Source organism: Diabrotica undecimpunctata, chromosome 7 (assembly GCF_040954645.1).
Source record: "Diabrotica undecimpunctata isolate CICGRU chromosome 7, icDiaUnde3, whole genome shotgun sequence".
NCBI lineage: Eukaryota > Metazoa > Arthropoda > Insecta > Coleoptera > Chrysomelidae > Diabrotica > Diabrotica undecimpunctata.
In genome coordinates this window covers 96,770,954-96,915,132 of record NC_092809.1, presented here as the reverse complement: position 1 = coordinate 96,915,132, position 144,179 = coordinate 96,770,954, and the positions used below count along the sequence as shown (strand labels likewise).

Below are 144,179 nucleotides of genomic sequence, written 5' to 3'. Positions count from 1 at the left end.
TTGGCTTCATATTTTCCCATCTAAAAAGTAGGAAATTTAATATTTTTTCTGTTACTAATTCTATTATTTGTTTATAAATCAATGTTGTAAAAAAAACTACAATATCTCAAGATATAAGAAGAAATCGTATCAGAAAACTTGAAATGAAGATTACACAACTAAAAGATGATTCCATATTAAAATGTAAAGCTGTTCGTTAGAATTAAAAGTGCTGAGATCCATTTTCACAGTAAATGGAGATATGCAGCCAATAATACACTTAAAAGTATTATCTTTCGAATGATGCTTAATAGGTGGTTGTCCAGGAAATATTACTAAAATTACAAGTCGGATGTCCACTATAATATTTGTTGCAAAAAGCCCTATGCGGTACATCGGTCTTTTTTGCATGGCACACTAATTCTTAAAAAGACATTAGTCCAATCTCCATGGACAACCGCCTGTCAGCTGTGTAAAAATTGAGGTTATAAGCTGATGTTTTTGCATGGTATATAGATAAAAGTAATTTTTTCTTTATCGAGATTAATGTGATAATAAAGAACAACCAGAAATGGCTGAATCAAGAGTAATGAAGGTGGTAATGTGTTTACAAGAAAACAATGAAGGTAACTGAACTTTTTTCAGTGTACTGTGAAAATCTGAAAATCTGAACATTTTGTGCCTATTCTTTCTAGACATTACTAACTTACAGTAGGTGCACAATTGTTGTGAAGTGTAATATCTTGCAGAGTTTAATCTACTTTTCCATGCTTAATAACAAGAGCTTAGTTATTAATAAAACTATTTAAGGAGTATCGCGATAATTAAAGCATTGTTATTTTTCAGACATTCCTGATGTTCGCTCTACTTATGTGCCTGAATTTGATTCATCTAATGAACAAAACTATGTTTCTGTGCATGAGAACCATAAAACCTATTGTCAGTTAAAGCCTGTTATGTTTAATGATGTTGCCAATGAAAATTTCTCAGTGGATGAGAAATTGAGAGTGAAAACATATTTGATGAACTTTCTTGTAGTAGATATTCTGAAAACTGGATGACATAACATATGAACCAGATAATTGCAGTATCAGTGATGATTGTGAGGAACATACAACCATTACCTGTGTTCAAGAACATGATTACAGAAAGTTGCTTTCCAAAAAACTGAACATAAATAACAGTGTTAAAGTGAACGAGGAAAATAGCGAAGATAAAACAGAGACAGAAAATAGCGAAGATAAAGAAAACTAGAAAGAGAAAGCAGAAGCCTTCAAATTGGAAGCGTAACGTAACAAAGGAGAAGAGACGATAAGGAGAGGAATATGTAGGTTTTAAAAATAAATTGAAAAAAGCTAAAGTAGATCTTTCATACAATAGATTATGTAGGTTTAAATGTACTACTAATATACAGGATAATGTTAGAACGCATATATTTAATCGTTTCCGGAAAAGCCAGACAGACTGGGACCATAGAAGACTATTTATTGCACAAGCAGTTTATGTGGATACTGTTAACAGAAGACGTCCAAGAAATGACAATCAAAAGGACCGAAGACAGCATTCTTAACACTTACACGCTCAACTCTCAAACGGATCTAAAACAAGGGTGTGCAAGTCATTTTTTTAACTACACGTGCCATCTCTGAGAAAATAGTCAGAAATTCAATGAAGAAGAAAATTAATGATGCCAAACCATTACTGGAACCACCAAATTCCAGAAAAGGTAAAATAATTGGTTATGGAACACATAAATTGTTTTCCAAAAATTGAAAGTCATTATTGTCGCAATAGGTCTGGAAGAGAATATTTAAATCCAAAACTAAATGTAACAATAATGTACAAATTATATTTAGATTAATGAGGAGTACCTATTCAAAAGAACTTGCCATAAAAAAAAATATGTACCAGCAATTTTTTTCTACCAAGTTCAACTTTCATTTCAAACCCCCTAACATTGATACATGTGATACCTGTGGCAGTTTTGAAAATAAGCGAAAAGAGGCTGATCTTAATGGAGTTAAAGATATTTTAAAGAAAAAGACAGATCATTTGAATGATGCTGAAAACAGATACAAGTTAAAAAGGCAGGATAAGATGCAAGCGGAAGTTAAAAGAAGTCGTAGCAATGATGGATTTGCAAAAATCTCCCCACACCTATGTTAACTAATGGAAAATCGTTTTATTTAAAGCAGTTATGGTTAAGTTAGCATTTAATGTTACTGTCTATAATAATAGTACTGCTGAAGGTTCATGCTTCATGTGGGACGAGTCTATTGCAAAAGGGGTGGCAACGAGATAGCTTCTGCTGTAATAATGTGGTTAAAAAAATTACCTTCTACAACAGGAGAGGTAACATTTTGGTCAGACAACTACTCTGGCGAAAACCGATTTTTTTTATTTTGTATGTATATGTGGGCTGTCCACAATACCTCAGTAGTTAGAATTCATCATAAATATTTACTCAAGGGGCATACACACAACGAAGTGGACACAATACATGCACTAATTGAGAGGAAGAAGAAAAGACTGCCTACAATGAGTATTTATGTACCCCATGAACGGGCCCAGTTTATAAGGATCTGCAGTTCTTTAAAACCGCTTATTGTTTATGAGCTGAAAACAAGTGACTTTTTCAACTTTGAAAAAATGGGCAAAGAATTGACAAGTTTTGTTATTAATAGGAAACGGAATACAGACAATGAACCCTTTCTATCCTCTAAAATTGTGCATTTGAAGAAAGAGACTACCCTGGCATTATGTTTTATAAAACAACATTTTCCAAAGGAAATTTTAAAAGGAAAATTAGAAATTCTCTCGATGGTCTCCTACCAAAGATATTGGACCAAATAAATAATGAAAAATCAATTCCAATTAATAGTTCAAAATATAACCACCTAATAGAATGGGTACCTTCTATTTACCATTCCTTCTATAATTCTTAAAAAAAAAATCAAAAGTGCGGTTGTCCTGTTTTTTATTAATATCATACAACAGAACAAAAAAGGTTGTAGTCCTAAATTATTTATTATTGCAATACAAAACAACTTAATGCTGATTATGTTACTGTAACAAAAATACAAAGCATGCTTTACCACTTTCTTTAAAAACATAAAGCTGCAACATCATTTGATGATTTTAAAGGCATTTTAAATTATGGTGTACCAATTAAAAGCACCAACTTTGATCTACTGCAAAACAAAGTGAATGTGACTTCTGCCTTTCAATTCTAAGGAACAGAAATACTACTTGAGCTTGGAATAATTAAAAAAAAGATGTCATACACTTGGAAATGTATTAACTCTAGTAAAATATCGCATTAGGAACAATGATTAAGTATATGCTAAGGTATAGAAAGAAGAGTAAGGTATTATGATTACAAAAACAAGAAAACCACCTCATGAATTATAACAAATTCCTTGTTACTAACTATACTATAAATCCTCAATTTAGAAGAGTGATTTCATCGTTTAAACGCCGAATATCCTCAAATTTAAATGTACACAGCGGCCCTTGAAAACTACCCGTTTTCTCAATTGCAATTTGCGTTTTCTCATAAGAAAAATTACAGAATATATAAAGTAGTATATTTATTTGTGCTTCTCTATAGAAGACTTGACCAGGAGTTGTCGTACAGTGTAGCCAATTCTTGTTCACAAGTAGTAATTATGGTCATACAAAACCTGTATTCCTCCACGCAGCCATTATTACCGTCATAAAAATACCAAAAAAACATGATTTTTTCAATAGTAAAAAATTAAGCACAAAATTGTAATGAAATAAATTTTATTTATATGTTCCGTTTCGTTACATATTTAAATTTATAAAATAAAAATCGATATTTTAAAACATTATTTTTCAATCGTTTGGCAATTTTGGAATTAGCGACGGAACTCCGATCTACAATTCCGACCCACAGATAGCTGTAAAACTCGTTTTTGTTATTTTATGGCCGAGCAAGTGCCGATCAAGAAATCAACAATCGTTCATTTACATTGTCGTTTCTGAGGGTAGTGCATGTGAGTATATTTTATGTGATAAGTTTGTGTTATTGATAAAACGTGTTATTGATAATACGAGTGTTATAGTTTGTCATTTTATAGTAAATGTTTAGTTATATTCTGTGATTATTTGGTTTGAGTTTTATTAGAGTTTTGGTTTATAGTGAAGTTTTAGTTATATTCTATGATTATTTGATTTGAGTTTTATTGGAGTTTTGGTTTATAGTGAATTTTTAGTTATATTCTGTGATTATTGATTCCAAATTGTTGTTGATTGTTGATTCCAAAAATGAAAAGCCGCAAAAGAGACGGAAATGTTAACCTCCAAAAGTAGCCAAGCGGTCGACATTTGTAGTAGTTTAACAAAAGTATCCGTTAGCTGTATTTATCGTGTACTTAAAAATACATCGGAAAATAAAAAGCAAGAAAAAGGTAAAACTAGAGGAAGGAAAATTACTGCTTTGGATGACGAGACAAGGAATATTATACGTCGAAAAATGCATTCATTTTATTTTCGGAGTGAAATTCTAACACTGAAAAAAATTTCTTAAGAGCTCACAAACGATGATTACTTACCCAAGATATCTCGTAGGGTCTTAATCAGAACCATGCGCGAAATGAACTTTCGATATGTAAAACGCAACAGAAAAAGTATGCTATTAGAAAAAAATTAAATTATTCTGTGGAGAAGAAAATATTTAGAAGAAATACGCAAAATTCGCAGCGCTGGACGCAAAATATATTATTTGGATGAAACCTGGACTAACGAATGTCATACAGTTGGAAAAGTTTGGCGCAAGATTTAAATGTCAAAAGTAAACGCGAAGCATTTATAGAAGGATTATCTACAGGATTAAAAGCTCCATCAGGAAAGGGACGGCGTTTAATCATCATCCATATAGGAAGTGATACAGGGTTCCTTGATGATGGTTTGCTTCAATTTAAGTCGAAAAAAACAGGTGATTATCATGAAGAAATGACTTCCGAAGTATTTGAGAGCTGGTTTAAGAGAATCTTACCAAAATTGGAACCTGGGTCTGTAGTTGCTTTGGACAATGCGCCATATCATAGCCGCAGACTAGAACAATTACCAACGACGGCATGGCGGAAAGGGGGAATTCAAGAATGGCTTACAGAAAAGAAGATTGCATACGAAGAATCAATGCTCAAAATTCAGCTACTTGACATTGCACGGTTAAGGAAAAGTGAATATCTTAAATATGCTGTGGATGAAACTGCAAAAGATTATGGTGTCAAAGTTCTGCATCTACCACCTTATCATTTCGAACTTAATCCCATTGAACTTATCTGGGACGCGAAAGGAGAAGTAGCACGAAATAACAAAACGTTCAAATTAAACGAAATTAAGGAACTTTTGATTCAGGCAATCCTCCATGTAACTCCAGAGAAATGAGTTAAATGTATAGGCCACATAAAGAAGAACATCGTATGTGGGAACTTGACACTCATATCGAAGTTTTACTAGAGCCAATTATAATTACACCAGGTGTAGATAATGACAGCGATAGCAGAACTGCATCTTCAGATTTGGACAGCGCATATTTTCTAATAGTTTAGTAAGAACATCAGCATAAAAAAACCAAAAACAAAAAAAAAGAAAGAGGAAAGAGAAAGAAGAAAAAAAGAAGAACTTAGTAAGTGTGTATAGTGTTTGTGTTTAAATAGTGTGTACAATGTTTTGTTACATCAAAAATTACTTTTAATTTGTTTTTATAGAATTTTATTTTGTTTCATAGGATTTTATTTTGTTTTATACTGTTTGTGTTTTGTTCATTTTATTTAATGGGACAATATGGCTCTTGGCAAACACTCATTTAAAAAAAGTAACGCGCCACAAGACATACCTCTAGGGCGGTGTGGAAACTATCTTAAAATTTGTTTTAAAAAAAATTAATTGTGTAACTCTTTAAGGACGGGTCACGTCAAAAGACGTTTTAACATAACTTCCGCGACAAACTTTTTGTTTGTGGCATTCTGTATTTTTAGGAGACTGAAGGGAATAAGTCACAAAATATTTATTCATATGTTTAATTTACTGACGTTTCGATCTCTATATAAAGAGACCGTTTTCAAATATAAAAATGGTACCTATATTTATTTTTTATAGCTTTTTGCTTGTGGCATTTCAAGGGAAAATGGAAATAATCCACAATATATCTATTTACATGTTTAATTCAGTGTTTCTCCTGTATTCCAGAGACCGTTTTCAAAGTTAGAAAAAAAATAGAAAACAAATAATAAAAGGATTATATGAATATATTATAATAAAACAAATAAAATAAATATAACTATCATTTATATCTTTGAACAAGGTCTGAAAAAGAGATCGAAACGTCAGTAAAAACCTGTAAATAAATATATTGTGACTTATTTCGAACAAACAATATTTAAAAATATAATATAATTAACATTGAAATAAAAGTGAGTGTACGCCACTGAATCTTCATACGTCTTTCCCCACTTCACCGCCTTCAAACGATGACATCACTCTTCCAAATTGAGAATTTATACTATAATTATTGAACAAAAAATTGACCAAAAAAAATTACTTAAAATAGTTAAACCATGTAATTATTCAAACAAAAAATGGGTGTTGAATACAATAATTTGGATTCTTTAATGCTCTAAGAATGGCATTTAAAATTGTTAGACCAACAAGACCAACAAGACTAAATAAAGTCTAGCATATAGCATCTAGCAATACATAAACAAAAATGATCATATTTTAACCAATATTCCAAAATTTTACGAAGGGTAGGTTTTATACAATAAATAAGTAGTGGTTTGGGTTCAAGCAAAGAACTATTCTACATGTGACATATAGGTATGTATTATTTTATGATATACCTAACAAAATTGTTGCTTTTGCATAGTACGGAACATTACTGAAGAGGTACAAAGTACTCTGAACAGCAAATCAAATCTAATAATCAAAGGGAAAACCCTCGCTACAATATTAAAAACATATTTTATATTGTAAGTGATGGTTTTGACTGTTACTTGATGGAAATTCATTTTATATAACAATAAAAAACTGATATTTTATATTATCTGATAATATAAAATAAACTTCAGCCTACCTGTGGAAGAAATTTCTACTTTATAAATAAACAATAGGACCTATATATAACTCTGGGAATGTGTTAGTATAAACAATATAAATATAGTTCATATGAGAGATTATTTATATGGGAAATTATGGTTTGAATCATCAAAAATGTTACAGAAAGAATATCAACAAAGAATGGTCTACACTCTTTTGTTGGTAATATTTTTTATAGATAAGGTATAACTTGGTATTGGTAGATTAAAATATGAAAGATCATAGGGTAAGTTGTTAATGTTTAGAAATATTATACATATTAAACTTATCTAACAACCGTTTATGAGTGGCAATGTAAAACATACAGTAATGCATGTAATATAAGGAAAGAATGAGTGATTCTGAACAATATACTTTGAAATTTTGGGAAATTAAATATTATACCATAAAATTTACTCAAATTAGAACCCATTTTTTTCATTATTGCCTTACTATTTCAAAGCTAAGTAGAGACGATTCATCTAAATTACTTTTACCTACGACATAAATGATCTGTGCAATTTCTACCAAAAAAACTAGAAACAACTGAAAAAGTGAAGTGTACATAATCATAGCTATGTCAAATTTAACCTACAACTTTGAATAATGAGAAAAATATTTACTATATTTTTATAATATTTATCTTCGCCTCTTATTATTATGTATACAAGTAGCTAAATCATAAAAACTGTTCTTTCCATATAAAGTAAAATAAAATTAATAAGTTTAACACAATATTCAAACCTCCAAATATTCAGTCTTGACGGTAGTGTCACATTCATAGATATTTCCCAGAAAAGACTCCATAAGTTCATATGCAAACCATACAGGTTTATATACATCGGTACTACCTAATTTTATTGAGTCTCTCTTTTTTCGGAACTGCTGTCTAAAAGTTGCTCTCAAGGAATCCTTTTTCTTTTTTAAAATGGCTACAGGAATATCTAGGTTCTGGCCCAAGCGAATCCAACCATCGTTAACTTTTTTCTTATCTTTATGAGATGCATGTAATGGATTCCACAAAATAGGTTCATTTTGATAAGCCTCTAAAAACTTGTATGTAAAATCATTCGTCCAGTCAGACATTATTTATCCAAATAAATAAAATACACATAGCAAACCGTAACTTACTAACTTAAAACCTAACTATGGAATGCTTAAAGCCTTTTTTAGTCATAAATTATACAAAATAATCATAATAAATTGTAACCTTCAAGAGCGGGGCGAGGTACCACAAGACAAAGCGAGCATACCGTTCACACGCTCGCCCCACCTCGCCAGCATTCGTCCACATTCGTCTAATATCTAATACCAACATAACATGTGTAATTTGAAGTTCGCTTTGACTTGCTTTGAAATCTATCAGTTAAACTTTTAAAATTTATATTCCTAGAGTATAATTATTGTTGTATAATTTTATTGAAATAATATAATAATACCTATTTATTTTCCAATTATTTTACATTATTTATGTTTATTGACCATTCGTTTAATTTATCAGTGATTAGCTTGCGATTAGTAACAAGGTTAGCCAAGGTCAACGCACGTTTTTATTTGGCACCCTTCCGTTGGTGGTACTGCTAAATAGTCTCATTTCTGTTCTGGAGCTTTGTTCGTTGCAGAGATATGTAAGAATTCGATTCATCACCGTTGATTGAATAAAATTTGGGTTATTCAATCAACGATATCACTCACTGGTTCGTTGTCACTTTATGGCATTAAAGTCAAACATAAGTCACAACCGTCCTTTCAAGTGAGAAGAATTTTGTTTTATTTTTTCATAAATAGTGCAAAAGGTACAATTTTAGACCATTTTTAATTTTAATTATGGATCGAACATATTACATGGAATAACAATGGAAACATGAAGAACTGACCAAAAAAGATGTTGTGTTCTTTATTGGATAGATACTACTAGCAAACAACACCCTTTTCCAAGTCCACAAAATTGTATATGGATATGTTTGATAGATGGGTAAATGATGTTAAGAGCCCTAAATTAGAGAATGCTGCAGCAGAAACTATAACAATTTCATGTATGCTCTAGTCATTTTAAACAGGAGGATATAATCAAACTGGGGCATTAAGAGAACAGCCGTTCCAAGTTTGTTTTTACTACGACCTAAAACCAGGCTTGTATCAAAGAATATGCTTCTATATTCTTTGCTTGTATTTTGTATTCACATAAAATTTGACATTATTGAATAACAAAACAATTATTTAAATACTGACAAGTTAATGCCACATTAAGAAAAATGTCACCCACCTCCGTTCGATCGCATTTAAGGTGTGATCCGAACTAGTGTGCTTCATAAAAACGCTTTTTAATCCAATTGTACCATTTAATTGAAACTAGTTATGATGTATTTCTAAGTTAACATTAATAGAAATCTTCAAATATTATTTTTACGCGTATATAATTAAATATTTCTGGTGGCTGTAATTCCAGTGTACTTGGCTTAAAGATTCTAGGAAAGAACAAACCTAAGACAAATATTTTGTGTTGCGATCATCGAGCAAAAAGACAAAAGAGGGAATGTAAAGGTAGTGGGGGCAAAAATATTGTTAGACAGGAAGTGCCATCTTGAGAGGCCAAATTAAACAAGGAAAGAGAGTCTTTCCTTGTTTAAGAAATCAAATTTAGTTGGGTTATGTTATTATTTGTCTCAACTGTCACATGAAATCTTATTTATATTGAAGTTTTTTAACAATTGTTTCACATTTTAGACTGTTATCGTTAATATTTATTTAAAATTTTCTCGTCTAAGACACATTCTGAAAACTATTTTATAGCTACTGTTAATAAGTGTCGGAAAATTTAAATTTGGCGCATTCGCATTTCCGGATATGTCCGCCATCAGAGGCCACTTTTTTGGTCGCCTTTTCATAACGATTAGATTCCCTCTTTTGTCTTTTTGCTCGATGGTTGCGATGCACCAATCGTCGTTTTACTAATTAATACGGGACTGCCAGTGCTAGGTGGGAGTGTGCTGTGTTACCAACCTAGGTTTAATTTATCTGTGTTTGACAGTATAATAAAAGTGGTTATTTTACAGCCCGAGCGGACGGCAAGTACGATACAATAATTTAAACCAGTTTATCTCGTTGTACACTAAATACTTCAGAGAGAGAATCAGTAAACAAATTCAGATAAAACCAAAAACGTATACCTAGCTAGGAAACTTTTAAATTAATTGTTTACTATTTTCAAGTAGAGTACTACGAGATTCTGAACCACGTCTGAACGGGCTGTTAAAACTGTCAATTTTATTTGTTGAGCGATCGTGCTCTGGATTGTTCTGTGGGTTCTGTGCTGACACTGTATGCACTGGTATGCACCTTGTCGTCCTTGTCTAAGGTATGCACTCTCTTTCCTTGTCTAAGGTATGCACAGTATGCACATCGATATCATACATATTGGTAACAGGGATAGCCAAGGTCAAATCATGTTCGGATTAGGCGCCCATTCGCTTGGTGGCGCTGCTAGTCTCGTTCCTGCACGGAGTGAGTGTGCTGTGATCAAGTCAAAGTTGAGTTTAGACAAATACGGCGCCATATTTGTATTTGTTTTATTTTTTATAATTTATTTTATAATTTAAAATTTTTTGTATAAATAGTGCAAAATCGTACAATTTTCGACGATTTTTTATTATGGAATCGAACACATTACATGGAATAACAATGTAGAGACGAAGAACTGAACAAAAAAGATGTGTTCCAGATTGCATGGATACTACCAAAGAATATAGACGCTTAAGCGTCTATATTCTTTGATACTACTTTTTTAAGTCCAGGACATTATATGGATATGTTTGATAAATGGGTGAATGCTGTTAAGAGCCCTAATTAGAGAATGCTGCAAAAGAAACTATTTATAACAATTTTCGTGTATGCGCTAGTCATTTTAAAGAGGAAGATATAGTCAATGTTGGAAATAGCGGTATTACGAGAACAGCCGTTCCGAGTTTGTTTTTACCAGGACCAGGTAAGAACTATTATACCACTGACCTATATTCTTATTCACATTATATCTGACCTTTTACTATAAAATTAGTTTATAAATTTAACCTAAAATTATATATTATAAAACCAGTCTTACTTAGCTTAGTATTTGAATTATTTGTAGGTGGTGGTTCAACAACTATCTTAAAAAGCATCACCTTAGAGAGGGTTCGGCATAAATTTCTACAGGTGTGCGCCTTTCAAAGTTGGATTAGATTAGCAGACCATGACTACACTATCATGGAGAGGTCTATGAGCTTGCCTGCTTTAAGTATGAGGAGGGATCTGTCCCTCTCTTGTGAGTGAGATTGGTCTTAGAGTACCATATTATAATACCATGGTTTGCCTCATCTATGTACTTTTAATGTTCCATTTTGTAAAACAACCTATGGTGCTAATAGCCCACTGAATAGATACTTATCTTTGTTAAACAACCTAAATGTAAATGTATTTAATATGTCCCTCAATAAATATATAAATATTAGTAGAAGAGTTACTGGTACCATAGAGTTTGGAAACTTAACTGTGTAAAATACTTCATGTTTTTATTGTAACTAGGTAATACTTTACATATTTTTTTATTTTTGTTATGTTATTTTTCCATCTTTATTGTTTGTGCTGGATTTTAGAATCATAGAACTAACTGTTGGGTTTATAGGTTTTAAAATGTCATTACATCTTTAATTATATATATATATATATATATATATATATATATATATATATATATATATATATATATATATATATATGTATGTGTACATGCATGTGTTTGTGTACATAATATATTTTTATTTCACATTATTTAATTTTATTATCTTAAAATACTGTGTACTTAACCACTAAGTTGTAACACTTAATCGGCTTGTCCCGTATATTAGCCTGCATCCACATAGACAGCGGTAAGGCATTCAGAGTTATGAATAAATAAATTTGAATGTGTTGACAGCGATCTTTCCTATTCTGTTGATGACAGGGATGGGATGTCTCATCTTAAGATGACATACTGGTGAAAAAATCTGTTGATTGTAATTGTGTTTGTCATTTCAGGCATAAAAACATTATTATCCTCTGTTGTTTGGAGTTTATACTGAGCAAATAAAGTTACTATATCAGGTTTTAGCAAAGCTTACATTCTGGGTGAAAACTTTAAGCATACCTTAGAAATAAATTATTTACCTTATCCATTGTTCTTTTTTTTTGTTCGTTTTTTCTATTTGCTATCATTCGGTTATTCCTCATTCTTGGGTTTTCTTTTTGCAAGAAGCAATATTTTGCTAATCTAATCAAAATCATAATTTTTTTGATAACCAGAATATTTTTCTGGAACTCATATTATGATTCTGATTATAAGAATAAAAGTATTATCATATAAATATATAACATATAGTATGAGTATAAATGTATAAAAACTTCTTTCTAGAACTAAATCATTTAATTGTTCTGTTTCCAACCTAGCAGGGTCCTTGAGTTCTCTCTTTCTGTGAGTAGAACGCCAGACTGTAAGAGTTTTCACTGACCACTGATAGTGTGTGTTATTGCATTAGGATGAAAGTACTACAAAAAACTCAGAATGTCTGATGGCTGTCTGTTGCTTATTAGGCTTTAATTTGACATTAGAATTACAAAAAAAATATTTAAATACTGACAAGTTCCTGTCACAACATTTAGAACACTAAATTATACTACATTCACCCGTCCCTATTTTTGAACAAAATATTGCAACTATTTTGGTTTATTTTTAGCTCCAGCTGATTTACAGCTAGAATGAAAATCTGAATTTTCCAATCTTGGTTCATCATTATCATCAGGTTTTTGAACAGGTAAATTTTCTGTCTCATCTGGTATTTATTTAGTAGTGGAATTCTCTAGTGTGTTATTTGGACCTTCATCATTATCTTGATTCAATAATATAACAATTCAACAGTAAACTTCTTATATAGTGCAGAGTACATGGTAAAGCAGTTTTCCATTAAGTGAATTCTAAATTTTTGGTTTTCTATGCTAGATTCACCAATTTCCATATAACTCATTGTATTTTTCGACTTAACCATTTTCTTCATGATTATATGGTGTTGTTCTACTTGAATATATTCCTTTAGAGTGTAGATAATTAATAAATTCTTGTGAAGTAAAGCTAGTTCTCCTTGTTAGATTTGATATATACTGTCATTCTATATAAACCAAATAGTGATTTAATCTGTAATTGGTTAGAATTGCTTTTCTACCAGATAATGTCTGCATTTTTTTAAATACTTTAACTCATTTGCTTTTTTTTCAATTGCATAATGTTTTTATTCAGAATCTGTGAGGGTATGTGTGAAAAAAGCAATTGGTTTTCCAGATTGATTGCTTCGCTTATGTAATCGTAGATTAATTTTTTAAAAGCATGTACTTATCTTTACCTTCTAGGGATTTATCTTTAGATTCATTGCTTTCTAAAAAATTCTTGAATGTTATATACTTACTAATGTTTGAATTCTTTGGTGGAAGTTTGACAGTTTGGACCAGCCTCTAGTTTATCTGGTCTAAAGTACTTCCCCATTGTAAATTTATGCGAATAAAATTGTAGTAAAATGTCTTTTGCAGAATTAGGCTTTTATTCACATAAAACTTGATAAGAATGACAAAACAATTATTTAAATACTGACCCGTTCTTGTCACAACATTAAGAAAACTAAATTATACTACACATGGCTTGTATTATTAATATTTCTTGTAACACATATAACATTTCTTGTAACATTTTTATAAATAAAAATTTTATTCTATATTTTATTCTGTAATTTTTTTAACCACTTTGGCATTTTAATGTAATGGAAAATAAATATAGTCCCAACATAACAAGAAAACCCAAAAAGTATACGAAAAATATTTATTATCGTATAGGATAAGGATTTTTCTTGTTATTTTAGGATTATATCGATTTTCCTTTACTTTAAAATGAGTTCACAATCCTAGGTAATATTACTAAACTTTTGAATTTAGCGCCATGTATATATAGTTATGCGCCCGATCACTAGGTGATGCGCCAATCTATGTTTTATTCCTTAACACGGAAGTTTCAATGCTAGGTGGTAGTGTGCTATGATATCATATTCATAACCTAATATTTTACATGTGTACTGTCCTACTGTCCAAGTCCGTATAACAACAGTGTTTAGAACTATTTTCCTAATTTAATATGACTCGATTTGCAAGAGCGAAAGGCTCAAAAGCATCAAATGAACGCGTTCCAGAAGAAGCTACACCCTGGAACCAAATGAAACAGCAATTATTAGATAAAGATAAAGAAATTTCTGAAAAGAAAAACAGGCAACAGGCTATTGATAAGCGCAATGCAAATTATAGAGCATTTTTAGAAGAAAAGGAAGAGGAGGAAAGTAAACATGTAGAGTGGGCAGAATTTCCAGATCAAATCCCATCGACATTTGCTAGAACAAAGAAAAATTCATTTTCAAAGACTGATAATTGTGTAATTCAAAACGTCGATCAGAGTCCTAGTAACAAGAAAAAAAATAATAAATCAGTCTCTAAACAATATGATACATCATTTGTTGAAAATACTAACCAAAATTCATTAAACAAATCTTTTCCAGTTAATATGGATGATGAGTTATCAGATAATGATGAAACATTTGTAGCTTTGAAAGAAAAACTTGATAAAATATTAAGTCAGCCAAAAACAAAAGCTAAGTAAGTATTTAGTGAAATAGAATCTTTATACACATTAACATAAAAAAGTGGATGTATCAAATATAAATCAATGTTTAAGACACTTGAAGATTTAAGAGCAGATGAAAATCTGAAAATTATGTCATTTCTGATTCAGAACCAAGTAGTAATCCAAAGATCAAATCTAAAAACATGTTAAATCGGTACTAGTGTAGTAAGACAACAATGTCTACGGGGATGAAATGTATATCAATGAATTCTGCTTCACTTACTAATGATTGTGCAATGATTTTAATTCTATGGAAAACATTATTTTTTTATGTAATTTCCTTTTAAAGTTCCAATACATCATTAAGAAATCTTAGTGGTATAAAGTATTGGGTTTCTTTGATGCTTTTTCTCCACTGATTTGGCGATTCCTATGTCTATGATGTATAGAAATATCTACATATCGCATTCGTGAAAAATATATTATTGATTGTGTTTTAAACCGTATTCATTTTACAAATTCCCAATTGTCAATAGAACCACATGTAAGCCAAAGAGGGTTGTACTGATGTACGACCTATGTATCATATGATTTTTAAAAATATTTACTTTTGAAACTGTTAGTGTAAGAATTTCTTGAAATTTAATCATTATATCACAATTAAACTAAACTCTAAAAATAACACGACCAGTAAATAACTTAACAATAACTATAACATAAATATAACACAATATATTAACTTAAAAATCAACACGATACAATTTGAATTTAAAATGCTGGCAAGTTGGGATCTGTAACATGAGAATCTGTCTGGCTTAAGGTAATAAATTATATTTAATAGCCTTTTGACGAATGAGACAGCGAATATCAACACATGCTCATGTTTACTGATGGGAATTTGGTAAATGAATGTACTTTATATAAGAATTTGACACAATTGTTTGTGAGAGGATTTTGTTCTCAGATATCTTCATCTTAAGCTATGTTAACTTCAAATCACACTTGTATTTAAATTTAATTTTATTAAGGGGGTAATATTAATAGGATGTTCAACTTTTTCCCAAAATAATTTATTTCTGCTTATTTTGAAATATAAAATATTGTTAACTATCTTTTTTTCAGTAATCCCCAAGAGAATGATGATAGTGATGCCCCTCCAGATGAACAAAGTTCCAAAGTGGAGGTTTCAATTCCACCAGCTAAAATAAAGAAAGGAAAAAAGAAAAAAGTACCAATAAAAATAGAAAGTGTTAATCCTAAAGGTGAGAATATTGAGAAATCAGAAGAGCACCCTAAAAAACGAAAATCTGAAGAAGAAAATGCCACAAATAAGAAAAAGCTTAAAACTCAAGGTGAAAACAAAAGTAAAGATATCGTAAACAAAAAGGGAAAGAATGATCAATCCAAGAAACAGAAAGGTGCTAATCAACCTAAAAAGATTATTAAGGAAAATTTGACGGAACTAGATTTAAAAAAGATTGAAAAGAAAAAACAAAGAAGAATTAAACAAGTAGAAAAGAAAAAGAGACTAAAAGCTGAATTAAAAAAGCAAAAAGAAGAAGAAGGAAAAATAAAAGTAGAAAATGGCGAAGCATCAGTTAATTTAGAAATTTTAAATGAAAAAAATATAGAGAATAAAAATAATAATAAATTTAATTCGCCACAGAAACAAAAAGATTTTAAAAAGTTTGAAAAACCTAATCAAATCAATAAAAAATTTGAAAAAAAATTCCCAAAAAGAAAAGATGGCAATGAACCTCAGCGAAAGAAACCCCTTTTGCCCACAAAAATGTTTATAAATGGAAAGGAGGTTGAAGTAGACTATGTAGATGGATTTCCAGTCAAAAAGGAGGATGCTGTTAGGTTAAAAAAGCTTCGAAGGGAAATGATAAGTAAAGGACTACCAAGAAGTGAAATCGACATAGCTTTGAAACTAGAAAGGAGAAGAGCTGAAAAGGCTTTTACTAGAGAGAAGAAAAAGGTAAAATTACTTAATTAGTATATTCTGATATTATTTTTGATATAATATATTTTGTCAGGTTTCTCTCAAAAGAAATTGTTATTCTCAATATTTTTATTCTAATACACAATTTTTCTTCAAACTGTTATTTTTTATAGATTAATAATATGTATGACAGTTTATAGTGGCATAAGAGTCAGATAACTTTAATTTAGATATTATTCACATGGCAATAGTTCCACTTTTTGCATGATATTATAGAGATGTTCACCAAACCAAGGCTCAGCTCTTTGATATTATATAGAAGGTCCTTCGGAATGATGCCAGTGGTAGAGGGAATAATAGGTATCTGGATACTTTCCATTATCCATTGTTTTCTTATTAGTATCTCAGGTATCTGTACATGGCGATCTTCTCTTTGTGTATAACACATTGAATAAAGTTGTTCTGTCTCGCCACATCAATAAGTATTGTTTGTCTAGTTAGTCTGTTAATTAGTACAAGGTCTGGCCTAATATGTGCCACTAGTTGGTCCTTGAGCATGGTACGACTCCAAAATGGCTTGTAGTTGTAATTTTCAAGCATAGTATCTGGAACATATCTACAATCAGCAAGATGGTTGGATTGGGAAAGTTCCAGTTTGTTGGATAGTATATATTTTAAACTTAGTCATGCCCTTCATTATAATCAGTTCCTATAAATGTCAAGTAACTCCCTGTAAGATATTGGATGGTTTCTTGGGCTTGTATGACCCCAATATGGCTTGTAGTTGTCATTTTCTTTTAATTTGATTTAATATTATTTCATTTTGTTTTATTTTATTTTACTCTTTTTTATTCTACTTTATTCCATTTCATTCTAGTTTATTTTATTGTATTTTATTAGGCCATCTATTAGGTATATTGAAATTTAAAATGGCAGAAAAATTATGGCAAAAAAATGACTTTTTAAAATTATTTTTTACACAAACTTTCTCCTGATAATAACCACTACAACAAAAATATTATTTTTATTTATATAGATTTATGCGGAATATTGATTTTACACGGATTTATGTTTTTTTTTTATAAAAGTTACATTATTATTAATATGAATTTCATTAATCATATATTACATTTTATTCTAGGTATGCTTCAACTGTCGAAAATCAGGTCACAATTTGTCAGAATGCCCAGAATTGAATAAAGATCAAGTTTCAACATCTGCATCAGGAATATGCTTCAAATGTGGCTCAACGGAACACACTCACTTTGAATGCAAAGTTGTAAGGGGGCAGGACTTTAAGTATGCCCAATGTTTTATATGCAATGAACAAGGACATATATCTAGACAATGTCCTGATAACGCAAGAGGACTGTACCCTAAAGGTAAATCAAATATTAATACACAAGTTTATAATTAACAAGTCATTTTTGTGCTGTGTTTTTGGTTCTTATCAATATATAATATAGTATTAAAATGTTTAAAGGAAACAGTAATATTAAGTTTATTAAATAGTTTATGGATTCTACAGGTATTTGATGAAAATTTTTAAAATAATAAAACACTAAAAAATAGAGTAGTCCACAAATTTTAGCAGAGAAATTCAAACAATTTTTAAAGGCTCTTATTATAGTATTTGTACATAGATTTGTGCTTGATTTTGATAACTGTAAATCATATTGTAATTTGAATTGTAGAATGATTTTACAACTTTTAGGTTTGAGGTTTGTAGGTTTTATTAAAGTATATGCTGTTATATAATTGCCTTATGTCAAGATATAGTGTTTATTGATTATTGTTATTATGGCTTTTGTGATTATATGCTAATTTTTTCTTCTATAATTTGGCTTAATGTACACATGACAACAGCTCGACAGCTGATCTTCCTCTAGCCCTAAAACCAGTTTGGCCTTCATCCCCCATTTGACTATATTTCTTTATGATTCTGATTTTCAATGTTACAGAATAATATATTTTACTAATATATTTCTACTGAATATCTTCTTCTTAGAGTGCCATATCCCTACGGAACGTCGCGACTACCATGCTTATAATATTTTTATACAGATCTCGGTCTTGCGCTACGTGTAGCAATTGGTCCGCTGTCAAACCTGTCCACTGCCGCAAATTCCTCAACCAAGAGAGTTTCTTCCATCCTATCCATTTCTTTCCTTCGATTTTACCGTTGAGAATTAGCCGAAGGAACTCATATTTTGGTCCTCTGATTATATGTCCAAGATATTCTAGTTTACGCCTCTTAATAATATTTAATAGAGTTCGTTGATGTCCCATTCTTCGAAGAACTTCTTCGTTTCTGGTTCTGCTAGTCCATGGAATTTTTAGTATCCTTCGATACAACCACATCTCAAACGCCTCGATTTTATTCATGATATCGGCGTTTAAAGTCCAAGTTTCACATCCATACAAAAGTACAGACCACACGTAACATCTTGTAAACTTTTCACGGATTTCCAAATTTAATGAGTTATTGGATAATAGAGGCTTGAACTTTTGAAATGAGTTTCTTGCCTGTTCAATTCTACATCGAATTTCGAAGGATGGATCTAGATTTTGGGTAATCCAACATCCAAGGTATTTGAATCTCTGAACTCTCTGCAGCGGTTGTTGGTTTAATATCAGTTGGGTTGCGCCGATATCCACTTTACTGGTCACCATGTATTTAGTTTTATCGATATTTATCGACAGTCCCCAATTTGTGCATTCCATGTCAACTCTATTGATTAGCTCCTGCAGATCGTCGATGTTTTCAGCTAGAATCACAGTATCGTCGGCGTACCGTATATTGTTAATTATTTCTCCTCCTATGATAATTCCTTTTTGATCTTTTAAAGCTTAACTAAATAGATTCTCAGAATACACGTTAAAGAGGGTGGGAGATAGTATACAGCCTTGTCTTACGCCTCGTTCAATACTGATTGGCTATATTTAATATAATATATTTTTACATATAATCAGGTCTCTTAATTAAGCAGAACAAAAATATATCCGGATGATAATTATCTTTTTTTTGGGGGTTCTGATTTATTGATGCAAATTTTGAAATACATACGAGTAACGATCCAGAAATAAGATTCCCAAAGAGCTCCCAGTCCGGTGATGTTCTCTGGGAGGAATTTACCTTTTTTCAGGTGATTTCTGTAAGCACATGGGATAAAGGAATTTTTGTATCAAAGTGAGTGATATTACCATATTAAGGAAAATAAAACATTTTTGTTTTCAGTAATTATTTATTTTATACAACATTGCCATCTATTGACATAGGTTCTAAGATTTAAATGGAGATTTGCATAATTAGTAGAAATTCTTCACCTTAAAAGAAGGATAACTATATTATATTAAGAAAACTTACAATTAATCATACCTATCATAAATCAGAAAAAAATAGTTTAAGAACTGCCATTACGAAAAGAAAACAAGAGGAAAAAATATTTCTGCTAGTCCATAAACTAATTTTGGTACTTTGGTTGTTGGCTCTCGAGAAAAAAAAAATTACAGATCCTGGTTCAATTTCCTCCTGTATCCTCTTGCTCCTTCTTCTTTATCACCCCAGGGATCTCAATTCGCTTTTTCCTCTCATAATTACCATGTTTCTTTCATCCAGCCTGAAAGCGATTAACGTCTTAAAGTTTCCTCTCATTATATATAATAAGGGAATAAGCTCCTTCGTCCACCTTGCCTTTCCGCTATAATTCGCCCATTTCCTTTGCCACTTCTCTATGTTTCTCTCTCTCTCTCTTTCATAGTCAATACTTAGTCTATGAATATTTTAAATATTGTAAGCGATTGACAACAACCTTTTTTTATATCGTTTGCTATCCATAAAATTATATTTCAACTAGTTTTGTAAAGAGAGCGAAGAGTTTGTCACTTCCATATATTATTAATTCTCTATATATGTGTGTGTGTATGATATTATAGTCTGGCAAACATTAAATGAAACTATAAATAACAAATCACTCGTCGTAAGTGGTCAAAAGTAGCCGAACTCGCGTGTCTATCATGCATTCTCGGAAATTTTGAATTCCATCATTGGCGGCGGCGGCGAAAATATGTTCCCTTGCGGGTCACTTTACGTTGTCACAATAGAATATTATATTTATGCTTATTATTATGAATAATAAAAATATTACATTAGATCTAGTTTTCATTCACATTAATAATGTGTAGACTGAGCGGATGTGCGGAAGTCGACTATATACCTAAAGATGTAAAATACTCAAATTAGTATAAGGTAATGGCACCAGTAGTGGACAGGGCACCTATAGGTGACACTTATGAAATAAATTCAATCAAATAAGGGTTAAAATTACAGAAATCTTCTCTGGCATAAATTTAATTCTTTGCTGTTAGTGCCATCTATCAGTGAGCATTAAAAGTAGTTTGCTATTTCTGAATCCAAGATGGCTATTAATTGTTTTCACAAGTAGATGCATGGTCCTATCGTCTTAAAGTTTTTTTGTTAGTAGAGTGACTAAAAGGTAAGAAAACATTATTAATATTTTTTGGTACTTTTTATTTAAGTTTAGACATATTAAGAACTAATGCTAGTGGGGGTTGGAAGTTATTTTCTTATTTATTAATAAATTTTAGTAAATAACCTTGAAATAAACCAGATACAAGGGGTGTCATCTTTAGGTAACTAGAATTCATGTAAAATTTTTTTGACACCAGTACATGACACCCAGTGTCAGGTATTGGTTACAATCAGAAAATGTGGGTTCCAATACGTGACAGCTTTTTTTTGTTATAGATTTAAAAGGATGCCAAAAAAAATATTACAATACAGTCATGAAGATATGGAAGCAGCTTTGGTAGATTGCCGAAATGGAATGCCTACGGCAACCTCTGCCAGACTCCATAAAGTTCCACGAGTTACCTTACTCTACAAATTGAAAGGCAAAAATCCAGTAGAAAGAAGAATGGGTCCAAATCCAATATTTACTGCAGAGGAAGAAAATATTCTAGTGCAGTGGATAATATCAATGGCAAGTCGAAAATTCCCAATTACAAGAAGCATTTTAATCGTAAGTGCTAGAAAATTGGCGATAGAATTAAGTAAACCTCTGAACTTAAAAAACTACAAAATTGGAAAGAAATGGTATTACGGATTTTTAAAAAGGCATCCAGAAATTTCTCAAAGAGTTTGCCAAAATCTTACCAGCAGCAGAAAAAATGTAACTGAACAACAAATTAAAAACTGGTTCACTGAAGTTTACGATTATCTCTCAGAATCAAATTATTGTGATATCCTCAAAGACCCTACCAGGGTCTTTAATGCTGACGAATCAGCCTTTTTTTTAAATCCAAAAGGACAAAAAATTCTAGCAAAAAGAGGTGACCGATCTGTCTACCAAGCTGTTGGAAATGATGAGAAAGAGTGTCTTACTGTTTTGGTAGCATGTAATGCTGCAGGTAGTGTTGGTCCACCAATGGTCATATTCCGATATGTAAGAATTCCAGCAGTTCTGGCGGAGAGTGTACCAAAACAGTGGGGAATAGGTCGCTCAGAGAGCGGATGGATGACTGCTGAAGGATTTTTTGAATATATCACCAATGTGTTTTTTCCTTGGCTGACAGAAGTTGCCAAAATACCTTTGCCCATTATTTTATTTGTGGATGGACACTCATCCCACCTGACTTTGCCTCTAAGTAATTTTTGTATTGATAAGGGTATAATATTAATCGCATTATTTCCAAATTCAACCCACTTGTTACAGCCACTGGATGTAGCTATATTTAAATCTCTAAAGGGTACCTGGAAAGAAAATGTTTTGGAATGGAGATTAGAAAACAATATGTCTGAATTAAAAAAACATAATTTTGCACCACTGCTAGAAAAAATTATAAATTCAAAGATTACACCAGACATTGCAAAAAATGGTTTTCGTAAATGCGGTTTGGTGCCATGGAACCCAAATGCAGTGGATTATACTAAAATTACACCACCTACTGAAGAGAATAATCTGCTTCAAGAACCAATTCAAAATTTAGCTCTGGAAGAAAACTTAGGCAACGTAGATTGGATATCCTTTAAGTTAACATTAAGCAAACTTATTGGCGAACAAAAAGTTTCAGATTTTGTGAGAGGTATTCAGAACAATGAAGACAAATCACTATTTAAAATTTGGGAGAAAGTTTGCGATTATGTGACATCATCTCAAAAATATCAAGAACGGACATTTGTTGATGATCAGACAGTACAAAACGTGACAATTATGGAAAGACTGGAAAACGTAGAAGAAAAAGAAAATATACCTGATAAATTAGAAAATATAATAGATGTATCAGTTATTCACTCGACACCTGTAAAAGATTCTACTCCTGAAAAAATTCCAATAGTAACATCAACACCAGTTAACATAAACATTAACATAGAAGCAGGTCAGTTTGTTCCATCACCTTTTAAAAGGGCCTTATTCTGGCCGGAAACGAGCAAGGAATCTTTAAATAAAAGGAAAAGAAAAGAAAAGATACCATCTGTTGTGACCTCTGATTCATGGCAAGAATACAATAAAAAGAAACAACAAGTAAAAGAAGAACAGGAAAAAATTAAAATTGAGAGAAAAAAAAAGAGAGAAGAAGCTAAGGCTGAAAAAATATTAAAAAAGAAAAAGAATAAGATTGAGTCAGCATCAGAAGATAGTGATGTTAGTGACATAGAGTATGCAGAGTCTGAAAATTCTGGATGGAATGAGGATTTCGAAGATACAGGTGCTGAAGATATACAAAAGCTAATCACAATAGAAAATTTAAGTGAACTACAAAGTGGTGATTTCATTCTAGTGTCATTTATGGGAGGGAAAAGAAATTCCCAAAGATTTAAATATGTCTGCATTGTTCAGAAAAAATGCTCTAAGAACGAATTATTAGTTATGGGATGCAAATCTATTGATACTACAAAACAAACTTTTAAGGCTGTTGAGGATGATGTGTCCACAGTAGCTTTTAATCAAATTTTGGGAAAATTAGAAAATCCACAAGTGGTGCAATCTGGTGATAGGTTTAAATATGTTTTTCAAGCACCAGTTTCCGATTTGAAAGAAATGTTTTAAAATCTTGTAGTTTTTGTCATAAATAGAAGTTTTAATGTGTTTAAATTTAAGAAGTTATATATTCAGTAATTTTAGTTTTAAGTTTTTACATCTTTGTTTGAATAGGTATTATGTGCTTATTAATAATGCTGCATTTTCATATTTATATTTTAGTTTATTTAGGTGTCACCTATAGGGTTCTTGTGTTGTCATCAACTGGTGACCTTCAATTTTTATCTGTCATCTATAGGGGAACATGTATTTTATCAAAAAACATTAAAAATAAAATCTTAAATAAACAACTTTTCGATTTTTTTAAAGATATTTATAAAAAATAAGTAGTAATAGTCACACTGAAATGTTCTCTTGTGACTTTCTTCATCTATCTTAGTCAGTAAAAAATTATAAGTTAATTTGTAATCTAAGAATGTCAGGTACTGGTGCCATTACCTTATTCTTTTTATTTTCGAACGATATTCAATTATTTAGTCTGTCAATAGAAAGAGTGCTATTATAGCAAGCGCAGTTGCTTGTTTGGTTTGTATGTATATAATGTCTTTTAAAAACATGTCAAAATGTGTTTATTTGGAAGAAATTATACATCGAGTCATGCATGACATGAATCATATTGTTACAAATACAATACTGCCCACAATTAATTCTACGTATTGCGTTTACGGCAGTAAACTTAACGAAACGCAATTATCGAGATTCGAAGTTTATGTCTGAGATAAATTTAATTCTCTTGAGTGTCAAATAACCGAGAAGTCCATTTAATAAGGGAATTAATCAATGTCCTGACAATATGTCGAAATGTGTTTACACAGAAAAATATTGACACAACAGATAAATCAACAGCTTGCCGCAACTACACAGCTAAGCAAATACTTTCATTTTACAAGCGTCAATAAAAAACTAAAAATTTCGTTAAAGCAAGAACTGGAATACAAAGTAAACGTTTAACTTGCATGGTATGGAACAGGAATGATCACGGCCCAACAAAATGAAAAAATTTGGTACTTGAGAAATATAGAATATTAAATATTTTTGATGTTTTGATTTCAAAAATGACTTCTTTTTCATAGTATTTTTTTTTAATCGATGGTATAATTTTAACTTCGCTCGAAAATATATACACAAAGGCATCTGGAAATCACCAGACGAACTTACAGTAAATATGATAGGTCATAAATGCCGTTTCTGATTACTACTGAATCGGAATTAGGGTAAGAGCCAGGATTTTAAACGTTTAAAAAAGGAAAGAGGTTCTAAACATGAACTACAATGTAGAAGGAATTAAGAATACAAACGAAAATAGAGAATATAAACAAAATATAAACATCAAACTAGAAAATAGACTAAAACATGAAAACAGAAATGAAGAGTGGGAAGGATGCCGAAACATCATGAAAGAAGCAGCTGAAGAATTACTAGGCATGAAAGATAAACGAAGAAGAACAAGAACGAATAACTTTTTGACGAAGAATATCAGATTATAATAGAGAGAAAAAACAGAGTATATTTAATGATGCAGCAGGGGTACAGAACCCAACAAGCAGAGGATGAATATAAATAACTACGCAAGGAATAAAAGAAAATTCACCGCAGAAAGAAGAGAAAACTATGAACAAAGAATTTCAAGAACTACAAGATCTAAGTAAGCCAATAGAGACGAGAAAATTTTACCAGAAACTGAACTAAAGGAAAAAAGAATTTAAACAAAGAAGTAAAGAGATAAGGAGGGATATATTGACAGAACAGCAAGAAAAACTAAAAAGATGGAATTCCTGAATGAGGCCGAAAATGTTTTAAATTATATTGATACATTAGATGTTCGTTTGTAATACTCCATTTAAAATTTTTTATAAAAATATTGCTTTTAATTATCTGTTCTTAATATACCATACGATAAATAAAAAATAAATTCTCCGCTACTGATAAGCTTCCTGATAAAACTCATAAGGACAGCTAAACTAGGCAATAACTTACGATATCACGCGTATAACTCATTTCATTATTGCTTTGCCGGAGTATAGTACATATGTCACACAAAAAAAGTCTCCACGCACCTGTGTTCTTTTTTGTATATGTATTTGTTTCTTAAAATATGACTGCTCTTTTGTGAGGAGTTCTTTAAAATATGTTTACCATTCTTGTATTAATATTTTAATTAGATTCCGTATGGTTCGACCATTCTTTCAATTATATATAGATAACCCTTAGTTAAATAATTTTTTTTTGTAGGTGGATCGTGTAAAGTATGTGGAGATGTTACGCACCTTAAGAAAGATTGTCCCAAATATCAAGCTCAACAGGAACAATTGCAGAATCATTTAAATATCGAATCTATTGGTAACAGTAATCCCGATTGTCTCGATAATGAGGGCTATAATAATCAATTTAACTTAGGTAATAAACGACTAATAAAGTTATTAAGTTTTAAATGTATATAAAATAAATATATTGATGGAAAAAATATCGTTTTTATCACTTTATCTCGACATCTCGTAATGAAAAACATTGTAACTCTCTTTTGCTTAGTTTATAGCAGCGTTTCTTAACCTATGGTCCCCGGACCCCTGGGGGTCCGCGAGCATGGGTTAGGGGTCCGCGGTCTTATTTCTGGACGTTTTAATTATTAAATAAATGTCAGCGATCACTACAAAAAAACAACATACAAATCGCGCTAATAGTGATGAAAAGGTTACAACGATCCGTTTACAAAGATCGAATCGTTTCGAAGATCTATGAATCATGTCCAATGACCCAGGAATCATGCCTATGAATGACCCTGTCTAGTGTTTACGAAACCAACTGTGTGATCGCGGACACGTTACTCGGTCAAATTAATGCATGAACCGCAAAGGATCGTTCAAACGCTGATTTCAGTTTCCAGAACTGCAAAACTGTAAAATTATATACATTCGAATTGTCCAGTCAATGAGTCCATGGTCCCGTAATCTGTTCTGTTTAGTTAAAGGATTGAAATTATTGTTTATATTTATTTTATTAGTCGTGTTTTTTGTTTACACGCATTGTTTTACACTGTGTTGCGTTGAAGTGTAGATAACTTTATAGATAAGTATTACGTTTTTAGTGTGATTGTGACAATGAAACGCTGGTTAAAGTCAAACGATTCGAAGCAAATGAAAGACCATCGACTTCAAAGGTTAAACGTCGTAAGTTTTATGACGATTACTTTTAGCTTTCGGATTTACATGTATCAATTTAAATGGTGAAGAAAGACCTCAGTGCGTCATATACTACGAAGTTTTGTCGAATGAGTCAATGAAACCGGCCAAACTCCGACGTCATTAACAAAACACCAAGACCTTCGTGAGAAATCTCAATCATTTTTCAAAATTAAAGCCTCGGAATTATAACGAAGCAACAAAACAATTAAGACTGCTACTGGGGCCAATCACGAACTGTATGCTGTACTAGGGTCTTACCAAGTATCCTTATTAGTTGCAAAAAAGGGTAAGCCTCACACCATTGCAGAAGAATTAATACTATCTTATGCTAAAATTATGGTTTTCGCTTTTTTGGGAGAAAAAGCTTCAAAAGAATTTTACGTTATATCGTTATCGAATAGTACAGTGAAGAATATAATTAATGACATGTCAAAGAGCAAGTGATTTTGAATGTTAAAGCGAGCAGATTTTATACTTTGCAATTAGATGAGAGCACAGATATTAGCAATGATGCCAATTTGTTCGCTACGAATATAACAACGGCACACTTAAGGTGCATCCACATGATGCCATGCCGTGCCGATCGGCAAAACCGATTGATGTCACTGGTGTCCACACAATATTTGTAGTGTGTACTTAGCAGTTGTACAGTGTTGCCTGTCAATAATGTTTTCAGAAGAGGATGATATGATTTTGCGGCTGCAGCTGTTGTAATAATTGCCTCTACTTCATATAAACGTCCCAAGAGGTTTTCGGTTCACCCAAGCCTCAGAAGTCGTAATAGATACAGTGCCACGGATCTTATGAAAAATTTGATTTCTGACGACGTAGATGAATTAAATTTGGAATATAGATGTGACGCACGATTCAGAAATTTTTTTCGAATGACCAAAACAGATTACCAAACATTGTTAGATTTGATTGGACCTGTTATTTCAAAAAAAGATACGTCATTTAGTACGTTACGTTCGCAGTTACGCCACGTTTTTTTGCCAGTGGAGATTCCTCCCATTCTCTCATGTATACCTACAAAATATCTATTAGCAATACTAGATATTTTGAATTAGCAATAATAGCAAACTATTTCAAAATGTGTTGCAGAGGTGTGCAAAGCGCTCATAGATGCTCTTTAAGATTATGTAAAGGTAAGAAAAAATAACTATTCATCGTAATTTGTTATATATTTAAAAATATAAGAAATTACAACTTCAATAAGAGAGTGTGAATGTCCTCATCTTGATTAATAGTAGAAGTTGATGTCGAACTCCGACCACTTAATGTATTGGGGTAATGTCCTGGAGATGGTATTGAATTATGTGCAACATTGAATGATTGCAGTGGAATAGATGGATGAGAATGATTTATGAAATCGTTCTCAAAACATTATTAATTATATTCTGAACGAAAAATCTAGCAAATGGCGACACAATTTTTCGAAGCTTCATTGCAACTTGTTCACCTAACAATGAAAATTCATCATTTTCAGCCCTTTTAGTAGTAATGGATCGCATAAGATTCACTGCCTCGTTTACAATTGGTAAATTAGTAGACATACTTTTTCGATAACGGGCTTCTTTGGCGACTTCACAATGTTAATTGAGTTCGATTTAGATTGAGATTGAGCTGTTGTTCCAACCTCATTTTCGGAATCATCAATACTCTGTTCCAGTACTTGTAGCGACTCTTCTCCATCGTCGGTTTCTACTTCTTGGAATCTTCTTCCTTTCGTTTTCGTTTACCCTGAAACAAAATATTAATTTCTAAATTAATCCACTTTTTTGCTTTGCAATTTATCGTTCGTCTGTTTATGGTATGTAATTTTTATTTTCAGATGACTAAACCTAACGAAAGTTGGTACTTTATAGCCAAGCAGTTCAACGACAAATGGAATTTTCCAAATTGTGTCGGACGGCACACATATATCCCTATAAGCTCCTATAAATTTAGAAACCGATTTTTTCAACTACAAGAGCTTCTTTAGCATTGCCTTGTTCGCTGTTGTAGACGCAAATTATAATTTTATATATGCAAACGTGGGATGTCAGGGACAAATATCGGACGGGAGTGTATTCAACGATTCATATTTCAAAGAGCGCCTTGAAGGAAATACCCTAAACCTTCCAGCTGCTTGTTCACTACTAGGACGAAGCACTGATGTTCCATTTGTTTTTGTGGCGGATGAGGCATTCCCACTATCAACAAACATAATGAAGCCATTCGCAGGACATCAGGAAAAAGGTTCAAAAAATAGAATATTCAACTATCGATTGAGCCGCGCACGAAGAGTGCCAGAAAATGCTTTTGGCATTTTAAGTGCTGTTTTCGAGTGCTTTGTAGGCCCATGTTGTTGGAACCAGAAACTGTTTTGGCCTTACTTCACCTACACAATTTCTTGTGAAAAAACACTTCAAGAAATCTTTACACTCCACCGGGAATGATTGATGTAGAATGTTCGAATACTGGAGCAATTAATCCTGGGCTTTGGAAACGAAATGCTTCTTCTAATGAATTGCTTAATTTTGACAGAAGGGCAAGAAGTAGTGGAGCTGCGGCACAAAATGTGAGAAACGAATTGGCCGAATTATTCATTTCTTAAGAAAGAGCATTACCTTGTCAATATGATAAATGAAATACGATATACCAATATGATTACATCAATATTTTCAAATTTATGTATAAAAATTAACTCAATTATTAAGAATGAATAAAGTATCTACTACAGTGTAAATATGATATACATACCTCTGAATCTTGCGTTACAATAGGTTTATTCTTATCCTTCAGAAATTCCATCAACTTATACGCAAACCATTTACTTTTGTAAGTTTCTTCGGTTCCATTACCACTTTTTTCTGAATCTTTCTCTTTTTTTACTTCCCGTGCAAAGTGACTTAAGAGATATCTAATCTTTTTTCGATTTCCTCTTTCTCCACTCCAAAAGATACGCTTATTTCCAACAATGCATCGTGACGTTTGTTCCGGTCTTTATAATCTGCCAATCGGCTATTCCACAGAACGGAGGCGCTCATGATACATTTCAAGTAGGTTTTGTGTATTTTCTTCATTCCTCCATTTCCCGAATATTATATTTCCATCAATTATTGTGAATCGACAGGCCACGAGATGTCTTCGTGATTGAGCTCAATTGCACTGATTTATCACTGAATGCCGACGAGGAATGCCTACATACAAACGTACACACTACATTGATCGGTATGGTTCTCTTTAATCGGGACCGCCATCAATCGGATTTGGAATCGGTTCGGTTTTCGGCCCCGAACCCAAGCCGCAATTGCGTCCGTACTACATGTGGCTTTTCCGATCGGTTTTGTAGGCGTCTGCCCTCACATACTACAGGTGAAGCGATATTTGAAGTATTGAACGACTTTTTGTCCACTTATGAAATACCGTGGGATAAATGTGTGGCAGTTAGTGCGGTTTTGGGAAAGACCAGATGGTAGAAGATCGACAGGAAGTTCTAGAAAAAGGTGGAAAGACGCAGTCAGGGAAGACCTGGAGAAGATGGAAGTAAGGCCATGGGAAATAATAGCACAGGATCGGAATCAATGGAAGGCAATAGTAAACGCGGCAAAATCTCACGAAGGACTTGAGGCTCACGTGAAGAATATGAATCCATCTATTATCAGGTATTCACAGAGACGCATTAGCTGCTAAAAAAATGCCCTGAAAAATTAAAAACAGTGTTAGACGAAATAGTGCAGGCCGTGAATTTTATTAAAGCCAGGCCCTTAAATTCCCGTATTGTCGGTATGATTTGTGAAGAAATGCGAAGCATTCACAAGCAGTTTTATTGCATGCTCAGGTGCGTTGGTTGTCTCGTGGCAAAGTCGTGTCTTTGAGCTCAGAGATGAGATCAGAATGTTTTTTTGAAAAATTCTGTAGGCAGCTCAAATAAATATGCTGATAATTTTAATAACTTTGAAAAAAACTATAATCGTTTTCCTACACTGATAAAGTTTTTGGAATCCTCTGGTGGGAAATATTGCCAAGGCAAGTAGAAGAAGAAATAATAATTACACACCTCCGCGGTTTGAGGTCTTCTTTTCGAGTTTATTTTCCAGAACCCGACAGAAATAAAATCTGGGTAGATCCTTTCAACGCAGATGTTTTCGATATAATCGGCTTGACAACGATACAGGAAAATCAATCAATAGAAATATCATGTGATTCGGCTTTAAAACGTAACGTCAAATAATCTTTCTTATCAAGTTTTTGGGTGAATTTAAAAACAGTTTATGAATAATTATCAGAAGAAGCACTGAAACATTTACTGCTTTTCTCATCTACATACCTCTGTGAGAAGGAATTCTCTGCTCTTGTATATATGAAAAACAAGTGCAGAAACAGAATACAATTGGAATCCGATTTAAGATTACAACTAAGTAAAAATGTCAACTTAAATATACCAAATTTAGTAGCAAGAAAACAGCACTAACCTCTTTATATCGTCGAAATAAAAATAATCCCGACTCATCTGCGTTAAAATATCTAGCGGTGAGTATCATTTCAATAAATTGAGCAGTTTTTCCTTTCCATCAGAAACCACTAAGTAACTTTCCGCAGCTGTTTCGTCATATATAAATTTAAAGCATTTTGTCGCTTTCAAAATTTCTTAAGCCTAGAAAAACTAGAAGCCTTCATATCAATGTTTAGTTTACTTGAAATTTCTACTGCTTTTCTTTTAATAATTTTACCAGAAACAATATTATTTTTTAACCCAAATTTACGAAGCAAATGGAAAATGAAAAAAAAGACACTCAAACCATGGAGGAGAAAGTGCGAAGGAATGGGCATATCAGTAAGAGACGAATACCTAGGTATACACCTTAAGTTTTGCCGACGATCAAGTAGTCATCGCACAAGATGAAGAAGATCTCAGCTTTATGCTCAGAAAACTAGAAGAAGAATATAAAAACAACGGAATGGAAATAAACTTAGAGAAAACCGAATACCTAACAACAGAAAACAAGGATATGAGAAACCTAGAGATAGACGAGGGAAGACAAATAAATGGAACAGATAAATTCAAGTATTTAGGAACCATAATATCGAACCAGGGAACAACAGAAGAAGATATAAACAACAGACTGAGACAAACAAGAACCTGTATAAGACAACTAAACTCAGTGTTGTGGGATAAGAACATTACGATAAAGACAAAAAAGAGAATATATAATACCCTGACAAGAAGTATCCTGACATATGGGTCCGAAAACTGGACAATAAACAAGAGAAATAGAGGTAGAATAAGAGCAGTAGAAATGGAGTTCCTGAGGAGAAGCTGTAGACTTACAAAAAGAGACAGAATTGAAAACGCAGAGATTAAGCGGAGAATGGGAGTGCAATCAGACATAATCGACTATATAGAGGAGAAGAGACTATCCTGGTACGGCCACGTCAGAAGAGCGGACAGAGGACGCTGGATAAACAAGATCACAGAATGGAGCCCGATTGGAAGAAGAAAGAGAGGAAGACCCCGAAGGTCATTCAGAGATGAAATCGACGAGGCTATGGAGAAAAGAACCCTGCGAGATGGAGACTGGAATGACAGGGAAAATTGGAGAAAACGGTTGAGTGAAGGAAGACAGTGAAAACTGTGGAAATCCTTAGTAGTAGTATGGAAAATAATTTGATTCAATACAGCACCCGAGAATATAAATTACCGAAACACAAGTGAAATTGAAGAAGGTAATGGAAACATTCTAAAAGAAGAAAAAGAAATAATAAGGACATAGAGAGTATTTCTCATTATGTATATAAAAATGTGGCCGGTCTGGCAGGACCAACCTGTCACTTCTGGAACAGCTTCATATAAACGACAGGCTAATAAAAAAATAAACCGAAAATACCTAAATTACTTTGACCCTAAGAATGGGAACTATGGAACTATTGGTAGTAGAAGGAAAGGTAGAAAATGTTTTTGAGAACCGCTTGATAAATAGAGGTTAACAGATGGATTCCTCTACAAATTCTTCCAAAAAGTAAACTTTTATACACAAGGGTATTTATGCTAGACAATACAAAACATAGGTATCTTAAAAACTCACAAGTGCGACGTCAGCATATGACTGAAGCGATATCTTGAAGCTCATAGGCGTGATTAGCATGCAACGTGTTAAATACAGTGCTTCTGGGATGTCGATATGACATTCCTTCGATATCAGTCACCAAACCCTCCATCGTCGTATTACAAATTAATACAAAAGATAATGGTAATAATAGGAAAAGTCGTAAATTGTGGGTGGCAAAGTCATTTCGCTCCTAAAAATGAACCAATCCATATTTTCACATGAAACAAAAAACATAATACTTAGAAGACATGGTTACAACCGAAAAACAAGGTTTTACGAAAATCCGCTAACGGAATTATTCCACAGGATGTTTCAAAGTTAGGATAAAAAACCACCTTTCGATTAACCCCATATAATAAGTCAAATACAAAATTTTATTAAAAAACTCACTATACTAAATTAAAATTTATAAATGTTTACACAGTGTGCTAAAAAAATCATCAAAATATGGCTAAAAATAAAAAAACTGAAATACTTTGAATTTGACCAAAATTTTCTCCGTTGCGTTTTTTTTGCATCTGAGTGTATATTAGGAAAAATAAAAGTTAACTACAGTAATTATATACGATAAATTTATTAAACAATATTTCTTGATATGCTAAAATAATGGAAAATTAGTTTCTTTTAACAACTCACAAAAAACAAAATAGTCGGTTATATCTAAATAATTAACATTTTTAGTTCTAATTTAAAGATTCCTTCACTTAATACGAATTCTTAGTGATATTTATCAAAATCACAGTTTTGTATTAAGTCAGTTTTTATCTAAACGATTTAATGGACTACAAAGGTCTGTCATCAACTGCAGGTTATGAACCTGCTATAAAAATTTTTTCGTACACATAAAACACAACTTGCGTGTATAGAAATCGGTCCACTGTAAACTTTTGACAATTATATTTATGAATTGAACTGGACGTTCCTAGCGACCTAAGAAAGTGTGCCGAAGACCAGGAGAGTGATTTTCAGAATACTAAAATGGAGAGCGGAGTCTTTATTGATATGGAGTGCAATTTTTGTGGGAACACGAACCGACCCTGTTTTCATTGGTAGGGGCAATCGTAGATATATCGAGGAGATTTTAACAATGCATGTGGTACCTTATTTTGACTACACTGGAGATGAATTTATTTTTATGCATAACAATACGAGGCCGTACACTGTAAGAATCGTGTAAGATTGCATTACAGAAGTATATGATGAGATGTAGTAGAGAAGAAACTAAAATTGAAAGGTATAGACGTTGGAGAATCAAAACTAAGACCCGTGGAAGAAGGGAAGTAATTTTAATCTATCATCATCAACAGCTATTCCATTCATCGTCTGATGTAAACCTCCCTCAGATGTGTCCATTCATTTCTGATTTTTTTACATCCATTTCAGTCCATCTGGTTTGAGGTCTGTCTCTACTTCTCTTGTGTTCTTGATCGCCATTCAGTAATTCGCTTAATCCAACGGTTGTCTTCCACTCTTACTATGTGTCCTGCCCAGTTCTGTTTTATTTAACATGGCAATCTTTAGGATTATATCTGTAACTTTTGTTCGTCTTCTTATTTCTTCATTGAACTTGCGATCGCTGAGCTTAATGCATAATTTATTATTGTTTAAAAAATAGAAAAGATTCACATTTTGTTCTTTTACTGCCACCGATCTATGTAGTATGGAATACGATGCTCATAGCATATATATATATATATATATATATATATATATATATATATATATATATATATATATATATGTTGGAAATATCGGGTATGTGGTCTATATTAAATAAAAATATTTGTTTTTTCTAAATCTCAATATTTCGCCATTTATTTAATAGCTTCATCGGGAGTAACTGTAAAAAACAAACATTTTAAAAAACTGACGTACACTTAGATTTACAATACTTACAGAAATTAAAAGATTACACATATAAATAAAATTGAACATTAAAATAACATTATTGCTGATGTATATGTACATCCAATAAAATGCATGTTAAAATTTAAATATCTTTGAGCACGTTCGTTAACAATAAATAAGATGGAACAAGTAAAAGTTATTTCAAAATGCAAAAAGTAACAATGTAAGAAAACATTAGAGGAATATTATTTCTTTAATTAATCATTAAGGCTAGTTAGTATGATTAATCATTAAGGTGAGTGTAGTTTTAAATTTTGTTCAATATATTGCAATATATATTGCTTAATTGCCTCGTGTCTGTTTTATAATTTAAAGTTTGTTTATTTTTGTTAATGTGGTAAATCTCCAAAAATAACCTACTTTTGTAATTTTCAGTCTGTGCCAAAATACGAGCATTGTTGTAGTCTAACAGATGACCGGTGTTTTTATAGTGCTCGACTACTGCACAAGTATTTTTTCCTAAGCGGCAATCACTTTTATGCTGTGTGATACGTTGTTTTAGCCACTGCGATGTATGGCCAATGTAGCTTTTTGCACATCCTAGACACGGTATTTCATATACCACATTGCTCCTATATAAGGTTGGTACTGGGTCTTTAATTTTAGAAAAAAGTTGTTTGCTATTTATGGTATTGTATTTACCTATATTAATATTGGAAACATCTTTAAATATGGATATGACTGAGTTAGACCGTTAATAAAGGGGAGTTTTTTATATTTGATTGACTCATTGTTAGAGTCAAGGACAGGACCATCATAGAAATTGCTGCTGTAAATGAGTTTTTTTAAAATATGTTTAGGATAGCCGTTGTTTCGAAAAATTTTGTATAATATGTCCAGATTTTTTTTTGTAACAAATTATCATCAACAATGGACATTACCCTGTTTTTCATACCCAATACTGTATTATATTTTTGACGAGTGGTGTGGTTTGAAAAGTAATTCATATACCTGCCCGATGCTGTTGGCTTTTGGTACCAATCCAATGTTAGAATATTGTCATTTGTTCTTATTACCTTTGTGTCTAAAAATGGTATACTAAGATCTGTCTCGGTTTCAATTGTGAACTGAAGATGTTCATTAAATGAATTAAAAATGTTTAATGTGGTATTGATATGATAAGATGGAACTGCACATATGATGTCATCAACATATTTATATATAAATGGTAATTCGAAAGGTAATTGTGTAATCACACTGTCTAAGAGATGATCAGTTACAATAGTAGCAAGGATGGGACTAATCGGGGAACCCATAGGTGTTCCAAAAATTTTTCATTGAAACTGAAATAAGTGTTATTAAAAATGAACCTGAGAATTAGTAAAAAATTACCTTTAGATAATGTCGTGTAGTCTTTTATTAGGTTCAAATTTGATTCTATAATGTCCGTGACCATGTTTAGTGGAATGTTTGTAAATAAAGAAACCACATCCAAAGAAATCAAAACATAATCTTTTGGTAACTGCATTCCCCTAACAGCATTGACAAAGGTAAATGTGTCCTTAGAATTGTAATTATTGCGATATTCAAAGGCATCATTTAATATATCAGCAAGAAATTTAGAAATGTTGTACGTAGTGGACTTTAACGAACTTACAATAGGCCTGAGAGGAACGTCCAATTTATGGATTTTAGGCAAACAATAAAGTTTAGGAGAACATGAGTCATAGATTGTTGATATTATATATATATATATATATATATATATATATATATATATATATATATATACATATATATATATATATAAATATCCCCTTGAAATGACTAAAACAGACTTTATTAATATTTAAATAATATACGAGAAGAAATATTCACATCACGTCACACCAGCCATAGGTTTGTTTATGCAGTGGTTTGCTTACCTTTTGTAAACTACACACTCTGCGCAGACGTGAAATTAGACTGTTTCCTGACCGTAGTCAAAATTTATGTTGCACGAACGATTTACTGATTGTCGAAATTAAATTAATCTAACCTAACCTAACATTTTTGGTTAATATCGAGATTCATAATTTTTTAATCAAACAAATATATTTCTAATATGGAAGGTAAGTACTACTTATTTTTTTCAAAGCAATACCTTGGTCTAAAGTGAAAGTTTAACAAAATAATAATGAAACACATTTTTCTAAATCGCATTTAAAGGTTATTTTGTTTCAGATTTACAGGAGTTTATAATTATAAACCAAAGTCAATCGACAAGTGTTACAGTTAATATATCTTGGACCCACAACCAGACACCGTCATTGATAGATTTTTATAAAAAAAATACAGAGATAGGGTAGGGAGTTTCCAAATGAAATCCATGAAAATAATGTGGGCAAAGGTAACAGAACAACTAAATGACTTACATGTTAATTTGAATGCATGCCACTGCGAAAATAGACGGCGAGTAATTGAAATAAATTCTAAGAAATATATAGATGAGAGCAAAAAAAACATGAAAAGGCCGCAAAACGTTTGAATATAGTAATGAACTGGATGAGATATTTGGGCAAAAAAGAAATGTCAATCCTGAATTGCTGTTATCTAATGAAACAGCTACGTATCACAGATGAAGAGCCTGCAGATGTAGCAACAGTTAAAACCAATATTCTCAGTTCTACACCACAATCAGTTAAAAGAGAAAGAAATCAGTCAGCAAAAACAATATTCTCCGAAAAATGTGTGAAGACAAAAAGGAATTTTATACAAAATGCTAAAAATTCACAAAGAAAAATTAGAAGTGATGAAAGAAGAAAACAAAACAAAGAAACTATTTGAAGCAGAAAGACTTTCAGAAATAAGAAAACAAAATAAACTGAGAGAGAAGGAAAACGAAATACTTAGCAAATATTTAGTATCAAAAGACGGAAATACTTGAATTTTTAGCAAAGTAAATTTAAGGTTAAGTTTGTAATAGGTTTTTTTAAACAAAAAGCATCATAGTTATATTTTTATTTCCAAATAAACAAAAAATAAACAAATTAAATGTGTAACAAATAAAATGAATTACATGTATTAACTCTAAAACTTAAAAATATGTATTAAATACAACACACTTGTGTAATACATGTTTTACAGTCTATAGCCAAGAGATTCAAAGATCTCTTCAGAAAATATAGAAAAAAATTTAAAAAAATTGTAGTAATGAACATCATTCATTTACATAAATGTAACAAATTCATGACTTCATTTCTTCTTTCCATTGCATTTCTGTTTGCATGATTCTCTTCGATGTCAAATTAAATGGTAAAATCTTTTCATCAAGCTTTTAATTTTACATGGTACAACTGCTGGAATTTCTGCTTAAGTAGACCAAAACAGTGTTCAACTACATATCTATTTTTGCTTAGTTTCGTATTGTAATTTAGCTGTCTTCTTGTTAAGTTATTTCTATCTTTAAAAGGAGTTAGGGGATTGGGCAAACATTAATAACCACTATCCCCTAAAATGAAATAATCTTCGCACTTTACAACTATAGTCTCAGCTAACGGTGAAGTTCTGAAAACTCTGCTGTCATGTCCTGATCCTGGATAACAGACAAATAGATCCCTTATTTTTCTTTGGTGGTCACAAACTACTTGCAACTAAAAATATATATAAAAATTCGAGTCAGTTTCTAAGGTTATAAGATATGTATTAGTATGCGATTACCTGAATAGATAAAGTTTCTCTCAATTTCTATTTTCTCTTCAACTGATGACCATTTAATTACTTGAGAGGCCATATTGCTCAGGAAATATGTTAACTTTCTAATTAATTTAAAAAGAGTGCTGATAGCAATATCGAATCTATCAATTACATCTCTGAAAGATACAGTCTGGTGTCCAACGACCCATAAATATATTATTGTTTGTTCATATTCTCCAAGCTTTCCATTGCCTCCCGCTCGATAATGAAAATATTGTGAATATCTGGAGTGGTTTGCAACATCTTCAGCAACAGGACGACACACGAAAGTGTTCAATAAATTAACAATCGTTGTAATTTGACACCGTTTCTTCTTTTTTTATATACGTTCATCTAGAATTTGTAACAAATTTCATCCGACGACAATTCTTCAATGTAAAACACCTCTTCATCAGAAGAACTTTCAGAAGATTATTGAAATATATTTTTTTCACTTCATAAGTTAATTATTTAATCATAGTTATATCACGTATAATTACCATTTTGGATATTTAGTCCAAAAATTTATTCAATAAAGAATAATCAACGTAAATACACCAAACGTTGGAATTGAACAATAACCAATCAGTTCAACATAACTTAGTGAAAAATATTTACAATATATATTTACAGGTTAAGAATAAGAAACCTTATTTATTTATACTTAGTACGCCTGCGTCAAACTATAGTTGGAAAATAATCTTCAAACCAGAATACATATTAAAAACGATTTTAAAACGGTCGACAAATCTGCAAGAACATCTGACCAAACAGTTGGAGTTTGAAATTATTCACACAATTATTTTAGTGCGCCAAATCGTGCGTTGTAAAACCATTTCCAACTACTGCAGAAACAAACCTTATTACACGTGTTTCGCCATTTTTAGCTCGTCAGATAGACCTGCAAGGTGAGACGGAAACTGGAAAGACAATCTTTCCCTTCGTAATATAGTGGTTAACACCAAACCTTTTTGTCATTCACTCTAATCAGTATATGACAAAAAGACTTTGTATTAACCAGCACTGTTATACAAGGGGAAATATTTTCACTAGTCAGTAAATATTAAATATTGTTGGATAAACGCTTCATCGTGTCCACTGCTAAACGAAATTATACTCTAGAATTATCATTCAAAGAAAAAAGATTTTTAGAAAATAGAAGTGATATATATTTTATTAGATGTTACATGTCTAAGTCAATTTAAAAATGCACCTCAGTCATTACATAACGCCAAGACTTTAGTAATCCATTAAAAATAAACTAAAGCTATTACAGAAACAAAATAATAATGCTGCTCTATCTTTATAGATATATAATCTACGAAACATCTAAAAATAACCAAAGATGAAATGAAAAATTCTCCATTTGAAAATATGAACACTAGAAACTAAAAGGATCAGTTGTTCGTTGGCGCTCCTGAATGGCCTGGACCAACCGTTCCACACGTAGCTACAGATATTGTACATTCTCCTATTTTCGCTATTGCTGACGTGTTTTCATATAGGCCAATATTTTCGAAAAATGAGCTGCTGGATGTTGAGCTTGGTGGTAGTGGATCTTCTTCAATCTTAGGTTTAATTTCGGGGTCTAAAACAATCAAATAAATTTTAAGATTGGTATTATACATCTGGTTTACGTTCAATATAAAGAATCTTAAATTAACTATGTCAAACATTAAACAGCAAATATCATTTGAGTACGGTCCCGAGAGTGATAAAATTTATCACGTTGTAAACCGGTCTGAAATTGATCAGTTTTTAAAAGATAAAATCTTTGACAGTCTTTCTTACCGAAACTTATAACAACTTAATATTAAAGCATTTTTAACTAAAAAAAAAGTAGGACAAACTGCTGAAAAGACACCCGTGCAACGGTTTAATAATGAATTAAGGTCTTACAAATCATCTAATCTTTCTCTTATTAAACACATTGCAGATGTCACTAGAGACCCCAATTTGTTAAATTAGCAATTTGTAAAAATAGCAATTAAAAATTGCTAAAAAGTCAGCTTACTGTAATTTTATTACTAATTCCAATAATAGACCTACAGACTGCTGGAAAATAGTAAATTTCGAAAGAAACAACACAAGATCCAGTTCGGTACAACCTGATCTACCTCCAGACAAAATAAATCAATGTTTTACTACAATTGTAGAGAATATAATTACATCTCTTCCCACTATTAATGTCGATGTCCTCATCAATTATAGAAATTATCCTTCTCCGAGCAAGTCCTTTTTTTCGTCCCGTTGTGGAAGAAGATTCCTCTCAAATAATAAAATCTCTTAGTAATTTTAATTGTAGGGAGGTTTACGAAATTAATAGCAACATTTTAAAAGAAACTTACCGAAAATAGTTTTAATACCTTTAACTCGTCTTATTAATTTAATTCTATCAATTGGAGTAATTCCGAAAGTACTAACATACTCAAAAGTACTACCTATATAAAAAAAGGTGATTCCTCAAAAACTGACAATCACAGACCCATAAGCATTGTTTCTATTTTTGGGAAAGTGATTGAAAAGGTTATCAAACAACAATTGTATTCCTATTTTGAGTCAAATAATTACTGGAGCAACTCACAATATAGATTCAGAAGTGCTAGTTCTACTACGAACGCGGTATTTAATGTTGTGAGCGAGGTGATTGAGGGGATTGAACGCGCCAATTGCATAACAATTTCTCTTTTCGACTTGTGGAAGGCTTTTTTGACTGCGTTTCACACATTTTGCTCCACAAATTAAATTACTTTTCGTGGACCTTACAAATAAAGACGTTATCCACTTACTATACGCAAGAGAGATACCGCTAGGAAAAATCAAAACGATCGAAAATATCTACCAAAACAACACAATAAAGGTAAAAATTGAAGAATAACTAACCGACCCTATTGAAGCTGGCAATGGGATAAGACAGGGAGATTCCCTGAGTCCTCTATTGTTCAACCTGAATATGGACGAAATAATAAAAAAAATAAGAACTAAAAAAGGATACCAAATGGGAGAAAAACAACTTAAAATAATCTGCTATGCAGACGACGCAATACTACTCTCTCAAAGTGAAAATGATTTACAACGTATGCTGCACCAATTTAATACAACCGCCAGAAAATTTAACGTGTTAATTTCCCCAAAAAAGACAAAATGCATGGTTACAAAAGCAAATTTACTAAGATGTAAATTGGAGCTGGAAGGTCAGATAATAGAACAAGTGATGGAGCTTAACTATCTAGGCATCACATTATCTAGCTACAGAAAGCTCGAAACCGAAGTGGAAGATCAAGTGAATAGAGCAAACAGAGCCGAAGGCTGCCTAAATGAAATAATATGGAGAAATAAAAATATCGGGAAAGAAACGAAAGGCAGAATTTACAGAACAGTCATCAGACCAATAATGACATACGCGGCAGAAACAAGACCTGACACAGAGAAGACAGAAAGGATGTTAGAAACAGCAGAGATGAATGAAAACACTGAAAAATTGATGGTAAGACACTATGGGACAGAGCTAGAAGTACAGATATACGACGTAGATGCAAGGTGGAGAACATCAAGAACTGGGTAAGAAATAGAAGAGTAGAATGGAACGATCATATAAGCCGAATGACAACAAATAGAGTAGGAAAGACGGCAAGAGACGGTTCCCCAATAGGAAGACCACGAAAAGGATGGAACGACAACTTACTGGAGGCACATTGAGAACATACACTGAACTGCTTACCGTGACTTTGCCATAAATCTTTTTCTGTTTAATATGTGTTCTTGTTTGTGATATATTTAGGTTTTATATTCCTTTTTTATATACTAGGTATGTATTTTTGACTAGCTAAGTTGTATTTGTTAAATAGTTAAATAAATAAACTCTCTAAATAGTTCATCCGCTGGCTGAGTACCTTTCTGTATACATGGAAGGGTGGATAGTTGAAAACTATTCTATTTTATGTAAAATGAGATGGAGGATTACATATTCGTATCTTATAGAGAACAAAATTGAGTATCAACGCAAAAGAAAACCATAAACTGTTGAATGAACGATGTCTTATACTAGAAAAACTATGGAAAAACAAAAAAGGACAATTTAAAGCATCTGTACTTTTCACTAATAGCCTATGAAAATAAATTATTTTAATATGTTTGATTTGTTTGAACAAAACTCATTGACTATTACGAAAATCGAAACATAAAAAATTGGTTATACATATCCTTACCAATTTGTTCAGTTTTTATTTCCACCAATGGTTCCATCATTATTTGGTCCATATTATTATCTATCTCGGAGGAATTATAAATCATTTCTTGGCTGGATTCAAAGTCACTGAGTGTGGGATGATGGGACTTTGTTGTAATATATCCGACGCTGTCAAATGAGTCGGGGAAAAATTGTGGATATGAAGCTGGTCTTCCAATACCTTAAGAAAATAAAGAAAATTCATGTAATATTTTAAGTATAACCGTACAAGAATAATAATATGGGGGATGATATTGCTACCTACTATTGTAACTTTTATTATGGAGATCAACAACACAATTGCATGTTAGCTAGAGCTTAGTACCACCTAGTCTGGTGCGTGGGTGGCCCAAATATTGTACGCATAGCAGACAAATAATGCAAACATTTTGAGAATTCAACGTTTGAAAACTCTTGTAGGTGTGGAAAGAAAATTTTGACTACCTCTAATAATTTTGATGATATAAGGCTTGTCACACATCATTAAAAAGTGTCGTTTCACTTCATAGACCTTTTCACACTACACCTAAAAGATCTGTTGTGTATATTTTACATTTTCATTGGAGTCCAAAAGATCTACATTTCTCAGAAATATTATCCGTTTCGGAACTATTTTTGTTACACGATCAGCTGTTTCATATATTTATCTATTTATATATTTAAAAGTATTTTTGCGAACCGAGAGGATCGCTTTTTTCTTTGCTTTTAGCCTGAAATGTTTTTCCAATAGGTGATAAAATAAGTTCTGTAGTTGAGTATCAAAATTCTAGACACTAAATTCTGAGAAATGACAATTGAGTTTTAATGACAACACTGTTGCCAGGTTGTGATTATAGATAATGTATCAACTTCTATATTAATAAATCACATACAGTCGAATAGTCGTGAAATAATGGACTTGTTAAAGTACATCCTAAAACGTGACAACGTTGACCAGTAGAAAAGAACGGTAGATAATCGAAACCACAAGTTATAGAGAGATATATCGCTCAGAGTAGACGTTCACTGCACACACAGTAGCATATCGTTTACGTTACTAAGTTAATTTTAAAAATTTATAGAGTAGTTGGGGGTAAAAACACGCACCTTATTTAAATTTGCCGCTAATGTCCAGTTTAAACCGATTTTAGTTACAAACGTTTGAGACGGTGTGCCATGAACGTGAACACTCCCATGTTTATCAAGTACCTGGAGCATTTTAAAAAACATACAAGTCCAACAGAGGAGAACGCCGTTCTTCCGATTGTAGATAATTATGTATCGCACACAAGTCTTCAAGCAGTAACATTTGCAAAAGATAATTTCATCCATTTATTAAGTCTGCCACCACATAGCAGTCATAAGACCCAGCCATTCTTCAAACCATTAAAGATTATTATGAGAGCGTCGCTGACAGCTCTCTTCATTTATCATGTAGCTGGTCTCTTTCCACAGCATTTGCAAAAACTGCTAATGTAGATATAGCAAGAGCGAGGGCTTTCGATCTACAGGAATCTACTCACTAGATAAAAATATTTTTTCGGATGTAGATTTTATGCCATCATAAGTAACAGAGCAAGATTTAAGTGAAGATTCAGACGATGAAGGATATTTTTTTCTCCAGTTTGAACAAGAAGAAGAAAAACTTGTTACTGATGCGATAGAGCCCCAGCCGTCATCAAAATCAGAACAGTCAGTAATTTCACCTTCGGACATTATTCCCTTCTCAAAAATTAAGATAAAAAGAAAACGAATCAGGAAAAGTTTGAAGTCAACCCTACTAACATCAACACCTAATAAGGAGCGACTTTTAGAAGAACAAGAATAAAAGAAGGAAGCAAAAAAAGAGAAGTAATTACTATTTAAATGGGAATAAGCCACGATTAAAGGTTAAAGCAAGTTTATCAAACATTAACAAATTAAACAAATTTTGTTTTTTTGTTACTTGGTGAAAAATTCTGAAGGATATTCTCAAGTTAAAGTTGATTTCATATAATCGAATAAACTATCTTACAAGTAAAGTCGTCCAAGGAACGCAACTCAACAATATTGGCAATATCATTTTAAAGTCGTCTACTTTAAAATGTATAATGTATGTACGTCTATAAATTATTAGAAGAATTTTTCACCAAGTAACAAAAAAAAAACAAAATTTATTTAATTTACTAATGTTTTCCGAAGTGGAAATTGAAACGTCAATAAACTAGCTTTAACCTTTAATTGTGGCTTATTCCCGTTTAAATAGTAATTACTTTAAAATGCCACAAGAAAATAGCTTCAGAACAATATTAAAAAGAGAAGGGAGAGGAAAGCATTACTGAAGAATCAAAAGATCAAATCTCAAAGTACGAAAGTTCGTGCTGTCAAAAGGAAAGGTTTCGACGAATCATCATCTAATGAATCAGTAGCACTCTCCTATCAAGAAAGTATTGATTCTTGTGACATTCATTTTTCCGATAACGATGAAGAGCAACACATTGATGTTGTACCAAATATTTTACCTGATGACTTTGTCGTAGTGAAGGTTTTTGGAAAAAAATCATACAGATTATTTGTCGCCAAAGTCTGCCAAGTAAATGATGACGTTTATGAAAGCGTATTTTTTAAGCGACTGCCTACAATAGCACAATATTTGGTTTTAGTGAGACAACCGAAGATGCCTTTTTTCGAAAGGTCGATATTGTTTTAAAGATTTCAAAGCCAATAAAAACCAGCCCTTTCAGATTTTCAAATTCAGTAGTATTCTCTGACGACCTTGCCAAATACAGTTCGCTTTTAGATTAACGTTTTGTATTTTACGTTTGGTTTTTTTCAATAAAGATTTATTTTAAACGCCTACCATCTCTTTTATTTGGGGATTTATACATTTTAGTTTTTGGAGCAAAAATACGCACTTGCGTTCTACTGCCCCATTTGTCGGGACAAGAGCACGCAAATGAAGATTTTTTAAAAACTTTTTTTTTCATTTATTAGTGAACTTATACAACTACTGTCGATACTTAAAATGGAAAAACGATATGTAAGCTCTCCTGTAATAACGTTGGAAAAGTTCTAAACTGATATAATTTCTAAAGACGACAGGAGATAACGAAACTTGCTTGTTTTTGCCCCCAACTATCCTACGTAGTATACATACATGTAAATTACCATATATCGTTTTGCATGGTATGCAGTTTTTGCCTGTTTATTAGTCCATATAATCCGGTGAACAATTATTCAGTTCCATTATGGCCGATCGCACATATAGAAATTTCTTAGCGCTAGGGAGAGAATACTAGTACATATAATAGGAATAAATAATATCCTCTTATATAAAAGAATTTGCTTAAATCGCCGAAATTGAAGACTTCTTTTCGTTATTCTATTTAAAAGATAAAGTCTAACCACACCTACGATAAATAATTTTAATCTGTGCGTACTAATTTCTAAACGGTGATTTATTGATGTTTTTAGTAGGGTATCCCTAATAAAAACTTGGATTCATATAGCGCTGCTTAAAGTTGACTACAGCTTCGACGATGATCTAATAGCAAAAATGATTATCTAGTAATTAAATATTTAACATACTTCAAACATAAATATTTTCCTAAATTATAGATTTTTTAACAATTTTGTATATGAAAGCATATTATACTTAAACAAAATGGCCAATTCACACATACATCTAACAAAATAATTTCTAAATACAACAAAACAAATAAACTATAATAAAAATAAAATATATACAGGTTGAGGTCTCACTTACCGAGGGGATTTATCCTTGAACCACCTCTGGGCCTTTTGCTTAAGGGACGAGCAACTACAAAAGTAATAAAAAATTGGGATATTCCACAATATGAATAATAATCTGAGCCCACCACAATTATATTTTTGTGTGTTAGATTAAAAGCATAAGGCAAATGGTTTGCTGTGATAAATGTTAGCGATTAGACATTTTGCATTGTTATGTTGAAAAAAAAAGTTTCGATCGAAAGTTACAAATTTGTGGAATTTGAATTTTTAGGAATTCTAAATAATTGACATAATTGAAAAGAATAAATTTCGACTTTGAGATTTAGAATCTCCTATTGAATTACAGGAGCACATTCGAATAAAATAATAGAAATTTTTATTTAATCGGAATAGATAACAAACGTAATTGGAAATACGAGGCGGCCATACTAATCATTTAAATATGTGTAGAAAAGAATAATACTAATAAAGATATTGACTGTAACAATTGTCATGATTACTATAATAAATACTGATATCCTTTATAGAACCTTTGTACTATTATACAGACCAGTTTTCGAAAAATAATCAAACTTAATTGACAACACGAAAGCCAGTATGGAATAATGAAATAAAAACGAACACAAGCATTGCAATAAACGATAAAACAGGCACAAGGTATAATCATGCCAACAATATTCCTCTAGTAGGAAATATACACTCAGATGCAGAAAAAACGCAACGGAGAAAATTTTGGCCAAATTCAAAGTATTTAAATTTTTTTATTTTTAGTCCTATTTGATTTTTTTAACACACTGTGTATAAATTTATACATTTTAATTTGGTATAGTCAGTTTTTTGATAAAATTTTATATTTGACTTATTGTACGGGGTTAATTAAAACGTGGTTTTGTTATCTTAACTTTGAAACATTCTGTGGAATAATTCCGTTTGCGAATTTTCGTAAAACCTTATTTTTCGGTTGCAACCATGTCTCCTAAGCATCGTGTTTCTTGTTTCATGTCAAAATATGCCTGGGTTCCTTTTTTAGAGCCAAATGAATTTGCCACCCACAATTTAGGACTTTTTAATTATGATTATTTTGGAGTTATTTTGTAATACGACGAGATGGCTTTGGTGACTGTTATCATTATGTCATGTTGACACTTACATTTTGTTTACCTATGATTGATCATGGTTCTTAGTGTCGAAGATTGTGCGAAAGCCGTTGCTCTGGTTGAAGATGGGCGAAATTATGAATGTGTGGCTAGAGTACTATACACTCAACGCTCTACCATCCAAAGGGTAGTGGAACGTTTTATACGAACTGGAACAAACAAGCGTAAAGCGGGAAGTGGCAGGAAGCGCAAAACTACCGCTTTAGATGATCGTTTTATACGAGTCAACGCTTTGCGGGATCGTCATTTAACAGCGGTGCAAACAAGAAATCAGCTTCAAGAGGTTCGAGGCAATAATTTAAGTGTATTTACAGTTCGTCAAAGATTACATGAATTTGGTTTGCAAAGTTGCAGACCAGCAACTGGGCCCAAATTACTTCCACGGCACAGAGTGGCTAGACTACAATTTTCCAGGGAACATTTACATTGGAATTTAGGACAATGAAGTAATGTTCCTTTTACTGATGAGTCGAGATACTGTCTTCACTCATCAGATGGGAGAGAACTAGTATGGCGTCGAACTGGAGAGAGATTGGTGGAGTGCGCTTTCAGTCCCCGCGTTAGCCATGGAGGGGGTTAAGTGATGGTATGGGCAGGTATATCCCGAGAGGGGCACACTGAATTGGTATTTGTTGAGGGTTCGTTATATAGGCGAGGCATATACTGCACACCGGTATATTGAAGACATTTTAGCGAATCACGTAGTACCCTTTTCTCAATATATCGGCGATTATTCTCCATTAATGTAAGAAAATGCGTGACCCCACTCTGCAATGTGTGTCACGCATTATTTAGAGAAAGTTGGTATTAATAAAATGAACTGGCCAGCGTGTTCGCCAGATCTGAACATAATAGAGCACGTTTGGGACATGCTTGGTAGAAATATTAGAGGTCGCGAAGTCGCACCAGCCTCAATTAACGAACTTCGCTTGGCTCTAGAAGAGGAATGGCAAAACATCCAGCTCATAGACAGCATGAGCCGACGTGTACAGGCACTTATAGAGGCTAGGGAAGGCAATACAAAGTATTAAGTTATTTTTTAGTAGTTTTTCGAATTTGTGTACTTAGGTTAAACATTTAATTCGATATCAGTCACTAAAGCCCCCATCGTCGTATTACAAATTAATACAAAAGAAAATGGTAATAATAGGAAAAGTCGTAAATTGTGGGAGGCAAAGTCATTTCGCTCCTAAAAATGAACCAATCCATATTTTCCCATGAAACAAAAAACATAATACTTAGTAGACATGGTTGCAACCGAAAAACAAGGTTTTACGAAAATCCTCTTACAGAATTATTCCACAGCATGCTTTAAAGTTAGGATAAAAAACCTCCTTTCGATTAACCTTGTATAATAAGTCAAATACAAAACTGTATTAACAAACTCACTATACTTAATTAAAATTTATAATTTTTTACACAGTGTGCTAAAAAAATCATCAAAATAGGGCTAAAAATAAAAAACTGAAATAATTTGAATTTAACCAAAATTTTCTCCGCTGCGTTTTTTTGCATCTGAGTGTACATTCGTCATACAGTCGAAAATACTTAATAAAATTAAATGAACACAAAATAAAGTAATAAGCGACAAAAAATAAAAAGAAATTAGAAAATACAGTGTTCCACAAAACTGCTGGAACTAGTTTTTAAGTAGCTATGACATTTTTGAGAATACTTCCAGCTCGTTTAATAATTTAATATAAACAATTCATAAAAAGCCTTTCTTTAGTTTTAAAACCTTTTTACTCATCGTTAATGATGCCCACTGAGCACCCAAACTAAAGTAAAAAACTCTCTCAAAAACATTATCAATTAAGCTGCGGAACTTATCAAAATAATCAAATACCTGTAAACGTCAGAATGATTTTCAATCTCAAAACATTGTTTGGATAAGCTACATGATAGTCCATTGAAATGTTACATTTTCAGGCCTTAGCGTGCAAGTTTATTTTTTCGATGTTTTTTGGGTGGGGGGAGTATAACCTTAACCAAATAGCGCCTAGCGTGATCACGCATAACAAGACTCAAGATTTTTTTTTGGCAACACTGATAATTTTAACCTCGGCTCAAGGCCAATGCGTTGCTTAGGCCTTAGTTTAAAATAATAAACAGTAAAAGTAATAGAAATAAAGTTGTAGATAATTTAATTCGTCTGTTTGATGTAATGTCTGATACAACTTTCTGTAGAGCTGCTAGTTTATGGGATACGGCGCAAAAACCCTTTGCACTTCTTTTTCCAAGATGGAGTCAGTGGGGACAAGTATGGCGACCCTCAAACTTGAACTCAAGCTTAGACTTACCACCTGCACACCAAAAAAAAAAAAAATTGCGTCATATAAAAAATGCACGCTAAGGGGACAAAAAAGGCTAAAAATGGGACAATTCCATGGACTATAAAAAATACAGCAAACCGTTTGATGTGAGTAATATTGTATAAATTTTACTCAGTGTTAGTGTTTTTAATAAAGGAACATGTGTTATTACCTTTGTTTTCAGCTCTAGTTTTAGAATATTTTAGAAATTTAATGTCTAAAGTTTCCAAAATATTTTACAACATTAAGTAATGTTTGTTAAATAAAAGCCAAAACTAACATAAATAGTCTCGGTCTCTCTATTTATTTAAATATTCCATATTACCATCATTAATAAATCAAAGTTTTGAGCTTTTGATAAAGTTTGATCAAGTTTTGTCTAAAAAAATAAGTTAGTTATGCTGTATCCTTTTGTTAGTTATACTGAATGAAACTAAACGGTGAATACCTATTGATGGAAATGTATTTAAAGAAAAACATGGTATAGAATGGGAAATACCAATATATGCAATATGCAAGCTTTTAATGGTGACTAGAAAGATCTGTTTTGTAAGAGAAAAATGCCCAACAGTACGTACAGTCACAAGCTCCTATCTTACTATGACAATCCATATGAACACATGATCAAAGTGATATTTCCTCCTCCTCTTACGTACCACATCTAGTGTGACCAGTATAGTAAAGTCTTGTCTATTATGGGCTTGGTGTATAAAAGAGTGTTTCCTTTAGTTGTGATTCAGTTGCTTATATTCGTGAGAAAATGATTTCTTCGTTTTTACTATTTCCGTTTCCTTTAGTTCTGATTCAGTTTCTTATATTCCTGAGCCACGATTTCTTCGTTCTCCCTATTTCTTCTTTTCTTCCTGCATTAGTGCAGAAAAAACTGACCTGTGAGGGAGTCTTTAAAACCTAACGAGGAGGAACATTCTACGCAAAAACTTTGTAGATTCAAAAAACGTGTTCTTACGAACTGTATATATAAAGTGACTTCAGAAAACGGTTTATAAAGGATTCAGAAGTTAAACTAAAGGATTCCTTCTAGAATTGAACGCCTATGGGATTGGCCCAACTGAGGTGGAAGCTGATCTTGCTGCTTTTAAGTCCTTTCTCACTTCGGAAAAAATTATTCACCTACAAAAATCAATGGAAAGTCACCGACACTGCTATTCCGTTGTCTCCCCAAAACGAAATTCCGTTGTCTCCCCAAAACGAAATTTTTAAATAATATGACGTGTCCTGTGGGACTACAAACCTCAAATTATTATAGTGATGACAACTTAAGCATGGTTCTGATTAATATTCGTTCTATAAGATATAAAACAGATGAATTATTTTTGTTTCTAGAGGAATTAGGATTTCTCTCGATAGTTGCGGTTACCGAGTACTGGCTTAGTTAACGAGCCTTTTTTTGTAGAAAAATATACCACAATTGCTAGATATGGTCGTCCAAGTTCAGCTCATGGTGGCACCCTAATTCATTCTACAAATAATGATTTCTCTCCTATAACAAAATATGACTTTCTGTTGAATGAATCCTTTTTTGAGTTTTCATTGGTTTATAACAAGAATCTTAATCTATATATTCTTTGCATTTATAGATCACCTGATTCTTCCACGGAACTATTTTTTCAGAACCTGTTAAATTTGTTAGAACCTGCCCAATAAAAGTAGAAAGGTTCTATGCGGTGACTTGAATATTAATTACGTTGTTGCTTGTGCTACCTAATTATCCTTGGTCAATATATTTGAATCGTATGGTTTCACAATGCACGCAATGCAATTCTCCTACAGGAATTACTAAAACAACATCTACCATAATTGATTATATTGTCATTGTATAGATTTCTCACCCCTTGATATACGTTCTACAATTATTAATTCAAGACTCTATGACCATGAAACAGTACATACCAAGTTAAGCACTCTTAACAAACAATCCTCAAAAACCCAATGTTTAGGTAGGATTTTTTCCGCTCAGAACTTTCGTAAATTCCAAAATTTGTGCTTGACTTCTGGGTGGCACTTTCCCTCTGTGGACGTGGACTATAATTTCAGTAATTTTTTAGATAAGCTTGTCTGTATTTTCAGTAAGGCCAAGAATATGCGTTTACTACTGTACATAAAGAAATTTAGTACCAATGTCTTTGTCACTGAAATATATAAGTACAGAGGAACCTATCTAAAACTTATCAAAAATGCTAAAAAAAATGTACTATGAGAATCGCCTGGGAAGCTCTAAAAATGTTGCAAGGGAAACTTGGTCCATTGAATTGTTTCCAATCTTACTCGAGGAATAGGAAACAACTAGTTAGAGCAAATGATACTGACTTTAGTCACAAAAGCATTGTATGTGGAGTACCACAAGGTTCAGTATTGGGTCCTCTACTTTTCATTATCTTTATAAATGGCATCACTAACTTAAAAATCGATGGAATAATTTTTCTTTTTACTGATAATATCAGTATTACCTGGAGGAACTCTAATATTGCAACTCTTAATGCAATTATAACTTCTGATCTACTTAAAATAAAAACCCGGTCCGGCTTTAATCTACTCTCTTTTAACGTGGATAAGACAGTAGCATTATTCTATAAAGGAGCTCTTCAATCTTTGCTTCGTAATAACAGCCAGATCAGTATCTTTGATTCTGTAAAATTTCTTGGTATTTTTGTAGACAGAAACTTTAAATGGTCTCTTCATATCGATTTTTTAAGCAAAAAACTAGCCTCAGCCTGCTATGTTTAACAATAAGATCTGTTTCGAAGAAAATCAATTTAGCATCTTCGAAAATAACATACTTTTCTTTGTTCGAGTCTCATCTTCGACATGGCCTTTCTTTTTGGGGTTCTAGTACAGCTATCCAATCTGATGTTTATCCAATACGGTATCTTTTTGGCATTAGAAAAATGCTGCTTGACATTGGAATTCAAAAAGACTTAAAAGAGAAGGAAGTATGGGTACACATAATTAAGAAAGTCGTTACAAAGTTCTTTAGAAATAAAAAATCCCCAGAATATGTTTATATTTTAACATGTTGAAGAAGTTTCAAAAATTAGGATGTTAGATGATCCACATGTTTACTTTTGGATTACTTTACGGACATTTTGGGAGATGTTAGTAAGGAGTAAGACTAGCTAAACATTTTTTTGATGATCCGAGTTATTCGTTATAAAATTTACCCCGAAATTTCTATAACTTTTTCAGCTGGTGCACAATTAAATTAAATTTATAAGTGAGCTTACATAGACTATATAGATCTATTTCTATAAAAATCTAAGCTGCGTAAATTTATATAAAATTCTTATATTCTTGGACAGCTCCCGAATGGACTATACTGTTATTATTCAAAATTAAAATCAAATTTAAATCACAGAGAGACAACAGAAAAAAAGACTAAAACTAAAAGAAACAAAGGATTAGGAAGGAAAAGGCAGAAATGAACAGTCTAATCTAGCAATACATACATCTACATATATTTCTATAACAACAGTGAATGCAAGCCAATGTTGGATAAATCCCAAGATAAAAGTGCAAATAAAAAACCACAGCAAAATAGCTACAACCACCTCCAAACTTACTTACCATTTGGATGTAGCCTTGGTCTTCCTCTTGGTCGTTTTATTAAAGGCTTTGGAGCTGTAATTTAAATAATCTATAGAAACACAAAGTAAAATACAATGTTGAAAATATTATTTAGAGAAAAAACGTTTCGACAAAATTTTGATTGGTTAAGGTTGATTCAGACCAACAGTCACGGGAAGATCAGATCACAGTCAAGTCAAAACAAGTACTTTATGGTTGGGATGCTTATGGAGCCTCTCTTCATGTCTTCTGGCAACTTTCTTAATTTCATTTGGAATAGATTCGACTTTAAGGTCTCTACGTAAATCGTCATTCCGAACATACCAAGGAGCACTTTCAATATTCCTTAGTATTCGGTTCTGGAGCGTTTCTAAATTTCTATAATTGCTTTTATTTGTACAACTCCATAATTGTAGGCCACAGATTCACACCGGTTTCAATATATGTTTGTAAATAAGTACTTCGTTCTGGATGGAAAGTTTAGAGTACCATTCAACAATTCATATTAATATTTCCTTCCATGTTTTTAATTTTACAGTAATCTTTCTTCACGAAAGCACTCAATTAATTTTTCGTCATCCATTGTTAACAAAAGCGATGAAAATATGATACAACAACTGAAAACAGGTGGCTGACTGACTGTGTCCTATTCACACTAACCTGCCAGTCCGGTCCAGTCAAGATTAAGTCACAGTCTTGATCGCTGTCGTAGTGACCGGACGGGCAGTGATTTTGACAGTACAGTGACTATATCGTGGACGTGCGTGGGAATTGCCTCATTGGAAAACCTCAGAAGCAATTTTGCCTGTACCGTCTCTGACTGTGACGTGACTGTTGTTGGTCTGAATCAACCTTTTTTTAAAGCATGAGTATGTCTTAACAAGCAAGTGTAGATGTATATAAATATTCTATTTTTCCTTGCTTATAACGTACGTCGAGAATTTTTTTAGAAAAAAATTCTTTAATGTAAAATGCAGGATTTAATTATCTCAGATGATAAAGAAACTTTGCTTTTTTAATTAATTTTTACATCTGTCAAAAATCAGATAATTTATGCTGTAATGGCTTATAGTATCAAGACAAGTTATCTTCTGCAACCATTTATAGGACAATAACTGAACAAAGACAAGGAATTTTCGCACTTATATAGTATTTTTCATACCAAAATCATGTTACGTCACGATTTATACAAACTTTGAGTTGAAATTTTTCAGTAAAGATCCTTTTTGCCCCCTAACCAATAAAGTTCAGTATTTTAAAGAAAGCCCTGAAGAATAATATTTACCTTAATGTGTAAAAAACTGTAAAACATCCAACAAAAATAATAGTACGGTCTATCATTAGAGGTAAGGAACTTGGCAGAATTCAAATTCTTAAGGGGGTGATGCGACAAGATCAACACATATCAACATTGAAGAAAAGACTGATAATTTAAGTGTATGAATGGTTTCCTGATGATGAATACATCATTATGAAAAATGGAACACCCTATCATACTGCTAAATCAGTGAAAAATCTCTCTTGAACTGGCCAGAAAATTCTTCCGATCTTAATCCCACAGCATATGTTTAAGAGTTTCTAAAACGAGAAATTTTCAGTGAAAAAGTCACCAACTAGATTGTTCTAATTAAAAAACTATTATATCATTGGAACCACAACGACATAAAAAACGAAAAACATAAAACTAGATACGGAACAAACGATGAATACAGAGCGTTATCGAAAGAAATAAGAAAACAGTGCCACAAAGACAAATCTGATTACATCTCTCAAATATGCAGAGAGATAGAGGAACATGGCTGTCGAAATGAACCGAGGGATTTATTTCAGAAGATAAATTAAACCAGAGAATTTAAATCTCAAACGTGGTCTGTAATAGATAAGGAAGGTAATCACCGATACTGATGAAATATTGGAAACATGGCGAAACTACTGTGGCGAGCTGTATAAAAATAATGAGGCCCTCTGACTACCCTAGAGAACCTACTGTCTTACTCGCTGAAGTCAAAGATGCAATTGAATCGCTAAAGAGAAATAAATCCCCAGGCACTGATTCAATACCAGGTGAAATACTACAGTTACTAGGTTACAAAAGATTACATATTATCCATTCTATCTGTGTCGCTATTTGGAATTCAGGAAAATAGCCATCTGATTAGTGTACCTCAATTTATATCCCGCTACAGAAAAAAGGAACTACTACCAGATGTGAAAACTAACGCACATTGTCACTAATAACACGTGCTGGTAAAATCTTGTTGCATATCATCAAAAACAGATTAAAAACCTATCTACATTACCAAATACCTCAGGAACAAGCGGGGTTTGTAAAAGTATGTGTAAGCTGGATAAATCTATGGCCCATCTTAATAAAAAAGGGCACACCAATGCACCTAGCGACACTTATTAAAAATCTATACCAATCCAACAGTACGACTAGATCAGAAGTTCTCAAACCAATTCAAGACCGAGGGAGGTGTTAGAAAAGGATGCGTGTTGTCACTTGACTTATTCAACATTTATGGTGAACATGTCAAGAGGATGGCTTTAGATGAACAGGCCGGTGGAGTAACAGTGGCTGGTAGGAAAATCTCCAATTTAAGATTTGCTGATGACACTACACTTATAGCAGCAAATGAGCAAGAAATGTTTAATCTCCTGCGAAGAGTTGAGTACGAAAACAATAAAGTTGGTCTGAAAATCAATAAAGCTAAGACAAAAATTATGGTGGTCGACAGATGCCACACTATTCAACTGACTAAAATGTTACAGGAATTAGTGGACAGTTTTGTCTATCTCGGGTCTAGTATAACTAACGATGGTATCTGTGAAGTAGAAGTTCGGAGAAGTGTTGGTATGGCAAAAAATGCGATGAGTCGCCTAACTAAAGTTTGGAAACACAGATCTATATCTTGAGATGTGGTGCTGGGGAAGAATGTTGCGCATAAGTTGGACAGTTCATAGGACAAACGTTTTCATTCTAAACCAACTCTAGATTAAAAAAAGGCTGTTCACAATATGTCTGCAACGTATTCTGCAATTTTTTGGTCCCGTGATTCGCAGAGGTGACGATAATTTAAAGAGATTAATTGTTTCTTGAAACGTTCCGGGGAGAAGATCAAGAGGACGATCAACAACTAAATGATCCGACCAAATTAAAAATTCAGCTGGAAACTCATTCTGCGAAGCTCTTAGAGCAGCTGAAACAGAGACAACGACAAATTGAAGCCAAGTGCCTTTAACTGCATTCAAAGTATGCCAAGAAGTGTAAAGCTAAGGGGGCTCAACAAAATATTTAAAAAATATAAAGATGTAAATTGATCCAATATTTTACTTTTTTTTTAAACATATTACAATTAATGTATTTTATATAAAAAAATGAAGTTAAAATAGTGGAATAGTTCCTTTTTAAAATATTGATATGCGGTCATATTAATTTGGCCAGGAACTGTACTTTTAGAAATAATAATAATAAGTAAACCCAGACAAATTAAAAATAATAGAAATCTACAACAAAAATCCTTATAAAATATTTTAAATCTATGCACATATTATAATTTATAAAATGATTTATGTAATATTTCAAGATCCCACTGCAGGATCACTACGTTCATAACGTATTTAATCAAACTCACATTTTTATATACGGCTGGTTCCTAAAAAAACTGATACGACTCTTAGTAAGATTTGATAATTTTGAGCAGTCTATTTGATTGGTCTGACATTACATTATATTTATTATGACAGACAAATAGTAAAATAAACAAACAAATAAACAACAATTTATTACATATGTTAATTCATAAATTGTAATAATTATTATAGTCTAAATTTTGATATTATTTTGAATTCCTGCATTTTATAAAGAGTATATAAATGATAGTTTTTACATAAAATAGGGTTGTTGTTATTTTTATTATTATTAAGGAATAAAACAAACGACTTAACTCAAAAATATATTAAAGCAAGAATTGTAACCAAATTAAAAGACAACTGGGCACTATCAGAGGCAGCAAAATATTTTAACATAAGCAGAACCACAATTTTTCTATTAATAAAAAATGGAGGGAACAAGAAACTCTCGAAAGAAAGCGAGGGTCTGGAAGATCAAAACTATACTAAATTTAGGTATGTAAAAATAAAATTAATATTTTGTAATATATCCATCAGCATCAATAACAGCTTGTAGTCTTCGATTCATCGGCGTGAAAGAAACTATGAAATTGTCTTCTTCAGAGAGCTCTTCCCAAACCTGTTGTATACCGTGCCACAGCTTTTCAAAGGTATAAAATTACGCTGATACAACCGTTTTATAATAACCCCTACACATTCTCGATTGAGTTTAAATCTGGACTGTAACCGTAGTTTTCTCGAATATTCAGATAACTCTGCCCAACAAACCTGGCATCAATACGCCATACCATTCCCATTCCTCTAGATGAAATCCATCCCCATACATTGGCGCTAATATGACCAGCTGCTCGATATCTATCAACATATAGAGTATTAAATCTATTATTATCTGGTCTATACACCTCAATTTTGCCTTTTTAGAAAATTGAACAATTTTTTCATCTGTAAATATTATCTGTCTCAAAAAGCTGATGCTCTTTTGAGAGATAGATAGATAGATCCTGCTAGATTTTGGAGCTGATGGTTTAAAGCAAATATGTCTTGATTGCTTCTGAGTGGGTTGTGGTGTAAGCTTGTTTTTTCGCTGCATATCGGTTCCTAAGACGCGATGCTTTAATTCTGTGCCAAGTTGTTGTCTTTCTTCGCGGAAACTGTGACATAATTCTTGCAATTTTCGCATCTTTAAAAGGATAATCTTCTAATCTCTCCAAAAGCGTACGATCTTCTTGAGCAGTAGATATTGTTGATCTTCCAGAACTTTGCTTTCTTTCGAGAGTTTCTCTTTCTCCCCATATTTTAATAATATCAAACACTGTTGTTCTGTTTACGTTAAAATAGTTCGCTACGACAGATAGTGACAAACCATCTTCTAATTTCGTTACAATTCTTGCTTTTAGTTCTTTGCTAGCATGTGGAGCCATTTTTTGAGGTTGAACAAAATAAGTTATCTAACAAATTTTAAGATTTGGCAGAGACAGTGACAGTATGTAAATAATAAGTATTTATCCTTCAAAATACACTGCTCAATTTTCTACAAAATACACTTTAAAAGTCGTATCAGTTTTTTAGGAACCATCTGTACATTTAAAATTAGAAAAATACATTGAAAAAAGTGGCCGCAAATATTTTTATTTCAGTTAATAATAATTCATTTTTGAACAAAAAATTTATTTCGTTCATTTATTTTTTAAATAAAATACGCTGCTCATTTTTTTGATCCTGTAATGGCTTTGATATATCACATTAAAACTAATTTTTGTCGATTTACCTGAGAAAAAATGTTAGCAAATTAAGGTTGTTAGCTGATAAAAACGCGAGGTATCAAAGATTAAGTAAAAGACAGCTAGCGAGCAACGCTACTGGTTTGAAGTGTCAGTTTTTGCACGCTAACTCTATTTTACTTTATGTTTGGTACCTCGCATTTTTAACCTTATATCATCATACAGTGGAACTTGGTTATAGCGTCATTGAAGGGTGCAGTAAAAAAATGACGCTATAACAAAGTGACGTTATAAAACAGGTAAAAAAAAATGAAATTTTAACGAGGCAAAGTTTATTGCGGCATAATTTATTATTACAGTTGCATTTAGGATAAAAAAATTAAGAAATAAACCATATCATATATATGAAACTTACACATTTTACATGAAAAAGTTCTCTAATGCTGAAAAAGTCAGTTATTTTCTTCTGCAAACCCTTTCCGAAAAGTAAAGTTTTTTTCTGTAATGTCCTTAATAATCTGAGCTGCTTCTTGGGTAGTTGTGGATGCCTCCATGAACTGGTAAAACCTGGAAATTTTCTCAGCAGCTCTCATTGCTTCTTGAATTTTAGGACAATCAGCGCTGTCTTCTTCTTTTTCTTCATTATTTTCATCAACGTCCATTTCGACATTTGAAGATCAGTTCCAAAATGTCTCTGGTTTACATTAAATTTTTATATCTACTCTGACAAGGCATTTCGTCATCCTCGTCAACATCCTGAACATTGGGAGAAACTACAGACAATTTAGCTTGACGAAAGCACTTACAAATTGTCACTGACGTATCGCACTCCACGCATTGTCTAAAAACTGAACTGCATCAAGTATGGTAATATTCACGGGTTCCTCAATGTCCATACAAAAAATCATCCTTTTCAAAAGCTGTTTCCGATAATGGCACATTAAACTTCTTATGACTCCTTGGTCCATAGGCTGCAAGACACTCGTGCAGTTGCTGGTAAGAAAACTAGGTTGATATTGGTTAAATTAAGCTTGGGGTGCACACTTTCAACTAAGAGAAGAATTTTTCTTTTTTACAGAGTTCCTTGTCCCACTTTCTCAATTCTTCTTCAAAAATAGCAGAAGTCACGCCTTTTTATTGGCTGTGTAGTTTACAGGCTGTGTTTTTATGTTTTTGAAACAACTGGGATGTAAACTTTTCCCAATAACCAAAAGATTTCTTTTCTCTGTACCTGCCATGTTTGCACAAACAAAAGCCGTGACTCTTTGTTTTGAAAGCTTTCCACAGACGCATTTTTGATTATTGAAATTTAAAGTTTTGTCTGGCGTTAATTTGTAAAAGACCCCAGTTTCATCGCCATTGAAGATATCTTCATTCTTGCATGGTTGCCTTAGTTGTGGCCATGTGTTTTGTAACCAATCACCTGTCACGTTCTCGTCCACACATTTTGCCTTTCCAACAATTTTCGCGAAGAAAATTGAGTGCCGGGCTTTAAACCGATCTAGACAGCTTTTAGAGCATGTGAAATCTTCAACAAACAGTTTTCCGAACTCTGTAGCTTTCTCCTTTAAAAGTGGCCGGGACACAGGAATATCAGAACTGCGACACATCATCACAAATGCACTTCCTAATATTTTTAACATTTTCTCCCTTCCCATAAAGGCTTTTAAAATTTTGTCCTTGTTTTTTATAATTGAGCCGACAGTCGAATTAACAAGTCCAAATTGCCGACATACATCAGCAATTTTTCGACCACTTTCAAATGCTCTTATAACACGCACTTTATCTTTAATAGGCAAAGCCTTCCTTTTAGTACTACAACTTGCCATATTAAAAATAAAAAGTTAATTATTAAATTAAAATCTAAAAACAAAACGAGCCGAACACAATTTTATGGTAGCGGAAATTTCTTAAACTGACTGTTCTGAAACAGAAAATTTGACTGTTTGGATGTCACTGGTAAATGAGAAATCATAGAACTGTCGAGGTCACATAACTGTATACAGAAGGGATAATAGAGTTTTCTCACATTCTTGGAAGGAACAATGCCTTGGAAGGAAACGCATTGCAGTTTATTCTTCATAAAATAAAAAAATGACAACATACTGTAAAATTTTACGACGGTATAGACGAGGCGTACGTTATTTTTAGCCGATAAAACCGGGTTGTTAATAATTTTATCGAATAGTTTTTGGCCGGACCAATTAAAAATTCCCGTTACAACCGAGATGACGTATCTACCGAGGCCGTAATATGAAAGTTCCACTGTATTCTTCACTGTGTAAAAAAATTATAATGAATTATTTTAATTTGATATCAAAAAACATGTATATAAGTCATAAGCAGAGTATTTTATTTAAAAAATAAGTGAAAGAAACAAAATTTTTCTCCTAATTTTAAATGTATGTAAAAATTAATGCGAGTTTGATCAACTACGTTATGAACGTCGTGATCCTGTAGTGATATTTTAGAGTACAAAGCTTTAATAAAATAAAACGCCACCCGTAAGTAGACGCATGGGGTCACTTTGACCCTTTTCATCAAATAATTGCAAATAAAAATTACAAAACTTTATATATTAATAGAAAAACCGAAATGTAGATGTGTGAAGGACCCAATTTACTATATTTATTGGGAATGAGCCACAATTTTATTTTAAAATTAAATTTATTTTTGACGTTGCAATTTCCACTTCGGAAATCGTTCTCAAAATACAAAACATTGATAAATTATTTTTGTTACACCTTGGTGTAAAAATTCTACAAAATCCACAAGGAAAATAATTCCTGCAGCTGGCTGTATACCACGTATAACAAAAAGAGGTTAGTCTTTGTATGTGGGTATATTTTATTTTATAAAAACCCTTAAAAGGGCAACATTAAAAGCACGAACGTTTTCGGAACAACTGTTCCATCATCAGGTTAAAATACCTAAAATAAGTATAAACCATTTAATTACAGCAAACGTGGTTTAAAATTTTGACTAAGGTTAAAAAAAAAGCAAAATGGTTATACTTACAGGTTACCATGATTGAGCCACCAAAATATTTGGGTAAAAACCCTTTAAAATGTAATGTGTTACCAAAGATTGTACATGATGTTAATAATATTATATGATGTTTAATATTTTAATTAAATTTTACTTCAGGTAACATACACCCATGCTTAAGTGAGTTCCAGTGTCCGGAGAGTAAACCTCTTCAAACGGACTTCAGCTGGTAACTGATTGATAAGAAGATACCCATGAACGGTGTCAAAAACAAAATGTCAATGTACCATGAAACAATATTAGTTAAACATAGTATTACTACAGCCAAAAGATTAAAAAACTTTGATGATGTTAAAATGATAACAGCAATCCAGGTGTTGGGATTTAAAAATTTTTCTATAATTATTTAATATTGGATATAAAAGATGTAAATTACTGGTGTTGTTGAAGGTCATGTTTAAGAGAATGACGTATGCATTAGGCAGCTTATGTTACTCTTTATCGTATGGAGTGTGGTCTAAAAAGTGTAATTTGTGACGAATTAGCTTAAATATATGGAAATGTCCTTTTATGTTGCTTACATCTAGGACAAGGAAAAAATAAATAGTATATATTTGTAGCTAATGTAAGACTTCGTATTTAAATGAAATAGTTTAATACTGCTCGTATCGTAAAAAATTTAATATAAGTGAGTCCAATAGATTGAGAAATGGGATTAAAAATCTTCCGGCTGAAGGAATTAAAGTTATAATATATGTGATTAAATTTAAAAAATTGAAAAGGCTGAGATCCTCAGAGACTTGGCAGGAATAAAAGTAAATGAAATAACTAAAGAATAAAGGAGAGTGGGATAAAGGAAAATAAATGAGTTAATCAACAAAATTAGAGATGAAAGAGGTCCTTCATGCTTAAAGCATCTAGCACCCTGAACAAAATATATTTTGATTATATTAAATTCGGTACATAAAAGCCTGAAATTTTATTTGTGAGTATGATGTACTAAGTTGTTGACTAAGAGAGGGGGGAGCAATGGTTGATTAAGGGTTTTGGCAAAGTGGGAGAAAGTGAATTCTGATGAATTGCTGGATTGTGTTTAAATGGTTACTGAGTTTAGAACTAATGAGTGGATGGTAGATATATGAAAGGACAGAGAAATAGCAAAAGAAAAAAGAATGGACAGGAATATGATGTAAACGTGGAGATTGTAAAATAATGAAATAGTGAGGTATAATAGATATGATGTTAACAATAGGGGGCTGAAAAAATTCTTTTGGAGGGAGTGTTGTGACAGTAGTGTAGAGAGAATGGTTGTTTTAAAAGCAACAATTGTTGAGAAGGATTAAGGTGTTGACGTTTATAGAGGAAGGTCAGATAAAGAAGATGGGGTAAATTTGAGAAGTGTGGGTTATGAGAAGAGTTGTCGGTGTAAGGGTTGAAAGTCACGGTTGAAAGATACATGGCGATTAACGCAGTTGGGGCTTCTTTGCTTTTCTTTGACTATTTCCAAGTCTTCATATAGATCTAATTTTAGAAAATTTTTTTGGGGTATATTATGTAAAAAAGAGACGTCTTCTGGTATGTTGAGGGTATGTTTATGTTGTGCAAGATGTTGTGAGAAGGTGGAAGTGTTCTCTTTTTTAGTGTGTTCTAAGGAACGGGAAGTTAGTGATCTACAGGTTCTACCTATATATGTAGCATCACAATCAGAGCACTGTAATTTGTAAACACCACTACGATCCATGTAGTTGATGCAATCTTTTGAATTGGTTAAACATTGTCCTAGATTGTTCAGGACTTTAAAAGAAATGTGGGTATTCTCAACAGATCTTTTTAGGATATATCTGATATCTCCAGAAAGACGTTCTTGAAGGTAAGGTAAGGAAGCATAATGAGGTTTAATGGTCAAGTCTCTGGGGAACGCAGCCTCTCTCAATAGTTTGAGTTGTCTCTTATTAATAAGTTTGTTAAAGAGGTTGGGGTCATACCCATTGTTGGATGCTATTTGCTTTAGAATATTGAGTTCTGTTTGGTAGTTGGATTGTGATAGTGGGATTGTTTCTAGGCGGTGAATATAACTATGGAAGGCTGCATATTTATGTGACATTGGGTGGTTGGAAGATAAAGGTATGATATGGTCGGTTTGTGTAGGTTTCCTATAGATACTGAAATCGAAATGGTCGTTTAATCTGGTAATAGTAAGGTCGAGGAAATTAATAGATTGAGACGACTCTAGTTCCATGGTGAACTTTATGTTTGGGTGGATTTGATTTATTTTAGAGAGTAATAGATCAGCTGAATTCGAGTTACCTGATATGAAGACTAAACAGTCATCAACATATCGAAACCAATGGAGAATTTCAGGATTTTTCATAATGTGTGTGGATTCTAAGTGATCCATAAATATATCAGCTAGGAGAGGGGAAAGGCAACTACCCATGGCTAAGCCATCAGGTTGTCTGTAAAATTTACTATTGAAAACAAAAAAGTCTTGAGCTAGACAAGTTTGTAATAATTGAATAATTGAGTTAGTGGTAGACATAGTGATAGAATTTGCTCGTAGAAGAGAGTGGACCAGATTAATAGTTTCTTGTTTGGGGACTGAAGTAAACAAATTGCTGACATCAAATGAAAGCATTGTGATGTTTGGATGAAGATTTATTTGTTGGAGATTGTTGACTAGATGAATTGTATTTTTGACTGAAAAGCGAGGGGTGAAGTTCGTCATATTGTTAATGAGATTCAATATGAATTTTGACAGGATAGAAACTGGAGTGTTTATAAAACTAACAACGGGACGAATGGGAATTCCCTCTTTGTGTATCTTAGGTAAACCGTACAATCTGGGTGTTAATGGGTTACTAGGTATTTTATAATAGGGAGCATCGTGTTCTGACAGAAATTCTGTGAAAAGTTTATTGGTGGCTTTGATTTTATTAATGAACTTTTTTGTTGGATCTTCGGGGAGTGGAGTGAAATTGTTATCGGAAAGAAATGTAGTGACCTTGTCGTTATATAACTTCTGATCTAGAATGACTAGACAATTGCCTTTGTCTGCTTTACTAATGATTAAATTATGGGATTTAATTTTGTTTTGAATAGACTTGAGGATATGGAGTTGGTCTTTCTGTTTTTTGTATGAAAATTGTGGAAAAGGAACATTGAATGAGTAATTTTGAGAAGTAGAGGGTAGGTTGATGGATGATGAGTTGTAGGATGTGTTAGATGTAGTGTTGGTAGTAGAGATATTGAAAGAAGTAGAAGTTGATGGAAAATTTTTGTTTTTGAATTTAAAGATGGTTTTGTAGCAGGAGTTTCTAATTGAAGTTTTTTGGTTTAGAGGGACTGAGAGATTCTGGATGATAACATCTAGCTCAATGGAGAGACTCTGAAGGCCCTTTTCAGAAACCTTCCTCGGAATTGAGTATTTGAGACCTAGATTCAATAGGTTGAGTTCATTTTTATCAAAAGTTACGGAGGATAGATTTTTGAGCCTGGGGTGAAATTGAAAATTAGAAAATTTAGTTTTGTTCTTGTTACTGTTATTATTTTGTGAATTAGATGCATTATTAATGAGTTTATTGAGTTTAGATTTAAGTTTACTGAATTTAATAGAGGTTACACTGTCCATTTTGTCCTGAACATCATTCAGAAGGTTACTTAAGTTGTCAAAACCTATGGATTCAAGTAAAAAGTCATATGTTACCTTAAGTTTACAGTTTAAAAAGTTAAGTTTTCCATAATGGTTGCAAATCTCCTTCTTTAGGATTTTTAGTTGAAAGGTGTTCCTTAAGGTGGCTGGAACATTTCCTGGTGTTTTAATTCTACAAAAGGTTGGGAAAACTTTGTAGTTGATACATTGTGAGATGAACCATATATCCAACTTGAGAGTACATCTTTTAGTGGCTAAGCGCATGTATTGAAGAGCCAAGTTGACCATACCGTCAATTAACAAAATCCACAAGGAAAATAATTCCTGCAGCTGGCTGTATACCACGTATAACAAAAAGAGGTTAGTCTTTGTATGTGGGTATATTTTATTTTATAAAAACCCTTAAAAGGGCAACATTAAAAGCACGAACGTTTTCGGAACAACTGTTCCATCATCAGGTTAAAATACCTAAAATAAGTATAAACCATTTAATTACAGCAAACGTGGTTTAAAATTTTGACTAAGGTTAAAAAAAAAGCAAAATGGTTATACTTACAGGTTACCATGCCTGAGCCACCAAAATATTTGGGTAAAGGTTACCATGGTGGCTCAGGCATGGTAACCTGTAAGTATAACCATTTTGCTTTTTTTTTAACCTTAGTCAAAATTTTAAACCACGTTTGCTGTAATTAAATGGTTTATACTTATTTTAGGTATTTTAACCTGATGATGGAACAGTTGTTCCGAAAACGTTCGTGCTTTTAATGTTGCCCTTTTAAGGGTTTTTATAAAATAAAATATACCCACATACAAAGACTAACCTCTTTTTGTTATACGTGGTATACAGCCAGCTGCAGGAATTATTTTCCTTGTGGATTTTGTTAATTGACGGTATGGTCAACTTGGCTCTTCAATACATGCGCTTAGCCACTAAAAGATGTACTCTCAAGTTGGATATATGGTTCATCTCACAATGTATCAACTACAAAGTTTTCCCAACCTTTTGTAGAATTAAAACACCAGGAAATGTTCCAGCCACCTTAAGGAACACCTTTCAACTAAAAATCCTAAAGAAGGAGATTTGCAACCATTATGGAAAACTTAACTTTTTAAACTGTAAACTTAAGGTAACATATGACTTTTTACTTGAATCCATAGGTTTTGACAACTTAAGTAACCTTCTGAATGATGTTCAGGACAAAATGGACAGTGCAACCTCTATTAAATTCAGTAAACTTAAATCTAAACTCAATAAACTCATTAATAATGCATCTAATTCACAAAATAATAACAGTAACAAGAACAAAACTAAATTTTCTAATTTTCAATTTCACCCCAGGCTCAAAAATCTATCCTCCGTAACTTTTGATAAAAATGAACTCAACCTATTGAATCTAGGTCTCAAATACTCAATTCCGAGGAAGGTTTCTGAAAAGGACCTTCAGAGTCTCTCCATTGAGCTAGATGTTATCATCCAGAATCTCTCAGTCCCTCTAAACCAAAAAACTTCAATTAGAAACTCCTGCTACAAAACCATCTTTAAATTCAAAAACAAAAATTTTCCATCAACTTCTACTTCTTTCAATATCTCTACTACCAACACTACATCTAACACATCCTACAACTCATCATCCATCAACCTACCCTCTACTTCTCAAAATTACTCATTCAATGTTCCTTTTCCACAATTTTCATACAAAAAACAGAAAGACCAACTCCATATCCTCAAGTCTATTCAAAACAAAATTAAATCCCATAATTTAATCATTAGTAAAGCAGACAAAGGCAATTGTCTAGTCATTCTAGATCAGAAGTTATATAACTACAAGGTCACTACATTTCTTTCCGATAACAATTTCACTCCACTCCCCGAAGATCCAACAAAAAAGTTCATTAATAAAATCAAAGCCACCAATAAACTTTTCACAGAATTTCTATCAGAACACGATGCTCCATATTATAAAATACCTAGTAACCCATTAACACCCAGATTGTACGGTTTACCTAAGATACACAAAGAGGGAATTCCCATTCGTCCCGTTGTTAGTTTTATAAACACTCCAGTTTCTATCCTGTCAAAATTCATATTGAATCTCATTAACAATATGACGAACTTCACCCCTCGCTTTTCAGTCAAAAATACAATTCATCTAGTCAACAATCTCCAACAAATAAATCTTCATCCCAACATCACAATGCTTTCATTTGATGTCAGCAATTTGTTTACTTCAGTCCCCAAACAAGAAACTATTAATCTGGTCCACTCTCTTCTACGAGCAAATTCTATCACTATGTCTACCACTAACTCAATTATTCAATTATTACAAACTTGTCTAGCTCAAGACTTTTTTGTTTTCAATAGTAAATTTTACAGACAACCTGATGGCTTAGCCATGGGTAGTTGCCTTTCCCCTCTCCTAGCTGATATATTTATGGATCACTTAGAATCCACACACATTATGAAAAATCCTGAAATTCTCCATTGGTTTCGATATGTTGATGACTGTTTAGTCTTCATATCAGGTAACTCGAATTCAGCTGATCTATTACTCTCTAAAATAAATCAAATCCACCCAAACATAAAGTTCACCATGGAACTAGAGTCGTCTCAATCTATTAATTTCCTCGACCTTACTATTACCAGATTAAACGACCATTTCGATTTCAGTATCTATAGGAAACCTACACAAACCGACCATATCATACCTTTATCTTCCAACCACCCAATGTCACATAAATATGCAGCCTTCCATAGTTATATTCACCGCCTAGAAACAATCCCACTATCACAATCCAACTACCAAACAGAACTCAATATTCTAAAGCAAATAGTATCCAACAATGGGTATGACCCCAACCTCATTAACAAACTTATTAATAAGAGACAACTCAAACTATTGAGAGAGGCTGCGTTCCCCAGAGACTTGACCATTAAACCTCATTATGCTTCCTTACCTTACCTTCAAGAACGTCTTTCTGGAGATATCAGATATATCCTAAAAAGATCTGTTGAGAATACCCACATTTCTTTTAAAGTCCTGAACAATCTAGGACAATGTTTAACCAATTCAAAAGATTGCATCAACTACATGGATCGTAGTGGTGTTTACAAATTACAGTGCTCTGATTGTGATGCTACATATATAGGTAGAACCTGTAGATCACTAACTTCCCGTTCCTTAGAACACATTAAAAAAGAGAACACTTCCACCTTCTCACAACATCTTGCACAACATAAACATACCCTCAACATACCAGAAGACGTCTCTTTGTTACATAATATACCCCAAAAAAATTTTCTAAAATTAGATCTATATGAAGACTTGGAAATAGTCAAAGAAAAGCAAAGAAGCCCCAACTGCGTTAATCGCCATGTATCTTTCAACCGTGACTTTCAACCCTTACACCGACAACTCTTCTCATAACCCACACTTCTCAAATTTACCCCATCTTCTTTATCTGACCTTCCTCTATAAACGTCAACACCTTAATCCTTCTCAACAATTGTTGCTTTTAAAACAACCATTCTCTCTACACTACTGTCACAACACTCCCTCCAAAAGAATTTTTTCAGCCCCCTATTGTTAACATCATATCTATTATACCTCACTATTTCATTATTTTATAATCTCCACGTTTACATCATATTCCTGTCCATTCTTTTTTCTTTTGCTATTTCTCTGTCATTTCATATATCTACCATCCACTCATTAGTTCTAAACTCAGTAACCATTTAAACACAATCCAGCAATTCATCAGAATTCACTTTCTCCCACTTTGCCAAAACCCTTAATCAACCATTGCTCCCCCCTCTCTTAGTCAACAACTTAGTACATCATACTCACAAATAAAATTTCAGGCTTTTATGTACCGAATTTAATATAATCAAAATATATTTTGTTCAGGGTGCTAGATGCTTTAAGCATGAAGGACCTCTTTCATCTCTAATTTTGTTGATTAACTCATTTATTTTCCTTTATCCCACTCTCCTTTATTCTTTAGTTATTTCATTTACTTTTATTCCTGCCAAGTCTCTGAGGATCTCAGCCTTTTCAATTTTTTAAATTTAATCACATATATTATAACTTTAATTCCTTCAGCCGGAAGATTTTTAATCCCATTTCTCAATCTATTGGACTCACTTATATTAAATTTTTTACGATACGAGCAGTATTAAACTATTTCATTTAAATACGAAGTCTTACATTAGCTACAAATATATACTATTTATTTTTTCCTTGTCCTAGATGTAAGCAACATAAAAGGACATTTCCATATATTTAAGCTAATTCGTCACAAATTACACTTTTTAGACCACACTCCATACGATAAAGAGTAACATAAGCTGCCTAATGCATACGTCATTCTCTTAAACATGACCTTCAACAACACCAGTAATTTACATCTTTTATATCCAATATTAAATAATTATAGAAAAATTTTTAAATCCCAACACCTGGATTGCTGTTATCATTTTAACATCATCAAAGTTTTTTAATCTTTTGGCTGTAGTAATACTATGTTTAACTAATATTGTTTCATGGTACATTGACATTTTGTTTTTGACACCGTTCATGGGTATCTTCTTATCAATCAGTTACCAGCTGAAGTCCGTTTGAAGAGGTTTACTCTCCGGACACTGGAACTCACTTAAGCATGGGTGTATGTTACCTGAAGTAAAATTTAATTAAAATATTAAACATCATATAATATTATTAACATCATGTACAATCTTTGGTAACACATTACATTTTAAAGGGTTTTTACCCAAATATTTTGGTGGCTCAATCATGGTAACCTGTAAGTATAACCATTTTGCTTTTTTTTTAACCTTAGTCAAAATTTTAAACCACGTTTGCTGTAATTAAATGGTTTATACTTATTTTAGGTATTTTAACCTGATGATGGAACAGTTGTTCCGAAAACGTTCGTGCTTTTAATGTAAGGGTTTTTATAAAATAAAATATACCCACATACAAAGACTAACCTCTTTTTTTTTTAAATTCTACAGTTTAATTTTATAAAAGTCATTCAAACATATATTGTACATTTAAAAGTAGATGACTTTAAAATGATATTGGTAATTTATAGCCACCGAATAGTCCAGATGATTTCGGCGTTCAAGAATACGCAGGTGTTTACCGAACCCGTCTGGTCGAAGGATCCAGCGGTAAAGATTTTATAATGAGTGATGTTACGAGGGGTCCACGTCGAGATTTAAAAAACAAACCAGTAGACGACCCATCATTCTAGTATATTCAAGGGGAACTCCAGGGATTAAGACTAAGAAGTTACGGAATTAAAAATTCGTATTGTAATGTCTAATATAAAAATTTGTATCATTAACTAGTAAAATAACATAAATTATTGTGTTTTTAGTATAAGTAGAAATGAATTAAAGTAAATGTTAGAAGACTGTACGTAATAAATTGAAATAAGTGCACATAAACTAAAGACTAAATCTATCTATATAAAAGGCTATGATGACAAGTCACACCGTTTGTCCAGTAAACTAATGACGCCATCTAGGAAAGAAACCTGAACTACCAAAATTTGACATTTCAATCATATTTTGTTCTTGAAACTATACGTTTAATTAATAATACTGTATTAATTACATATTATTATAATTTATAATTAAATTTAATCATATTTTTAAGGAAGAATTTAATACAAAATAATTTAAAGCTTTATGGTAGTTTAGATTTAAAATCCTAACGCCAAAGTCATCTGAACTACTGATATTTCAACCTCTGAGTCAATCATATTTTTTATTTAATAATACAAAAAATATTAATTACATATTGACATAATTAATAAATAATATTATTAATATTTTTAAGGTACGAATTAATACACAATAATTTAAAGTTTTATGTCAGTTTAGATTTAAAATTCTAGCGTCACCTAGGAAAGAAATCTGAACAGATAAACTGACAGATAAAATAAATTAAAATTATCTGACATATAAAATATAAAATATTTATTTGTCAAATAAAGTACCGAATGAAAATTTATCTGGAAAATAAATTGTGTTTATTTTAGTTCGTTATTATGTTGTAGGTTATCGCGAAATTAAAAACATAACCTAAATATTGTTGTTTGGTGAAGGTTAGAGATGTGGATATTAAAAGATTTAATGAAATCGGAGAGTATGATCAGTATGATGTTTAATGCGTATAAACTGAGTGCGAGAATATAATATTTGATGCAAAATTGAACATTTTAATTTTTAATTTAATTCAATGATAAAGACTTTTTCAAAGGTTAAGATTAAGTAAACCGACAGTGATTTGTATTCTGACAAAATATTGTAAATAGTTGTTAATAAATGATTATAAAAGTAGGTGTATACATATTTTCATTTACTTAGTTTAGGGATTCGGATCCAAAATGAAAAATATGCACATAGTACCTAGGTTGTCAGATTCATTTAATAATTATAAAATGCATTCAATTATATATAAAAAAAGACTCAGAGTGTAGTAGGAAACTTTCAATAAATCGTCTATATAATATACGGAATATTGATTTTAAATTCTGACAATTTCGTAATACTTCTTGGAAATGTTTTTCTAGGTACCTACCAGGTAGGAATAAATAATTCTGTATTCTTGATAAGAACTTTAAATGAAGATAATAGAAATGGGTTCTTACAAGAATATTCTGATTATAAAGCCATTTTTAAGAAGTCCACTAAACAATCCAAATCCTATAATGAATTTCATATTAGAACCAGATATGCAACATAACTTTTTATGTATGGAAGAGAAGGTTTAGGTACTATTTCATCCAGTGAAAGTGGCTGTAAGGTTGAAAAGATTCAAGTTGAATTACTAAATGAAGACATTACTGAACTTTTTGAGGTTAAAGATTACAGATAAGTAACCGCAACATAATTTGACGTGAAAAGACGGGTACATTTTATTTTATAAATTAATGTCTATCTCTGAGATAGGACAATATTTCTGGAGGTGAAAAGATCGGCCCTTTCATACAAGAAGTGATTTATTTGTTATGAAAGTTGTACAAGAGATTAAAATATTATTCTGTTGTCATGTCTTAGCCTTAAATAGGAGTAAGACATGGATCCTCCGTCGCATGGTGACGGGCAAAATCACTAGTCTTTCAATAAATAAAGTCGTTCCAGGAACGCAACTTAAAAACGTGTACAATATAATTTTAAAGTCAACTGCATTGTCAATATGAATGAGTTATATAAAATTAAATTATTAGGATTTTTTTGCTAAGTAACAAAAACAAAATTTGTTCAATTTATTAATGTTTTGCATTTTGGGAACGATTTCCGAAGTGTAAATAGAAACGTCAAATAAACTTATTTTAAAGTAAAATTGTGGCTTATCCCCAATAAAAATAGTAAATTGCATTAAGATGTTACAAGAAAATGCTTCAGAACAATGTTGTGAATGATACACTTTGTGAGGATACCATAAAACATTAACTTATATTGAAAAAAAAAAATATGTCTTGGGTCGTGCTATGGACCTAATGCGCTCACTTAAGGGTTAAAACAATTTATAATTATTTACACTTAGCCTGATCAATACAAAATGGATTGATTTAGCCTGATCAATACAAAATGGATTGATTTTGTAAAATGTAAAAATTTTTGTGTAAAGTTTTAAAGTATCTTACGTGTTTCAGTTTTCCTTGGCCTTCCTCGCTTTTTACCTGGCGTTATTACGTTTTTACCTGGCATTATTACGTTTTTAGCTGGATTTAATACGTAATCCCTCGGTGTCGCTAAAGAAATTTTTCTAGTAAACTACCTTAAGATATTATGATGATATTCTTTTGTTAGTATTATGTAAAATGTTCTGAGTGGAAAGTTAAGTTGGTAGAGATATATATATCTCAATGCGTGTAACGAATAATGGATGAAAGGTGAAGCTAAATGTTAGTGGGTGACAAAAATCATGCAGTGTAGTTAGAAAAACAGCTACTTACATATTGGATATTTCCTTGGTCTTCCTCTTTTTTTCTGGGTAGTTTCAGCAAATCCGCTTAATGAATCATATGTTAAAACACTGTTTTCAGATTTTACCATAATTTCAGGAGTTAGAATATCTACACGATCAATCGTCTACAAAAAAACAAAAAAGGAATTATAAAAAAAAAACAAGAAAAAGACTTAGATAAAGATACGATGATATGATCACTTACACAGAACGACCAAGAATTGCTTAAACGTTTCGAGAGAAAAATTCTAAGGAAAATATATAGAGGAATCCAAGAACAGGGTTTGTGGCGTAGGCGCTACAACTTTGAGTTATATAGAAGTTTTGGGGAACCTGACGTTGTAAAATGTATTAAATTAGCACGCCTTCGATGGATAGGACATGTAATTAGGCGAGATGAAGATGCAACGATCAAAAAATTTTTCGACCGAAGAGGACCAGTGGGAAGACGAGCCAGAGGAAGACCAAAACTTAGGTATCAAGATAACATAGAGGATGATCTAAAATCCATCGGAGTTAAAGCATGGAGAAGAGTTGCCAGAGACAGGGTCCAATGGAAGATTGTTCTGAAGAAGGCTTTGGCTCATAACGAGCTGTAATGCCACTGATGATGAAAGATATGATGAGTCCTGAAGGTAGGTAATCTAAAGACCGATACTGACGAAATATTGCAAACATATTCTTCTTTTTCTTCCTTTTTATAAGCAATTCTACTTGTTCGTTGGCGGATTAATACCTCTATGGAAGGCTGTCACTCCATCTTTTGCGCGGTCGTCCGATACTTCTTCTGCCGATTGGTGACTTATCTCTTACTATTTTAACGACACGGGTCTCCTCCATTCTGCTTATGTGGTTATTAAATTATCTTTTTCTATTTTGTGTGCATTCATTTATATACTGTACGTTACATTTTCTTCTAATGTTTTTACTTCTCTTTCGATTCTTCAGCGTATTTCCTATAATTCTTCTCAGTACTCTCATCTCTGCCGTTTCCAGTAGCCTTTGTGTTGCGGCTGTGTGGGGTCTCGTTTCTGTGGCATATATCATTATCGGTCTTATACTGGTTTTATAAATTCTTGACTTCGTCTCAGTGTTAATACGTCTGTTTCACCATATAGTGTTATTAAGGCATCCTGCCAGTCTATTTGCTTTTTGTACTTGATCTCTCACTTCTTTATCCAGGTCTCCATAGCTGGACAGTGTAATTACTTACTTACTTACTAGCCAACGCCCACCCTTGGCATGTTAGCCATTTGGTGGCGCGCTGACCAGTATAGACGAGCCGTTTCTCGTAGGCGATCTTCATCCTCCTCGGGTGGGTCTGTTTTCAGGGCTGGGCACTCTGGAAGGTGAGCAGCATCCATCTGGGGCTGATCACATAATGGACAGTTGTCATTTTCGCGGACGCCGATGCGATGTAGATGGGAGGCCAGGTAGTCATGCCCCGTAGTTGTTCTGAACACGGCTACACTAATGGGTCTCGGCAAGTTGCGAGGGATTGGTGACTCTATTAGGTGGGCCCAAGATTTTCCAGCACCGGCTTGTATTTGCTGCTCTTTTATCTTCGCTTTGATTCCTCTTCTAATGGTGGACTTTGCTGATGTGTACGATTGAAAGCTAGGGGGATGTGGAAGAGTAGTGCCTTCTTTTGCAAGTTCATCCGCCGCTTCATTTCCTTCAACACCGACATGACTAGGGATCCATTGTAGAGTAATCAGCCACCCTTTTTCCATCAAGTTCGATAGTTGGACACGACAAGATATTGTTTTGGCACAGTCGGTGTATCGATTTGTCGACAGAGCGAGGATTGCGGCTTGGCAGTCGATGAAGAAGGCAACTTTTTGGGGGTGTTGGAAATTCTCAAGATTTTTTGCAGCTTCGTGTATAGCAGCAATTTCGCCGTCGTAGTTGCTGAGAGGGGCACCCACAGCTATAGAGCCTTTGAAGAACGATGAGACATATCCTGCTCCTGTTCTTCCCGAGTCCGGCATCGAGGATCCATCGCAGTAGATGTGGAGCCACTCATGTGCTGGGTACTTGGTGTGTATCGTCTCTAGGGCAGCTTTCCTTAGGGCAATGTCTGACGATAAGTGCTTCGGGTCGTTATGGTTTTCAAGCAGTAATTCTGTGTTTGGTAGACAGCGGGCCAGTGTGGTTTGCGCTGTGAAGGGGGCGGCTTCCGACAGGACAATGTGGTATTTTTCCATGATTTGGTTTGCTACTGTAAGCGGAGTGGTTTGTGTTTTAAGACGTGAGGCTGCTTGTCTATATTCGTCCCATTTTTGTGGAAGTATTCGTCTTTGCCTTTCCCAGAAGGTTAACGCGTGTTGCTCTCTGCGGCATTGTATTGGTTCAATACCGGTCTGGGCTTCCATTGATGTAAACGGTGTTGATTTTGGAGCACCGGTGATGACGCGAAGGGCAGTGTTCTGGGCGACTTCAAGCTTGGAGGTGGTATTTGTACTCGCAGTTATTGTAGCTTCACTCCCATATTCTAATATCGGCCGGACATAGGTTTTGTATGTTGCTACCAGGACATCTTGCGTGGCGCCCCACTTTGTTGCTGTGAGACGTTTGAGCAGTCGACATCTCTTTGTGGCTTTCTCTGCAATGTTGTCGATTTGAGGTTTCCACGTCATTTTCTTATCTATGTACACCCCCAAGTATTTTGTTACGTCCTGTCTTTCCAGATCAACTCCTTTATACGTCAGCTTGACAGCAGTCTGTTTTGTTGAAAGGCTAAGTACTTGATATACGGTTTTGGTTGTACTGACTGTTAGGCAGTTTTTATCCGCCCATTTTTCTAGATTTTTCAGAGCCTGGTTCATTACTCCCTCGAGCGCTCTCAGACTGCTACTTGATGCCCATATTAGGATGTCATCAGCATACAGGAGGGCTTCCACACCAGGTGTCTTTCTAATCATTTCGAGCACATCGTTTATCATTAAGTTGAATAATTGACAGCTGATGACAGCTCCTTGTGGCAGCCCTTGTCTTTGCAGTCTGAATTTGGAACAGTGGTTGTGAAATTTGACTCTCTGATACCTTTCCCCTAGAAAGGATTTTATCCAATTGAATAGTTTGCCGTCAACTCCGGACTTCGCTATCTTGTGTAACAGCAAACCTCTCCATACTGTGTCGTATGCAGCTTTGAGGTCTACTAGCACTGCTACTGTTGACATCTTACGGTGGAAAGCATCCTTGACTTTTTGGGCAAAATCTACTACATGGTCCATGGTGTTCCTGTGTTTCCTGAAGCCAGCCTGAGCGTCGTCAATCAGTTCAAGATGGGTTAAGGCTCGGTTTAGTCTGCCCAGAACCATTTTTTCGGCTACTTTGCATAAGGAGCTTGTGAGGGATATTGGCCGGTAGCTATCAGTCAGGCTCGGGTCTTTTCCTTTCTTTAAGGTGGGTATGGCCTCGCTGCTGTTTTGTAAAAAAACAGCAGCAAGATAATAGCAACAGAGATGGAATGCCTGCGAAGATGCTGCAGAGTAACAAGAATGGATAGGAGAAGTAATGACGAAATAAAGCAAAGAACATCAATAGAAACAGACATACTAACATATATAGAACAAAAAAGACTAAAGTGGTATGGACATGTAAGAAGAGCTAGCGACAGCAGATGGATAAAGAGAATAACCGAATGGAGCCCCATAGGAAGGAGGAAAAGAGGACGACCCCGAAAATCCTGGAGGAACGAAGTAGACGACGCCATGAGTAAGAGAGGACTAAACGATGGAGAATGGAACAACAGAGAGAGATGGAAACGGTTGAGCGAGGGAAGGCAGTGAATACTGTAGAATCCCTAAATATATATAGGGTATGACCTCGCTCTTCCTCCACTGACTTGGGACTCTTGAATTCCATGTTAGGTTAATCAAATTCAGAATGGTGCCTTTGGCTGAGGCTCCCAGGTATTTAAGCATTTCCGGGTACAACTCGTCAATCCCTGCTGCCTTTTTCGTTTTTGTGTCAGAGAGAGCCGCTTCCAGCTCCAACATCGAGAAATCTTCTGAACAGATGTCGTTTATATTTTTGCTCATCTGCCGGGGAGGGGGATAACGCAATAGGGACAGTGTAATTACAAGGTATTTTATTTCCATTACTTGTTCAATACTGATACCATCAATTTCTATTTTACAACTGGTTGGTTCTCTGCTGATTACTATCGTTTTAGTTTTCTGAGATGAGATTGTTATATTAAATTCTTTTGCTCTTATGTTAAATCTATAGACTAGTCTCTGCACACTATCTTCATCTTGGGCTATCAATATTGCATTCGTCTGCGTACCAGAATATTATTATTTCTTTGTTTCCCATTCTGTATCCTGTTCCTTTGTTAACGCTTTTGATGATTTCATGATTAAACTGAAGAGTACGAGCCCTAACAACTATATGTTGGAATAAGCAGTTATTTTGCGAATAAAATACCGACTTACCAAAATTCTTTTATTTAATTTTTTTTATTGTAAATATGAAATTTTATTGTAAATATGAATAACATTTTTTATAATTAATGGAATTATTTTTACAGTTTAATTATATATTTTATGTTGATTACTATTGAATTAATTGTTTGATAGTAAAACAATGCTGACAACTAAATATTGGAACAAGGAGTTTTTAATAAATTAAAATGAAAATTAATATGGCGTAACATCGCCCTTAGCATAACAGCCTGGACTATATGAGGCATTGTACATATGGACTTTCACAGAATTCAGGGGTGAAACTATCCCATATTTCTTGGAATTTAGCACGTAGTTGTGGCAAAGTAAGCTGAAGGTTATTTCTAGGCGTTGCTTCATGTTATGCCAAAGTGTCTCTATTTTAATAAGATCCGGGCTGCTAGAAGGATATAACAAAACTTTAATGTCATGTAGATATAACCGTCCGACATGAGGCTCCGTTCTGTTGAAAGATAAAATCCTCGGATGGATATACCTTTACCGCACTTGGTAGAAACGAATGTTCAAGAATATCTTGATATTTGGATGCGTTTACTATGCCTTCAATAAAATGTAAAGTTCCCAACCCTTTGGCCGACATACAACCCCACACCATGATGCTCTGTGGAAACTTTACAGTCCTTTTGAGACAATCTTTATGGAATGTTTCTGTTTTTTGCCGAATCACACGCTTTTGATAATCTCCCACACAGACATCAAATTATATTATATCAGATATAGAACTTTGTTCCAGTTATGTTTGGTCCACGAAAGTTTTGATTTACCCTAATGTAACAATTCCTTTTTTGAGTTTCCGTCAACAATGGTTTTTCTTTGGCCCACTCGAAAAAAAAAATCAAAAAATATAAAATTTATATCGTAAAGAATAACCTATCAAACATACCTTATAAAAACTAAGACCGCTTGTGTGGATATATTTGCGACAGCATTCTCTGGAAACATTCATGCCAGTTTCTCTATTCCACCTAGCTGTTACTTTTTGTAGTGTATTTCTTCTTCCCGACTTACATATTCTAATTAAATGCCTCACACTCCTTTGGGAAACAGCTTTTGGACGACCTGAGCTTTTGCCGCGAACATCAATACTGGAAGTTTCCCCATATTTCTTAATTATATTAAACACAGTAGTTGTTGCTACAGTCAATTCACCGGAAATTTCACGCATTGTTTTCCCTTTATGGTACTGATGAATAATAATTTCTCGAACTTTTGTTGAACACGTGCCATTATAATATTTTTCTCGTAATAAAACTGACGGTTGTTAATTATACATAATCAAATGACATGTGACAATTATTGTTGACAACACACTACCTACTCGTATGTTTGATTTGAAAACCTTCTTTCCGTCAGGCTGATACAATTTAAGAAACGTGAGGAAAAGCAAAAAATGTTCCAATATTTAATTGTCAGTAGTTTTCGATTATCAAACTATTAATTAAATAGTAATCAATATAAAATATATAAGTCAGCCGCAAAAATATACATAATCAAATGACATGTGACAATTATTGTTGACAACACACTACCTACTCGTATGTTTGATTTGAAAACCTTCTTTCCGTCAGGCTGATACAATTTAAGAAACGTGAGGAAAAGCAAAAAATGTTCCAATATTTAATTGTCAGTAGTTTTCGATTATCAAACTATTAATTAAATAGTAATCAATATAAAATATATAAGTCAGCCGCAAAAATAATTTCATCAACATCATAAAATATGTTTTTAATTTCATATTAACAATTAAAAAAAAATAAAACAAAAGAATTTCGGTAAATTGGTATTATATTCGCAAAATAACTGTTTGTTCCAACATATAGTTGTTAGGGCTCGTATAGGGCTCAATTGAGTTCCCTGTCTTATTCCGCTGCCTATTTATATAGGTTCTGTAAGCTGTCCATCTATTCTGACTTCCATTTTGTTGTTTTGGTAGATGTTTTCGATAGTTTTTATAATATTCAGGGAACTTCTCTATTATACCGAAGACGGATTACATCTTCTTCAAATATTGCAAACGTGGGAAACTATTTTAGTGATTTATTAGAAATAACAAGACTCCAGCAGAAAATCTATGGCCCTCCGACTATCTTAGAGAACCTACTTCTCTGAAGTAAAAGATACAATTAAATAACTAAAGAGAAATAAATCACCAGGAATTCACACTACGCCAGAAGAAATGCTGCAGTCATTAGATGGCAAAAAATTACATATACAAAGGATACAAAATAGCCATCTGTTTGGTGTACCTCAATTTATATTCCATTGCGCGAAAAAGGAGCCACTACCAGATGTGAAAATTATCCTGCTAGTAAAATCTTTGTTGCATATCATAAAAAACAGATGGGTGCACCAATACACTTGGTGACACGTAATAAAATCTCTCTCTACCAGCCCAAAATGGCAACAGTACGACTAAATTAAAGAATCTTCTTCTAAAATTCAAAGCAGAGAAAGGGGTTAGACAAGGATGCGTTTGATCACCTGACTTATTCAATATTTATGTCGTGAGGATTGATTTATAGGGCAATTAAGTTGTGATGGGGATTAATATACCTCAAATCCTGAAGAATTGCGATGAGCTCAGCAGTGTAAATAGACATTTGACTTGGAAGTTTGAATTTTTTGGATATATTTTGATTTGAATGGTAAAAAGCGCATCAAGTAGATTCGTCAAATTTGGATCCATCTATATAAATACAATCTAACTCGGGCCATCTTTTTAGAATTGTTTGGTTAATAAACACATTTATATTAAATGTAATTTACATGTGATTCAATATTAAGATAATAGTAAGGGATATATAATCCTAATAGGTTATAATCGCAATTATAGGAGGGAAGGATGTCATTTCTGTAAAACTCACTACTAAATTGAATTAGGTGCTGATAACTGTTTATCTCTTTTGAATGCTTTTACGTCGCAAGAAGGAACTATCTATTTTGGAATTTATTTCCTGTATTTTGTCTGATCTTTTTTGTGCTGTGAGGTTTAACATAAAAACATCACAAAAAAATTGTAGTCTAAGGTACAAAGAAGACTCTGCAGCTTCGATTTCTAAAATATTTGTTAGCGTACTTTTTAAACATCCAACACTTATTTTTTATTTTTTCCAATATCTCCAGTTGAGTCAAACTTGCATTTCCATATAAGATAAATCCCTAGTCTATCAATGAACGTATTAGCGCTGGATAGAAGATTAGTGATATATTTGGTGCTCCCGGAAATTATTGTTTTTGAATTGTGTGTTTTTAAGGGTATTAAACAAACAGTACTTTGCGTTCCGACTAAAATAAAAGGAGTGTGGGTAGCCGACTGTAAGGTCAGTCGCGCTCTTAAAAAAATCCAATGTTGTTTCAAAATAGATCGCTCGGAAAAAAATGACGTATCTCGGGTTATACTGGACCAAATTTGCTCTTTCTAAAACGGGGTATAGGGTTAAAATAATAACATTTATCGTATTTTCATTGCAAAATTATCCAAAACAAAGCAGTTAATGACATTGGAATTTATCCGTTTTTTCTTAAACCGCATTTTGTTATTTGATATTTTTTAATTTAAAATATAATTAACTTAAATAAATGTTAAAAGAGGTCGCTGGAAACAAACGGAAACAAGTATCCCAAAATTTAAAAGACAGAAACGGGTACAGAATATTAGACATCAATGAACAGTTAAAAGAATGGGAAAACTACATTTCTGAATTATTTGAAGATGAGAGAGTAGACCACTATACACCGATTGCTATATCAGGTCCATCTATAACAGAAAGTGAGGTTACACGTTCAATACAAACGGCAAAAAATGGAAAAGCACTTCTTGGCCCGATGAAGTAAGTGCTGAAATACTAAAGTTTTTGGGAGAAAATGGAATTAAACCTCTGTGTAATCTCTTTAACAGAATTTATGACACTGGGATATTACCAACTGATTGGTTAAAGTCGACATTTGTCACAATACCTAAGAAACATCGTCCAAAGACATGCGGTGATTATCGGACAATAAGTCTCATGAGTCACGTTTTGAAGATCTTCCTGCGAGTAATACACAACAGAATTTACACGCTGTTAGAGGACAGAATTAGCAATACTCAATTTGGGTTTAGGAGTAGCTTGGGTACAAGAGAAGCCTTGTTTAGTATACAGGTGCTAGTACAGAGATGCAGAGATATAAATCAAAATGTGTACATTTGTGCAATCGATTTTGAAAAGGCTTTTGACAAAGTCCGACATAACAAAATGCTAGAAATATTAGAAACGGCTGGATTGGACGATAAAGATCTACGAATAATTACAAATCTATACTGGCATCAAGTGGCAAGAATAAAGGTTGAACAAGAACTGTCGGATGAAATAAATATAAAAAGAGAAGTGAGACAAGGCTGTATATTGTCGCCTTTACTTAACTTATATTTGGAGGAAATATTTAAGGAAGCCCTAATGGAGACAACCGAAGGTATTATTGTGAATGGAGTAACTGTCAACAATATTAGATATGCCGACGATACCTTAGTGCTTGCTAATTGCGGAGAAGACCTTCAAAATCTAATGAAAAAAATAAAACAGACTTGTGATCAGTATGGATTAAAACTCAACGTTAAGAAAACTAAATATACGATAGTTAGCAAACAAAATTATATACAGGATGACGGTATAAAAGTCGGAAATGCCACACTGGACAGAGTAGAGAAACTCGTGTATCTCGGAAGTAATATCAATAAGAGCTGGGATCCAACCGCAGAAATTAAAAGCCGAATAGAACAAGCCCGAGCTGCCTTTGTAAAAATGAGAAACGTACTTAGCAGTCACGATCTTAGCATTGACCTTAGAGTTCGAATGACATCTTGCTACATCTTTCCTGTCCTGCTGTATGGAATGGAAGGCTTGAATGTATGGAATTTCTTTCGCCATATCCATACTTACCCATTGCTACTATCCACACCGCGTGTGTATACAACAATATTAATAAGCTTTTTTATGGATTTAATTCAGCTATTGATAAAGTTTTAGAACTTTGAAATAATTTTATTAATTTCGTATATGTACACGCCTTAATTGTACAACTGGGTTTATAGATGAAAATCTACCTACAACCGCTATATCAGACTGAGTCAAAAAGATATTAATACTTACATATAATGAATCAGGTCCTAAAGCATCATTTAAAGCTCCCAACTCATGAGTTTTATGTACGTGATTTTTAAGTTTATCGTGTCTTGAAAAAGCCTTATCGCAATGCTCGCAAGCAAACGGTCTTTCACCAGTATGAACGAGTTGATGTCGATTTAAATGTGAAGCTCTTTTGAAACTACAAGGGAAAAAAACTGTATTAATTAAATTTATAAATGTAAATTTAAGTAATATAATTTAAAATTGCAATGTGGAGAATCTTTACAGAACTCTTTACAAAATTCTTTTTTACATAATTAGTGAAGTACCTGAACAAATTAAGCCAGAAATCAAGATTAAGATTTTAACTTTAAGTCTATACAAAAAAATAAAATAAACTAACTAACCATAAATAGTCTGGCTAATTGGCTAAGCCAAAGCCATTATACAATAAAAAAAACTTTAAGTCGTTAATGTAAATAGAGAAACACAACTCAATTTTGTTTGGTTCAGTCACACGAAACTTTGGATACATAATTCGATAATTAATATAAATGCGACATAAAGATAGAGAGATAAAATGTTTTTCTATGTGCAATTCGAAACAGCAACAAAACGAATAAAATAATTTTGTTTCCATAGTTATTAAATAACGAAACACTTTCATTCAGAAATAGTTGCCAAATTAAAACTGCAAATGATAACTCAATATTCGTAAAGATAACAAAGCACAATTTCCCCTGTAACGTTATAAACGTCACATGTTTGTTATTTTTCTTTAAATAATTATTTTATTTCAATTTCTTTTGATTTTACGCATTTATTAACTTTATTTTTATGTTACTACATTTATTCAAAAAATAGTTGGCGCTCAACCCTTCTATCAACTAAATACGAGCTCTTTCCCATATCACTTGGCCCAACGTTAGATTGATAAGAAAATTAAATTTTAGAGAACAAAAATAAAAGCGCAGTATAAATTTTAGAAGTTTTAATGCATCGAAAATTTTTGAATTTCCTAATTACAAAAAATATTTTATAACGTAATGAAAACTATTGTTTAAACAGAATAATAATAAATTAAAAAAAAACGCATAGAATATGTAATATTAACAAAACAAAAATGTAAAAATTTACTACTGAGTTACACCTATTTTATTTTTAATGTCTTCCAAAATTCTTCAAGGCATAGTTTTTACCAAGTTTTGACAAAATTCTAATGTAAACAAATGCCATATTTCTGCAATTTTTCCTTCAATTCGTTGACGGACCTGGCAGGATGTTTTCTCAAAGCTCTTTTCATTTCGCGCCACAAAGTCTCTATCGGAGACACGTCGGGACTGTTCCAGGGGTAGTATGTCATTCCAGAAGTGGTATGTCATGGTCTTCAATCCATTTTAAACTCTTTTTTGGGGTATGACAACCTGCGCCGTCCTGTTGGAAGACAAAATATTCCGCTGATGTTAAAAGGTGTTCCATAATTGGTAAAAGAGATCCTTCTAAAATATTCAACTATTTGTCCGTGTTTACAATCCCATCGATAAACTGTAACTTTCCCAAATCTGTAGACGACATGCTGTCCCAGATTATGGCGGATGCCGGAAATTTGACTTTTCTCATCAGACAGTCGGGATGGAAAGCTTCATTTTTCCTGCGAATGACACGACTCCTACTGTCTCCAACACACATTTCAAATTTGGACTCATCACTCTATTGTATTGAATGTAAAGATCGCCGCCGAATGTTTTCCTAAAATATACCACCTTAATCTATATTTAAAATCTATTGGCGAAGGATAATCATTTTCACCACCCATTACTCGAATATAAGAAAAAAAGTTCTCTAGCACGTCTTATATAGAGAGAATAAGTCCTTTATGTTTACCAACCCGCATTGATTTGACCATTTCTGACATTTCGTCCAGTAGACGTGACTGATTATCTAAATCTGTACCATATGCATTTCGTGTTGGAGAATTGGCAACGAACTTACATTCAGAATATAATGTACCAAACCAATCTTTAAATAGCTGAACAATTGAAGCAGCTTCTTTCCAGTAACCATCTTTTGGCATAAGTCCATTTTCTCCAGCATAACTAATAGCTTTTGATACAGAATTTGACAATAGTTTAACTGCAGGTCTCACTCTTTGCCTCATTCTTCTTATGGTGCCTATCCGTTACGGATGTTGGACACTAAAGCTACGGTTTGTTAGAACAGTGTGCAGCGCACAGCATACACGTACAGCAGAATCTATTGTACTCGACTCACGGCAGTTTTGGTTGAGTCGGTTTGTTAGATTAATTCGCATAAATACTCCGTCGTTCCGAAAACAAGTTTAGAAATTAGAACCTAACCTAACCTAACATTCTTACCTATGGAAATTATTTTCACGTTTATTCTCTCAGAGGTTGTCCGTTAAAAAAAAATGAATTCTCACAAACTTAACGCAATAATTTTATTACTCCAAGAAGAGGAGGAAGAAGAAGAGTTGATAACGTTAAATCTAAATAAAAGAAAAAAAATGTAAACGAAATTTTTTCATGTCTTAATACAGAAGGTGCTTTTAAATTAATAGTCGAAGAAATAAATTTCGAGAATATTTAAGACTTTCCAGGGATTTATTTGGAACTGTCTTACAATTTGTACTAGATCCACTGGTCTTTTATCTTTCTCAGAAGAAAATTTAGTAGGCATCACTTAATTGTTACAATAATAATAACTATATAAAAATACAATTATAATTTCGGTATAGATGTGTACGCTGTGAACTCAGCTGAACGTTTGCGTCCAAATCAAATCACAGTTGATTCCAGCGCACACCGTCGACGTACACGGCTATCGCTCTGCAGTGCGCGCAGCTCAGCAGAACCTAACAATCGTTATCATAGAGAACCATTTTTTTGATTTTGACGAACGTACGCGGCGTTCGACTGACTGTGAGTTATGCGTCGCTCACTGTTCTAACAAACCATAACTTAACATGGCTATTCTGACTTTGTTGACTGCTGCCCTGAAAACTCCGGTAGTGGTTAAGTTAAACCATTTTCGCAGGTTATGCAGCCAGGATATTCTTCTTCGGCCTTTTTCTTTGCCTCATAGAGACTTTTAAACATAAATGATGTAGTGTCAATTTATATCTATTTATGACTGCGCAATTGTCAATTCTGAAGTTGATATATTTAGTAGCGCTTCAAAGTAATCCTCGTTGAATATTTTATTGTCAATAACAAAACCATGATCAATTACATGATTTCGGGCAAGTTTAATTAAATGTGGACGATCTGCAAAAACAAAAATATTTAAAAATTTATCACAGGGTAATCATTAAAACAATTTTTGTCATATCCAACACTCAGCTGAGACCAAAGGGCAGTATTTCCAATACCTATGTCACTGGTGATAGCTACTACAATAAAATTTGCTCTGAATAATTCAGATATTATTTGCTCAATAACATTTTTTACCATTGGCTGATCAAATTTATAGTAAATTAGTTGTTTCCAGTTTGAAAGCAAACCACGCACCATAACAGTTTGACAAGATCTGAGAGGTCCTATGATCTGTTTATTTTTCTTATGTAGTTATGCAGATTCTATCCGATTCAGTAAAGTCGGAAGATTTTTTTTCATTAACGTTGTAACACTTGTTAAAATGCCCTGATTTACGTCAAAACTTGATACCCAGAGTGTTAAAATAGACAATGCAGGTAAATGGTCATTGTTTACCCTTAGATAGCGATAGGCTTTTAGGCTGACACCAGGCAAAGATATTGCTGATGCGATATTCTCTGGTGACCAACAGATTCTTTTTTTTTTTCTGTACCTAATAATTTTTTATCTGCTCCGGAGTAAAAGTTTGGCTAAGATATTTTTATATTTTAAGGTTATTCTTCCTTTTATTTTCTGAAAATTTTCATTGAGTTCTACATTTTGCTTTTCTAGAAGCATTATTTTCTCGTTCAATGTCTATTTTATTTGCTCTGAAACAATCACGAAATTAGCTTAAAAAGTTTAATAAAAATTAATTAAAATAAGTAACATCTCACTTACTGTTTTTGATCAATAGGGTCAGTATAAAGTACACTTACTGTTCTATATCTGCTACAGGTAACGTTGCGAGATTACTTGTTTCAGTTTCCATATTAACATTGTTATCTGATTCCTGCTTTATGTCTTCTACAGCTAATATGTCTTCTACAGCTTTATGTTGTCTTCTCTTCTTCAATGGTGCGACTCTTTCTCCTTCGTTTTGTAAGCTGGACTCGTGACAAACTGGTAGTTGTAAAGTAGGCACAGCATCAGATTTTAAGTATCTACTATTTTTGCAGGTATATTTCAGCAATTTATGTTTCAGAGGAATTTCAAAAGAGTTAGCATCAAAATGTTTAGAACAGATGCATGCTACAAAAAATATATATTTATGTCACAATAGTTTTTTTTTGTACGCCTTAAGAAACGAAAAATATGAATCATGAATACCTATATTGAAAACATATAACAATAAATATGTACTTACCATTTTTCAAATTTATTTTATCTTGACGCCGACATGCAACCACCCATTGCTTAGTAAACTCTTCATTTCGAGGAAATCGAAAGTATTTTATGTCTGATGTTTTCGTCACCCTATTATAATTTTTACAATTAGCTACGGCACAACCCGGCATGTTTGTCGATAATACACAAAAATTGAACAAAACTACTAAACAGACTAAACACTAGAAAAAGAGATCGAAATGAGAGGCTTCGTAAAAACAATTTATCTACCACACGATGCACAAATACATCTACCGGGACAGGGAATCCTACATCTCGAACACCATAGTGTTGTTTCGCAGGTGACGTCATGCGCGTCGGAGCTCACATTTCTATTCCTTGAGTAGCATACCGATATTTATTTGTGTATCGATGTATCGTGGCCTCTATTGTGACGAAAAAGCTATTTAATTTACAGTGATACGAGTGATAACGCATATGCCACAACTTTCGAAATGTGAAATGTGTATGTGATTGTGATTGTGAATGTGACGGTTGATGTACGGACTACGGAGAAGCGAGACGTTCATAATAGTGGCGAATAGAGATGGACTACTCCAAATATTTCTATAAATAATAATGTATTCGGTATATAAACGGAGCGGTCTTATGAGTCAGTTGATAAGATAATATCGTGCTGTAAACTTATAAATAAATAGTTTTAAATAAATTAGAACCACTTGTTTTATTTTGAAACACGCTACAGTATCAATAAAAAGTTCTTCAATCGCAACTCTAAAAATACCATATCTATAAAATTGAAAGATAAAGGCAGACCATCCAACATTACAATCATTATGTTTAAAAAATGTAAATATTTTAGAAAGAATTTTAAAAATAAAACAAATACATACGTAAAAACTTAATAGCTTACCTACTGGTACATAAATCACATTTAAATTTCCTTTCTTTCCTGGCCCAAGCACTGAGGGTTCCTTGTTCTTCAGCGTCGGTTACATTAGAACTCTCCGGTTCACTGGGTGAATCATTATCAACACGAGAATGATCTGATACTTTATCGCTTGCTACGTCTGCATCGTTTTCTAAAATTGATCAAATCGAGGAATAGAAAATTCATTGCCATAGAAATCATAAAACTGGCATAGAAGTTAAAAATTTATTTTTAATCAAAGGAGAATGTTTTAGATTTTAAATTTTGATTAAGTAAAGTTTATTTGCAGTATATCCCAGTGATGTAAAAAAAGTACCTACCCGTTACAAAATAACGGGTATTTGTCCAATAACCAAAGCACCGATTCTTCGTTGTAAGAAATACTCATTTCTTTTGGTACAGATAACCATTATAGTAAACTAAACGAAACTTCGAAAGATAAACCGAGGCGGCACCGGCGACGCGGTGTAATGTAAAAAACCGACGATGGAGTAGATATATTATACATATATCGTTGGTAAAGACTAACGACACTTGCCGAAATGGGAGGTGGTTTCTTTGATATTTAAACTATTCCTTGCAACTGTAATAAAAAGACACCTATTGTTTTTTAATATAGGGGAAGGTGGCACACAGTGAGACGCGGTACACAGTAAGACAGCCAATTTAAATTCAAGTTTTCTTCGATTTGCTTCGCCAATCTGCTTAAGGAGGGCTATTACATCACAGATGTCACTACTGTTGTTATTTTTACAATATGGCGTATAGTGTAAATGTGTTTAACTAAAACTTATTTTTGATAGTATAGTTACATTTAAACCAATATTCAAAGGAATATTCTGCTGAAACTATAAGCAGTTATTGAGTGATCTTAGCTGAATATTGGCGCATCAGGTGTTGTGAACAAGGTACGTTGTTGTTTATAACTTATAACTTGTTGTACTTTTTCAGAATGGTAAATTACAAAATAACGCCCAACAGTACACAGTGAGACAATCATTACTGGTACATAGTGGGACTGTCTCACTGTGTACCACAAATGAATATTAATACAATTACCTGAATATAATGATACCGTTTTTGTTGCAGATGCCTAAAAAACTGAATGTTCCACGCAAAATTGGCAAGATGTCTGCTGAACATAATGTCTAATGCTGCTAATGCTGTCATTGATAAGAATATTGTTACGATAATAAATATCATGGCCTGTAAATATTTTATGACTAATTCTTTTTTTGTTGTAGTCATTTCGGCGTTTGTTTACCAGAAGCCTCTAGACCCGAATTATGATGAGTCATCCATCTCGAGGGTTGCAAGCAGTTGAAAGACTAGTTTTAGCCGTTGACCGCCTAGTTTATTCGATGGCGTTCCCGTTATTCTTGTCAACACCACCAACAATGTTCGAGTAAATTCATGTCTGCTATAGTGAATTCCGAAACTAACGGAGTTTTATATAAAAAGAGAAATTTTGTTGGGAAGAGAACAGTTAATTTTGAAGTATCGTTCGTATAGATAAATTATGTATTATTAGTGGTTTAATAAATTGATATAAATTATCGCGTGATTTAATAAATTAAAATAAGAACAATAAATTAGAATTAAATAAAGACATAACAGTTAAATAAAATCATAACAATATGTTCATTAAGACAAGCCGCACAACAATTTGATTTCAAATTTCAAACCCTTCAGAGATATGTGCAGAAGAAATAATCCTGAAAATTTACCAATCATTATGTATTCAAATTATTCGGTGAACAAAATTTTTACAGATGAACAGGAAGATATTCTGTGTAACTACATTAAAGCTTGCAGTAATATGGGGTACGGACTAACCACCGTAGCTGTAAGACGCATCGCATTTGATGTAGCTAAAGTAAACAAATTGAAGGTACCAAAATCATGGACAGAACGTAGATTGGCCGGTATCGACTGGCTTCGTGCATTTATGAAAAGAAAAAAGTTGAGCATACGACAACCTGAGGCATGTAGCTTGGCACGCTTAACTTCTTTCAACCGACACAACGTTCAGCTGTTTTTTGATAATCTTCAAAACATCCTAAACAAATATCTTATTTTAATTGAGAGATCACGTATTTTTAATCTTGATGAGATTAGCACAAAAACTGTCCACGACCCCAAAAAAGTTGTAACTGAAAAAGGCATTAAACACGTAAATAGCTGCACTAGTGGTGAACATGGTTTACTAGTTACCACCTGTTCTATAATATCCGCCCTTGGAACATACTGTTCACTAGTGATGGTGTTTCCACGTAAATTCTTTAAAGAGCATATGCTTAATGGAGCACCTCGTGGTACCTTGGTACCACGGTGGTACCGCGGTACTGCATGACAGCAGAACTTTTTTTTACAAGTATTAGAACATTTTATCAAATACAGCAGCAGTTTCAAAAAAAAATTCCGTCGCTGCTAATATTTGATAACCACGAGAGCCACGTCACAGTGGAAGTAATCATAAAGGCTCGAGAAGCAGATGTCCATATTTTGACGTTGCCCCCACATTGTAGCAACAAACTCCAGCCCTTAGATGTGGCTGTCTTTGAGCCTTTCAAGGCATATTATAATGCTGCATGTGAGGCTTGGCTACTGAATCCTCCAGGAGCGCCCATCACAATATACAATATCGCTATCAGCTCTTATGTTTTCTTGGGAAATATATAAGTATTTTACGAAGTTATATTGACTATTTTTTTATTTTTATTATCGAACTATGGAATATATCATGTGTCTCACTGTGTACCAGTAACATGTCTCAATGTGTACCAGGGGTGGTACACACTGAGACATGTGCAATTTTGTTTTTAAAGTTACATAACTTTTTTTACTTAAAACTACAGACCTTTATATTTGTGGAAGTGATACATAAAATACCAAAAATCATTATGGCTGAAGCTGTCAGTTCTTATCGATAATTAAAAAAATTATATCGCCAATAATTCATTTTTTTTTTCTCACTGTGTACCACCTTTCCCTAAATGAAAAGAAATTGGCAGAACGATGATCCAAAAAAAGAATCTATTTCACTTTGTTAGTTAGAAATATTTGTTTGCTTTGAGTCGGTTGGAGTTGAGAACTAGAACTGAGAGGCTTCATTTTGCATTTAATTATTGGTCTTATATAATTTGTTTGGTTGTTTGGATTTATTTTTTGAAATTATACGTACTCAAAATCAAATGAAACCAGACGGAACACCCTTAAAGTTGATTAATGATGTGGCAACAAGGTGGAACTCGACATACTATATGTTAAAACACTAGTTACATTATCGGGATCTTTAGCTGCAATTTAAAATATGCATTCTAAAATATTTAGAGCATCCTACTACTTCCGGTTATACCGGAAGTTGACTAAGATTTCCTTATTTTAAATATAATGGCCTTATATGACCAATTTTATTTTAAATACGCAAATTTGTCATATTGATCGACAACCTCTATCGAGAAGGCATATAAGAGAACGACACTACCCAAAGGGCAGGATATCCATATGGTAAAACCGACATAATTTCATCATCAGTGGTTACAGCGCACATTACCCATCAGCGCACATATACATACTGGCCAATATAATACCAATCAAGGACAGAATCCTATCCCTCAGCATGAGGTATGTCCTTAGAACCATTGCCGGCTCGAACAACAGAGCCAAACAAATATTAAAGACTGCATGCAATCGCCGAGGGCAAATACTCACCAGGCTTCCTCAAATAAAAGTTCCGTTCCCTCCAGCCAAACTTCTACACAACACTGGACAAGAACTACCTGATGAGTATTTTGAAATTCTTGAATCGACCCCTATCAAATATCGCAGTTAACACTGCACACCAAAAACGCTGATCAAAAGCCGTTCCTTTGTATGGCTGGTAGCCCCTGAAAGCACCTCCATGGCGTGCTTGGCAAAGTTCACCCAAATTCCTCTTGTGCGCTTCACAAACATCGCCTACACAGGCACGCCATCTTCTGACCCCCCTGCTCCTTAGTAGTCCACTACTTCTCCATTCGAACATCACTCAACACGTTTCTCCCCGCCACTACTAGAAAAAAAAAAAAAAGAGGAGTACCCCTGCCTTGAAGAAGCATAAGCTTAAACAAGGTAAAAACTCCGGCTCCATAAGTGGTATCACAGCTAGGTATGAGCCAAAGCCTTCTTCAGAACAATACTCACTTCACCCATGTCTCTGGCAACTCTTCGCCATGCTCTAACTCTGATAGATTTTAAATCGTCCTTTAGGTTATATATATATATATATATATATATATATATATATATATATATATATATATATATATACAAGAATTACTGGATATTATTGACTGTCAATATAAACAAACAACTCAGTTTATTAGGGTTGCAGTCAGAAAATTGGCCGGGATGTTAATGAAACACTCTTATGACTTTTTGTCTAGCTTTCGGAATGGTTTTATTCCTTTTTCAAGACACTGTAATAAGAAAAAAAAAGTGTAAATATTTATAAAATATCACAAATCTTCAGTGCAACTTACTAGTCGTTGAGATTATTTATAAAAGCATAGACACTCAACATTAATAACACACACATAAAATATAAAATAGTGGACGAAATACATTTTAAAATTCTTTAAAATTTAGGTACAGATAGTAAAAATTTTGTTTGTCATCTTTTACTGGTGTCTCTGGCACATAGAGAACAAAAAGAAAAAATCCTATGATTAAAAAGTAATTAGGTGTACTTAATATTATATTTCTTTTTAAGAAATACTAGAGGCCCATCTTAGGTGATTTTAATTTTTAAACCTGTCTTAATGGTATGCAACATGTTATGCATATAAGTGTAATTTGTGTGGGTACGGGTACAGGTAGATATTAATTTTATTTTGGATGTTTTTCCAGTAAGTAACAATTAATGTTGCTCAGTTTATCTATGTCTGACTTTTTATTGATGCAAGATGTACTAGATTTTATGTAACACATTTCCAATAAAACACGTTTTGAATGGTTCTTTTCCTTTGCCAAAATACAGGAATCCTCGAAATTAAATTCATGTTTCAACGTTAATGCATGTTCTGTCAATGCACATGCATTTATTTTTTTTGGTTTTTATATCGCTACGATGTGAGATCACCCTACTGTGAAAATTACGAGATGATTCTCCTATATATATTTTATTACAATTATTACACGGTATAGAATAAACAACATTCGATGACTCCTGTATTGTGAAAGGATCTTTTTTTTTGTGTATAACTTCGATACCGTTTTCACATTTTTGGTTGTAATTTTTAAATCACTAACATTTTTGATGATGTTCATTAGCTTCGGTGTCAAAACTGGAATGTAGGGTAGGCAACCATAAGTTATTTTAGATGGTATCACCTATGAAGAAGCACTAAGAAAAATAGAGATCAAGCAGGGAGATACTGGATTCCACCAAAATAAGAAAACTGCAATACTTGGTCATACTTATAACAGCAGGTGGTGATAGATACGAACTCCTAAAATTAATAATGCAGGGAAATGCTGTGTCAATGTCAATTGTCGGACCTCATTGTTATGAAAATTTTGGTTGTCAGAAAAATGCGAAGGAAAAGGAGAACCGAAAATGAGTTTATTTCACAGCCCTATAGGATAGGAGTTCTCTTGTAATATAGATCTCAGCTTTTTTAGTCCCTTGTCTCTGAACTCGATGTGTGACAAGTTGATAACCCTAGTTTTCAGGGCCAAAACCAAATTTGTTTTCATCTTAGATGGATGTTGAGAATGAAAGTTTATAAAATGGTTACTAAAACAAGGTTTACGATACCACTCCGTCCTTAGCATGCCATCATTGCCACGATGGATTAGCATGTCTAAAAAAGGAATCATATTATTAGCCTCTCTCTCAACCGTAAACTTTAGGTGTTCACATTGGGCGTTAAAGGTGTTTAACACATCAGTTACTTTGTTTTCAGGGACCGATAAAATCAAATCATCAACATATCGTTTAATAAAAGGTATCTTTTCTTTACACGTTGTTATAAGTTCATCCAACAAAGTTACATAGTATGGGGGATATTTTGCTGCCCATTGGAGTGCCAAAGATTTGTTTAAAGAAATTACCATTGAATAAAAAGATGTTAGAGTCAAATATAAATGTTAAAACTCTTATGAAATCATCTAAATTGATCTTTTATTAACCTTATTATTGATGGTTATTGACCTTTTATTAGCGTAGAGATATAAAAACCAAAAAAATAAATGCATGTGCATTGACAGAACATGCATTAACGTTGAAACATGAATTTAATTTTGAGGATTCCTGTATTTTGGCAAAGGAAAAGAACCATTCAAAACGTGTTTTCTTGGAAATGTGTTCCATAAAATCTAGTACATCTTGCATCAATAAAAAGTCAGACATAGATAAACTGAGCAACATTTATTGTTACTTACTGGAAAAACATCCAAAATAAAATTAATATCTACCTGTACCCGTACCCACACAAATTACACTTATATGCATAACATGTTGCATACCATTAAGACAGGTTTAAAAATTAAAATCACCTAAGATGGGCCTCTAGTATTTCTTAAAAAGAAATATAATATTAAGTACACCTAATTACTTTTTAATCATAGGATTTTTTCTTTTTGTTCTCTATGTGCCAGAGACACCAGTAAAAGATGACAAACAAAATTTTTACTATCTGTACCTAAATTTTAAAGAATTTTAAAATGTATTTTGTCCACTATTTTATATTTTATGTGTGTGTTATTAATGTTGAGTGTCTATGCTTTTATAAATAATCTCAACGACTAGTAAGTTGCACTGAAGATTTGTGATATTTTATAAATATTTACACTTTTTTTTCTTATTACAGTGTCTTGAAAAAGGAATAAAACCATTCCGAAAGCTAGACAAAAAGTCATAAGAGTGTTTCATTAACATCCCGGCCAATTTTCTGACTGCAACCCTAATAAACTGTGTTAAAGTTCACATTGTTTTGATGCGTAACCAAATTTCATTCGTGCAAGAAGTATTGTTATTTGAAAGTGAAAATTTAAGTATTCAATATGTCCAAGGAATGTAAAGACCGCTTTTACAAGAATCTTCAAGTGAAAGAAGCAAAACGACAAGCTATGAAAACAGCTTTGTCATATAGACGTTTGGCCAAATACGATGTAGTGAATGTGGGAAATGATTTCAAACTTATTGTTCCTTTGCAAGAAGGTAAGGAGAAATTTTTAAGTTACGTAAAAAAAAAAGAATTATTTGATATTCTGTATGAAGTACATTTAAGTATTGGCCATGGAGGAGAACAAGCATGTTAAATTTTTTAAATGATAAATACAAAAATATAACACAAGAAGTAGTAACACTTTTTTTTAAATTTTGCATACCCTGTCAGCAAAAACTCAGTTCAAAAAGAAAAGGCCTCGTTGTAAAACCTATGATATTTTCTAAAATGAATAGTCGGTGTCAAGTTGATTTGATCGACATGCAATCTGAAACTGATAGAACATTTCGTTTCATCTTTGTATATCAGGATCACCTTACAAAATTCGTGCAATTAAGATCTTTAACTTCAAAGAAGGCAGATGAAGTAGCTACACATTTGGTAGAAATTTTCTGCATTTTTGGAGCACCTTCAATACTCCAATCGGATAATGGCAGTGAGTTTGTTAATACAGTAATAAATTAACTGAAAAATATGTGGCCGGATTTAAAAATTGTTGATGGAAAGCCTCGGCATAATCAGTCGCAAGGAAGCGTCGAAAGGATTAATCGTGACATTCAGGATATGCTAATAACGTGGATGTAAACAAATAATACATCTAAATGGTCTGAAGGCCTTAAATATGTAATCAATTAATTAAAAACATGGCCTTTCGTGCAGGAATAAAACAGTCTCCCTACGAAGCAATGTTTGGGTCGAAAATAAAAGTTTGTCTATCGGATTCCATCTTTCTAAAGGACTGATGAAGTATTATAATAAGTATATTAGATGAAGTAAATAGTGCAGAAGGTGGCAATAATAATAGCAATGATAAGAGGTATATATATATATTACAGGTATATTGTAAAGCTATGGGTAGTAAATATTATTGTTATTAATTATTCGTTTTTTTATTACTTACAGGTACAACTTTTATAACCAGTTCAAACATACCAAATGAAAATGACAAATAGCTCTTCTGTAAACATTATTCCTCCAGTTATTACAGAAGTCGCTGACAAATATGAAGTACCAAACGAAACCAACCATTCCAAGACATCTGTAAATATTATTCCCTCAGTTACGACAGAAATCGATGAAACAAACAAAGTACAAAACAAAAACAACAAATCCTGGTATTAGTTATGTAAATCTTCTTCCTCGAGTTAACCCAGAAGTCGAAAGAACATTTGAAGATTTAAACGAATTTAACGAAACGTTAAATGAGAATCTTATACCAAATAACAGACTAATTATTTGTGGTATTTGTGAGTTTGAATGTTCGAACGGTTGCGTAGGTATCTCGTACAATATGTTTGTTCATACACTGTTGTGCTGAAATTAACGAAAATGATAAAAATGATTTAAGGTGATGAATTAAGCTAAAGATGGTTTGCTTGAACAAGCAAAAAAATGAAACTAAATTCCAATAAGTTATTACCGTTTGTAAAAATTGGTGATACTGTTAAATTACCTGTCCCCGATGTTGATAGAGGACGAGCTGATGCAAGAAATATATTAGGCGTTGTTATCACAGTTGAAGATAACATGTACTAAAATTCGGGACAGAAAAGTGCACATTACCATAGTTATTTACAAGAAATCAGTTCAGTGTGAAAAAGTTTCAGTTGTTGAAAAATCTCTTCGTGAGATGGCAGCGGCAGCAACTTCATCTCTATCTGGTGGTTAAGGATACAAAAGATGCCAGTGCAAAACCAAATGTGGTTCAAAAAAGTAAGTTGTAAGGCAGCTAATATTTTATGCAACTCTAAGTGTCACGGAAGTTTGTCATGTTTGAATAAATAGCAGGTATTTTTTATACAATTGGCAACGTTGTATTATTTTCTAACACATTAATCAACATTAACCAAGGAGAATAGTTAAACTCGACATTAACCTGTTAATGTCAATATGTCTGAATTTAATGGGTTAATGTCCCATCTCCACACATCCTCCATATACCTTTTCGAACTTTTAAAACTGGGGTAATATTATATAAACTCGAATATTGTCTAATTTATTACATACCCAAACTTTTTTGTATAACTGATTTGTCTGAACTAAGCCTAGTACTGCGTTCAAGGGGACTTGGAGTATTTGACGTTGACGTTGACGTTGTAGTGGGTACTTCAGTGATAGATATGGGGTCAACTTTAACATCCTCGCTATTCTCAAAATCGACTGTAACACGTTTTTGTCCCTTAAATCGGGTATCTCTTGGGGAACCATTTGTTTTCTGAAATAAAAATTACATTGATAAGTTAATTTCAATAATGAAAATAGATAGAAAAAAGAAATATTTATAATTAGGGGACGTGATTTCGGAAATATCGGAACATCGGAATAGAATCATTAAAAAATGGAAAAGAAGAAGGTGGTGGATGCTGGGTGTACATAAAAACAGAACAAAGTAAGTGGAATATAGATTCAAATAAGAAAATTTTGATTTAGACTTTCCTGATATAATTATATCGGTAGGTATTAACTTGTACATTACGTATTTTTTTTAAAGGTATAGCATGAAAAAGCAACTTTAGTTGAGCTTTACGCGGAGCCAACTGGAGAATTTAGTAATTTTGTCCGAATGTCTTACAGCGATTTTGAATACCTTGTGGATAAAAAGGATCAATGGTTGATAAAAAGGATACTTATTGGAGGGATGTAATTCCGGTGAAAGTTCGCCTGTCAGTAACATTAAGATACTTAGCTACTGGAGATAGCTATACAAGCTGACATTACCTATTTAATATTTCAATCCAAGTTATATCCATTATTGTCCCTGAAGTATGTTTGGCGCTCAATGACGCGTTAAAGAATTTAGTGGTGGTAAATGACATTTTTATGCTTAAATATTTGTTTATTTTTTATGAAAAATTAACAGTTGGAGGAAACTAATATTTCTGTGAATTATTCATGAAATTTCCATATCTTTCATAATATCTTCTACTGGAATCTGCTCTTGTGTTACTTCAGATTGTTGGTTGTTTGATTGACCTGCACATGAAGGGTCACTTAAATAAGTCAGTGACAGATGTACTGTTGCTGGAGCTAGGACGACTTTATCCAACTTTTGAAGGAGAAGAAACAGTACTTGGTACACCCTGTATCATTATGTTGCTGGAGCTAGGACGACTGTATCCAACTTGTGAAGGACAAGAAACACTACTTGGTATACCCTGCATCATTATGTTGTACCGACGACGTTTGCTCAACATAATGCCATATAGTTCATACATTATTTCTTATCTTTTAAATTTTGGATACTCTCGTGGCATCTATTTTTTGGATTCCAAAGACAGTTTTCTGCCTGGTATAGCTCTATGAATTTAAACGTTTGTTCAGAACTCATGGCCATTTTAGCAAAATATTATTAGGTATAATAAAACACAAAATTCAATAAGCAAGCGTTCACTATGAATTCACTGTGAAAAAGTGAAAACTGATGCGTCTAGGTCAGATGTGTGGAAAGGCGTCGAACGTCCGCACCGAAACCCTTTTATCTGAGCTAAAAAACCGACAACAATCGAATATCTTGCAGACGCATCCGCCGACGTGATTTATAAACAACAGATAATCAAATTACCCCATCTACACATCTCCAGATGCATACGTAGATGTCGTCCGCGGACGCGTACGCGTCTGCACGTCTGCACTGTGCACTGTGCTGTGCACTGTCTGCAGATGTGTAGGTGTAGAGTAGAGGAGCCATTTACAAAACTTGTTACTTGTTTATATAATAAATATTATGATAATCTCGGTGAACGTGATTTGGAGAACGGTGACTAACCTCGCAAAACAATACCGTATGATCTGACTATGCTCAAAACAACGAATTGCAAGGCAACATAAAGAAGAAGTAAGTTTTTAATTTATGTACATTGCGTAAAAGTTAGATATGAATACGATGTATCCTCTTTAACAATAATTTTATTTAACATATATATATGTCCCTGTTTTAATCTCAAACACTGACCCATGATTTTCATACCTGTTATCATGGGCATGGGGCACCCAATAAAATGTTATTAAAATAGTTTTTTTTTAATCTCATAAATACACTGGCGAGCATAAAATTAGGGTCACCCCATAATTTGAACTTATTTTAGAAATTCTACTATTTTCGATTCTGGCATAGTTTACTATAAATTGCTTAAAGAAAACAAGGTTTTTGTCCTTCAAAGATTATTGAAAGTAATGAAAATGAACAATTTTCCTTTGATCTACTAAATGTTGAGTTTCTTGAAGAGTTGGAAGTAAATTTAAAAGTCTCAAACCCTAAGAATATAAGAAACCCTAAGAAAGAAATAAAAGGTCACATTTCGATAGCAGCAGAAAAAGTAATAGGATATAAAGATATAAAAAAGAATGGTATGACGAAGTCTGCGAAAGAGCAACCAGAGAAAAAACCTAGCACGAAAGAAGTAGCTGAAGACCGGTAGAGCACAAGACTTGGAAGAGTATAGGAGAAGAAAGAAAGACTCAGCCAAAAGTGCTGTACAAATGTTGTACATTAATGTTTTGTATTTTGAAATAGATTTCCAAAGTGGAAATGATGATACACTAAACAACGATATTTTCATCGTGACTTCAAGGCGGGTACACATATGCGAGCAGAACTGTTCGCGAACCGTTTGTGATTGTGAACGCTATATTCGTTAATTTGAACGATGGGACGAACCGCTTGCGAGCTGTTCGTTCGTTGCTCGTCAGGAACCACAGCCTGTCGGTTTTTGGGAAGAACACAAAGAATGTTCGCAGAACTATAAATTGTGTCTATAAATTGTTTCTGCTAAGTGTGCGATGAGATCATTCGGTTAAACAAAATTGCTGAACGAGCGCGGCTTATTCAAAAGTAACGAGACAAATTAATAACAGATAATGTAAACAAAATACCGAAATGTTTAGAATAACGAAGTAAATTAATTCTCGGTTTGTTATTAGATACTTAGGGTATTGGATAGCCTGAACATAAACATATTTTCAACGAACTCTTCGCGAACAGCTCACGAGCAGTTCGCAAACGGTTCGGCTCGCATATGTGTACCCACCTTAACGCTCCTTTCACACACTAAGAATTTGAACGTACGATGGTTTGAACGCACGATGACATTCCAATAGTGACTCAAGCAATAGCATGGTACCTTTCACATTACACGGCGGTTGAGACGTTCGGTGAAATAGCCGTGTGCAGGCCGTCCACTGCCACTACAAACAGACGGCGCCGTGTCGTGCTTACGACCCTAGTAGTATACGTGAGTTAATGCATCCTTTTACATGATACGGTCATTCAGTCGCACGAAGGTACCTTGCTGGGTTGTTTGGTATATTTTTTATTTACACTTTGCGGCTGTTTAAAGTAGGTGATGAATATGAATGTGATGTCAGAAAATTGATAGTGGAATATTAATAACATTGGTTGAAACGAGACCCGTTCTTTGGGACAAAACAATAGAAATATATAAAGATAGAAACTTGACGAGAAATGCTTGGAATGAAGTGTGTAGTGCACTTTACAGTGAATTTGAGGAACTATGTGATAATGAAAAAAACGCATTTGGTAAGTACGGCAAAATTATTTATATTTCTGATAACAACAACAATTAAAATTATATATTATAATAAATTTTATTTTACATAGTTGCAATTAACGTTGAATATAAACCTAAATATTAAAAATTACACACAAAAGCGAAACACCCTGTAAATGCTATAGTCTATAATATGGCCGACTAAAGGTAATATTGTAGTAATATGTAGGTTTTAGTTAAATTATATTTTACCCATTTGCCAATGAAGGCTTCCAACGCTTGACATAAAATACTGGCACAGAATGTGTCGTACGTTGTTAGCTGCCAGACCTCCTCGTGTTGTAGGATCGGTAGGAATGTCTTCAAGTCCAACGATCGATGTATTACCTTCAACCAAGTATCCGTCTCCGTCCCTAACGTAGTTATGCAATACTGTAGATGCTTTTATTACATCAGTTGCAAACTCTGGCTGAACATTTAGTGGTCGATGGAATACTCGCCATTTATTACTAAGTATTCCGAAAGCACATTCAACATATCTTCTGGCTCGGGACCACCGGTAGTTTTATACTTTCTTCTCAACTGTTTATTTTCACCTTTTTTTAGGTAAAGAAGTAATTCGACGATTGACTCACATTAGAGATTCCTTTGCTAAATCGTTAAAAAAGACAAAAGAAGATAAGTCAACCGGTTCTTCAGCAAAGAGACAACGGACATATGTATAACACGATTCATTACTATTTTTAAAGAAACTGTATATGGAAAGAGAGACTTCTGACAGTTTCACTGGCGATGAAAATGGAGGAGGTATTGAAATTGAAGAAGTTGAACTAACGGAAAGACAAAATATTGAAAGTGAATCTAACACTTCAACTTTTAAAAAACCGAGTGCAACCAGGCGGCGCAAACAAGTGGATTAAGTAGAGTTAAAATTTGAAAGGCATTGGAATCGAAAGCCCCTGAAAAACCTGGCCCGAACATGGCATTTTTTTTAAGTTTGCTACCCCATTTGATCAAGTTTAGTGGAAAAGAAATACTTGAGATCCAGATGGCGATTTTTCAAACCATATTAAATATAAACAACAAAAAAAGGATCACTGGCCATCCTCTACAATCCAATGTAGACACTAACTACTGGCGTTCCCATCCCAGTTACTCTTCCTATTCACAACCATCCTTTCACAACCATTCCTTTTCACAACATCAAGTCCAACAATATTTTCAACCAACAAACATTACACCTCAACCGTATAATCAACACAGAAAATAACATTAATTTTCTCCATTTCCTCCAGTACTATCTAGCACCCTTACAACGAATCGGCCCCTTACGAACACCCCCTGACAACATGTACCAGTCGCTCACTGCTCGACATCCTCTCAGCAACATTCACACACTTCTTTAGCTTCAGATAACGAATATCATGCAAGTTCACTGTGTTTTGGATCTAAAGCTGAAGCAACAAGCTCACCGATGTCAACGCCTTCGTCCCCATATAGTGTCGATTTTTCAAAATAAATAAACAAATAATTAGTCTTTTATATATTTTTATATTTTTATATTATAGTTATGTTTTATGTTTATGTTGCATAATATAGTTATGTATTTATTTTCGTTATGGTCATTTCTTTTTTTCATTTATGGTGATTTTTTTGTGCCTTTTATAAGTCAAATAATTTAATAAATAAATAATTAAATAATTTTAATAATTTTCGATATAACTGTTTCATTTTCACATTAAGGCCATTGAAACACCACGAATTACAATCAACTTATTTTAAAACATCTAACATTTACCTTAAAGTAACAGCCAACATTTCCACTGGTTGAATACAGTTTCTCATTTTTGTATTTTGACGCTGAATGAATTCTTTCAGTCGACCATGTAGTTCGTCAAATGATGAAATTGACATACGTAAATAATTGAAAAATTTTAATTCATCTTTCTTTAAATCTTCAAATAATGTGATAAACATCCCAACATCGATCTTTTTGCGTTAATAGGATGGATCCATTGAATTTGGTCCCTCTTATTTCTCTTTTTTCGACGATAGAGTAACCACAATGCTATAATTTGATTTCGCTCCATATCTAAACTACACCTTTTATTTTACGAAATTATATTTAGTGTTATAAGGTAAACGACTCGGTTAAAACTGAAGTACGGCAGCAGTGACGCCTTGTGTGAAAGCACAATCAATTCTGAACGTGCGTCAAAACTACCGAACGTCAAAACCACCGAACGTTCAAATTCTTAGTGTGTGAAAGGAGCGTAAAGGTGGGTACACATATGCGAGCCGAACGGTATACGTACAGTACGCGTACAGATCCTTGAAAAATATTCTACATCGTACTAATCGCATACTTATCTCGATCCATGGAAAGCGACAAACCAACAACGAACACACATGTGCGAAATGATTCATTTTATTTATAATTTGGGTACTGATTTATGTTCCTGTTTTTGCTTGTTTAACAAAAATAAAATTATGTACAGTAATCATCGACGTATAAATAAAGATTTTATCTTTATTTATACGTCCATGACAATAATCAGTTTACTGTTTTCTCACGTCTCTCTAGGAAGGAACACGTCATTCACACAATGTCGATTTGATGACACAATAAAAATGTTCGCTGCGTCTAGTAAGCGCCGTCCAAACTGAAAATCCGAGCTTCCTTTGAAGTCGTGAAATAAACCGCAACAATTTGGTTCGCGACGAGTCACGATGAAACAGTACGCAAGCGGTTTTTTCTGCCGTACACATTAACGAATATAGCGTTCACAAACGGTTCGCGAACAGTTCTGCTCGCAAATGTGTACCCGCCTTAAAGGTCGGTACACATATACGAGCCAAACGGTATGCATACGGTATGCGAACGCTATATTCGGTAATGTGTACGGCAGAAAAAAACCGCTTGCGTACTGTTTCATCGTGACTCGTCGCGAACCAAATTGTTGCGGTTTATTTCACGACTTCAAAGGAAGCTCGTCTTTCAGTTTGGACGGCGATTACTAGACGCAGCGAACATTTTTATTGCGTCATCAAATTGACATTGTGTGAATGACGTGTTCCTTCCTAGAGAGACGTGAGAAAACAGTAAACTGATTATTGTACATATTTTTATTTTTGTTAAACAAGCAAAAACAGGAACATAAATCAGTACCCAAATTATAAATAAAATGAATCATTTCGCACATGTGTGTTCGTTGTTGGTTTGTCGCTTTCCATGGATCGAGATAAGTATGCGATCAGTTCGATGTAGAATATTTTTCAAGGATCTGTACGCGTACGGTACGTACTGTACGCATACTGTACAGCAGACGTTTTTAGATCTGTTAGTATGTAATTTAGTTGCAAGCGAAAGCAAAATACCTTGGAAAATTATTTGTTGTTGTGACTGTATGTTGAGAGTTCGTCTTTGTTTTGACTACGTATCGAAATATGTTCTAATAAAAGGTAGGTTATTATTTTACCAGTACATATTAAAAATTTAGTTCATGTGATTAGTTTATAACATTTAGCATGTAAAAAAGGAGCATTAGATTTACCCAGTGTTTATAAATGTTGTGTTTTTGTACATGTAACTTATATGACACACTAGTCTTTTATAGTATGCAATTGTTAAATCTACAGAAATGTTTTTTTACCGATAATCCAAGAAATTGCAGATCTCATAGTGTCAGAACAATTTTGGAACGATTTTGATAATGAAACAGTTGATCGGGTTTATATAGAACCTCTGGAAAACCGAGAAGAATCAGACGAAGATTGCGGAGATGAAATCTGGTGGTGGACTAGATAATTTATCAGGCAAGCAACTGCAAGCTTCTGTATAAATAGTATTCAATAGTGGAGAACGAATTGGTATTGACGGTTATGAAAATACTGAAGATAGTGCACATAAAGACTCTAATGAAGGTAACACCATAGTCCGTACTAAATCTAGTAAAAATTAAAAAATAGTAAACTGTTTAAAAAATCGTAACTTACCCGAGATTGCAAACTAAAACATATTTCCAATTTCAAATTTCTTGAAGTATGCAAATATGTCACCAGCAGACCTGTTCAAGCTTTTCATTACTGATGATGTCATACAGTTACTTTGTGTTGAGGCCACTCGATACGCTCAATTTAAAAATTGTTCAGACCCAAAAATTACAACTCAAGAAATAAAATGCTTTTTAGCAATTCTTATACTTTCTGGTTATGATAAAAAGCCACCAAAAAAATTTACTGAGATTATGGAGATGATTTGCGAAACGATAAATTGACTTAAGTAACTCAGATCTCTTATAAATGAGATAAAAACTAACTTTCTAAGACATTATATTCCGGATCAAGAAATCGCCTATGATGAAAGCATAATGGAATAAAATGAAAGAGACAGAAAAGATTTTATTTCACGTTCAAAGCGTCTATGTACCTATTGATACGTATTTCGCTTTAATAAAGCTCATCAGAATAGTTATTCATAGCCGTTCTTAACGTGAAAAATAAAATTCTCTGTCTTATTAGAAGTAACAATAACATGACTTCGTTATGGACGCAATAGCGACATCTGATAGAAAAATCGGTAAGATAGTTTCGAAACAAATTCAGATTTCTGCTTTAATCTGGAGCCTTCTAAAAATTGCAAGGCATGGCCAAACGATGATAAAGATGTTAATAGAGACATGGGGAATCTAAAATTTGCATTCCACGACATGTCTATTCATCTAAGCAGAAATCCTAACGAATTTGTTTCTCGTACTCATACAGAGTAGATCCGAAGAAAATGAAAGAGACAGAAAAGATTTTATTTCACGTTCAAAGCGTCTATGTACCTATTGATACGTATTTCGCTTTAATAAAGCTCATCAGAATAGTTATTCATAGCCGTTCTTAACGTGAAAAATAAAATTCTCTGTCTTATTAGAAGTAACAATAACATGACTTCGTTATGGACGCAATAGCGACATCTGATAGAAAAATCGGTAAGATAGTTTCGAAACAAATTCAGATTTCTGCTTTAATCTGGAGCCTTCTAAAAATTGCAAGGCATGGCCAAACGATGATAAAGATGTTAATAGAGACATGGGGAATCTAAAATTTGCATTCCACGACATAATGGAATAGTTTTGTAAACACGGATGTAATTAGTATATTCGAGGGAAGCCCATGCGGTTTGAATATAAAGTTTGGTGTCTTAATTCCAAAAACCAAAAAAAAGTTACCTTATCAATTTTGATGTTTATCGTGGAAATATGCCAAATTCTAATCGAGAGCATCAAGAAAAATTTGGTAAAGCAACAGCTTCGTTATTGCAGCTTATTGAAGAGATGCCCAATGAAACTAGATCTTTGCCATACCATTTTTACTTTGACCTAATCTATCCATCGATATTCTTTTGTAACATTTTTTTAATTAATATATTAAATTAATTTTAATTCCTTTTGCCCATGTGGATGATACGTTGATGGTCGTGTTTACGATCAGAAATTTTTATTGGGAAACTACCGAAATATGACTGAAGAATCTACCTAAGTATTTATTTAAAGACGCCGGTCTGGCGAATCCTTAGTTAATCCTTTTTCGGGTTCTTTGTCATAAATTCGGTAATTGTCGTCGAACGCCCGTTGTAATGTTTTTCGGGAAAAACCTAATCTAGGAGATTTGATATTTCATCACGTTTGTAGGTAGAAGGATACCGTTATGTTCAATGTTAATTAGAACTTTTTACCTTCTCAGAAATACATACAACTGGCCTATGATTTTTGAGTGGAAGATACCCTCACCTTTTCTTGGGTAGTTTGGTAAAATTTTAGAGGAACCAAGTCACGTCTCGGTGGGCACTCGTAGAGAAAACAGGTTACTTTTTGGTGGGAAAGTCCTTGCATAAGGACTAGATCTTACTGTTATCGTACCGTTCTCTGTGCATTTTCTTTATAAGTGTGTATACACTTGTTATTTTGAGTTTTTTTTGATCTTATACTATATTAGATTAAATATAGTCATAAATTCAGTGTTTAATACAAGTACAGTATTAACTTCAGTGAATTAATGCAGCAGTCGTCAGGAATTACTGTAAGTTAACATAATCTTAATATCTCCACCTATCTGGGCAAGTAACATGGTATGGCATCATATCATCTTCCATTATCTGGACGTACCTAAAGTTCATACAAGTCTTCAAATGTAGTTGAGAGTAACTACTGAGTTTTGCATTAAATTTAAAGAACAGTCAATATTTTGTTACGAACCAAATAATCGACTTAACCAAGTGCGGTTTGGTTAAATTTTTATGTTTTCACTTCAGTAACATTTTTGTATTTTTGTAAATTTAAATTTTATTAATTTTTGTTATCTTTGGTGTTTGTTATAATTTTTTATTCATTTTTTTGCTGTAATATCTCGAGATACGCCAAAACTTTATTTGTGCATGATTGTGTTATACTTATATCTCTGTAAAGGTATTTTCTAATTATATATCTGCTTATTTTTATATGTATACCTACCACCATTTCATAGTTGTTTGTGTATTTTTATTACTTGTGTTGCATTCAGCAGCGTCATAATTTTGTTGTTGAATATATTGTTATTGTTTTATGTATGTATTTTATTTGTCGACTGTTAACAAAGTTCCCTGATATAACCATAACTCTGAATATTTGCTTTTTACCTTTAAATATAACTATACCTTTGACCAGTAGAAAGATCAGGCTGATTAAGTTTCGTAGGTAAGTAAGTGTAATTCCTTATATATTTATTTTTTGTTATGTAGAGTGTTAACCAAATTTATTTAATAATTAACAGTTGATATCTTTTCTTGGGTTTGATCTCTGAACCTAAATATCTTTCCTTATCTCTTTTCTTTTCTAAGGTTTCTTAATTTTCTCCTTAAACCCCAAAAAATTAAGTGGCGCCCTGTTCCCTATCTTATCTTATCTTTGGTAATTTTACCCATCTATCTTTTTGTTTATTTCTGTATCTTTTTCTAATATCTCCTATCGTATCTTTACTTATTTCGTCCGTTGGACCCATTGCTGGTTCCAAAAGCTAGTTTCGAACCCACGATTCGCTCTCCATCAAACATCTGGCCGCCGTCCGCAGTGTCTCCATTGGTGACCTTTCTAGCACCATCCAAAAAGGTTTCCGAGGTTACACTTTATTATTTAAAAGAGAATGGTTATAAAGCAACAGGGACAGTTAGAGAAGATAGACTAACAAAGAATTGTCCACTCCGGACAGTAAAAGAGTTAAAAAAGACACCTCCACCAAGCCGCTACTCATTGACTGAAAAAAAGAAAATACTAATTCCTAGGGGAGTGCTGATCAAATGGATTCGAGTACAAATATTTATAGAGTTGAAATAAGAGGCAAGAAATGATGGTGGTCCATCTTTACTTGGCTACTAGATACATCTATCCAAAATTCGTGGATAATATATAAAAAACATCACCCAGGTGCAACCCAATTGAATTTTCGAAGAGACATAGCACAAGTGTATTTAAAAAGGTTTCAAAATCTACCTAAATCTGCTGGACGACCATCCACATATTCACCTGAGAGTAGGATTGGTGTCGATATTAGGTACGATCACAGTGATCACTATGTTAAATATGTTCCGAATAATAAAAGACGTTGTGCTGGCAGTCACTCACAATCAAGCGCTGTGAGACAACAATGCGGCAAATGCAATGTAGGGTTGTGTATTCAGTGCCTTAGTGACGTTCACAAACAAAATTGAAGCTTTTTAGGCAATTTTCAAAAATACATCTTTTCAAATATTTGTTTACTTTATTGGTATAAGGGACTACTGTGTCATATATGGTACATGGTATAATATTGTTATTACCAGACGGGTATTTAAAATATTAATTATGTACAATATTTGGACACCCCCATCATAGAAAAAACTAAAAACTACAGTAAATACAGACAATAAAACTTATTTCACATTTCTTTTGTTTTATTTATATAGAAACAACAGTAATAAATAATATCAAATTTAGACAAAAAGGGCGAGGTCTCCAAAATTTTTTCGATTTCGGCGCTTATTCCCCATTTCTATATTTACACTCCTTAATTGAACATGCTTTTTAAATTACCACGAGCCGCCACTGCCTGTTGAGTATATTATAATCCATGGGTTTTTATAGGTATTTATCTGTGAACAGGGTTGGACTCTTTGAAAAGTCCTTAGGTCTTTTCTCACTTCGGAAATAATTATTCATATACAAAAATCAAGGCAAAGTCACCGAAACTACTACTTCGTTGCCTCTCTAAAATGAAATTTTTAAAAAATATGACGTGTTCTGTGGCATTAGAAACCCCAAATTATTTTAGTGATGACAACTTTAGCATGGTTCTGATTAATATTCGTTCTGTAAGATATAAAATAGATAAATTATTTTTGTTTCTAGAGGAATTAGGATTTCCTCCGATAGTTGCGGTTACCGAGCACTGGCTTGAAGTCAACGAGCACGAGCCTTTTTCTGTAGAAAAATATACCACAATCTTTTTTTGAGTTTTCATTGGTTTATAACAAGAATCTTAATCTATACATTCTTTGCATTTATAGATCACCTGATTATTCCACGGAACTATTTTTTCAGAACCTGTTAAATTGGTTAGACGACCTGCCCAATAAAAGCATAAAGATTCTATGCGGTGACTTGAAAATTAATTACGCTGTTGCTTGTGCTACCCAATTATCCTTGATCAATATATTCGAATCGTATGGTTTCACAATGCACGGTAATTCTTCTACAAGAATTATTAAAACAACATCTACCATAACTGATTATATTGTCTCAGATTTCTCACCCCTTGATGTAAGCTCTACAATTATTAACGCAGGACTATCTGAACATGAAGCAGTATATATCAAGTTTAACACTCTTAACAAACAATCCTCGAAAACCCAACGTTTAGGTAGGATTTTTTCCGCTTTCCTTGTGCTTGACTTCTGGGTGGCACTTTCCCTGTGTGGACGTGGACTATAATTTCAGTAATTTTTTAGATAGGCTTGTCTGTATTTTCAATAAGGCATTTCCTTTAATTACAATTAAGTTAAAACATCACAAACCCTGGACTACCAAACGTATCCGCTTATCAGCCAAGAATATGCGTTCACTACTGTACATCAAGAAATTCACAACGTCTTTGTCACTGGATATATCTCCAAGTACAGAGAAACCTATCTACAACTGATCAAAACAGCTAAAAAATGTACTATCAGAATCGTCTGGAAAGCTCTAAAAATGTTGCAAGAAAAACTCCATAATAAACGAATTTCGAAATAAAACTAACACAGCTCAAACAAATCTTCCAAACCCTGAAAATCTAAATGAATACTTCGTTAATGTGAGTAAAAATATAACATCTACTATTTTGCCACAACAAGATGCTATTTCCTATCTCCCCAATTTAAAAAAGGTCTCGAATTCATTCTTTATAAGACCAGTGGATAAATCTGAACTGATCCAAACAATCAGTAGTATCAAAAGCAAATCTTCCTGTAGTACTGATGAACTATCCATAAAAATTTTCTTAAATCTCCCAAAAAATGGGTAAGTCCTGGTCTCACTAATTAACGATTCCTTTGAAAAAGGTATATTTCCGGAGTGCCTAAAGACAGCCATTATTATTCCTATTCATACGGATGGAGAAAAATCGAATGTCTGCAACTATAGACCCATTCCGTACTACCGGTCGTATCTAAAATTATTACCTGGAGGAACTCTAATATTACAACTCTTCATGCAATTATAACTTCTGATCTACTTAAAATAAAAACCTGGTCCGACTCTAATTTACTCTCTTTTAACGTGGATAAGAGAGTAGTATTATTCTATAAAGGAGATCTTCAACACTTGCTTCTTAATAACAGCCAAATGAGTATCGTTGATTCTGTAAAATTTCTTGGTATTTTTATAGACAGCAACCTTTAATGATCCCTTCATATCGATTTGTTAAGCAAGAAACTAGCCTCAGCCTGCTATGTACAATAAGATCTGTTTCGAAGTAAATCAATTTAGTTCCAAAATAACATATTTTTCTTTGTTCGAGTCTCATCTTCGATATGGCCTTCGTTTTTGGAGTTCTAGTCCCCAATGGTTCTATGCCCAATCTGATGCAGCAACTTAAAAAATCACGGGATTTTAACTCTTCCCTCTTTATATATTCTAGAAACTGTTTGCTTAATTCGTAAACACCTACATGTTTTTCCAGCAAGACCTAATCATGACTACTCCAATAGAAATTCAAGCTATGATGTGTATTTACCGATCCCGTCCACTGAATTAGTGAAGACATCTATATTATATTCGGCAAAAAAATATACATCCGTTGAACATGCCCATACCAACCATTCAACGGATGCCAGCATCAAGACTCCCCAAAAAAGTAATAGAATGGCAACCGATAGGTCGACGGAAAAGAGGAAGACCCAGATTAGAATGGCAACACGGCGTAAACAAGTCCATGAGCGAAAGAAATTTAACAACAAACGACTGCGAAGATAGGAAGAGATGGTGTTTAGGTATCGGACAACGTCGAAAGACGTTCTAAACCGATGTGTATATAAAAAAAATATACAACAATCTTCCTTTCCAACTTAAATCTACAAGTTCTTTCCCTAAGTTCCGTAAGTTGGCAAAAGCCTATCTATCTGAAAGACCATATTATTCGGTGTTTCTTTCTTTCTGGAGTTTCTTAACGAATAACTAAGAAATTATAGTACGTTTAGGTACAAGCAACTAAAGTATTAATATATACATATATATATATATATATATATATATATATATATATATATATATATATATATATATATAATATATATATAAAATATATATATATATATATATATATATATATATATATATATATATATATATATATATATATATATATATATAGGTATGGGTATCGCATGCAGCAACTTAAACTTATTCGTAAGGTTTTATTATGCAATTTAGTTAAATTTTGCAACGGATTGTATATTTTATTGTTTTATTTTGTGATATTGACGATCTACGTAATTTTAGTAAATTTTAATTGTTATTGTTATTTTTTTTACTTTTTGTAAGCTTTGTCCATAAAATTATACAATTTTCAGTGACAATACAGCATATTTCTATTCTATTCTATAAAAATAATATCTAAAACTATATTTCAAGAGAAGAGTAAATTATAACTATATTTCAACAGAAGAGTAAATTATTTTGAGTGATTTCAGTTTAACCACTTGTCCTGATGTTTGCAGATTAAGTAACAGATTAAGTATAGGCCGGAAAGTATATCTTCCCTTCGATCATTATATTTTTGCATTAGCAGTCAAATAAATGCTATATTTAGTAATATATTTACCCCTTGGGCTATTAATTAAATATCATATTTTATTTTGACCCTTTCTTCCTCACGCCTAAAAAAATTGGAAAAAAATTGTAAACAAGAAATGGATAGCTTCTTCTTGTTATAGTGCCGTGCACCTATGGTGCGTTGGCGGATTATCCGTCTGTCTTTTGGGGCATGCAAAAGATCGCCAGTGTTATTTATGCCTGTCCAGTTCTTTGTGTTCCGTATCCACGACATGTGGTTGCGACCTACTCCTCTCTTGCTTTCAATCTTTCCCTGGATGATTAGTTAAGGGATTGCGTATTTTTTTCCTCCCAGAATATGACCGAAGTATCCAATTTTTCGTACCTTGATCAAATTGAGTAGTTCTGTCTGAGTATGGATGAAACAGCAGCAAAGTAATAAACAGAATATTTATTAATAGCTCACAACTTGAATATTTACCTTTATAGCATTAAAAATTGTTTTTAATATAATTTTGGACACCCTGTACAAAGTTTTTTATAAAGAAAATATAACAGTATTATTTATTTCTATTTATATTGATATATCATTTTTCATTTTGTATCAAAGATGGCCTCGGATTATTATAAAATAAAATGTTTGTGCTTACATTTTATAAATACTATTCCTGCTTGAATCATAAAGTTAAAACTAGACGAAAAAAAACGATAATGTATTCGTGAGCCTTATCTTGGTTATGACTTATAGCATGAAACAGAAAAGCATTTTATTTTATGTCTAATAATATACAATCGTAAAACCAAGTAAAACTTAACTTTATAAATACATTTAATAACAATACACAATAGGTAGGTACACTGCCCTTACCTCACCGTTTTGACGGTGAATGTACTTGCCTACTTGATTTATACGCTGCGTTGCCAGATCTTTTATATTTGTAGGAAACGAAATTGGGACCATGAATTTGTAAACAAAATATAATTATTACACAATAATGCTGGAGGTTAAAATGCTAACGCAAAATTATTTTGTAAGTGTGCTGTCGATTTATATTGAAAAGTTATTAGGTAGCGGTCATTATACTATTTTTAATATTTTTCTTTTACAAAACTGTAGACTTTTTTAACTCTTACATAAATTTCTACAAAATTAATTCCTATTTTTGTGAAGAAAAAAATTGAATGTGGAGAATGTAGATAAAAAATATAGAAAATAGAGATGTTAAGTAAATAATACTTTTCTGAATGACTAAATTTTATGATTTCATTAATTAAATTAAGGAGTGGTTCAAATCTTGAGTTTATGAAACTATGACACATTAAACTTAATAACGACGTTATAGTCCAGGGAAATCAGTTACCTATATGTTTCTGCAGTCGATTTTTTGGACTTGATTAGTTATTAACAAATCAATGTCCTACATTTTTTCTCCTATAAGAATTCAACATTATAAAGAAATCCTTCCAAATATTCCACTTCCACCATTCAGACTATTTCGTAGATTTAAAAAATATAATTGACTATTTAAGGGATGAAAGTTCTCAATCTAAAATCTAAAACAAATAACACAACAAAAGAATGAAGAATTGGAAAGAACCTGCTTAAATATTGAAACATACATAGGAGGTACAAGAACTTCGGAGTCATGGAAAGTACTGAGAGGATTGAAACAAAACTCAAAAGGAAAAATTGAATTGGGGAATATACAGGACAAAGAATGGAAGGACTATTACAAGGAACTGTTACAGAACAAAGACCACAATTCATCAAAATCAAAACTAAGAAAGCACCGGGACCTGGAGGCATCTCACCTGAGCTTATAAAGTACGGCTCAAAAAAATTACACCGGATGATACAATGGATATTTCAGAAAGCCATAAATGGAGAACAGCTCCCAAAGGAATGGACGGAGGCATATATGACATCTATATTTAAGAAAGGAGATAGAAAAAACGATGCGAAAACTACAGAGGAATAAGCATAATATCATCAATAGGAAGATTATATGGGAAGATACTGCGGGAAAAGATAGAGCAAGCGATAAAATGCAAAATCTAGTTCGTCTTACATGTCCATACCATTTTAGTCTTTGTTGTTCTATATATGTTAGTATGCCTGTTTCTATTGATGTTCTTTGCTTTATTTCGTCATTACTTCTCCTATCCATTCTTGTTACGCTCAAAAAGTAGAGAGAAAAAATACAAAGAAGGTGGCTACTTCATCTATTTATTAGAGATGTTTCGCTTTCTAATCAGAAAGCATCATCAGTTCATCTCAAAAAGACATGTAGCAGTCAATGATATTAAATATGTAAAGAAGCTTTACGACAATAGACATTATAAGATTATGTTGTATACACAATTAATTGAAACTAAATACAGTTTACAAATTAACTCAAACTTAGCACAGCAAAAGACCATATGGTAATTGTACATGTATATAAAAATTATGTAAAAAAGCTTAAGTAAAAAACATTAATTTGCAGAGAACTAACAAGATCATAAGATGCACTTCCAACAGTATATTATTAGTTAAATTTAATTTTAACTTTAGGTATTATTAAATTGATTAAGATTGAAGTATAGTAATATTTAAAAATATAATGAGGTTACCACTCTTAGCTTCTTAGCTGCTGCCGGTTAAAATGCATTTTAACCGGTATATAAAAGACGCACTTGTGACTCGTTTGGAAAAAATATATAACTTTCAATTGTGTTTACAATCATTTTCAAGAGCTGCTAAAAAATACAAAATATCTTACAAAGTGGAACTAGAAAAAAACAAAATATTAAATCACCAAATAAAATTAGTTTGCTTAATAAACTTATGCTGCTAAATATATTTCAAAATACTATTTTAAAAAATTAGATTATCTAATAAATATTTCTCTTAAATTTTGTATCATAATTTTGAAAAAATTTTTTAACACAAAAGCAATTGAATTTATAAATAAGTTAGAATAGCGACCAATTACAAATAAGTCTCAATGTCATGAATGCCAACTTACAATTTTCATTTTTGACAATTATATTGCCAAAAACTAAAATTTTATTTAAATATTCTTTTTTATTTAGTAATAAAAAAGAAAATTTATTCATCATTGATAGATGCCTGAAAAGATGTAAAAAGTATATAGAAAATTAAATTAAAATGTGATATTTTACTGATTTATAAATAAACTATAGAAATAATATAAATTTTGCTTAGATTTTGAATTTCTGATCTTTTGTTTAAATTATTATCACTTCTGCTAATACAAAACCATTTCTAAAAAAGTTCTTTTGAATTTATTACTTTTATTACACAAAATTTTAATGTTATCAAAATCCATAATATGTATGGTCTTTGTCGATTACATGCTCCGCTAAGCACAAGATGGTTTTTTAATTCTACAATCACTTTTTTCGGGAAATAATACGATTTGACAGATTTCTTTCGGTCTCACCAACATACACAGCTTCACACTGAGTATAACCAATGCTATGTACTACATTTGTTTTATCTAATTTGTCTATAGGATACTTAGTTTTGGAATATAATAATGAAATAGTTTTGATGTTCTTTGTTGCTATTTTTATATTGTCAATAACCTTTAAGGTAACGGAACCAGTAGTTGACAGCTTAAGAAAAATATATACAAATCTGGCAATAAAACAGTTACAGATTTAAAATTTTTTATTAACTATGTCTCAGGATAGTTATTAATGTTTGTAAAATGTGAAACTAACTGAAAATATTTACAAAATGTAATATTAAACAAAAGATGTTAGATTTTCTTACAGGTTGCAAATTAACCAGTAGATGACATTTAATATTTTCAAATTTCCAGCAGTTTACACCTACAGGATTCAGTAATTGACGATATTTTAACTATCTATCAACTTCAAAATTTTTCTTAAATTCATATTTTAATTGATCTCCAGCACAAGTTATATTGGGAAATTCTAACTTCTCAAGGATTTGGGAAAAATTATTGAAACTTATGTCCTTTTCATTCAAATTAAATACGGTTTTTGTTTCATTACAAGCCGTCATACCTACAACTTCAACTTCATCATTGTTGCATACTTCTTGTATAACACACACAAATTTATTTCCTTCTTTTTACCTGGAAATGACACAAGAATGTAGTCACCCTCTTTATACACTTGTGTGGAGTTTTGTCCATTGTTAGGTATATTTTCAGTCGTCAAGTCTGTATTACGTTCTTCAATTTTAAAATCTAAATTTATATCTTTTTCTGTGTCAAACCCTTTATCTTTTTGTTTAATATTGTTTGTACCATTCCACATAAAACTGATATCACCAAAGCTATCACCAGACTCTTGCGATTCTTCACAAGTCTCTGAATCTGAAGAAATAAATACTTTTCTTTTGTGCGTTTTTCTTTTATCTCCTAGAAGTTGTACTTTTTCTTCTTTTTCTTTTTTTTACTTTTTCTCGATCTTCTTTTTTCATTTTCTTTCCTCCGCCCGTAGTTTTTAATTTCCTCTTGTACTGTTTTTTCCATTTGCTTTTTCTTGTGATATTCTTACCATTGTTTTGCAGTAATAACCGAAGATACTTTTTCTTTCTTAGCTCGTTTTAATTGCTTTGACTGTTTGGCGCTCAGGCCAAAATAGAGCTCTTTTAAATGGAGATGGAACCACATATGATAACGTCGACATTTGTCTCAATTGCAGGGCTTCTGTTTGACTTCTTTCTGGTGTAAAATGTTTTTGTTTTAGTTGGTGAGTTAACAGGAGATAAGGGTGCTTTAAATAACTCATTACCAATATTTGGCTCCTCTAGAGGAACATCAGATTCATAAGGTACTTAAGTTTCTTCCCCCTCATTAGCAATATTTGGCTCCTCTAGAGGAACATTAGATTCAGAAGGTACTTCAGTTTCTTCCCTCAAATTTTCGTTTGGATTTTTTGTTTTTAAATCTCCATTTTTATTATTTGGGATTTAAGAACGTTTAATTCAGACATTTTTTCTTAAAAAAAAAATAAAATAAAATATGATCACGTATGTCTCCATCCCATTCATCTCTATTTTTAAATATTGCAATTTTCTTCGCATCAATATTATCTTCTAAGAATTTTAGACCAACTTCTAACACTTTGATTTTTTGAATTGCCGCAGCGTTGCAATGGTTGGGCAAACAACATTTGGATTCCAAGGAACAAGACCAGATTTTCGAAATGCATTTTGAAGTATAGTTGGTGTCACCCTTTCTTACAGTAGTTTAACAAGCAAGGGGGAAAAGTGAACCTTTTTAACACAGGAGCATCATAATTGGTTAATCTCCATTGCTGAACTTTATTTTTCCAACCATCCTTAAGAGTACGAAACACAGCTACATCCATAGGCTGAATGAGATGAGTGGCATTTGGAAATTAGGCAATCAAAATTATTCCCTTACTTTCACAGAATTTACTTAAATGTAATGTTAAATGAGAAGCATGTCCATCTATGAAAATAATTATTGGCAAAGTAATACCGGTATATAACAACCATGGATAGAAGACATTTGTGATGTATTCGAAAAATGTATCTCCGGTCATCCAACCAGTTTTACTCTTCCCAATACCCCACCATTCACGAACACTGACAGGTAAGTCTCTTCGAATTCGTTCGTAACGGAACAATATCAATATCATTGGAGGTGCCATCGTTCCAGCTGCGTTTCCAGTTATTAAAACTGTAAGGCATTCTTTGTCATCACTGTTGACCTGTTGATATACAGTGTTATCGCCTTTCTTTACCAAGACTTTACTAGCTTTTGGGTTTAGAAAGAATGCAGACTCATCTCCATTAAACACTCGTGAGGGATCATTCAAAACGTCCTCATACTTATGTTCTGTTACGTAAGTTTTAATTTCTTGAAACCCATTTAATACACTTTTCTTAGTTACTCAAGCTCTGCTTATTGTTAAATTTTGAGCAGTCCTTGTAGATACTTCTGAATTTCGTTTCAAAAAACTATAGTACCATTTCCGCCCAGGTCTATTAGATTTAAAAGGGTTCTTTCTTTTCAGTTATTGTGTTAAGTGTTGGACGCTGGTAAGTAAAGCTTCTTTACCAATTGGAAACCCAGCTTTTGAAATTGTGAAAATCCAAAGGACAATATTTTTTTCTTCTTCCTTCGTCAAAATGGAATCTGGGCCCATTTGTCTAAATTTTGACACGCTTTTATTAATTCTATTAATTAATGTACTTCTGGGGTTCTGGGTACTCCATTGTTTTTAGCTTCAAGAGAAGCTAAAAACAATGGAGCTAAAAGAACTAGCTAGAAGAGCCATTTGCTCTTCTGAATACCGAAACATATTTCGTTTGGTTGGAGGCATCATAAAATATCTGAAATAAAGAAACACCAGTAGTTGACAGTCATATGATCTAGTAAATGACATGTGATCTACTGGTACAGATCGAAATATACCCTTGAGAATATTTTAGAAAAAACAACACCCATTGAGAAGGCTTGTAAAGCGTTTTTAGGGACATATAACTTTAACAATCATTTAACTAATGGTTGACATCAATGTCAACAACTGGTACATTATACGAATATAAGAACCAGTAGATGACACCCATTTACAATATTGTAAACAATGGGATAGCTACTTTTTAAGCTTATTTTGAGTTTGCTTATAGCTTGCAATATACATTGGGGTTTTACAATAATTTGATACAAACAAATAAACATGCCATATGTTGTGCAAAAATACTAATCTAAACACTTTTCTTTCAAAAATACTAATTTTATCCACAACACAAAACTTACCAATTGCCATTTGCTGATAAATTGAATTTGCTAAAGGTAGGAAGTTTTAACTTGTGGGATGAACAGATAGATGGCCCCACTATTCTAAACTGTAGGTTTCTGGTTTCTAATAATAAAACTTAGCATATTTTGTGAAATTGAAACTTATATTGCCAACTACTGGATCACTGTCAACTAATGGTTCCCTTACCTTAGTGTTTGTATTAATTTAGGTGTTAATGATGGTATAAAAGGTAGTAAATGATAAAATAGATGTTCTGATTGTTGGATACAATGTTCTGAGATTTAGCAAAAAATGGTGTTAAGTTATTTATATTAACAATATTAGAAAAAACGCATCCTATGTAGCATATCTGGAGGATAAGAGTTCTCAATTAAAATATTTTTTAACAATTGAAGATCTTGTAGATAATCTGGATGAGAAAGCCTTAAAACACGTTCTTTTAATCCTGTTATAAGGTTCATTTTCATCTTGTTTGGATGATGTGAGTAATAGCTTATAAATCTATTACAACACATGGGTTTTCTGAACCATCTGGTTTTCAACACATTGTTTGTAGTTCTTACAATTCTCATGTCAAGGAATGGTAGAGAATTATCTACCTCCTCAACTGTAAACTGTATATGTTGATTATGATTGTTGAAAAAGTTAACTGTTTCATGAATTTTGTGTTTAGGAAGTGACAAAACTAAATCATCTACATATCTTGTTGATACATAATTGTTGATACAATCACTGATAACATCATCCATGACATAGCTACTTAAAATGGGTGAAAGACTAGATCCCATAGGACTATAAAAAATTTGTTTATATAAGACACCATTAAATATAAAAATATTAGAATCAAAAACCAAGTTGATAAGTGTTTTAAAATGTAATAAGTCAATATTAGTATGTTGCGAAATCTCATTCCGATGTTTTTCAACACTACTTATGATTAAATCTAAAGGTAAATTGGTAAAAAGAGATGTTACATCAAAACTAACTAAAACATAATTTTTTGGTAATTGAAAATTATTAATGAAATAACTAAAATCAAATGAATCTTTAATGTAAATATTGTTGTTTAAATTATAAGCATTAAGTAGTTACGATATCAGTGAGGAGTTGTGCTATTGGTCCATTAGGAGCGCATAAAGATGAAACTATTGGTCTCATAGATAAAGTTGGTTTATGTATTTTAGATAGAGCATAAAACCGTGGAGCAATAGAATTATATATTTTGAGCTCTCTTGCTTTTTATTATCAATAAATTTCTTTCTGTGTAATTTAGATACTAGACAATTTGCTTCTTGTTGCAAAGTACAAACAAGACTCCTTCCAAGTGTAGTGTAATACTTGGTATCAGTTAAGAGTTCTCCAGTTTTTTGTAGATAATCCTCTTATACATTGCAACAGTTACGTTACCTTTATCGCTTTTGACAATGTAAATTTCAGGATGGTTTTTAAGGAAAAGTTTAGTTTGTAGGTACATAGTATTTATTTAAAAAATGAACTTTGACTTCTTTATGTAAAAAGTTTGTAATAACGTTTTTACATTTAGATCTAACAAAATCCTTTTGACTATCATTCAGTGGTATTGTAAGTTGGCATTCATGACATTGAGGCTTATTTGTAATTGGTCGCTATTCTAACTTTTAATATTATTTATTATTATTATTATTATTAATTATTATTTATAAATTCAATTGCTTTTGTGTTAAATAGACTTGTTAAAACGTTCTTTTCGAAACTTTCATTTATCCCAGTTTTCTGGGTGGTCCTTCAAAGAAGTATATAAAGTGAACCTATTTCCCTAAGAACAAATCTTGTTCCCCAAGGGAAAAAGCCTGCGACCTATGACTGGTGCACGAAACAAAGGCATCAGGACAAGGTGTAAGGACAACACACATCCATCTTCGTTCACTGACGATGGACTTGTTAGTCCAAAAACGTTCTGTGATGTAGCCCGAAAGGGTTCTTTTTAAATAAATGGACTACAGGAAATTCATTTTCCATGCGGGTTTCAATTTAAACATTTAGGTCATGACTGTTACACGGCAAAGAAAGGACGTTTATATTGAGAAATAGTTTTTTGTAGTTTGTCCGTATGATAAACCACTTCGTTCTGCTAAAAATATAATTCTCGGCAACATTTAATTTCACAATATTTGCGTAGTAGGCTTTTTTTAAAGTATTGTTGATAATCTGCAGCATTTACAGTACCATAAATACGAGCCCCTTCCTATATCAGTTGGCCCACCTATGGAATTTGCAGTTTAAGTCGATTACCATAAACAAATTATACTCTGCATGTTTTTATAAGTTTCCATATTAATTAATATGGAATTTTTATTATTATTTATTTAAAACATTACCCTTATGGTTTTTTTATTTATTTTCAACAATAAAAAAAATTTTACTAAACCCTGGCTATGCATTCACTGCATTCACCCTGGTTATGTCAACATACGTTGATTTTTTCATAATTACGTTAAATCCAGAGGTAGCAGGTAGCTATGGAAAAATTACATCAAAACAATTATATTGTCAGTTAATGTCAAATGTATTTTGTAGTATTGTAAAGCTTTTTGCCGTTTGTGGATTGTACAATGGGTCGAGGTAAAGTTATCGATGAGAAAATTTGTTCAATCATTATTTAATTCTGAAAAATCCAAATCGGAAATAGGTAATATGTTGCAATTGTCAAGCTATAGTGTAAGAAATATAGTCAGAAGATACAAAACTACAGGTTCGGTCATCACAAAACCTAGAGATGTACGAAAAAGTAAAATAACCGAAGCAGATCGAAAGGCATTAAGACGCATTATAGTAAAAAATCGACGAGCAAATTATATGGAGTTGAGCGTTTAATGGAGAAACGTTATTGGAAGACACGTTTCTAAATCAACATGTCACCCAGAGGTCCACAAATTATAATTTGGTACTTACAAATTAAGTTTTATAGTTGACAAAATTAGTAGGAATTATTTTTAATAAATTTCATTTTATTTTAGGCTAAGAAAAAGCCGCTTTTAATATTACAACAAGAGAAAAATAGAAAAATACATGGTCAAAAGAGCATAAAGATTGGACTCAGTCGCCATGGGATTCAATCCAATGGAGCGATGAGTTCAGATTTGAAGTGTGCGTTGGAGACAGTAGGGGTCGCGTCATTCGCAGGAAAAATGAAGCTTTTTATCCAGACTTCCAGATGAAGATTTTGTCTTCCAACAGGACGGCGCAGGTTGTCATTCCTCAAAAAAAATATATAAAATGGTTTGAAGCACATGGCATACCACTTCTGGAATGGGTTTCTAACAGTCCCGACTTGTTCATATAGAGACTTTGTGGCGCAAAATGAAAAAAGCTTTGAGAAAACATCCTGCCAGATCGGTCAGCGAATTGAAGGAAAAATTGCAAGCAATGATTCGTATACATTAGAATTTTGTTAGAACTTGGTAAAAACTATGACTCGAAGAATTGTGGATGTCATTAATCAATAGTTTTCATTACGATATAAAATATTTTCTATAATTAGGATATTTAAAAATGTTGTTCGATGCATTAAAACTTCCAAAATTTACGCTGCGCTTTTATTTTTGTTGTCTAAAATTTAATTTTCTCATCAATTTAACGTTGGGCCAATTGATATGGGAGGGGGCTCGTAAATTCAAAACATTCTAACCCTGAAAGTGCCATACAACCCTAAATGATCACGCATTTAGGAAATTTTACGGTCTATTTCAAACAGCCCTTGTGAAAAGCCTCATTAGTGCAAAAACTCGTTTGAGGTAATCAACAACACATACGTCGAATTTGGATTCGTCACAAAAGTCTACTCGGAACCAATCTTCTACCGACCAAGACAGTTTAAATTTTGCCTACATGAACCTGGTCTGCTTTTGTTTTGCTGGCTTTTCCTTTGGCTATAAGAAAATATAATTTTTTAAACTACGAGTACACTTTTAAATTATTACCTGTAATTCAGCCTTATCTAACTTTAATTGAGATATATGTATCCACTTGCGACAGCATTCCCTCGACAAATTTAATCCAGTTTCACGATTCCATTCATCTGTAACTTGCCTTAGACTTTTTCTTCGACCTGTTGTGCAAACTTTAACTAATATTCTCCTATTCCTATCAGAAACTAGTTTTGGACGTCCCCGGTTTTTACCTTTTTTAAATAAGATACTTCCTGTTTTCTCGTAATGATTAATTATATTCCACACTGTAGTTTTAGGAATATTAAGATCATCCCCTATTTCACGGAGTGTTTTATTGCGGCAATAATGTTTAATCACCAACTCACGAATGTTTGAATTTGTAGATATACCACGCACCATTTTATTAAAATAGTACAACGATTCACTAATTTAACAAGAAATTAACTATACAATACTGTTTGACGTTTGTTGGAAAGTCCGACTGCATTGTTTTCGTACCCTACTTGCCTTACTTTGTTTGGTTTTTAGCAGTTACTTCATACTGTCCCATTATTTAGCTGTCACTAATATTTACATATTTTGATGATCCTTATGAGATTGTCTAAAAAAATTTTAAATACGTTTTGTGATTATTTATCATTTAAAATATTGCTTATTTAGCAACATTCTCATACTTATTAAAAATTAATAATAAATTAACCCTCGAACACTTGAATATTTTATAAATCTATTTTAATTTGTCCCATTATATAGTTGTTAGTACTTAAGCATATGGGTACTCTACGTAAAACCAAATTTGGATATCTTATGGAAAAAGTATTAATAGAATGTGATTGGTCGTATTTAATACCATACACTTTCAACGAAAGTCTACTGTGCTTTGAGATTCCATTCTTGAGAAAATCAGGAATTAGGCCTTATGAATTGTCATAGGACAATTACCCTATGAATTAGGAGTTAATGGACACAGTCCATATTAATATACAGGGTGAGTTTTTAGTGCGACATCGGTCGATAATTACATTGTGATCCAAATTACCAAAACAACTTATTTAGAAAAAATGTAGGCAATGATATTCTCCATACTTCGAAAATATGTGGAATTCTACAGGGTGATTAATAACTACGTGGTATAGCAAACATACGCCGTGGGGAGTTGTCTGTCTCCCATCGGACGCGTCCCCAGGTGGTGGATAGGGGAACGCCCTAACCGCTCATAGGACCGGTGGGTAGTTGGGAAATAAAAATACCAACCGCGAACCAAAACAGACCAAAGTATGGCAACCCTAACAGAAGAGTCCCTGGCCCTCCAGGTTGGGGGTTGGGCTAGAGGCTGACAACCTCTTCCTGTAAAAAAATGTATGTTACGGAATCTCAGGAACTATTAGCTGGGCGGAACTCACGACGACGACTCTGCAAAACGAAAAATGGAACTGAGATTAGGAAGATGGAATACCCGAACCCTGTACCGAACTGGATCACTCACATCTTTGCTAGACATAGTGAACACATACAAAGTAGATGTTTTAGCACCGCAAGAAATGCGGAGGAGGGGAACTGGCACTCTTGACAAGAGAACCCATTCCATATGTTATAGCTGCAATGAAAGCCTACACATAGATGGGGTGGGATTTATTGTAAACCGAAGAACAAAAGGCATGATTATTGACTTTAAAGCCTACAGTCAAAGAATGTGCTATTTGCGCTTCGAAGGGAAATGCTTTAATTACAGTTTGATCAATGCACATGCCCCAACTGATGATAAATCAGAGGAAATAAAACAACAGTTCTTCGAAGACTCTAGATCTTCCGAGCCTAATGTAAATTAGGTAGTTACTCAAAATACAAACATTAGTAAATTTACTGTTTGTATTTTGAGAACGATTTCCGAAGTGGAAATTGAAACGTCAATAAACTTATTTTAACCTCTAATTGTGGCTTATTCCCATTTTAATAGTAATTACTTTAAAATACCACAAGAAAATAGCTTCAGAACAATATTAAGAATCTATAAAGCAGCAATTAGACATATATTAACATACACGGCGGAGACACGACCTAACACATCTTAAACGAGACGACTACTAGAAACATCAGAGATGAAAATACTCCGACGAATATCAGGGAAAAGTCTGTTGGATAGGAAGAGAAGCGAACACATAAGAAGAGAAAAACTACAATATATTCTTTACTTTATTATATAAAATAAATAATTGTTGATGCATTACTTCTTTATATACATGGTGTTGATTTCATTGTGATTTCAAAATAAACATGGTCATAACTTGTTAAATACTCTGTATAGTAATGCAAAACCCAATAATATAAGAACAAGAATTATGAGAAGAATATAAATTTATAGGGTGTATTATACAAAAATATATAGGGTGTCCCATTTAAAAAATTGTATGTTTGCTATACCACGTAGGTATTAATCACCCTATAAAATTCCACATATTTTCCAAGTATGGAGAATACCATTGCCTACACTTTTTCTAAATAAGTTTTTTGGATATTCTATACCATAATAGAATTATCGACCGATGTCGCACTAAAAACTCACATTGTATGAAAAATCAATAAGAATAGATAGTGAATATGAAACCAAAGTATATAGATATAATAAAATAGTAGGTAATAACCCCTCAGCAAATTGGGCCACATGCCAAAGCTGCTCCTCGGAAAAACCTTAGAAGCAGAAAGAAGCTACAGTCAGCAATAATAACAGATACTCCCATAAAAGATGCCATAGAGGAACAGCATAAAGAAAGATTGACTAACAAAAACACTTTCAGAAGAAAAAAAGCAGAAGGCTAAAAAACTTAACCGTCAAGTTTTTAATGACGACATTAGTTCAAACAGTCATGTTAGTGAAGAAATTTTCAACGATTCTATCGATTTAGAAAGCTTCACATCGGAAAATCAACATTTGTCTATTCAAAGTCATGACTATGTTATAGTAAGATACATGACAAAAAAAACTGTTAAACTTTATGTTGGTCAGGTTATTAAGATAAGTTGAGATGAATATAATATCTCTTTCATGAAGAGAATTGTGACCGGCAAATTTGTTTTCTCCGACAAACCCGATGTAGATACCGTAGAAGCAGAAGATATTTTACTAAAGCTGCCTCCTGATGCAATTAGTGGAAGTATAGCTAGGGCTGCTCGCCAGTTTATGTTCCCTGTGAATTTTTTCCAATTTAAAATAGAGTAAAATAGTTTTTTTACTAAAAATCCCACTATGGACCACTATGATTCCCACAATGGACCATATACTGGTTTACAGTGGAACGAGTGGTCCATAGTGGGACTTGTTGAATAACATTTATTATAAATAAAGGATTACTTGAAATTACTATTAGTTTGCTTCGTGACATCCATACCCATGCATAGGTACCCTTATTATAATTTTCAAATGCGTAATCAAGGTGTTATACATTTTTGAAAAAAAACGTCCCACTATGGACCAGTTTACCCTAAGTATATAACCAACAAATATTTAAATTACAATGTAAATCGATTATGATTGTATGAGAGCCAAAATTACTTGTTTTAACAAAAATACTTTTTTTAGATGATATTCATTTATTAATCACTAATTATCATTCGTTAATAAGGAAGTTACAATTTTATGTAATCAAATGAACTACGAGTATTCTCCAATAACGTTATTGCAGAAAGAGAAAAATTTAGATATTATTTTAAAGCATTTAACTTAACTTTAAAATTTCTATACTATATCTGAATTGTCATTATGAGTGAGACAAATAAAATAAATGGGAAAATTTTTTATAGTACATAGTTTTAAAATCAAATAACTTTTAACATTTCAAAAATTTTATATTGAAAACAGTTTTTGACCTTTTCAGTTTTGCAGAGCATAAAAAACATTGAACTACCCTCAACATTTAGCAACCCCTACATATTTGAAATAAAAGACCGATTGTATCATTTATCATCGACTGGAGTCAACATAAAATTTATTTGGGTCAAAGCACATATTGGTCTCAAACACAATGAATATGTAGATCACTTGGCTAAAATGAGTGTAACAACTGGCTCTACGTTGAAATATATGCTTAACACATCAGATGTTACTACGATTTTCAAAAAAAATCAGCAACTTAGATGGAAAGAGCAATGGAAACATTACTGTTCTACAAACTCTAAAAGGTATACCTCTTTACAACCAACTCTACCTCAAACAGCCTGGTTTCAGAATTTCAAAGCTCCTCGTAAATATATTACTACTATAAATCGAATACGCTTTGGACATGCATGCTACCCATGCCATTTATTTAAAATTAAAGTCATCGATGATGATAGTTGCAAACATTGCGGCAAGCTAGGTGACCTCGATCACATCTTCTTTGAATGTCCTAAATTTATTCAGCATTCAAACTCCCTGTATACAAAATTAACTAAATGCAATACATACGCTCCATATAATATACAGTCTTTGTTAGCCATAGGTTCTGTAACAATATATAATTTAATTATAGAATTTTTGTCAGACACATGCATAGCTTTATAAATCTGGTACTCGTTCATGAAAATTTTCATGAGCGTGTATAGGATTAGACTTGTACCCTTTGTTTATCCTATATGTAACAATACCTTATCCGTGGTCCAGTATTGTTTGTCTGTTAAAATAAATGTCTTGACGGACCCCTAGACGAGAAGCGAGTGTCCTTGTATTTTCCTTCGACGTGTTCTTCTATTAATTATTCGTCTATTTCGTTTTAGGGATATCGCTGTGCATTTGTCTGAGAGAAATAATCTGTACTTATCTGTCTATACTTTTTTAAGGAATATATTATAACCTTTCGAGACTGGCTGAATGACGAAAGTCAATGCCAAAAAAAAAAGTTTTTGACCTGGATGTCAAAATACCAACAAATAAAATGTTTCTAATAGCGTCTGTGTTTAATTCCTAAAAAATTTAATAAACAAAATGTGCTATGCTACAATAAGATAGCTTTAGAATCATTTTTAATATGGTTCATACAATTATCTATAATTAATATTGTCAATCGAATATAAAACTTTAAAATAAAAATATAATTATCGTTATCATCATATAAACCTTTTATCTGGAAACTGTTTTTATCATTTAAGTATATGTGAAGGATCAGCCTATTCTAATGCTATTTTACAACTGTTCAGTGATATAGTATGAGGTTGTATTTTATAATCCAGTCTTTTGCCTATTTCAGCAATCTTTTTTTATAGTTTATGAACTTTCTGTTAAATGTTTGCTGTAAATAAAAAAAAGTTAATTGAATTTAAAAAATAAAGTTTTTTTGTAGATTTTATCATTAATTCATCTATTATACTTTTTTTACATCATGTACTTATAAGAGGGTGTTTCAAAAGTGTAACACCGTCTCTAGGATAGGTAAAAAAACTCAAAAATAATTGAGGTTTGTAATTCCTAAATTAGTTTTTGAAATGATATTATTTTTAAACAAATGCAAATATTTTTTTCGGTACTTACAGTACTTATTTGGAAATTGTATGAAACGCTTGACTTGGTGTCAAAGAGACAGAAAAAAACGTAATAAAAGCAAATATATAAATAAATATAAAGTGGTTTTGTATTTTTTACAGGTATTTCTTATACTACCGTTAAAAAAATTTTCAAGGGGAGTAAAGAGTCAATGGAAACAACTGGAAAAGTTACATTTTCCAGTCCAAGAAAAAACTTCGTTAAGAAATCAACAATTACGAATCTGCCTGAATATCAAATAAGGGACATTCGCTGAATAATATATGATTTTCATTAAGACAGAAAAATGTCGTGTTACTGTTGAACGGTTAAATATTAAAATTATGGAAGAGTTAAATATCCATATGTCAGAAACTTCATTAAGAAGAGTACTTAAAAAATGCAATTTAGATGGAGAAAAACACAAAATAATCGTAAAACTTTGGTGGAAAAATGGAAATAAGAACTTTAAGTGTAAAATATTTGAGACAGATAAAATATTTCAGAAGGTAAAATAGACCAATCGTTTATTTAAATGAAGATACGCAGCGGATATACTTCCTCGAAAAATTGGACAGACGATTACACAACATGTTTATGTTCTGTTATTTCTAAATGTCAAAGGCTTGTAATAGTTCACGCTGGGGGAGAAATAGATTTTATTAAAAATAGTTTGTTGAAATTCAAATCAAGGACCACATCTGGAGATTATCATTCCGAAATGAATTCGGTAAATTACTAGAAATGGCTAAGAGAGAAGTTAAAACCCAACATACCATGTAATTCAGTAATAGTGTGTGATAATACTAGTTATCACAATGTACAGATAAATCGAGTGCCTAATTCCATTTGTTTGAAGAATGAAATGATTAAATGGTTGACACAACACAATATACCTTTTACTCCAACGAGTTTAAAATCAAGTCAATTATATGAACTCATTTAATTTCATAAGGACCGATATGTAACATACGCATTTGATGAGTTGTGTCGAGAATACGGTCATACCGCTTTACGGTTGCCACCGTATCACCCAGACTTAAACCCAATCGAATTAATTTGGACAACGGTTAAGAATAATGTCAGTCAAAGGAATGTCACCTTTAAAATTGATGACGTAAGAAGATTAGCAGAAGAAGAATTTAATAAAATACTTAACTAATACTAACTTAATAAAAAGAATATTTTGAAAGAGAAATACAAACTGATCTATATTCGGAAATTAATCCTATCGTCATTAATCTTGGGGACAATTCGAGTGACAGTGACTGTGAGTCTTCTTCTGAGAAAGAAATAATTTAGGTTGTTATATTTTTAAAGATGATTATTACATTTTAAGTTGTGTTTAATATATTTAACTAAAATACTTATATAAAACTCTGTATTAGTTTATTTAAATAGTCCTTGAAAATATAATTTCGGTATTTTTTTTTTATAAAAATACCACAACAACCGAGTCACTTTTCTAAGTTACAATATATTCTTTTTTCCAAGTGAATGATTAAGATAAGTAGGCTTTAAGTTAAGCTAAAAAATAAAATTATAGTAATTTTGGTTGAAAGTTTATTACCTGAAAATAATGATTTTTTATTTTGTTCTATAGCATTACCCATTTATTTCACGTCTCAAAATATGCACGCCACTGTTTCACAATGTTCTAAGTAACCTACGTAACAATTGTATCTACCGATGGGCCTGCTCGAAATATCATAAATGCGCGGTCTTGGTTCTTCATATTTGGCGACTGCTGTACCTAGTACTATTTAACATAACTTTTTTAAGGGTAGAATTATTAAAAAAAAAATCCAAGTGCACTTAAACATACTTAATTGTACACCAAAAAGGTACTCTTGGTAAAACTCGATACTATACATGTACCATTTTCGGAGTACATATTTTGATTTGAAAATTATGAAGTAATAACCGATGATAGTACAAAATAATCATAGGGTTCTTAATTAACAAAAAGCACAAGAAGAATATTAAAATAAAAACTAAGAACATAAAATAAAATTCAATTAGAGCAAGTGTTCAAAATGTCCTCCGTTTTCACGAATACACAAGTCTATCATTTGTCTAAAGAATCCAATAATCTTCTAAACGCTTGAGGATCAGGTATGATGTCATTAAAGTGACTTTGAATTCTGTCTTCCAATTCTTGACGTAAATTTACCTCTGTAGCATAGACTTTTTCCTTAACATACTACCAAATAGTGTTGCCCAAATGCAAGAACAAGACGAGACTTAGATAGTCTTGGTCTTGGTCTTGCAGTTACCCATTAGCCTATTGCTATTTATTAAACGTTACTTTAGATCTTAGAACAACGTAACAGAGTAAGTACATTTTAAGCTTGAATTAACATAGCCATAGTAAAGGTCGAAGAAGAACGTCATGGCTTAGAAACCTGAGAGATTGGTTTAACAGATCCTCTGCATCTTTTTTCCGAGCTGCCGTCAACAAAATTACTATAGCCAATTTGATAGCCACGCTCGACAATCGAGCTCGGCACAATGAAGAAGAAGAAGAATAATAAAGACCAACCAAATTAATAAATGTCTAAACAACTGACATCGGGTGGGGTTTGAAGCCACGATCTAAGCGATCTGTGCCTATGCTCTAACTAATTCATCTATCTAGCATGCCCCACGGAAGTCAATCTGTTTCTTAATAAACGTTTGCATTTACTACGCTTACATGTGCTAAAACGTGGTTAAAACACAAAAAAAACAAATTAATGACATCAGCATGCCTGTACTTAAGAACTAAGTACTAAAGAATATTATCTGCCTAGAAAGGGATTGATGGACATGATGGGCAAAAAATCCACATACATGTATCAAGGGCACAGATTTTTTAGGTGATCAGATAACAAAATATATAATAAATACACTTAGTAAAGCAAAATAAATGTTTTTACCAATCTTATTTCTACTTGTATATAAAAAACTAACTTATAGTTAAATAAAAAATAAAGAATAGGCACAAAAGCAATGATAATCAAAAGAAGTTGTTTTAAATTAAGGAGATACCTACTTAATAAATACATTAATTTACCAAACTAAAGTAGTAGGTAGATAATATATGTAATTGGTAATAAGGCAATAAGTATATATTTTTTACATCTCCACTTTTTCTAGCGGTTATTAAAAAGCTTGAATATCTCCACCGAATTTTGGTTTTTCAGGAAGAAATATTTGTAATTCCTTTTTGTGAAAAGATATTAGATGCTTCCTTAAACCTGACGTGTTTCTGGTGTTCATTTTCATTTCAACCTTCCTATGTAGGCACAATTTACACAAAGCAATTTGAGATGCATAAATTATTTCGAAAAACTCATCAAATTTGCTTTTAGATCTATAACTCCAACGCTCATTACTCCCACTATAAACTATTTGAATATTTGTCCCTAATGTCAAATTGTAAACTTGTCACTTCGGGAACAACAAGGATTAGATGAAAAACAATTATTACATTAGACTCAAAGGAAAGCTCAATTGGGAATGAAGTTAAGTGATGTCGAAAAAGTAACTACTATACTACTATAATTTATGTTCGTTACTATCCAATACCCAAGTATCTAATAACAAACCGAGAATTATATATCGTTACTTCGGTATTTTGTTTACATGGTACGCGACATTATCTGTTATTAATTTGTCTCGTTACTTTTGACTCTTTCAGCAAATTTTCTTTAACCGAATGATCTCATCGCACACTCAGCAGAAACAATTTATAGCCTTAGGCCGATAAGATTTGTTTATTTAGATTACTCCTGACTAAATTATAATGGTAAAAAAATTGAATTATTAAGTGGTTGTTCGTAACAATTATATTTTTTTAGCTAGGGTGACATATTTTAAAAAATATCGATATGATATTACTGTTGGCGTCGCAATGCAAGATTATTTTTATGATTAGAGAGCGGCTATTGGCTATTCTCAAAATATGGACAATTAATTTCAGAGTGAAGGAGTCTGCTGGAAAATGTACAAAATATTTTATTTTTACATTGTAATTATGACCTCTGAGCACGTGTCAAATGTGTTTTTTTAATGAATATTTTAATTCGGTATGTATGTTTATGGTATTGTTTGTAATTCGCATAAGTCCAGTTTTTCAAATTTTATTACATATTTTTTTGCATCTCATAGAGTCTTTAAGCATATACCCGAACTACTATACTCGCTAAAACCACACTCAGTCCTAACTGCAAGACGCAAGAGTCTCGCAGGCTTAGTCTTGTTCTTGCTTAAATCTTGCAACGGTCAGTCTTGGTCTTGGTCTTGCAAAAATGCAAGAAGAAGACCAAGACTGCAAGACCAAGACCGATTTTGGGCAACACTACTACCAAACTGTGTAGTCCAAAGGATTAAAATCGCATAACAGAGGAGGACCCTGAATCGGAGCTTCTATACTTGTACCACTCCGTCGATTCGGAAAATGGTTATTCAACCAATTACGACACCGTCTATCAAAGTGCGGATGAATTTCCATCGTTCATAAAAATAAATAAAGATCTTCGCTCGTTTAGCATTAAATCTTCTATCTCGAATAAGTGATTCAAGGTACATCATTATAATTGGTAATGATGACCAACCCCTTTTGACTCGTGGATTTTCTTACAAGAGTAGTGTGCTTTATGGGAGTTAACATACCTTGTGTTTAAATGCATTTAAAAAAATTTGGATTGAGGACTGTCCTTTCTTGAAATGTTTCACAAAAATCCACTTTAACCGGTAGATCGCCTGGTAAGAGATCTTGGACTATTCTGTGTCTATTCTAGTAAATTACTTTTATTGATTCTTCTTTATAAAATACAGTGTGTCCCATAATTAATTGGACATTAGCTAATGGGTGATAGCTGACATCAAAATAAAGCGTTTGAGCTCAAATTGATTAGGCCAAATGTTGCTAGTTTTCGTTCTACAGGGTGATTTATTCATATTTTTTTATATTATTATTAATCATATATTGAAAACTATTCAACCAATTTAAGTGAAATTTGGTATCTTGTTATTATTTAGTAGGCTTAATATGAAAATGATATTAGTTTTACCATTGACACTAGGTGGCGGCACCTACTATAACATTGGTTCATTAATGTGGCCATAATTTTTTTGTCAGCACTGTATAAACATTCTAGGAAAAAAAACATGAAATAACATTCAATTCTACACAAAAAAGTTTCAAATCAAAAAGTACACCGTTTTCGAAATAAACGTATTTTTTAGAGACGTGCATAAAATGAAAAAATTTTACAAAAACTTATATAAACTTAAACATTATATAAAAGGTCTTAAATACCAGTGAATATTAAATATATTAGTAGTAGATAATCTTTGCAAACAAAATGCATATGATTGAAACAATTATTTTGACAAGTGTTCAAAATGTTCACCATTAGAGAAACTACATAATCTAAATCTTTTGTGTAAGTGTTGTCTTATTTTAAATAATGAGTTTTTTTGGGCCCTACTTAATTACATTAACTCCCTCTACAATATTTTGCCATAACTCTTGACGGTTATTTATCTTTTTTGATAAACAAGCGAGTTTAGGTAACCCCACAACGTGGGGTGTGGAATTTTACCTATATCTTAAGTGGTTTATAAAAAACTTAATAGCACTTTGACAAATAATGACTCGCAGTGCACTTTGACAACTAATAATAAATAAATTCTTAGTTATGTCTTGACGTTGCCATTAAGTTCAAAGCATACTTGTTTTGCAAAAAATTAAATAGACATGCATCATTAACAAAATACGTTTATTTCGAAAACAGTGTACTTTTTTGATGTGAAAGAAGACTAGGTACCTTTTTTGTGTAGAATTGATTGTTAGCTCATGTTTTTGAAGTTATACTTCTTTAGGTGCAATTGGGAAAAATGTTGAGAGCGATTTTTTATAAAAATGACCGTATGAAGTACCTACGCGCTCACCGGCAGTATAAAGTTAGTTGCTTAATCTTTGAAGTTACGTATGTATCAGTGCAAAGTGTGAAAAAAATATATTTTATAATTTTTGTGTCTTTGAATTTGTCTTCGTCGGAAATAGGATAATAGATATTAAAATATGATGAAAAGACTCGCACTGCACTTTGACAACAAATAGTAAACAAATTCGTACTTACGCTTTGACTTTGCCATTAAGTTCACAGCATACCTAGGTGCCTGCCTTTTTTTGAGAAAAATTAAATGCAGACATGCGTTTCATTAAAAAAATACGTTTATTTCGAAAACGGTGTACTTTTTTTATTAGAAACAAGAATACCTTTTTTTGTATAGAATTGAACGTTATTTCATGTTTTTTTTCCTAGAATGTTTAGATATACAGGGCGAACAAAAAAAAAGGCCACATTAATAAACCAATGTTATAGTAGGTAGCGCCACTTAGTATCAATGGTAAAACTAATATCATTTTCATATTAAGCCATATTATTAAGCAATAATAGCGGGATACCAAATTTCACTTACTTAAATCGGTTGAATAGTTTTCAATATATACCTAAAAATAATATAAAAAAATATTAATGAATCACCCTGTAGAACAAAAACTAGCAACATTTTGCCTAAACAATTTAAGCCCAAACGCTTTATCTTGATATCACCTATCACCCATTAGCTAATGTCCAATTAATTATGGGACACCCTGTATAAAGATATATAATTTCTTTAAAATTCTTTATAATATATATATATATATATATATATATATATATATATATATATATATATATATATATATATATATATATATAGGGAAAACTATGAATTTTAAATCCTGTTTCAAAACAATATTTTTGCTTCAATGTTTTCCTTAAATATAGTAGGCACAATACAGAGCCTATTGCTAAATCAAATTTTGTTTATAATGATCACTATTTATTTAAAAATACAATATATTTAGTTTTGTTTTCTAACTCGAAATTTTGGTCTTTAAAATTTTCCCATTTTGGGTACTCCTCACAAATAAAATGTCTTCATGGATGGGCGCCGGCAGCCGGGTGCATTTGCACCCTCCTGTCTATAGTAATACATATAGTTCTATATTTTATATAGGTTAATAGTATGTGTAGATGCAAATGCACCCCCCTGAAAAGAAGATACACCCCCTGACAATAATCCTGACGCCGCTCATGTCTTCTCATGTCTCAGTAAACCATATTAACTGTATCATAAAGATTTGTTATACAATATAATATTTTTATGTAAAAATGTATTTGTGTCTGAAATTACTTAAATATAATAATTGTATTCTAAAGTCTAAGAATTATTATGACATACCTAACAATGCTTATGTCCGAAAATAAATATAATATTCTTTTGGAAAAGACAAATATATTTATCGATATTACAAAAACGTTCATTATAATTTTTATCATATAAATTAGATGTATTTTTACTGAACAATTCGTCATTCCTGTCTAATACATATTCTATTAGCGTTCGATATAAGTAAATGACATAAATTTATTGATAATTTTAACCTTTTATGTGCTCAATAAAAATTAAATTAAGTATGTGAATATTCACGCAAATTAAAAAATTATTAAAAGCAAGGATATAAATGTTAACATACGGGAAATCACTATCAGCTTTTGTAATAATTATTGATAAAGTTTGTCAGGTTCTCGTTAAAAAGAGAACATTTTAGAAAGGTGCCTTATGAAAAAACCTGTAAACCAAATAAGTTTTTTTATTTTTAAAAATAACCTTGAAAAAATTTCCATAACATACAAACCATAGTAAATTTAAACAATTTATATCATCTAATTTAAAATTTTATTGTTGAACACGTCAAACAGTAGAAATATAATTGTAAAATTCATTATATTAACTGAATGTGTGGTAATAATCTAGCAAGTAAGCATGGCAACATCGCAAGTTAGGCTGACCTTGCATTCACAAATTTATTTGTTGATTATTTACTGAAACTAAAAAAGAAAATAAAGATAAAATACTCACGTTATCTGTAGATTCGACGTTAACTCCAGAAACTTTCAATTCTTCACAAAGATTGTAAACTGATGTAAAATGCTCATTTGGGATATCAATACTTCCACTGTAAATCAACTCTATTAAATTTTTAAGTTGACTGTACGAAATACCATACATAAAAATAGCATTGTCGTCGGTATGATCAATGAAAACTTGCTTAAAATACCGGCTACTAGCAGCCAAAACTATTTTATGTGCCTTTAAGGACCCATCTTTACAATACAATGTACAATCTGTCAATAAACTGTCTTTATATAAATCAGAAAATATGCTTCCCAACTTTTCGTAGTGTCTATCCGCGTAAAGACGCACGCTTTTTTGCAACTTCATCGTAATATGTAAGGTTAACTAATCACATAAACACTACACAGTTATTTTAAAATTAAAATCACATTAAATATACTTTGTTTTCACAAATGTTTACGCGAAATTTTGTGTATAAGATGCACAACTATAATGCTTGAACGGCACGAACATCACTTACCGCGCCCTTTGGCTTTGGGTTGTATACTAAGGGGGGCTCGGCAGGATATTGATTTTACTTCGTGCTGCCCCCTCTTTCAAAATCGCAAAATACCCTCTGGAATTAATTATAACTCACGGCCTCTGCTGGGTTTCTACACCGTCCCAACTTTTAGTATTTTCTGTCTTTATTCTCGGCGTTGAACTGAGCAGCTGTTTATTTATTTTATATTTATTTAGTTTATCTACTCGTACCGCAAGCGGAATAATTTTATTAAAAATATTTATGATATGCGTTCTGTCATAAAATATTTTAGTAATTTTTATGTTTATAGTAGAATTTATATTTTAATTTAGATATTATAATTAATATATTTTTGACGTATAAAATAGCACGGGTAAAATTGAATTAATGTAACATTTTTGTTAATATTATTTTAAATGTCAAAATAAAAATTATGTTATAAAAAGGAATTTTTTATATATAGACACAATTATTAAAATTTTTAAATTATTTTTGATTTAAATATAAATTTAGGGTGAGTATTTACATAGTAATATTTACTTATATAGTTTTTTAATATTTAATTATGATTGCTTTTAAGATTATCACATTCGTCAATTATAAACATTTTGGTATCTTAATACAGCAGTTCCCAAATGTTCTCGTCTATCGAACTCTACATGATCAAGCAATCTTTTAACCCTTTAAGTGGCAAAACTTTTTTCCTTGGTTTGTTAACCCTGCGGTGGTAGCGCCTCTTTTGAATAAAAATTTGATAGCGCCGGGTTCACCAGACCCGATATATAAATATAATATAAATATATATTTTTGTATATTTTTAAATATTTTCTTTGCCTTTATTAATTAACTATCTTCTTATAAATACGTATATGTGAATATGATATTGAATAATATCTTATTTTAATATTTTTTGACATTTCTTTACAACCCTTTTATTTTGATACAAAAAACAAACGTTTATTATTAAAAAAATTTATTTAACCACTAATGAAATATGAGATATTTATTTTAAAGAAACGTAAAAAGTAATGATAAAACAAACTAAAAATGATAAAATAAACGATTAATTTGAACATTCATCACAATAAATATTGACATGTTTGAGGGATAAAAATGCATGGCACTTTTCAAAGTAGTATTTTGACTTATTGTCATTTTTACACTTAACGTACCTTTTCTTTGTCCCAGTAGGCATATCTGGCAAATTTTTTCGAATTCTAGTACTTGCAATTTCTTGACGTCTATATCTTACTTGCGGTGGTACATTTTGAGCTGATGATCTTCTTTTTAAGTACTCGTCTAATAATGACAGAGCAATAGTTTTTAAAAAGTGTTGACGGTAGATTTTTCATACTGGTATCAGGGTTGTTACAATTGTATACAATTTGTGCATTTACACCTGCTATGTTCATAGTTGAATAAAATATTACCATGGGCCACCTATTCGTATTACGTGACACATTGTACAATGAACAAAGTTGGCCCAGTGTATCAACTCCATCTTTTGTCTTATTATAAAATGTGACAATTTCTGGTTTATACATATTGATTCCCGGAATCTTCATCAATTATTGCGTTGTGATGTACATCGTCCCCTAAATGCCTCCAATTTTTCATTAATCGTAACGCAACTCCCAACTGTATAACGGTCTTTGCAATTCTTAACAAATTCATCAAAAAATTCTTATCGGTGCAAGTTTATCTAGGGCTTTTCGTATTCCTCGTGTTTCCCTATCATCAAAACGTAACATACGAAGCAAAAAACGAAACTTTCCCAGGGACATTGTCAACCGGAACAGGGTTGACCCCGCACCCTTGGTTTCCTTTACGGCAAGGTGTCCTATATTATCAAATTGGTTCGAATTTCTCCAATCCTGTGCATTTTCGACACGTAAATATTGAAATAAGAGAATTTGCCAGTTCACTTCTGAACTGCAAATGAGACATGGGCTTCTGATTATTTTTGTTATTTCTCATATCTTCTTTGTATAAAATTTAGCTATTCACAATTGCTGCATAAAGCAGGTAATAAAAAATTTTTATCCACAACCTCCTGGACTTCAAGTTATTATATACGTGGAATGTAATTGATCAAACTGATCCACGCCGCCCATATATCTGTTGTAAGTAATATTTCTGATATATCTTGAATATTATGCATGTTACTGTCAACTATGACATATTTCACACCCCTACCTTTCCACTTGAATACGAATACGGAAATATTTCCCGAAGACACAGCGTCCGATTGACTCATTTTTAACTTTTTGTGGGAGCATAAGTTCTTAAAACATTGTTTTTTAGTTTGCCGGATTGTACCACCAGCAAATAGTTTCTTCCTAATGAGCTTCTCAAATAGCGGAGTTGTCGAAAAACAGTTATCAAAGTACAGGCAATAACCTTTTCGGCAAATGGTTTGCTCAAATTTAGGATGACACTTTCTCCCAATGTATCACTAGTATATTTCGTTTTGTTGCCCTTGTAGAGCTCGAAATTTAATAAAAAAACAGTTTCGGAACAAGCAATAGCCCATAAAAAAAGACATTACTTGCCTTGAAAAAGTAGGGATATGTCCCGTCATCATCATCATCATCAGTCTCTCTTAATTCACTGCTGGACATAGACCTCCCCTGTTTGTCTCCAAAGTGTTCTATCTTGTGCTTGCTGTATCCAGTTTTTTGTTGTCTTTCGTAAGTCGTCTTGCCATCGTGTTGGTGGTCTTCCTCTGCTACGTTTATCGGCTCTTGGTCTCCATTCAAATAGTTTGCAAGTCCATCTTCCGTCCTTCATTCTGGCAACGTGTCCAGCCCATTTCCCTTTTAAGTTTCAGCTTCTTTCAATGACGTCTATGACTTTGGTCTTAGCTCGTAGATCTTCGTTTCTAATCCTGTCTCGCAGAGTGGCTCCTAACATTGATCGCTCCATTCTTCTCTGCGCTACTCTTAGTTTTTGTGCGTTTTTCTTTGTGAGCGATAATGTTTCTGCACCATAGGTCATCACCGGTAGCACGAATTGGTCGAAAACTTTTCTCTTCATATTAGTTGGGATGTCACTCTTAAAAACGTTCCTAAGATGCTGCCGATCCTTGTATTATTCTTCTAGATACTTCGGTTGTTTGATTTTCCTTACTTATCTTAATTTCGTGACCCAGATATATATTAATTAAATATTTATATCAAATTTTGTATACCAGTTCTATTTCTTCATTTTGTATTTCAAGGTGTTTACTTGGTACTAAGTTCGTCATATATTTTGTTTTTGTTATATTCATTTTTAAACCTATTTTATGACAGGCTGTACTAAGTTCTTCCAACATTTTCTTTATTTGTCCCAAATCGTCTGAAAATCCCAATATATATTTGGGATACGTCCCGTAGCCTTCAAAAATTACATAAAACTAAGACAAAAACAAAGAAGTTTCAAGAAATTAAAAGAAATAAGCTGCATGATAAATTATTTCGAATATCAGAAAGAAATTCATACAAAAGCTTAAAAAAACTGGTCCATATTTCTATTCGTTTTAGTGACTATTTATATTTATTCATATCGTGTCGATAAACAGGAAAACAGGGGAACCTGTTCATTTTACTAGTATTGTTTTTGAAAGTACCTAAACTAATTATTTATGAACTTCGTCTGCAGGTAAATGTTTTCCAAGTTGTCTCGTTTTAAAAGGTTTTTAAAATAGCTTAATTCGTCAATATTCTTCCAGTTTAAATCATAATATTATTCTATCAATTTTCTAACATCAACTGCTTGCTCTTGTTTTACTTGTAAAGTAAATCTTTGCCTGCTTTATCTGCTGTAGCACTCTCTCCTGTGATCCTTGATATTATGAAATGCATTTCTTTTTATAAACCCGATTAGCTATCCTTTCCTAGCTGAATTTTTTTTACCAGCTTGGGAAGTGGAAGTTGGTGGCTCTGACTGTTTCATTAACTCATAAAACTCAAGAGATTTTTCCTGCCTTAACTAACCACTTACAAAAATTCTTCTTTGAATTAGTTCCTCAATCCAAATTGCGATGGCTCTTTATGTTCTTTCTAATAATACATCCCGTGACTAAGATAAAAATTTGGTGCTTAATTTTGTACCAGAAAATATAGATTTTCTTATAGCAACCTTATTCTTCTTAATTGCTTTTATAGTTGATTCGCCTAAATTAAAATGTTTTGTTGGCAAGAAATAAGTAGATCTCAATTGGAGCATCTTTTTTAAACTATTTGTTATTTAAATAACTAATACTTTTTTCTACTGTCAAATTAGTTAAGTTGACCCAACTAACAATGCAAACCGTAAGCTTATGCGTTAGAATTGAAGGAGAAAAACTCTACGTTCTTTGACATTAATAATGGTCCAAGACAGGGGGACGCACTGGCGTGTTTCTTCTATAATATTGCCTTGGAAAAGGCAATCAGACAATTAAATATTATAATGAATGGAAGTATTTTAATATATCTACGTAAACTCTCGCATTCGCTGACGATATAGTTATACTGGGCAGAAGTATGAGAGACATGGTGCAGTGTTTTACAAGGCTTGCGAATGCGGCATTGAGTGAATTAGGACTTGTGGTAAACGAGGAAAAAAAGATATATGTTAGTTTCAAAAAATCCCCAAAATATCCAAACAGAAAATTCAAATTAACAATTATACCTCTAAGCAAGTCAAAGAATTCACATATCTTGGATCTCTAGTAAACGCAACAAACACGACAAGCAACGAAATAAAAACACGCATAGCAATAGCAAACAGAACTGTTCACGGTCTCCAGAAACATTTAAAAAATAAAAATATAAAACGTGCAGTAAAGCTCAAAATACAGGGTGAGTCACCACTAACAAGACGGAAGATTACGGGGAAACGGTAAAAGATTTTAAAAATTTTAAATTTATAGTTTGAAGGTTGATAAGGGCTACATTTCAAAATTATTTTGAAATATACAGGGCGTCCCAATAAAGTGAGGCGTATCAAAGGCGTATTTTTTCTTAAAGGACACCCTATATTTTATTGCATTTTCTAATTGTAGGCAACAAATAAGGTATAGTTTCATAAGACTTCCCTATACCTATGCACAAAGTGTTCTGAGTTATGTGGAATATCCTTAAAATGTAAAGCTTTAAACGAAGACTCATTCCTAACTTATTTAATAAATTCTAATAAAATTGGTTATACCTCTAAGTTGGATATTGGTTGAATGTATTTCACGATTAATTATTAAAAATTTATTTACAGGGTGTTCAAAATTTGCAGTTTTATTATTGGATTTTTTAATGTGTAATATAAGGCTTATTTTAAATGGAACATCCTGTATATTAATTAATTATTATATTAAAAAAAATTTCCACTTTCGAATGGTATATGGATGTCCTATAACTAGGAGTGATAGATTTTGCGTAATTTAAAATTTTCTTTACGATTTCAAAATATTTATAGTTACTCTCGATTTTTAAATCCATCATTTTGACATATTTGTTATAAATGAAACCAATGTAGTTGTAAACAAATGTGTATAGGTACCTTATACTTTTACTTGCTGATACACAACGAATCAGAAAGAATTTTAATAAAACAAGTAATACAAAATGAACATAAATAATACAAAATAAACCACAACTTACTACATTATAAGCAAAAAAAATTATTTAAAGAAGACTCATCCTCGACTTATTTAAGCAATTATAACAAATTTTCTCTTACAGCGAAATAGTTGGGTAATGGTTAAATTTATTCCATTATTGATTATTAAAAAAAGTTTCCTCTTTTGAATGGTACAAAGATGTCCTATATTTAAGTCTCATAGTTTTTGCGTAATTTACAATTATTTAAACTCTTCATCGGTATACATATTGATTTTAAAACAAAAGATATAGTTAGTTAATGTCATTGTATGACATTGTCATTTTCTGACATTACGGTCTGGTAATTGTCAAAATATAAACATTCGTGTGTAATATTTAACTTTCATTGTTCCTAAAAATGAAGAATTACGCTATCCATGAAAGAGTCGACATTGTACTTTGTATTGGAGAATATTTAAAAAATTGTCTCTTAGCTTCTAAAGTTTATGCTCAAAAGTTTCCTGATAGAAGACACCCACAAAAGGAAGTTTTTGAGACATTGCTTAATAGATTCCGTGCTACTGGTAATGTTGCATACAAAAAGGTAAATAAAAATAAACCAGTTATTGGTGACAACGTTAACGAACTTAATGTCCTGCTTTCTGTTACGGAAAACCCAAATATTAGTACAAAAAAAATTTCGGTTGAATTAGAAATTAGTCAAACTAGTCTAGGTATGTAGAATACTTAAGACCAACCACTTTCATCCGTATCACATTCAACTTCATCCTGAGTTTTTAAAAAATGTATTATTTACAGACGAATCGACTTTTCATAATAATGGTCTATAGTAAATAGACATAATTTTCATTATTATGACACAGAAAATAAACATTTATTTTGTACTGTTGATCGCCAACACCGATGGAGTGTTAATGTTTGGGGCGGCATTATGGGCGAGTACGTTATCGGCCCGTATTTTTTTGACGAACATCTAAATGGGACAAATTTCTTAAATTTTTTAAAACAAGATTTTTGGACACTGCTTGAGAACCTTCCACTTAGCCTACGAACAAAAATGTGGCTCCAGTTGGACGGAGCTGCTGCTCATTTCTCAGGTGATGTTAGGAACTACTTTAACAAAAAATTTACAAACAGATGGATAGGTAGAGGTGGTTCATATAATTGGCCCCTTATGTCACTAGGACTAACCAAGATGGATTTTTTTAAATGGGGTTATATTAAATATATTGAAAATGCTACACCTCCTACTACTAGAGATTTTTTTTTTACTACTAGAGATGACATGAAATTAAGAATTACAAACGCGTTTTGCTTCAATAACTCGTGCTAT

At 32.6% G+C, this 144,179-nt stretch overlaps 3 protein-coding genes across 8 annotated transcripts in view; 1 reads left to right on the top strand and 2 right to left on the bottom strand.

The window, feature by feature from the left end:
* The window catches only part of LOC140445617 (uncharacterized), an 8,859-nt gene extending 522 nt beyond the window's left edge, over window positions 1-8,337 (bottom strand). The window contains exons 1-2 of the mRNA XM_072537813.1: window positions 7,828-8,337; window positions 1-20 (exon numbers count right to left, since the gene is read on the bottom strand). The exon at window positions 1-20 is cut by the window's left edge and continues 522 nt beyond it. Coding sequence (XP_072393914.1) covers window positions 1-20; window positions 7,828-8,169 — 362 coding nt within the window. The 5' untranslated portion in view covers window positions 8,170-8,337. The remainder of the gene's footprint in view (window positions 21-7,827) is intronic.
* A 5,832-nt stretch (window positions 8,338-14,169) lies between these two features.
* Window positions 14,170-26,221, top strand: LOC140445616 (uncharacterized). Its single transcript, XM_072537812.1, has 4 exons — window positions 14,170-14,781; window positions 15,872-16,730; window positions 17,836-18,076; window positions 25,988-26,221. Exons 1-4 carry the CDS (start codon window positions 14,270-14,272, stop codon window positions 26,194-26,196), a joined length of 1,821 nt encoding a protein of 606 aa, XP_072393913.1. The 5' UTR covers window positions 14,170-14,269; the 3' UTR covers window positions 26,197-26,221.
* A 10,981-nt stretch (window positions 26,222-37,202) lies between these two features.
* On the bottom strand, window positions 37,203-137,479 carry LOC140445614 (uncharacterized). Of its 6 annotated transcripts, none has more exons than XM_072537805.1 (10): window positions 136,745-137,479; window positions 97,777-97,984; window positions 88,541-88,709; window positions 83,153-83,327; window positions 73,541-73,676; window positions 73,229-73,336; window positions 53,582-53,635; window positions 46,544-46,597; window positions 42,800-43,000; window positions 37,203-40,179 (listed from the first exon to the last, which is right to left on the bottom strand). In XM_072537805.1, the coding sequence occupies exons 1-10, from the start codon at window positions 137,105-137,107 to the stop codon at window positions 39,989-39,991; spliced, it is 1,659 nt and encodes a 552-aa protein (XP_072393906.1). In that variant the 5' UTR covers window positions 137,108-137,479; the 3' UTR covers window positions 37,203-39,988. The 6 variants fall into 6 exon arrangements, with proteins under 6 accessions (XP_072393906.1, XP_072393905.1, XP_072393907.1 ...); XM_072537804.1 differs by lacking the exon at window positions 136,745-137,479 and adding an exon at window positions 123,319-123,833; XM_072537806.1 differs by lacking the exons at window positions 46,544-46,597; window positions 136,745-137,479 and adding an exon at window positions 123,319-123,839.
* Window positions 137,480-144,179: the final 6,700 nt, after the last annotated feature.

Excerpts from the sequence above, each read along its gene's own strand:
- LOC140445616 (XM_072537812.1), top strand. The coding sequence starts at position 14,270 with ATGACTCGATTTGCAAGAGCGAAAGGCTCAAAAGCATCAAATGAACGC. Across the intron at positions 14,782-15,871 it reads CAGCCAAAAACAAAAGCTAA|TAATCCCCAAGAGAATGATG; the intron begins GTAAGTATTTAG and ends TCTTTTTTTCAG. Across the intron at positions 16,731-17,835 it reads TTACTAGAGAGAAGAAAAAG|GTATGCTTCAACTGTCGAAA; the intron begins GTAAAATTACTT and ends ATTTTATTCTAG.
- LOC140445614 (XM_072537804.1), bottom strand. The coding sequence starts at position 123,687 with ATGGTGCGTGGTATATCTACAAATTCAAACATTCGTGAGTTGGTGATT. Across the intron at positions 88,710-97,776 it reads AGTTATACAAAAAAGTTTGG|AAAACGATGCAGACGTAGCA; the intron begins GTATGTAATAAA and ends GATCAATTTTAG. Across the intron at positions 73,677-83,152 it reads TAGGACCTGATTCATTATAT|ACGATTGATCGTGTAGATAT; the intron begins GTAAGTATTAAT and ends GTTTTTTTGTAG.